This window comes from Trematomus bernacchii, unplaced genomic scaffold, assembly GCF_902827165.1.
Source record: "Trematomus bernacchii unplaced genomic scaffold, fTreBer1.1, whole genome shotgun sequence".
NCBI classification, from domain to species: domain Eukaryota; kingdom Metazoa; phylum Chordata; class Actinopteri; order Perciformes; family Nototheniidae; genus Trematomus; species Trematomus bernacchii.
This window is the reverse complement of record NW_022988043.1, coordinates 12,059,623-12,196,135: the sequence shown is the minus strand read 5'-3', so window position 1 is coordinate 12,196,135 and position 136,513 is coordinate 12,059,623. Positions and strand designations below refer to the sequence as shown.

Below are 136,513 nucleotides of genomic sequence, written 5' to 3'. Positions count from 1 at the left end.
TAGTCTGATGCTTCGATTCATTTTAAACAGACCGTTCAACAAAAGGATACCCAAAATCTAAATATTGGATTGTTCTTTCTTAGTAAGATCCAGTGGCGACTGGTCATTAGGGGCAGGTGGGGCACAGCCCCACCTGGTGTCAGCAGAAAGTATTACAAATAATGATTACAAAAAATGCAAAAAAAAAAAAATATATATATATAAAATATATTTTAAGATCATGTTTAATCATCTGATTCGTCTGTACATTGCTGTTTTAGTCTGTGTTCTTCTAATTAGTGTGTCTACAGTCACAGTGTGTGCCTATTGAGCTGTTTAGAGCCATGTGGGACAAAACCTGATCATGCCCCTCCCTTTCGCTGTGAAGTGAACGGTGACTGTAAAAACTACACTGCGCATGCTCAGAGTATTTTCCTATTTAATGTGTGTGGCAAAAAAATAATGACCATAGGGGCACTGAGCTGCCATCCCCACCATACGTCATCTCACATCATTCAGAGCTGATTGGCTGTAAGTATGTGTGCCGTGTGGTGTGTGAAGAGGAGACGAGAGAGCTGCAGTGACGCGTCCTAAAACCAGGAAGTAAGCTGCGCGTGGCTTCCCTCGACAAAAAAGCAATGAGGTTTCTCTATAGGATTTTAGAAAATAGCTCGAAATAAGATCTGTGGGAAACGTACCTGTTAGATAAATGCACGTTTTGTTCAGCCGGATAACATCCACATGTCTACCCTACTTTTATAATTTTTTTATCATAAATCTATCGATTAGATTTATGATAGACTTTTGAAACTACAAGAAGAGAAGAGGAAAAAACGGCCCGAAGCGACAAACAGTTGAGCCCCTTCTCCGTTGGCACTCTGTAATTTTTTTGACAATTTTTCAAAACTTCATTTTTGATTATTTTAAGATATAATTAACCGTTTTCTTCACTTTTTTTTTGCTTTCCACGGGTGGGGGCGCCTGGCAGGCCGCCTATGAGCACCCAAATTCGGCCTGGATCATCCAGGATTTGTGGACTAAGATCCATAAACTGACTAAATCACCCAGAGAGGTCACCTTTCTAGCCCAAATATATATAATACAAATACATTTAAATAGTAAAAGGTGCAATTGTGCTCTGTATTACCCGGAATTTGATTTTCATAGCCCCATGATAGTGATTAAAAATCATTTTCATGGGAAAAAGTGTTAAAACGCCTGATTAAATTATATGCAGGACCCCAGTGAGCTCCAGACTATGTGCATTGTGTTGGGGAACCATATAAATTATAGAATAAATGCATTGAAATGCAAACATAATGATTGAAAATCATTTTAGGGGGACAATTGTGGAGAGGAGCCTGAAAATGACTCTCCAGCAGCCCGGATAACTACCAGTTCATCTGCTTTAAATGTGGTGGTAATAGTGGCATTAACTAGTACCCAGTACTGGGAGAGAACCAGGCTACAGCACATGTCTTTTCTACCCAGGAATAAGTGCTCAAAACATGGGTAAAAGTGTGTTAAAAAGTCGGGGAACATGTTTCAAATGACAGCAGACTGCTGCTTGTTGGCAGGCTGACTCAGTTCACTTGTCTCACACACACACCCAGGGGGGAAAAGAGAACACATTGACCCCGGAATAAGTGTCTGAATCATGGGCACATTAGTGCTTAAAGTCGGGGGAACTGTTTTAATTCAGGACCAGGGTGAAGAGATGACACATTGACCCAGGAATAAGTGCTCAAAACGTGGGTAAAAGTGTGTTAAAAAGTCGGAGAACTGTTTTAATTCAGGACCAGGGTGAAGAGATGACACATTGACCCAGGAATGAGTGCTCAAAACGTGGGTAAAAGTGTGTTAAAAAGTCGGGGGAACTGTTTAAAATGACAGCAGACTGCTGCTTGTTGGCAGGCTGACTCAGTTCACCTGTCTCACACACACCCAGGGGGGAAAAGATAACACTTGTACCCAGGAATAAGTGTTTGAAAGGCGGGGAAAAGTTGTTTGAAATAGTATAATACCTCCAGGGCGCATAACTGCACTTTACAAGCCAGAAATAATGTTTAAATGGTCGGGGAAAGTATTTTTAAATGTCTGGAAGAGAGTTTTAGCCAGTCATTTTGCACGATATCATTTAACATTGACGCTCTCCTGAAAATGCACAGAATATGTGCATTTTCAGGAGAGCGTCAATGTTAAACGATATCGTGCAAAATGACTGGCTAAAACCCAGGAATAAGTGTTTGAAAGGCGGGGAAAAATTGTTTAAAATAGTCTGATACCTCCAGGGCGCATCACCAAAAATGTACAAGCCAGGGAAGGTGCCTGAATCCCGGATACTTTAGGTCTGTCACTTAGGGTGACCGCACCACTCCGACGCTCCCGAGAGCGGACGTCCATTATTTGTAAGGCACCTAATACGGATAAGGAGGACTTTTACAAAAAAGTTATAGAAATGTTTGTCCAGAAGGATAGGCAAATGGACTTCATCTTCAAGTCAAGGTAAGACCGCAATTTTATTGAAAATGGGATCTTACTAAGAGAGAACAATTCAATATTTAAATTATAAAATTACATTTTTTGGGTATCCTTTTGTTGAACTGTCTGTTTAAAATTAATCGAAGCATCAGACAAAAAAAGCTTTTGAAAATAATATTATATTTTGGTTTAGGTCAAAATATAATATTTGTAAACCTGAAGAGTCAGTGCCAGTGCCTCACCAGCCATGAACCTCACTGCACGTCACTGCAGAAGCTTATATATAGACATCTAAGTTTTTTGTGCCCCACCACTTTTGTACATATAAAAACGCCACTGGTAAGATCCCATGTTCATTACAATTGTGGTCTTACCTTGACTTGAAGATGAAGTCCATGCTATCCTTCTGGACAACAATCCCCATTACTTTTTTGTAAAAGTCCTCCTTATCTCCCTCAAGTTTCAAAACAAAAGTCTAATTTGTTGTTTGCGTCTTCCGTCTCTGCGTAGAATAACAGTAGCAACAAGAACCTGTGGGCTCACGTGCGCCCCCTTCAGTGCGGCAGAGGTTATGGCTGCCTCCCCTGGTGCTTTTTTCATTGCCCTTGTATGATGAGACCAGCGGGCCTAAATATGATATATACGTGAAATAAATTATTTAGAGACTATGGATGGCGAGGATAAATGTAATAAAGGGATCTACAAACATTACATTGGTGACATACAGTGAGATGGTAACAGGCATGCGCTTAGGGCCCGCTTTCCAGCCAGTTTCTGTGGGGTGACGCATCCTGAGGTGCCTCACCTCACCCCACAGTAAGCAAATGAGCCTGGCTTGAGCGTGCTCACAAAATAAGTGCTACATTAGTGCCCGCGCTCCAGCCAGTTACTGTGGGCTTAGGAGAGGCAGAGCTCGTCCCTGCCTCACTCCTCATCGCTCCCATGTAGTTGTAGCGGAGCTCGGCCAATTTGCTGATTTTTACTATAAAAAGCGATTGGAATCATACAGAAATCACACTTACAACACAGATCAGTGGAGACATTTTATTATTATTACTATTTAGTTTTTCTTTAGTTGTTTTTCTGTTACATTGGAGTATGACAGGTGAGGCTCTGCCTCCCCTGCCTCCCCTGACTGCACGTCGCTGCCTTCTAGTCACTTTGCTCAGCGCTACTGCTTGTAGGCAGGCATGACGAGACTCTTCAGTCGACCCATGTTCAGGGGAGGTGGGTTTAGTTTCCTGCACGCCTCGACGTAAGAGAGACGTAAGCGACGCCGCCTCTTAGCTCCGGAGTCTTGCTTCTAGACCGAACATTTTTTGGAGCTGGAAACGAACTGGATTCCAGAGCTAAGAGGCGGCGCTGCTGCGGTGTGAACAGGAAAAAACGGTACTTTTCAGGCTCTAAATCCGAGCCGGCGCTGAAAACGTGTTGGTGTGAAAGGGGCAATAGAGGGTGCTCAAACATTAAGGGTTTCCCATTAATGTCCCGGGCGCTACAGTTGAATTTTCGAATGCAACACTCCCCACACGCACATACACAGTGTACCCGCGACTGTTACAACGAAGGCTCGATAATCAGCTCACGGCATATAGGTGTAAGCAGGGGTAAAGTGCTCTTTTTTTTAAGTGGGGGGTGAACCTAACATCCTGTAGGGGGGTCCGGGGGCATGCTCCCCCGGGAAGATTTTTTTTTTAATATTGAAATGACATGCATCAATCTGGTGCACTTTGAGACCAAAATTAAGAGATCTATGGATACACCTCTCAACACCCATATGAAACAGAACTGTAAACCGATTTTCTATTTCTTTATGGATATTTTACAAATCACTCCCCTTTTAAACTGTATTCTTGTTTTACTGTCATATAGTATTTCATACCTGTTTTTCATTTATGCTCTTATTTGTTTATACCTATAATGATCATATAAACGTGTGCCTCGGAAATACTTATTTACATTAATCGTGACCAAACCGTTTGAAACCCACTGAGATAACTTAGACTAAAGTTAACTATCTAAACACTGAGAGAGTCCTTTACTTCACCTGAGCTGAGGTTATCTGAGACTATCAGTCTGACAGGGAGAGTTCTCCCTCCACCTTGTTGTTGAAAAAGCAGTAGGGCCTGGCTCATTTCGTGGCATCTGCAGGCAGTGGCAAGTACTTCCGGCATCTGCCACAGATGCCACTACTTGCCGAGGCATCTGCCGCTGCTGAACGGGAGTTGCCACAAGATGCCAGAGTAAGAGAAGGTTTACGGTAGCTGCCACTCGCCTTCCGTGGCAAATGCTGCTGTTTAAACCCGTATTTATCGTGTAAAATGTCGCTGTTTAGGCATGACTGTATCGAACTGATCTGTACACAGGACTGATGATCTGTACACAGGACTGATGTGCGATCTCTATTTTTCAAAAAGATTATAAATGATAATTTCTATTCAATTTTACTTGGAGAACGTGGTTTGCTAAAATAAACAAACGTGCTATATTTATGATAGTAGGCTACTACAAATATATTGTAATAAAAAAGAAATATTGGCGAGTGAGGGTTGCAACGCAAGCCCTTGGCAATAGTCGCTTCTGGAGGGGAGTTTCCACTGCTTGCTACAGTACGATAAACCAGGTGTATTATTACTAGTAATACAAATAATTAACAAATAAATATCTGTATTGACACAGCAACGTGTGCACTGGTGTTATTAGACTTGGCTACAGACTTAGGGCAGCTGTATCTTGCAGTTGCCACTGCTAGTGAGATGCTAAGGTTTATACTTTATAAATGAGGCAAAGGACAGTTATATTTGATTGTACACATGTATAAATGTAGGCATATGTACTTAATTTGTATTATTTTCATTGTTAATAAACAGATTAATGTCATTGTATCTGTTTTTAAATGCTTCAGATGATTCTTATTTGATATTGATATCCGTGAATCTAAACAAACCATGTTATTCTGATTAGACAATCATGACAGTATAGTAAAAAAGCAAGATACAATTCATGTTTTTTTATCCAACCCTTTTATTGTGTTTCGAAACCGGCGAACAATTTGTAATGCTTGACTGTAACTAGTTCTTGGCAGAACGTTTCGTAGTCCTTTCTTTGGTCAAATGCAAAGGTGAAGAGCTCGTATGGTGAGTCATCCTCATCCGTCTCCCCTTGTCAGCTTTGCAGTGCTTGTAGGGTTTCAGCTTTAGAAACTGCATTTAAGATTACGAAATATTAGCAAGCAAGTAGTCGTGGCATCTGTGGCAGATGCCGGAAATACCTGCCACAGATGCCACGGAGTAGTGGCATCTGTGGCAGATGCCAGAAGTACCTGCCACAGATGCCACAGAGTAGTGGCATCTGCAAATACAGGTTTAAACAGCAGCATTTGTCACGGAAGGCGAGTGGCAGCTACCGTGAAGTTCGTGAACCTTCTCTTACACCGGCATCTAGTGGCAATTCCCGTTCAGCAGCGGCAGATGCATCGGCAAGTAGTGGCATCTGCCGCAGATGCCTCGGCAAAGTGGCATCTGTGGCAGATGCCGGAAGTACCTGCCACTGCCTGCAAATGCCAAGGCACATGTCACGGCGAGTAGTGGCAACACTCACTGTCAACCCTGTGTTCTAGTATCAATCAATCAATCAATCAATCAACAACTTTATTAATCCTGCAAGGGGCAATTGGTTATGAGCAGCAGCTTATGTCATGTACACATATGATAAATAAAATAACATTGTACCTTGAAAATCAATGCATTCTAATAGCGGGTACATTTTACCCGTTGGCGGTTTTAGGTAGGCTATAGCCTACAGCGACCCCTGGCGGTTATAGTGTTAAGTAAAAGTAGAAGTAGCCTACCTAAATGTAGGAATACTCTGTTACAAGTAAAAGTCCTGCATTAAAATGTTACTCCTGGAGTAAATTCACAAGCTACCCTACAGTATACAAAGTCATTAAAACTAGCTGCACCTTTACCAGCTTTGATAACACTTTAATGATCACTAATTATAATGAAAACATGTAATATGTACTTTAAGTATATTTTTATGCTAATACGTTTGCGCAGAGACTCCGTCTGGAGCCTACCATGTTCCCCAGGTCCCTCAGGAGCATGGGAAAACATAAGTGCACCACATCCCCCACACTCACACACGCTCCGTGTAGAGTGGGCATGGACAATAGTGAGGAAGGCTCTCCCAGCCTGCCCATGGGCAGGCGGGGAGAGTCCTCCAGCCCTGTATGGGGCTGATTGTACACCATGTCTCCCGAGTCCCTCAGGAGCATGGGAAAACACAAGTGCTTTATGTCCAGGGGGGGTGTCAGATACCTGCTGACCCACAGCCACCCCCCTCTCACCAGTCATGCGTTGCCTCGGCAAGCACCGACGACGAGAAGGAGCCAGACATGTCCAGGAGATAACATTTTATGAAGGGGCCTGGCGTAGACCAAGACGCCGCCGTGCATATATCTTCTACACTCACGCCGCTGAATAAGGCTGTTGACACAGCCACAGCCCGTGTAGAATGTGCACGGACCCCAGTGGGGAGGGCTCTCCCCGCCCGTCCATAGGCATGTGTAATGCACCTGCCTAGCCATCCTGTTAGGCGCTTCTTTGAGAGGGCTTTTCCAGCCACACCATCCCCAAAGCACACAAACAGTTGTTCAGTGCGCCTAATGGCAGCCGTGCGCTTTACATAGCATGCTAGCGCACGCACTGGGCAGAGGAGGTGCAATTTAGCCTCCTTGGCCCCAATATGGGGTGGAAGATTAAAGCCACCTAACTGAATAGCCCTTGATCTGAATGAACTTCTGATACTCTTAGGAGTAAAGGAGTGGTTCGGCCTGAGTGTCGCCCCGCTACGGTCACCCCGGATCAAAAGACAACTTGGGTGTACCGACAGAGCGGTCAGCTCGGACACTTTTTTAGCCGAAGTCAAGGCAAGTAGCAATGCTGTCTTCCATGACAGTGCTTTCAGGGAGGAGAGCTCCAGAGGCTCAAATGGTTCTGTGACCAGAGCCTCGAGCACCAACGGCAGGTCCCACTGCGGGGCGGAGGCGTGCACTACTGGGCGCTGCCTCCTGACCCCCTGCAAAAACCGTGTCATAAGCGGCTGACTGAAGGCTGACCTGCCTCCAAATCCCTCATGGCAGGACGAAATGGCTGCTGCATACACCTTAATTGTGGAATGAGCCAGCCCCCTGTCCACCAGTATCTGTAAGTAGGTAAGAATAGAGCCCAGTGTGCACGACAGAGGCTCTAGACTCCTTCCTTCACACCATCGCCGGAATCCCGCCCACTTTGGCCTGTAACAAGCTGTGGTGGATTCTGCTCTTGCTGCTTGGATAGTCTGAATAACGTTATCAGACAGCCCCACCTGTCTCAGCCTGTCCCTCTCAGGAGCCAAGCCTGGAGAGGTTGGCCCAGAGTGGGTAACGCCCCTATTGCACCTGCTTCCTGAGACAGCGCTCCCCAGACCTGAGGAATCGCCCAGGGCTGACCCACCATCATCTGTGTTACCCCCGCGTTACCACGGCGCCAGGCAGCGATCTGGGGCCACCAGGATGATTGACAGCTGTTCCCGCCTCACCCTCTCCAGGAGGGGGGGGATAAGGTGCAGCGGTGGAAAGGCGTAAAGCAGCTTTCTTGGCCATGGCTCGTGTGCAAACGTGTCGACCCCCAAGGGCGGGTTGTCCCACCGAGCCAGGGAGAACCACAGGGCACAGTGGCTGTTGCGCCGATTGGCGAACAGGTCCACCTCTGCTCTACTGAACTGAGTCCAGACCTGCTTCACCACCTCCGGGTGAAGCCTCCACTCGTCTGGCAGGGGTCCGCCTTTTGACATGAGGTCGGCCCCCCTGTTCTCCCATCCCGGGATGTGAAGAGCCCTTAGAGACAACACAATCTGTGAAACCCACAGCCACAGGTTCTCTGCTGCGGTCAACCAGGCTATTGAGTGGACTCCGCCCTGCCTGTTGATGTACGCCACTGTGGTGCGGTTGTCGCTCCTTACTAGCACCTGTTTGCCCTGTATTAAGGGTTTGCAGTGCTGTAGGACCAACATCACTGCTTGCAGCTCCAGGAGGTTGCTGTGCCGCCAGAGGCCAGCAACCACCCACAGCCCTTTCTAGACACGTCCCCCCCCATCCTGTCACTTTCTTTTTCTTTGAAGCGTCTGTGAAGACTGTGATATAGGAGGTTACCTGCCCCAGTGGAGCTCCCCTCCGCAGATTCTCTGGGGACCCCCAGAATCGGAGGTTGCTCTCTACTGAGGGGGGGGGATGGCCACCAGACGTCGTTTGTGTCTTAAGATCTAAACGAAGGCCGGTAAACCACATCTGCATGCAACGGGCATGCAGCAGTCCGAGTGGCACTACGGAGTGAGCAGCCGTCATGAGACCCAAAGTCTGCATGATGATCAAAGCTGTCACCGTCGCCCCCTGATGCAGCCTGCAGACTGCCCGCTCAGCAGGGATGCCTGTCTGCTTTCTGTCAGGGTGACACGTAGTCTGCCTGCATCGAGCATCACCCCCAGATATTCTACCTGCTGGTGAGGTATGGGGGAGCTCTTCTACCAATTGACCGCAACTTCTTTTTCAACCCAACTTGGTTAGGTGTAGGATCAATTGGGCTGTGTGCAGTATTGCCCATTCCCTGGACCTGGCCATAACTATGAGGTCGTCCCTCATGCCATGGTCCCGCAGCGGTTGCAGCGTCGTGGCTGAACGTGCGTGGGGATAGGGAGTAGCCGAACGGCAGTCTGTTGTACTCGTAGGCTACCCCCTGGAAGGCAAAACGCGAATACTTTCTGTGCTCTTGGAGCAATTTCGCCATGAAAGTAAGCGTTCTTCAGGTCGATGGTTGTGAACCAATCGCCTGGCTGCACCAGTCTCAGTAACTGTTTCATAGTTAACATATGGAACTTCTTGCATGCAATGTGCTGGTTCAGGCATTGAAGATCCAGAATGGGCCTGAATTCTCCTGTCTTCTTGGGAACCAGGAAGTACAGGGAATAATGCCCCTTCTCTCTGACTTGAGAGTGCACATGCTGAGAGGAAACCTCCTCCTGGGATGACAGATGTGCTTCTCTCCTGCCTCTGAACGGAGGAGGGATGCTGCAAAACTGGAGTGAATAACCCAGTCTCAGTGTCCTGTCCATGCGCTCTGTTAATACACCACTGATTTTCCATTCCCCATAACATTGTGTTAGGGGATGTGCAATCAGCTGCGGCGCCGCAGCTATGAAGCTGTGGTACTCTCTGGTGGCCCACTCCGCCGTCAAACCCTCCATAAAAGGAAGTTTGACCCATGGGGGGCTGACACAGAAAGGGCCGTTTTTCTATAATGTAGTTTCCACTCAGAGAAAAAAACGGCCAATTTTTAACTGAGGTCCCTGAACGCACCACGGCATGCTCCCGTGAGAGCGCGCGCTCCACCATAATGCTGTTTTCTCTTAGAGACAAATAAGCATTAATCGGAGCTTCTTCTGTCCATGAACGCACCACGGCCCGCTCTCGGGGGGGGGGGGGGCGCGCGTCGTCATAATGCCGTCTCTTGAAACGGACATTATGGGGAAATGTGGAAAATGTGGAATGTGGAGAGAGATGACTCTTACTCTGGGATAAATGCAATCGTTTTTACCGAATGCATTTTACACACACATATCACTCTAGAACTAGAGTTACACTACGTAACCCACTGTTCTTCTGCGGAGGTCCCTGAACGCACCACGGCCACTCTCACGGGGGGGGCCGCGCGTCGTCATAATGCCGTCTCCTTGAAACGGACATTATGGGGAAACGTGGAATGTGGAGAGAGATGACTCTTACTCTGGGATAAATGCAATCGTTTTTACTGAATGCATTTTACACACACATATCACTTTAGAACTAGAGTTACACTACGTAACGCACTGTTCTTCTGCGGAGGTCCCTGAATGCACCGCGGCCACTCTCACGGGGGCCGCGCCTCATAATGGGTGTCCAATTAACATCGTATGAAAGCGGCCTTGCCGATCTCAACGAGACATTATGGGAAAATGTGGAATTGTGGAGAGATATGACTCTTACTCTGGGATAAATGCAATCGTTTTTACTAAATGCATTTTTCACACACACTTCTTGCAACAGGGCCTCTTTTCGACTTTGGAGCCACAGCTAAGAAGCTGTAGTATTCTCTGGTGGCCTACTCCGCTGTCAAACCTTCCATAAAAGGGAGTTTTGACATGGGGGCTGACACAGAAAAAGGGGCCGATTTTCTACTGAGGTTCTTGAACGCACCGCGGCAGCTCCCGTGGGGCCGCGGCTCTGTCAACTGCCATCTCTTTGAAACGGACATTATGGTGAAAAATGGAGGTGTGGAGAGAGATGACTCTTACTCTGGGATAAATGCAATCGTTTTCACTGAATGCATTTCTCACACACACATCACTCTCTTGAACCTGCACAGTGCTTTGACAGCACTACGGTTTATTCCACTCACGTGCACGCGCCCACCTGCTGGCTCCTATACTGGAGTTTACAGAGGGGGTGGGGAGTGTGGGACAGTGTTCTTTCCGATCCAAAGAGCCCTTCCGTAAACACGGGGGCTCCCAGGAGATCAACACGGTCCTTTTTGAAAAGTGCCATGCGGCGTGATCTCTCACCGGGATACCACACGGCAGACAACGGCGGCGGCCACAATCAAGCTACAAATCATCGCTCTGATCTGGCGAGGTGGGGGCATCTCCAGCAATGAGCGAGATGCCCAACACACCCGTGTTTATCTGCAGTCGCCCTGTCCCGCGGTAGCGTGGCAGAGCTCTTTTCAGCTCCCTGCCCAGCCTGCTGCCCGCTGGGAGCAGCTGCGCTCCGCCGCCATGGTCATCACCTAGGCGGTGGACCTCCATGGACCGAACCCGGAAGTGCCCGACAACGGCAAACGGAGCCATTCGCCCCGCTGGAATGGCGAACGTGAATGGCACCGCCTCGGCCATATCCTGGTCCCCCAAACACTCTAACAGAGGTGGTGGAGATCGGTGCCCGCGATCAAACCAAGGCAGGTGGGGCATGGCCGAGATTCCAGTAATGGTGAGTCCATTTTTCGTTTCTTCTAATCTTCGTACGTTTATTTAACTCTTCGGTTGTCAGCTCGTCTGAAGAGAAAAAGGATAGTGGGGCGGCGGCTGTAGCCGCCTGATATACTGTGGGCCTGCGCGCGCATTCAGGTAGGCTCGCCCCGATTGGCCGGCTACGTTTACGTAATTCAGTAGGTGAAAGCACGCACAGCATGATAGAGAGTAGTACCCATAGAGTCCAGTAGAGGGCGGAGCCTGTGAGAGATATAACCCATCGACGGCACACTATTCAAAACAGGAATCGAACGTGTCCTACCTCCCCCAGTGCATTACAAGACATCTATCAATATGTGTGTATACCTCCACCATTAAACTGTCAAATTCTGCACATTTCCTATACTATCTACATACATAAGAGTATAATTAATGTGTATAATATCAGTTAAAATAAGTGCTTCAACATAGTTAACATTGCAGGAAAGCAATATATTAGACGTTAAGTACTTTGTCAGGCTTAATATTTATCTGTAAATATCCCCAAAGCTGTTTTCTTATTTAAAAGAAGACCTTAACCTAAAGCATTCTTTAATTTGTTAATAAAGGTTAATTAGTTTGTCTGATTTGCACATCCTCATATTAATATCTTTATACATCCGGCACTAAACTGTTTTATTGTAGAGATCACTTACAGTATCTTCTTGATTTTGTATGTTCTATATTTCTATCATTGACCTTCTACTTTCACCCTATGAAAGTATGTACTCTTAATATTTTTTTCATCAAATAACATTATTCAACAAAAATAACATTATTCAACAAAAATTATTCAATAACGTGCTTTAACCACTAGGCGGTGCACACAAGGTACACACACCATACTAATAATAACTTTGTATTATTAGTGTAGGACACTTATGTATGTATAACATCTGAAGATGTGTAGTTTTATTCATGTTTTTACATAATTTTACAGGATATTGCTATACTATTTCTCATGTTTTACTTCTACACATTAATATCTGATTTGTATAACATCACAGACAGAAAGATATATCCGTCATTTAATGGTAAGCTATTGAAATTGTGATTCCATAGATGTGTCTCCCATTACCCAAATCCCCTGACTATTCTCTCAACTCAGTATTTACATTCTTATATTCAAAGAAAATCAGTAATATCTTGCACCTGTTATGGTGTAAATATAACCTATCTACCAATTGGATCAAATATAAAAGTCAGCCAAATTACTATTGATACTGCAAGGAGACGTATTTTGTGAAAATAAATGTAAGATATTGTGTAATTGTTGATATATTTATGATCCACGTCACGTATTCAGTTTCGGCGGCACTTCTTCCTGTTTGTCCAGAAGTCTTCTCCTCAGGGCTCTATAAATAAAGAACTACGGCAGATGTGTAATATTTAATGCAGCCGAACCGTGTATTGCAATGCCGTTATATCTCTCACAGGCTCCGCCCTCTACTGGACTCTATGGGTACTACCTTATCATGCAAGCATTCACCTACTGAGATTTCTATAGACGTAGCCTACCTGAATGCGTGCGCATCTCACTTCCGTATAAAAGGAGGCCTCGCCTCCTGACCACCATCCTTTACTCTTCAGCGAGCGGAGGTGATAGCGGGGGACCAGGATATGGCTGAGGCGGTGCAATTCACGTTCGCCATTCCTTCCGGGTCCGGCGTCCATGGAAGTCCACCGCCCAGGGCTGTACTCTCCCTGGATGATGATCATGGCGGCGGGTGTGTGGGCTACTCGCTCATTGCTAGAGATGCCCTCGCCTCACAAGGTTAGAGCGATTATTGGGCCGCAAGGCCGAATAAGTAGCTTGGTCCACGGGCCTTGCCCTAGTTCACGGGATAAGGAGTAATCGCAGCGTGGCTGCTTCTTGCCCATCCCCAGAGGAAGAAACACTGTCATACACTCCCCGCCTCTGCTGTAAACCCCAGTATAGGGAGCCAGCAGGTGGGTATGTGCACGTGAGTGGGATAAACCGAGTGCTGTCAAAGCACTGTGCGGGTTCAAGAGACGCTATTGCCGGCGTGCTGTTGTCAGAAAACACACCTTGCCTGGTATAGCTCCGATTAATGCATTTCACCGTTGAATGGGAAATACAGCGTTAATACGTGGGCGCGCGGCCCTCGTAAGAGTGGCCGCGGTGCGTTCAGGGACCTCCGCAGGAGAACGGTGGTTTACGTTTGTAAACTCTAGTTCTGGAGTGGTGTGTGTGTGGGAAAATGCATTCAGTAAACACGGTTGCATTTATCCCAGAGTAAGAGTCATCTCTCTCCACAAATTCCTTTTCCCCATAATGACCGTTTCACCCTCCCCTGAGGGTGGGCCGCGGTGCGTTCAAAGACCTCAGTAGAGAGAAGAGTCACCGCGGCGCGCGCTCCTCCACAGGCGGCCCCACAGCTGAGGGCTTGTCCATAAACACAATGTTATGGGGAATGGAAACTCAGCTGTGTACTAATAAGGTGGTTGGACAGGTCGCTGAAACGGGGCTATTCACTCCAGTTTTGCAGCGTCCCACCTCCTTTTAGGGGCATGCGAGAGGTAAATCTGTCCTCCCAGGAGGAGATGGGTTTCCTCTCATAAGAGATTCGGGCTCTGGTGCAGAAGCAGGCTGTGTCTGTTGTGCACCCTCAGCACAGATAAAAAGGTCTTTATTCCATGTACTTCCTGGTTTTCAGGAAGACAGGGGAATTCAGACCTATTCTGGATCTCCGCGGCCTGAATCGTCACATTTCCTGCAGGAAATTCCGCATTGTAACTATGAAACAGTTACTGGGCTTGTGCAGCCAGGCGATTGGTTCACCACCATCGACCTGAAAGACGCGTACTTTCATGTAGAAATTGCTCCAGAGCACAGAAAGTATCTGCGTTTTGCCTTCCAGGGGATAGCCTACGAGTACAACAGGCTGCTGTTCGGCTATTCCCTATCCCCACGCACATTAAGCAAATGTGTGGCCACAGCGCTTTAACCGCTGCACGCCCACGGCATGAGAGTTTTCTTTTACCTAGACGACCTCATAGTCATGGCTGGGTCCCGGGAACAGGCAATGTTTTGCACAGCATGATTGATCACACACCTAACCAAATTAGGCTTTGCGATCAATTGGAAAAGAGCACCCCCATACCTCACCAACAGGCGTTGTATTCGGGAGTGGTGCTCGATGCAGACGCGCTACGCGCCACCCTGTCAGAGAGCAGACATGCGTCCCTTCTCCGGGCGGTGCACAGGCTGCGACAGGGGGCGACAGTGACAGCTTTAACTGTCATGCAGACTCTGGGTCTCATGGCGGCTGCTCACATTGTGGTCCCGCTGGGGTTACTACATATGCGCCGCCTGCAGAGGTGGTTCTCCAGCCTGCGTTTGGATCCCAAGAGGCACAAACCGCGGCTGGTGACCATCCCCCCCTCAGTGCAGGGCAACCTCCGGTTTTGGGGGTCCCCGGATCACCTCCGGAGGGGGTCTCCACTGGGACGGGTGACCTCCTACATCACAGTGTTCACGGACATCCAGAACAGGATGGGGAGGGACCTGCCTGAAGAGGGCTATAGGTGGGCGCTGGGCTCTACAGAGTCTCGACACAGCAACCTCCTAGAGCTACGGGCGGTAGTGTTAGTTCTCCGGCATTTCATGCCCCTAATTCAATGGAGACATGTAATGGTAAGGAGCAACAACAGCACCACAGTGGCTTATATCAACAGGCAGGGCGGAGTCCGCTCCGCCGCCTTGTTGGCCACAGCGGAGAGGCTGTGGTTATGGGCTTCAGAGGTGGTGTTATCTCTGAGAGCCCTCCATATCCCGGGACTGGAGAACAGGGGGGCCGACCTCATGGCGAGGGGCGGCCCCCTGCCAGGCGAATGGACGCTTCACCCGGAGGTGGTGAAGCAGATCTGGGCCCAGTTCGGGAGAGCGGAAGTGGATCTGTTCGCCAGCCGGCACAACAGCCACTGTGCCCTGTGGTTCTCCATGGCCCTGAGCGACGACCCGCCTTTGGGGGTGGACGCGTTTGCACACGAGCCATGGCCAAGGAAGCTGCTATACGCCTTTCCACCGCTGCGTCTCATTCTCCCTCTCCTGGGGAGAGTGAGGCGAGAACGTCTGGCAGTCATTCTGGTGGCACCGGATCGCGTCGGGGCTCCGTGGTACTCAGAAATGACACAGATGAAGGTGGGCCAGCCCTGGGCGATCCCCCAGTTCTGGGGGGCGATGTCTCAAGAGGCAGGTGCAATCGGGGCGTTACCCACTCTGGGCCGTCCTCTTCAGGCTTGGCTCCTGAGAGGGACAGGCTGAGACAGGGTGGATTGTCTGACAGCGTTATTCAGTCTATCCAGGCAGCTAGAGCTGGATCCACCACAGCCTGTTACAGGCCAAGGTGGCTGAGATTCCAGCATTGGTGTGAGGAGCCCCTATCTTGTGAGTTGGGCTCTATTTTATCCTTCTTACAGTTACTGGTGGACAGAGGGCTTGCTCATTCCACAGTGAAAGTGTATGCAACAGCCATCTCGTCCTGTCATGAGGGATTCAACGGCAGGTCAGCCTTCTCTCATCCACTGATGTTGCGGTTTTTACAGGGGGTCAGGAGACTGCGCCCTGTAGTGCACGCCTCCGCCCCACAGTGGGACCTGCCGCTGGTGCTCGAGGCTCTGGTCACGGAGCCTTTTGAGCCTCTTGAGCTCTCCTCCCTGAAAGCACTGTCGTGGAAGACAGCGTTGCTACTTGCCTTAACGTCAGCCAAAAGAGTGTCCGAGTTAACCGCTCTGTCGGTGCACCCGAGCTGTTTACTGATTCGGGGTGACCAGAGTGGGGCGACACTCAGACCGAACCCCTCCTTTGTGCCCAAGAGCCTAAGGAGTGCGTTCAGGTCGAGGGCTATTCAGTTTGGGGGTTTTAGTCTTCCACCCCATGGTGGGGCTAGGGAAGCTAAATTACACCTCCTCTGCCCGGTGCGCGCGTTAGCATATGTGACCCGCTCTATCGAAATCAGTCGGATGTCGCAACGGCTCATTTCAAAATAAACGTGGATTTGCGTAAAAAACTATTTTTTCGGGGTTCGGGTGTTTTGTTTGATTTTAAATAAACAAAGTCTTGGCTTTCAGAATATGAAACTTTTATTTCCAAAATCACACGATAAATACATTTGTGAAGCTTGTGAAGGGAAGATGACAGGCACCTCTCGCTCGCAATCTGCTCTTCCGTAGCGCAGCCCCCCCTCCCTCCGGCTGAAATTATGAATGTAAGGCATATAGTTATCTAGATAACACGGCGGGGTCCGTTACAGTTTGTTTTCATCTGATTTCAATTAAACAAAGTCTTGGCTTTCAGAATATTAAACTTGTTTCGGCAAATTTAGATGATAAATACAACTATGAAGCTTGTAACGGCATATTTACAAGCGGGAGAACGGAGTCATTTAACGTCACAGCAAGCATAACAACAGCCGGTGTTTCTCGTGAGTGTTTTCCCCGGGAAACAAACACAATACACACAAACGCAAAAATACACAAACACACACACACACATACACACACACACTCGCGAGCTTCCCCCAGACCAGTAATCCAAACGGAAATATTTCCCCTCCGGACTATTTTGATCATTTGCTCCGCTAATAATCAATCAGATCGATGGATTCCAGAGAAGAGGAAACTTTGAAGGCCTTTTTCTCAAAATGATGACTCGGTGACAGTCATTATATAATGTGACATATTTTGCTTAATATTTGGAGTACAAAAACAATCTTGATATCATTAGAAAGCTAGGAATCTCCTCTTTCCAACAGTGTATACAACTCAAAATGTGTCTTCGGGTCAATGCGACTGATTTCGATAGAGCAGGTCACATATTATGTAGAGCACACAGCTACCTTGAGACGCACTAAACAGCTGTTTGTGTGCTTCGGGGGCGGGGTGACTGGAAAAGCTCTGTCCAAGAAACGCCTGGCAGGCTGGCTTTGCGAAGCCATTGCACACGCCTACAAGCAGGCAGGGAGAGCCTGTCCCATGGGGGTCCGTGCGCACTCCACACGAGCTGTGGCTGCATCAACAGCCTTATTCAGCGGTGTGAGTGTGGAGGATATATGCACGGCGGCGTCTTGGTCAACGCCAGGCCCCTTTAAAGTAAATAAAGTTTTATCTCTTGGATATGTCTGGCTCTTTCTCAACGTCTGTGCTTGCTGGGGCAACACAGGACTGGTGAGGAGGGGGGGGGCTGTGGGTCAGTGGGCATCTGACCCCCTCCCCGGGCGTAAATGCGCTTACATTTCTCCGGACCCCTGGAGGGTCGCGGGGTGATGTAATGCGCTCTGGGCCCTTACGGGGCTGAAGGGCTCCCCTCGCCTGCCTGGGGGCAGGAGGGGGAGAGCCCTCCATACTATAGTCCCTACACACTCTGCACAGGGTCAGTGGCTGAGTGGGGGGACATAGGGGGCACTTGCGTTCTCCCCGTGCTCTTTAGGGACTCAGGAGGGAGAGTGCATAGTGAACCCATACAGGGCTGCGGACTTTCCCTGTCTGCCTATGGGCAGACGCAGGGGAGTCCTCAGCACTATTTTTTAGCACACTTTTTTGCGAGGCAAGTGCGTCAGGGTGTGCTCTATCGGCCGCAGCCCGGACTTCTTCACAGTTACGGACCGTCTCCACAGCAGCGTTAAAAAAATCTTGGAGGTGGGCGTATCTGAGGCTTGGGGATTTTTTTGCGATCAACCAATCACATGAATCTCCCGCCCGCGACATACGAAGCCAAAAAGCCCGAAGTAAACTGGATATAAACTCCCCAAAACAGGCGAAAACATACCACTGCCTCTGCCACCTCCCTCCATGCCTTGCTCCTCCGGTTTATATCCCGGTAGGTCTGGTCATAAAGCGATAGTTACGTATGTAACTACGGTTCTATGAATACTGGATGACCGCCAGAGGCGGTGCTTTAGCACTGGATATCTTCTGTCTCGCGCATGCGTAGGTCGAATATTTATATCAACAAAGTCACGTGTGACCCCGTATGACACCGGAAGGTATAAGTTCCGGTGCTGTCAACGGGCTCAGTCCTATGGAATCTTCTCGCAGAAACACGAAATTCCGAGTGACCAAGAACTCTGGCGGTCATCCAGTATTCATAGAACCGTAGTTACATACGTAACTATCGTTCTATTTCATACTTACTGACCGCCAGAGGCGGTGCTTTAGCACTGGATGACCTATATCAACAGAGTCACGAGGAAGTCTGAATACTCACCTATAAGGATGGCCTAGACGGACTCTGCAGGAGGACCACACCCAGCGGGTGAGGGGCTGCAACATTCACCCTGTAATATCTGGCGAATGTGCTCGGAGATGCCCATGTGGCCGCAGCACATATGTCCTCCAGGGGCACACCTCCCCAGGTCGCCCATGATGTGGAGACACTCCTGGTAGAGTGGCACTTTACTCTAGGTGGCAAGGGACGGTCATTCGCCTTGTATGCCTGGGCAATGACGTCCACGATCCAGTGGGACAAGCGCTGTTTTGAGAGCGCACAGCCCCTTCTAGGACCACCGTAACACACAAAGAGCTGCTCAGACTGACGCATGTCAGCGGTAGTCTGGACATAAGCTCTAAGGTCCCGCACCGGGCATAGGAGTCTCGACCTCTCTTCCCCCTCTCCTGATGGGGGGTCAAACCGTGCCAGCTGGATAGGCCGATTAAAATGAGAGCGTGCCAGCACCTTAGGGAGGAACGCTGTGTTCGGCCATAAGGTGACACCTGAGCCATCTGAGTTCCACCTCAGACACGAGCTGTTCACAGACAAGGCCTGAAGCTCGCTTACACGTTTTGCTGAGGTGATGGCAAGAGGGAAAGCAGTCTTAGCTGAGAGCCACTTCAGTTCTGCCTGTAACAAAGGTTCAACAGGAGGCAAGCATAGGGCATCCAGCACCAAGGGCAGGTCCCATGTAGGGGCCCTTGGGATATTCGGGGGGCGAAGCCTCAGAGCTCCCCTTTAAAAAGAGGGATACCAGCCTATGGCTCCCCACTGTGCTGTTGTCAGCCCTTGCGTGTTGAGCTGATATAGCATACACCCTGACGGTAGCGGGACACCGGCCGTCGTCCAGGAGGGACTGAAGGAACTCAAGGGTCGTAGGTACCGAGCAATATGCTGGGTCCTCATTTCGCCCTTGGCACCAGTCAAAAAACAGTTTCCACCTGTTTTCGTACTGCCTACGAGTAGGTTGTGCCCTAGCATTTGAGAATAGTCTTCCTGACAGACTCTATGCAGTCGCTCCGCAGTGGGTCGGGCCCAGTGGCCAGACCCACAGCTGGAGGTGGCAGGGGTCGGGGTGCCACATCCGACCCTCCAACTGAGACAAGAGGTCCTTCCTGTTGGGGAGACGCCAAGGCGTCCCACAGCAGAGTCTGTGCAGCAGATGGACAGGCCTGCACCTAGCTGGGTTAAACAAGGAAGTTTAACAGGACAGCCTAGCCAGGCAGCTGCTGCTAGAATGAAGCAGCGCGTCTATCAGGAGCGGGGGCGAGAACACCGCCCTCACTGGTTGAGTTAATAACGAATGCCAGATGCAGCGTAGGCGGGAGCGGGGTGCGACAACACAGCCTTCACCAGCTACCTGCTGAACGGAAAGAGTAGAGCAACGCTCCTACTCGCCGAACACAAAAGGGATGTAACTATACCCATGTTACCAGCAGAGGGAGCGGGAGCGAGAGCACTGCCTTCACCTAGCTGGAAAAAACAAGAAGTTTTAGCAGGACGGTTTATCCAGTCGGCTGCTGCTAGAATAAAGCATCACGTCTACCAGGAGTGGGGGCGAGAACACTGTTTTCGCTGGTTGAGTGACTGTGTCCAGAGCCACCCCAATGAAGGTTAGGCTCTGAGAGGGGTTCCGACAACTCCTCTCCATGTTCACCTTGAGGCCTAGCCGGGCGACATGAGAGAGAAGGAGAGCCGTGTCCTGGATCGTCTGTAACCGGGATGGTGCACAGATTAACCAGTCGTCCGAGAGAGGGAGAGTCCAAATGGGAGCACCCTGAACTGGAAATGACGACCTCTGAAGGCAAAGCGAAGAAACTGCCTGTGATGAGGCACAATAGGCACATGACAATAAGCGTCCTTCAAGTCGACGGACGTGAACCATTCCCCCCTGGCCACGGTACGAAGAACGTCCGCTGTGCTCAGCACATGGAAAGGTAAAATCCTTAGGAAGTTGTTGAGTCTCCTCAGATCGAGGATTGGGCGAAGTCCACCGCCTTTCTTCCTTACCAGGAAGTAGGTCGCGTAGAAGCCCGGGCTGTGAGATGGGGTCCGCAGGCTCGATTGCACCCTTGGCAAGGAGGACTGACAGCTCCTGGTTTAGGGCGATTTATTTTGCCGGGTCGCTTATGGTGGTCATCTTGACCCGGCTGAAGACTGGGGCCAGCGTCGGAACTGAAGCTTGTACCCTTGATTTAAGGAAGCGCTAAGAGCATCCTGCTGCAGGGAAGCTGAGAGGGCGAGCATGAGGTGCCTACACGGCCCATGCGCGCCGCTGCATCGTAAGCCTTAGTGAGCAGGTCATCAGTGACCCGACATTGGAGTCGAGGGCACCTGGCCTCCGACCTCAGGGCTTCGTCAGGGGAAACGATGAGGGAAGCAATGGTAGGCTCAACAGCCGGCGTGTGGTCAAGGCCAACTCTTGCCGCATCCTGCATGGCTACCAAGGCTCGGCCATCGGACGTAAGACTGTAAAGAGCCTTAGTGTCCCTCCAGCATGCATGTAACTCCCTCAGATACTCACAAGAGGGAGGAACAGTGCGGGTGGCGGGTGCCGGAGTGCGCCTAAAGAACGCACTGGCAGGCGCTGTTTCGGGAATGGAGAGCCAAGAGGAGTGACCTCATCTGGGCTAGCTCAGTAGTGAGTAGGTCCACCCTGGAGGACAGCCTATCAGGCTTAGTCCTCTTCTTGGGCGGTGCACCCGCAGCCTCTGCGGCCCAACGCCTAGGATGGGTAGGTTGGGCTGGAGTCGACTGTGCGGGGGGAAGGCCAGCCTCAGTCAGTAGTTCAACCTCGGCAGCTCTTACCGCACAAGGCATGATGGTGCAATTCATGCACGGGTCCTCCGAAAGGCCCTCCCTCAGATGCTTGAGGCCAAGACAAGAGGGGCAAAGGTCATGGCCATCCTCTGGTTAAAGAGGAGCCATACAGGTGTTAGAGCCGTTAGACCTAGCGATAGCTAGAGCACTCAGCTGCCTGTAAATAACTGGCCAGGAAACAAATATGCCGTGGAGGGGAGTGAGCACAATAGTAGTTAGCTTGAGCGTGAGCACTCTGCTAACTGGAGTGAGAAAAAATGAAGTCAGTTAATGGGTTTATGCCGTGAGAGGAGAGCGGAATACTCTCTCCACTAGCGCCGTAGCGAGTTAGCCTAAGCGAGAGCACTCTGCTAACTGAAGGCTGGAACGGGCATCCAACTGTGTGCAGGGAGAGGGGAGCGGATTCACTCTCTTCACTAGCGCTGTAGCAAGTTAGCTTTGAGCGAGAGCACTCAGTTAACTGGAGGATGGAACAGGAACCAACTGTGTGCAGTGAAAAGGGGAGCGAAGACACTCTCTTCAGTAGCACTATAGCAAGTTAGCTTTGAGCGAGAGCACTCAGCTAACTGGAGGATAGAACAGGAACTAATTGTGAGCTGTGAGAGGGGAGTGAAGACACTCTCTTCACTAGCGCTGTAGCACGTTAGCTTTGAGCGAGAGCACTCCGCTAACTAGAGGATAGAACAGGAATTAATTGTGAGCTGTGAGAGGGGAGTGAAGACACTCTCTTCACTAGCGCTGTAGCAAGTTAACTTTGAGCGAGAGCACTCAGTTAACTGGAGGATGGAACACTTTATGTGTCGTTGCCACTCTTTGCATATCATGTATATATATTAGGGCTGTCAAGTTAACGCGTTAATAACGCGTTAACGCAAAAAAAAATTAACGCCACTAATTATTTTAACGCGATTAACGCATGTGTATTTTTTGTCCTCGGCCGCCATAGTTTCAGAGCGCATCGAGTGTAAAATACCATCTACAAGCTGATGCTGACAGCCCCGCTCCTGACGCCCGCTTGTGGCAGACCACACTTCCACACTCACCGGCAGGCCCGGACTGGCCATCGGGAGGACCGGGAGGGAGTGTATGTGTGGCGCGACTCGCGCGAGCGAGGCACACCTTACGTGTTGTTGTTGTTAGCATCTGGTGCTAGCTAGCTGCGCTAACGGATATAAGGAGCTGTTTCAATGACATTTCGCCGACAACTGCGCCGAGCACTTGACTTTATGCAGGTAGCCAGACAGTGGGACATTGTACGAAAAGTCAGCACACTCAGCACGGATAGTACGCGCAACATGATTGCAGCGTCCAGGCAGCACCCGTTCGAGCATATATGCCTTGAGCTGCACATAGCTCTAACGATCCATCACAGTGTCTCCACATTCATTCACACACATTCACACACACACACACACACACACACACACACACACACACACACACACACACACACACACACACACACACACACACACACACACACACACACACAGTATGTATTATTGTATGAGAGAGGTTCCAGGTTGAATTGAGGCGAATATTTGTAATGTTCAGAGGTTGTTGTGTTTAATATTCATGAGAATATTTGTCATTGTTCAAATGATAATAAACAAACATATAAAGCATATTTGTCCACTCATATGTTGATAAGAGTATTAAAAACTTGAAAAATATCCCTCTAAGGTACATTTAGAACAGATAAAAAATGTGCGATTAATTTGCGATTAATCGCGATTAACTATGGACAATCATGCGATTAATCGCGATTAAATATTTTAATCGACTGACAGCCCTAATATATATATATATATATATTTTTTTTTTTTTTTACCCTGTTTGTAAAAAGTAATTTCCTTAATGTTTTATGTGAGGGAATGGAAAATAGCTCAAAGCTAAATCTGGCACTGTTACGCTTGACACCTTTAAATGTTTTAAGTGTTCATTACAGTGCATTGTCCCTGTCAAATAAACGATTAAATAAAATAACCAATTGTGCGCCGTGAGAGGGGAGCGAAGACACTCCCTCACTAGCACTGTAGCAAGTTAGCTTTGAGCGAGAGTACTCAGCTAACTGGAGGATAGAACAGGAACTAATTGTGAGCTGTGAGAGGGGGGCGGAGACGCTCCCTTCAATAGCGCCGTAACAGTTAGCTTGAATGAAACCACTCAGCTTAACTGGACGATAGAACAGGTAAAGAAACAATGTATGCGGTGAGAGGGGGGCGGAGACGCTCCCTTCACTCGCGCCGTAACAGTTAACTTGAACGAAAACACTCAGCTTAACTGGACGATAGAACAGGTAAAGAAACAATTGTCTGTAGTGAGAGGGGGGGGCGGAGACGCTCCCTTCACTAACGCCGTAACAGTTAGCTTGAACGAAAACACTCAGCTAACTGGACGATAGAACAGGCAAGGAACCAATGTATGCAGTGAAAGGGGGGGGCGGAGACGCTCCCTTCACTAGTGCAGTAGAAAGTTAGCTTTCAGCGGGAGCACTCAGCTAACTGGATGATAGTACAGGTAAAGAACCAAAAGTATGTAGTGAGGAGGAGGGCGGAGACGCTCCCTTCACTAGTGCAGTAGAAAGTTAGCTTTCAGCGGGAGCACTCAGCTAACTGGATGATAGTACAGGTAAAGAACCAGAAGTATGTAGTGAGGAGGAGGGCGGAGACGCTCCCTTCACTAGTGCAGTAGAAAGTTAGCTTTCACCGGGAGCACTCAGCTAACTGGATGATAGTACAGGTAAAGAACCAAAAGTATGTAGTGAGGAGGAGGGCGGAGACGCTCCCTTCACTAGTACAGTAGAAAGTTAGCTTTCACCGGGAGCACTCAGCTAACTGGATGATAGTACAGGTAAAGAACCAAAAGTATGTAGTGAGGAGGAGGGCGGAGACGCTCTCTTCACTAGCGCAGTAGAAAGTTAGCTTTCAGCGGAGCACTCAGCTAACTGGATGATAGTACAGGTAACAGTAACAAATTAGCGAGAGCCCTCGGTTAATTTGTACACAATTATCTCATTAGTTTGAGAGTATATAGATATAGCACAATCAGCAATAATTGGTAGCGATCTCACCGGCTGTGTGCAGGAGCGTCCGCTCTTTACCGGTCCGGAGCTCCTGGGATCCGGGCGGTGAACACCGCGGTCCTCTCCCTTGGGAGGACGGACAGCTCGTCGCAGCCTTTGGAGGGCGAGCGTTTTTCCTAGCCCGCAGCTCCGATCAAACGATCGCAAGGCTACAGGTAGCGATGAGCTAGAATCCCAATTTTCAGTAAGCTTAGCTTGGCTTCTACTCATAAGTAGTAACCTACGCAGCGAGAAGATGAAAAAGGGCTGAGCCCGTTGACAGCACCGGAACTTATACCTTCCGGTGTCATACGGGGTCACACGTGACTTTGTTGATATAAATATTCGACCTACGCATGCGCGAGACAGAAGATATCCAGTGCTAAAGCACCGCCTCTGGCGGTCAGTAAGTATGAAATAGAACACCGGGTGATTGATTCGCTACCGCTAATTTCTCCTCCATTTTTTGGAATATGAGGAAATGACCTGCGGTCTGTCTCTCCCAGCATACACGCCGTTTGATTGGCTAGAGCTTGAACTGCCAGATTTGCGTACACGGGATTTGATTGGCTGCCGCTTCCACCTCAGCTTCAAAAGTTGAACATTGTTCAACTTTGAATCTTGAAAATCCTGAGAATCTCCGCTCGCCTGCCCACAATGCATTTCGGCGAAAAGTGAGGGAAAGTGACGTCACCCCATTCAAAGTGAATGGGCAGAAGCGTTTCAAGATTTTTTAACGCTGCTGTGGAGACGGCCCGTTACAACCGAGGGAGAGGTGAGTGAGGCGCAGTGGCTGCTAAAGCCGGTCAGGGACAGTGAGGTGGAACGGTGTGCTGGACGACAGTGCGTGCATACATCGGGGCTCCGCCCACTGTACCCATAGAGTCTAGTAGACGGCTACGTCTATAGAAATCTCAGTAGGTGAATGCTTGCATGATAAGGTAGTACCCATAGAGTCCAGTAGAGGGCTCCGCGTGTGTTAATATAACAAGGGTTACAATACGTAACCCGGCGTTATGTGATGACTTCCAAAGAGAAAAGCAAGAACACTCGGAATAAAGTATTATTTTATTTTTAAATGTTTTCGGATTTCACATCGCAGAAACACCATCTCCCAACGTGCATTGCGGCAAAAACATCGAATCAGCGAGCTGAGGATCTTTCCTACATCTGTTTCCGGTATTGTTCCTGTAATGAGAGTTCACATTTATGCTACATTGAAGGGTGGAATTGACTACACATCTTCAGAAATATAATTTGCTTCAGATATACTGTAACTCATAGCAATATTGTAACCATTAAGAAAAGCCAACTGCATTAAAAACCCAGTTAACAAACACTAGGTAAAGTATTTTTCCTTCAGTAATGAAGATGTAATTCCAGTGTAAACACACCTGGGGTCGCTGTTCAGTCTGTTACGCTGAGCCATGCATTGTCTGGAAAGGGACGAAGAAGACAAAGTGAAGTGACGTACTTCCAGTTCCACATGAAAACATTCCCAGTGCAAAAACAAATCGCTAAATAAAAAGATAAAACACTGGCATGTAATTTACCTTAGAATAATTAGAATGGTTTTGAATAATAGATGAGAGTAAAATCTGCGTCACTTTACAGCCCCGCCCACTTTTGGGGAAACCAACGCTGTCATTTGAACGGTGATCAAGCCTGAAGCCACAGAGCTCTTCTGTTACTGTCCTTTCTTACAGAAACACGTAACTCTGGATTTGTTTTAATGTTTGAGGTGCAATAAACGACACAGCAGCTTTTTGGCATGTTAAAACTATTATTTTCTGCCTTGCTCATGAGAGTAACAGCTGGCGAAATTACAGCCTCGCCTACTGATTTTAATTTAACCATATATCGAGCCCGATCGTCGATTTCAAATGTGTGCTCTAAAATGATATTTATAAATGACTATTATCATTATTATAAGCAAGACAATAAATGGCAAAGATATGTAGAAAATAAACGTATTTAAGATACGTTCATAACAAACGTAACGTGGGAGAAAATACGTTTCTTGCTAAACGTAATTGAGAATGCAGTTTAGTTCTGTGGGAACGTAATTTTTAGGAGACAGGGTTGCGATGTTATATGATAAGAGCCGAATTTGAAAATGTCCTTTATCGTGTGTCCATCTGGTGTCAATTTTTGGGACAGTGTGACGCAGGCTTTAGGGAGAGCAGGCTTGTTTGAGACAAGCGAGACCTGCGCAGACCTGCGCAATTGCGATCAACGTCTTGCTAGTGCGTTGCATGATGGTTAGTCATTTTGTCCGACTTGCTCTGGAGGCTCGCCTACATGAGACGTTGAAATCTCGCGGGACAAAGACGCCCGCAGACTTGAGAGCGAGGCGCGGCGAGGCGGCGCAGTTTCTCTCCACGGGCTGCGGAAGCGAAATGCTTGATGGGAAACGACTCGCTGGTATCTGGAGCTGAGCGCTCATTGGTGGGTTTTACCCCGTGCTGGAGATGAAACTCTCCATTGGCTCGGCTAAATTGTGTTGTTGTTTTGTGTCAGTTTTACGTCGCCACTTCCATTCACATTTTTCATCATTGTTCCACAATGTTTATCATCATTAAATTAATATCTATATATTTGTATACTATACTTGCACTGCTTACCGTTGTCATACTTTATATATCTTAGCATATTCATACAACACACTGTTCATACTAGGCTAGGCTACTGTGTATATAGTGTATTCATACCCCTGACTGTTTATTCATCATTCAATTCATTCTATATTTTATTCTGTAGATTGTGTACATTACTTTTCACTTTACTGCTTTATGCACTCCTGGTTAGAAGCTAAACTGCATTTCGTTGTCTCAGTACCTGTAATCTGTGCAATAACAATAAAGTTGAATCTAATCTTGAGCAGGAACAAATGTATTTACTTAGTACATATCTGACATTAACGATTAAACACATTTGTCCATTCTTTATCAATCAATGTTTATTTATATAGCCCAATATCACAAATGTTACATTTGTCTCAGTGGACTTCACAGTTTGTACAGAATATCAGTATGACAATACGACACCCTCTGTCCTTACGTTTCACATCATACAAGGAAAAACTTCCAGAGAAAAACCCACAGTTTAAAGGGGAAATGGGAGAAACCTCAGGGAGAGTAACAGAGGAGGGATCCCTCTCCCAGGACGGACAGACGTGCAATAGATGCCGTGTGCATTTATAAGTGCAAACCGAGTCAAGCCGACTCCGGAGGTGGCAGTATGCACCTTAAAGTTGTTTGAAATCCGCCAAAAAACCGAGAGAAGAAGAAGAAGAAGAAGCCGACTCCGAGCTGTCCGACTTCAGGCGAGCTTTTTGAGACCTCCCCCGGCTGCGATCGGCTATTCTCGTCTACTTTCGAGGCGAGCCGCAGCTCGTCTCAAACAAGCCTAGTGGCTGCCCAAGGTTGGGCATCTGCGTCAGAGGGCAAAAGGTAAACATGTATACAGAATTATTCCCTGACACTTACAAATCATAAAACAATCTGAATGGGATTCATTATGGTTAAAGCCTCTCGTTAGCTATTTTCTGTTTATTAATTCACATTCAGATCTCCAACAACAGATCACAAATACACAAAACACAGCAGTTAAAATACACATTGGAATATGTTATAGCTTAAAAAGGTTGGTGGCCTAATGTTTTTTATTTGTATTTTATAAAATCTATTCATAAATGTTATGCATAATGCATTTCTGTAGTCTTGTTTGTTGTTGTCTTGATATTGTGATATTGATCTTAACACCATTGCCCAGCATTGAATGCAATTTGCTTCCCTAACACCACACTAACAGTACTTTGTTTATTTTCTGTCCCTCCAGAGCTCCCTCAGCAACATGTCTGTAATGAGGATGAGGTTCTCACTGACCAGCAGCTCTGTAGTCAGGAAAGGAACTCCAGTCTGGACCAAGAGGACACAGAGCCTCCACAGATTAAAGAGGAACAGGAGGAACTTTGCACCAGTCAGGAGGAAGAGCAGCTTGAACTAAAGCAGGAGACTGATGTCTTCATGGTGACTCTTACTGATGAGGAAAGTGTGCACAGCGGACGGACCTGTGCAAAAGAGTCTGTAGGCAACATGCCAGTTATAAGCGTTGTGGTATCAGAAGCACAAAGTAATCTGCAGCTCATCTCTCACAATTCTAATGACGCAGGGTTAACAAGAACTGCAGATCCAAAAATAAACAAAAGACATCACAAAACCAAAAGGAACAAAGTAAACAACGCTAACTTGTCAGACATGCAACGTAATACTTGCACAGTGAAAAATAATTTAAAATGTGAAACTTGTGGGAAAGATTTTAAGTACATGTCAATACTGCGAAGACACATGACCACCCACACCTATGAGAAGAAATATTCTTGCAAAACATGTGGAAAAAAATTCAGGAGAAAAGCCCTATGTTTGCGTGACCTGCGAGGAAAGCTTAGTTGAGATGTCAAAATTAAAAAGGCATATGAAAGTCCACACAGGTGAGAAACCGTTTACTTGTAAAGCACGTGGGAACAATTTCGGACGTAACGATTCATTATTGATCCACATGAGAAGGATTCACTGACTAGAAGATGTAACTTTGAATTGAAAAGGTATTACATGGTTTAAACTTTACACCAACAAGTAGATTTCCATATGTACCCACACAAGTGACAAGGCACATAAATGCAGCAGTTTTTTCGTCTGGATGAATGTTCACCAGGCAGCTACCTCTGGGACTGAGCAATGCAACCTATGCTGAAGATTTAAAAAACTGCAATTAAGTTGCAAATAGATTTCTTTATGTTTTCAACATGTCATTTTGTTTTGTATATTTATGTATTTTGTAGTGGAATCAAATTGTTTTTTTTGTTATTTTGGTTTCAAGGTGACACTCAAGCTGAAGTTGGAAATAAATATAATCTACATTGTGCTTTAATGAATAGAAATGACCGGTGCACTTAATGCTGTGTGATCTAATGTATGTATCAATAAAGCTTTGTATGGTGATGATGTAAGAAAACCAGATTCGCCCTAAACGCTAAAGATATAAGCAAATGAGGGTCATCCAGGCTGCTGGTATGACTGACATAATAAGTAAGTGGATGTAAGTTGTTACAAACAGTAGATGTTTAAATGATGTCCACATGGGCTTGAGCTTAAGTTATTATATTATTTAAATATGTTGATTAGTTTGATCACCGGAGTTGCCTCATATTGAACTTTGGTAATACTAATAAGAGATTGCATTTGAATCACAAGTAAGATGTTGAACAATTTCAAATAAAAAACTAAACGGTTCTCAGATGGCATCTTATTGCTTTCCTTTCATGCAACATAAAGTTATACTTTTCATTTTACAGGAGAATACTTTCCAAGCCGGTACATTCATTTGACGGCTATCACTTAAACGAAAAACGTCTATCTATGTTTCTGATTAAGGTTTTCCATGAAAAAGTGTTCACACATTACTATGTAAAATCCTTCCACCCTTGTAATGTGTTTATTTTATTTAAAACATTGTATTTGCAATGGCTTCAAAAATACAAATCATGTTAATGATAGCTATTAAATAGAGCCTTCTCATTTCCTTTATTATAATGAATGTTGAAATAGCACAGCAAGGTTACAATGGCCTCAGTAAAATTCACATGTTAAATTTGCACAGATTCACTGCCACTAACCAACATCTCAGTTATAATATTAAAATCTGAATCTGACAGAAAGGGCCCAGATTCATCCCAACCAAAGTGTCCACTACCTTTCTCACAACTCTCACAGAGTCAAAAGCCATGCAAGAGCAATTCACAAGAAGACCCGTACTGATCAGGAACCAGAGAACAAATGTTTAAAATGGGGAGTTTCATGATTTCTTAAAGTAAAAAAATCTACACAAGGTCCCACACCGGTTTACAGAGGTGGGAGGAGTACTCATTTTGTACTTCAGTAAAAGTAGAAGTACAAGAGTGTAGGAATATTCTGTTACAAGTTAAAGTCCTACATTCAAAGGTTACTCAAGTAAAAGTACAAAAGTAAAAGCACTTATTTTGCAGATTTTCCCTTACGGAATAATATATATATATTTTAATAATAGTTATTGATGCATTAAAGTGTTAGTCAAAGCTGGTAAAGGTGCAGCTAGTTTTAATCACTTTCTTTGCTGCAGGGTAGATTGTGAATTTACTCCAGGTGTAACTAAAGTCTTATTTAAGTGTTTATTATATTTCACATCATTAATCCAAGTCTGTAAAATAACTAAAGGTACAAAATAAATGCAGTGGAGTAAAAGTATACGATTAGTCTCTGAATTGTAGTGGAGTAGAAGTACAAACTAGCAAATAATGGAAATACTCAAGTAAAGAACAAGTATCTAAAAATGTTACAGTACTTGAGTAAATATACTTTACTCCTCTGCCGGGGAAAAGCATTTCAAATTCAAAGATTCAAAATTGAAAGGCTTTATTTTCATATGCACAGTAGCTACAGTGTAGAAAATGGCATTGCAAATCTGAAGTCCCAAGCTCCCCCAACATTGTAACATAGTTATATAGGACATAACACAATAAAAGAGATACAAATAATAAATACAAATAGTGCAAGACAAAACGGTAGAATATAGTAGAAGAAGGTTATGTTGCAAGACCAATGTGCAAGTAATGCAGATCAAGTAAACTATATATATATGTCGGAACAATAAATAAATACAATAAACTAAATAATGCATAGAGTGTTGTAATTGACTAAGTACATTTAGGAGTCTATATACATGTAAATAGAATAAGATATACAAGAACAGAATGTTCAATTAAATATACAGTCAAATACAATGAAATACTGTTTATTGCAGGAATAACTGCAAATGTGACACTTGTGAGAAAAGGTTCACCCAAAAGTCAAACAAAGGTGATTCATGCAACTCACTGAACAAGTGTTGGGGAACATGTTGTTTATGTTATTGTTTCCCTTATTAGTTATTGTGGGAGATTTGGACAATGTATTTTTGAATGTTAATCCAGTAGGTGGTGGTAATGTAACTTTATCAGTGCAGACCGACTCCCTAAACCAACGAAGAAGAACATTCCACCGGAAGTTGTGTAGTTCATAATGCCAACGAGAAAAGTTGGTTTGGCTTATTTTGTCTCTTCATACATCCATATATTTCACACAGTAGAAATGGCTGCAGTTGAGAAACTGAGAAGTGTTATCAACGAGCGACTAGCTGCAGCTGCCGATGAAATATTTGGAGTTTTTGCTCAAGCTTTATCAGCATACGAGGAGGAGATTTGTCGTCAGCGCAGATTATTGGATACCGTCTTGAAGCCTCAGATAAAGCTGCACAGAACAGGTGTGTAACAAACAATGAAATACTTTATTATTTCCTATCAAGTACTTACACATTATCAAGCAATCTGAATGGGATTCATTATGGTTGAAGCCTCTCGTTAGCTATATTTTGTGAGGGTGTACTCTTCAAATGTATTATTCTTCTAGTATATTTACCATAGACTGTATATATAAAATATTTACCCATATATAATATTGAGGAGGGACTTATTCTTCCATTAAGTATTTCCATGTTCTGCTCATTTCTGTATGAGATATTTAATTATTATATATATTCAAGAAATCAGCTGTAAATAAACAATCAAATAGAATAGAAGGACTACTTGACCAGTTAAGACATACAATGCTGAATTGATTGCTAAATACTGCATCCTATTGTGATGATAGAACCACATTCTGTTTATTAATTCATGATCAGATCTCAAACAACAAACACACAGCACAGCAGTTAAAATACACATTGTTAAAACATGTTATATCTTTTTTTTTAAAGTGGGTGGCCGCATGCTTTTTAAATAAACTTTTTTCATGCTTTATGCATTTCTGTAGTCTTGTTTGTTGTTGTCTTGATATTGTGATATTGATCTTAACACCATTGCCCAGCATTGAATGCAATTTGCTTCCCTAACACCACACTAACAGTACTTTGTTTATTTTCTGTCCCTCCAGAGCTCCCTCAGCAACATGTCTGTAATGAGGATGAGGTTCTCAGTGACCAGCAGCTCTGTAGTCAGGAAAGGAACTCCAGTCTGGACCAAGAGGACCCAGAGCCTCCACAGATTAAAGAGGAACAGGAGGAACTTTGCACCAGTCAGGAGGAAGAGCAGCTTGAACTAAAGCAGGAGACTGATGTCTTCATGGTGACTCTTACTGATGAGGAAAGTGTGCACAGCGGACGGACCTGTGCAAAAGAGTCTGTAGGCAAGCCCCAGATAAAGCTGCACAGAACAGGTGTGTAACAAAAAATAAAATACTTTCTTATTCTGTGTGACTGCCGAAGCCACACACAGTATAGTATTCAACATACTTATCTCATCTTATTCTCCTTCTTCCGTCACAAAGGTTGTCATGCTACTCGTCCGGCAGCGTTGACACTAAACACACAAAAAACACATCAAAACGTTTCGTAATAACCGAGATCGGGTTGCTATGTCTTTTATAAGAGATTCGCCTAGCCGTTTTCACGCAAATTCGCTGAAAACTGCGATCATTTTCTCCATAGAAATGAATGGGAAATCCATTTGAACAGAGCTCAGAAACACTCCTTTGACCCCATACAGATTCCGCATACTTTAACGTAGAACAATAATTCCAATTTTAAACGGTTCTCGAGACTATGGACTTTATTAGACTATTTGGATATTTTTGATAGCTAGTACGGTTCTCACGTAGTCGCAGCTTACGTTTTGTGGACATTTCACACTGTTTCACATTTTATAATGGGTGTGTATCGCAGCGTCCACACGGTGGCGTGCGTTGAAGCTTACCGGCGGGCGTGTCTGAAACTCGACCAACAACCAATCACATGAATCTCCCGCCCCGGACACACAAGCACGCGGTTTGATTGGCTAGAGCTTGTACTGGCATATGATTTGATTGGCTGACGCTTCCTTCGAAGCTTCAAAAGTTGAACATTGCTCAACTTTTGAAGCGAGCAACGCGAGCAAAGCGAAGCAACGGAAACACAATGTAGTTCGGCAAAGCGAGACGTCACCCCATTCAAAGTGAATGGGAAGAAGCGTTGAAGCTTCAACAGAAGAAGTGTGGACGGGCCGTATGGGAAAGCTTGTTAAGACTTAGAGTGGTGACATCACGACTAAAGGGGAGAGGAGCTGGAGAATATTCTGAGGTTTTTTTCCAACTATTGCTCGGCTGGCCACAATTTTCACTCTTCATACTTTGGTGATCACAATGTAGGGATATTTGTCCCGGCCGCACCGATATGCTCATTTAATCAAACGGACTTGCACATATAGCAAACACGAGAGCCATCAGGTGTTCATCTGGTATCCTAAATACTCTGGGTAGGATATTTAGCTGATTGGAGTTACAGTTTTTTACTTAGAAGCAATAATGCAGCACAATATTGTCAATACATTCTCTGACAGGCTGTCTCTCGTTCACTGGCAGGGCGTTGCCGTAGAAACACTTTGATCTTTGAACACACCTGTCGGTCGTTAACTAAATCCAGTGGTAATCTAAAGATGTTCAGGAACGATGCAGGAATGTGGTACAAGAATCCAAAAATGTAATAGATATACATTTAAAATCGTCAGCTAAAAGTGAGCTAAAATTAATGGATATTCTTTGTTGTACCTTAACAATACAACTAATGCTATTAATACTTACTCAGCGGGGGTAATGTTAGCATCGGGACGCGCACCCAAGTTTCAGTCACACAGTCAACATTTCTCTGAATTTTCTAGTTTCCTATCAAGTTCTTACAAATTATAAAACAATCTGAATGGGATTCATTATAGTTAAAGCCTCTCGTTAGCTATTTTCTGTTTATTAATCCACATTCAGATCCCAAACAACAGATCACAAATACTGTGGCGGGAATTTCTTTATCAAATGTGGATAGAGAATCAAACCATTCAGCTGTCTTTGTCGTATTTTATTTCTTGCAAGAAAGTTCAGTCAGTCATACAGAAAGCATACAGTCTGCAGAGTGAAAGACAAAGAATAGAGTTTGGGTTGCATATTCAAACACAGAGAGAGGAGATAGGGAGGGGTGACGCTTGGTGATAACAATGGAGCATTCTGGAAGTTAGGGAGTTAGGGATGCCATATCAGGATATTCTCAGTTCAGCAGAGTTGAAGGTCATACTGTTGGTGCACATAGAGTGTAACTAACAACATTTAGATAAGGAATGTTCCCAAGCTTATCTAAGATGTGTGAAAAGTAGTAAATATAGATACACATTAGCAAATAAGAATCACACAATGATATTATTAAAGTAAGTAAGTGAGTATAATATGTTCTATTACAAATACACAAAGCACAGCAGTTAAAATACACATTGTTAGAATATGTTGGCCTAATGTTTTTATTTTTATTTCATAACATTGATTTATACATTTTATGCATAATGCATTTCTGTAGTCTTGTTTGTTGTTGTCTTGATATTGTGATATTGATCTTAACACCATTGCCCAGCATTGAATGCAATTTGCTTCCTTAACACGACACTAACAGTACTTTGTTTATTTTCTGTCCCTCCAGAGCTCCCTCAGCAACATGTCTGTAATGAGGAGGAGGTTCTCACTGACCAGCAGCTCTGTAGTCAGGAAAGGAACTCCAGTCTGGACCAAGAGGACCCAGAGCCTCCACAGATTAAAGAGGAACAGGAGGAACTTTGCACCAGTCAGGAGGAAGAGCAGCTTGGACTAAAGCAGGAGACTGATGTCTTCATGGTGACTCTTACTGATGAGGAAAGTGTGCACAGCGGTCAGACTTGTGCAAAAGAGTCTGTAGGCAACATGCCAGTTATAAGCGTTGTGGTATTAGAAGCACAAAGTCATCTGCAGCTCATCTCTCACAATTCTGATGACTCAGGGTTAACAAGAACTGCAGATCCAGAAATAAACAAAAGACATCACAAGACCAAAAGGAACAATGTAAACAACGCTAACTTGTCAGACATGCAACGTAATACTTGCACAGTGAAAAATAATTTAAAATGTGAAACTTGTGGGAAAGATTTTAAGTACATGTCAGTATTACGAAGACACATGACCATCCACACAGATGAGAAGCCATATTCTTGCCAAACATGTGGAAGAGGTTTCAGAGAAAGTAGTTCCTTGATGTACCACATGCGAGTCCACACAGATGAGAAGAAATATACTTGCAAAACATGCGAAAAAAAATTCAGATTTAACATTGACTTTGAGAGTCACATGAGAATCCACACAGGAGACATGTCCTATGTTTGCATGACCTGTGAGAAAAGCTTCAATGAGAAGTCCAAATTTAAAAGGCATATGAAAGTCCACACAGCTAACTTGTCAGACATGCAACATAATACTTGCACAGTGAAGAATTTCAAATGTGAAACTTGTGGGAAAGATTTTAAGTTCATGTCAAAATTGCAAAGACACATGGCCACCCACACGGATGTGAAGCCATATTCTTGCCAAACATGTGGAAGAGGTTTCAGAGAAAGTAGCAACTTGATGCAACACATGCGAGTCCATGAAAAGAAATTCACTTGCAAAACATGCGGGAACAAATTCAGATTCAACATTGACTTTAAGAATCACATGAAAATCTGCACAGGAGAGAAGAAATATGATTGCAAAACCTGTGGGAAGAAATTCCAATTTAACAGTAACTTTAAGAGTCACATGAGAGTCCACACAGGAGAGAAGCCCTATGTTTGCATGACCTGCGAGAAAAGCTTCAAGGAGATGTCCCAATTAAAAAGGCATTTGAAAGTCCACACAGGTGAGAAACCGTATGTTTGCATGACCTGCGAGAAAAGTTTCACTCAGATGTCAAAATTAAAAAGGCATATGAGAGTCCACACAGGTGAGAAACCGTTTGCTTGTAAAGCATGTGGGAACAATTTCAGACATAGCGATGAATTATTGAACCACGACTCCACTACTGCAATAGCATCCTCTACTACAGCATACCATCCAACCTCCTCAATAAACTCCAACATATCCAGAACTCTGCTGCCCGCCTCCTCACCCACACCTGCTCCCGAGACCACATCACTTCCGTCCTCCAGAACCTCCACTGGCTCCCCGTCCGTCAAAAAATCGACTTCAAAGTCCTGCTCATAACGCACAAAGCCCTCAACAATCAGCCCCCCCCCCCCCCCCTACCTCACAGACCTGCTGCACCACCACACCCCTTCCCGCTGCCTCCGCTCATCAGAAGCCAACCTCTTATCCATCCCCACCCGCATCAAGCACCGGACCTGGGGGTACAGAGCCTTCTCCGTCGCTGCCCCCTCCCTCTGGAACTCACTCCCACAACCCATCAGAGACTGCACTGACCTCACCACCTTCAAAAAACTTACAAAAACTCACCTCTTCAATCTGGCTTTTAATGTGTGATTGTTTTTGTTTTGCTTGATTTTAATTTGACTTTAACTATATTTATTTATTGTTATTTTCTTTTCACTATCTCTGTAAAGCAACTTTGAGCACCTGTAAAACCGCTAACAAAATAAATCTATTATTATTATTATTGTTTAGTGGATTTCCATATGTACCCAGACAAGTAACAAGGCACATAAGCAGCACTTTTTTCATCTGAATGAATGTTCACCAAGCAGCTACCTCTGGGACTGAGCAATGCAACCTATATACAGTGGCAAACACTGACGGTTTATTTGGAGCTTCGGCCGGAGAATTCACAAGACATATCAAAGGGCCACGGACGGTCTGACCACACGGTTGAGATGCCACAATCAATTTTGAAGAACTCTACCCCAGACCCATGTATTTAGCTAGTCCTGAGAGTAATCAACATTGTGCATAACAAGATAGAATATTAACACCTCTATCAGCTGACGCCAACAGGCAGGAACAGGGAGACAAAACACTGAGAGCACAACAGCCAAGGTTGCAGGTGCCTGTGCTCAGTCAGGACAGTTTAAACTGATAAACTGGGTCAAAGTTATGGGCCTTGGAAAATATTTCCCCAACAGGAATGAATAGTAATGATTGGTGCACTTAATGTTGTGTGATATTCTAACAATAAACAATATGGTGATAATGTAAGATGACCAGATTCACCCTAAACACTACAGATATAACCGTTTTTAATCAGAGTATAGCATCAAGTCAATTAAACTTCTAGTTTATTTATCTGGTCAGTTAAGTAGCAGAGGGGGTTGTTAATCAGTTTCATCTGCTTTGTTATTGACACAATTAACAACAGGTGCACTTGAGGGGCAACAATGAGACGATCCCCAAAACAGGGATGGTTTTCCAGGTGGAGGCCACTGGTGTGAATGTCTCTGACCAAACAATCAGAAACAGACTTCATGAGTTTCAAGTTTCAAGGCTTTATTGTCATTTGCACATGTCGCTACAGTGTAGATATGGCATTGAAAAACTTAGGCCACAGGCTCCTCCAACAGTGCAACAGATATAGGACATAGAACAAATAAAACAGATAAAATAGTGCAAGACAATGTTTTGAGATGTGCAAGTAAATACAAATAAAATAGAAATAGTGCAAGAAGAGTCTAAATACAAGTAAATGGAATGATATATCAGATAAATAATTTGCAAAATGCAAACAAGAATGTTTATGGATGTTCTTTAAAAGGTTCGGGTCTACGTCGGACGTAGAGTTGGTGATGGTGTTAGTGCAGTGGTTCTCAAACTTTTTCTGCCATTCCCTACTTTGAACAGGTGGGCCTTTTCAAGCCCCACTTGTCGTGAGCTACTTTTACTCCTATTTTCTTTGTTTTTTGCAGTGTATATATTTAATTCAATTCAATTCAAGTTTATTTATATAGCCCAAAATCACAAATCCTATTTGTCTTAGAGGGCTTCACAAGTCAACAAACAAAATTGGCAATGTAAAACAATGTAAACACAACAAACGTAATTTAAAAAGGAACATAACACAATGACACAAATACAGTTAGAGTACAATAAAATTCCATAAAACGAAGGGTCCATGAGGATGTATAAAAGGGGGTTTAAAACCAGTCTTAACTGTACGCTGTACTAAAGAGGAAAGTCTTTAACCTACTCTTAATGTGTGGACACTGTCTGCCTCCCTAATCGTCACTGGAAGTTGATTCCAGAGGAACGGCGCTTGGTAGCCGAAAGCTCTAGCACCTGATCTTTTTTTGTGGACTCTGGGAACCACCAACAGACCTGCACTCTGGGATCTTAATGCCCTAGAGGGGCAATAGGAGATTAAAAGATCCTGTAGGTAGGATGGTCCCTGACCATTGAGCGCTTTGTATGTGAGTAAAAGTATTTAAAAATCAATCCTGGACTTAACTGGTAGCCAGTGCAATGCTGCTAAAACAGGAGTGATGTGGTCCATCTTCTTTGTTCCTGTTAAAACCCGTGCTGCAGCATTTTGTTTGAATTGAAGGGTCTTTAATGATGAGTTTGGACAGCCTGATAAAAGGGAATTGCAATAATCCAGCCTGGAGGTGATAAAAGCATGGATTAGTGTTTCTGCATTGTTGCGATTTAGAATGTGCCTGATTTTTGCAATATTCCGTAGATGGAAGTAGGCAGTCCTTGAAATTTGCTTTATTTGGGATTTAAAAGACAAATCCTCGTCAAAAATAACACCAAGATTTGTTACCGTGGTGCTGGAGGTCATGGTAATACAATTCGAAGAAATGATGTTGTTGGACAGTTTGTTCCGAAGGTGCTGGGGGCCTAGTATAATGACTTCTGTTTTGTCAGAGTTTAATAATAGAAAGTTGCTGGTCATCCATGTCTTTATGTCTGTGAGGCATTCTTGCAGTTTAACTAATGGAAATTGTACATCTGGTTTAATTGATAGATACAATTGTGTATCATCTGCATAGCAATGAAAATTGATGGAGTTATTCCTTATGATATTGCCGAATGGTAGCATATATGATGAACAGGATGGGTCCAAGTACAGACCCTTGCGGTCAGTGGCGGCTCCAGAGTATTTTTGTTGGGTAATCTATGGTAGGGCTAACCCATACAGTGGTGGGGCTCAAATCAGTATTTGTAATGTAATTACACACACGCTATATCGCCCCCCCTTGACAGTGAAACGCCACGCGTGAGGTTTAGATTATTTAGTCTCAATCCAAATTGAACTGTATGAAATAAAAAGGCACATTTGTCTTGTAGTAAATAAAAAGGGCGACCTGGAGTCAATCCTGCAATTTCCCCACAGGTGAAAGAGTTGACATGCTGAAAACCCAACCCCTGCAGGGGGGGTCTGGGGGGATTCTCCCCCAGGATATTTAATGTATATTTTACTAACATAAAATACACATTAAGGTGGGGCTAAGCCATTTCTTGGCATGGCTGTAGCCTACCCCAGCCATACCCTGGCGCCGCCACTGTTCAAGCCTGAGACCTGAGAAACAGGCTCCGGGCTTAACAGGATCCAAATCTGCAAAGTAAACTAAACCTGCAGTGGAGCGAAGTGAAGCGCCAACTAAATAAATGTAGTGGAGTCAAAGCACACGATTTACCTCTGAATTGTAGTGGAGTACAAGTACAAACTAGTATACAATGTAAATACTCAAGTGAAGTATCCCAAAGAAGTTGTACTTAGGCTAAGTACAGAACTTGAGTACATTTAATAGTAACTTCCGATCTGCCGGTGAAAATCGTTTCAAATGTGACACTTGTGAGAAAAGATTCACCCAGGCCAGAAGGCAAACAAAAGTGATTCATGCAACTTACTGAACAAGTGTTGGGAAATGTTGTTTTTATGTTATTGTTTCTAGTGATGTGTCGGTCGCGAACGAGCTGATTCTTTTAAACGGCTCTTTGGTACGAACGAGGGGAACCGAGTCGTACTTGGTGAGAGCCGTTCTTGTTATCGTTCAATCGTTGGTCCGCACTCACTGCCTGCCAAAATCCACTCGCCTTTTAAAAAGCTTGATTTTGTTCCCCAAACGTATTCTGTGAAGACCCGCCCCTACTCTGATTGGTAGGTTTCAGCACGAGGAGTGAGGTGGGGTTGGTCTTAACGGAATACGCACGAGAGAAAGAAGTCATAACAAGTGGTACAGGACAGGTAGACGACGTGTTTTTCGGATGGAAAATGAGCCAAACGCGAAAACGGAGCAGCATTTGGATGCACTTCAACCAAAACCCAGGCAGTGATAAAGTGCACCATATGTAAAGGCAAAATATCCTTTAAAGCAGGGTCAACAAATAATCTCCATCGCCACTTAAAAACACACTATCTAATATTAAGAGTTGCATGAATTTCATTCAAGGCAAGGCAACTTTATTTACTTAACACATACATTCAAAGTAGTACATTCACTGACATGAATGACATGGATATAGCACCACCTTGTGTCATGTTTACAATGCAGATTATTGACATTAGGTCTGGCAATACAGTCAATCATTATCCTGGTGATTATTTCGCAGATAAACCTAGTAACCCCGCCCCCTTTAAAAAAAACGGCTCTTTTGAACGGCTCTTTAAAAGGAACGGAGCCATAAGATCCGGCTCCCTTCAAAGAGCCATAATTCCCATCACTAATTGTTTCCCTTTGTTGAATTATGAAATGTAATATATGAATTCTGTTTATTTAGTACTCTTATACTAATCACTTCCTGTATTCCCGTGATAAAAGGGACATGCGCAATAAAACGTGTCACTTCCGTTTGAAGCACAGCTGATGGTGTACGTGTGTATTTATTCCTCTGTCACGTTAAACTATGTTCACGGTATTCCTGCCCTAAGATCATGGCATCGCTAACAGGTTATGGGCCCAGGAGGGACCATGGAAGCCGGTGGAACCGTTTGTGTTTCGACGGAGATGAGAAGAACTACGAGTTATGGGAGACAAAGTTTTTGGGTCACCTGCGACTGCTAGGATTGAAGGCTGCCATCCTAGAGGAGCCAGGTGTAGAGGATGAGGCTGATGATGAGAAAAACGAAGAAGCCTATGCGGAATTGATCCAGGTACTGGACGATAAAAGCCTTTCACTGATCATGAGAGAAGCAGCGGACAACGGAAGAAAAGCGTTACAAATACTGAGGGACCACTACGCTGGGAAAGGGAAACCACGGGTGATCAGCCTCTACACTGAACTAACGTCGCTGCAGAAAGCCGCTAATGAGAGCGTCACTGACTATATTATTCGTGCCGAAACGGCAATTACAGCACTGAGAAATGCTGAAGAGACTCTTAGCGACGGGCTGCTGATAGCCATGATTTTAAAGGGACTGCCAATCTGTTTTAGGCCGTTTGCCATCCACATTACACAAGGGGATGAGAAGCTAACTTTTGGTGAGTTCAAAACAAAGTTGAGGAGCTATGAAAGCACAGAAAAATACAATGCCAACTTGAGTGAGGAATCTGATAATATTATGAAAGCGAGTGGCTGGGTGAAGTGGAGAGATGGCCCCAATATTACCTGCTACAACTGCGGTCAGAAAGGACACCGGGCTCGTGAGTGTCGAAGTGCGAGTAGCAGCAACAGCAAAGACCAGAGACGGTGGTGCAGTTTTTGCAAAAATTCCACACATATAGATGCAAACTGCAGACGCAAAGAGAGAGACAATGCTAAACAAGCAACTGACGTTGAGGACCACTCATTTGTTTTTAAAGTACGTGACAGTCCAGTAACCAGAGTTACACATAAAGGGCTGATGGTCGACACCGGAGCAACGTCACACATAATAACGAACATCGACAAGTTTAAAAGGTTCGATGAGACTTTTCAACCGAAAGACCACTTTGTTGAATTGGCTGACGGGACAAGAACAAGTGGTGTCGCTTTGAAGAAAGGAGAGGCGGAGGTCTGCCTGCAAGACACGGAGGGACGACGAGTGACAGCGATGCTGAAGGACGCGCTCTATATACCGTCCTATCCACAAGACATTTTCTCTGTTAAAGCAGCGACAGCCAACGGAGCATCAGTGAACTTTCGTCAGGGTTGTAACCAGCTGATTCACCAGAGAGGTAAAATATTTGACATCAAGGAATATGATAGACTTTATTTTTTAAACACTGTGGACTGTGAAGCTGAGGACGATGCATGTTATGGATGTTATGACATTCAAACATGGCATGAAATACTTGGTCACTGTAACTATGATGATGTGTCACAACTGGAAAAAGTCACTGAGGGGATGAAAATTAAGGGTGGGATTGATAAATCTAACCTTAACTGTGAAGTGTGTACTCGAGGTAAATTTGCTCAGAGTAGGAACAGACAACCAGATGCAAGAGCTAAAGCAGCGCTCAATCTTGTGCACACTGATTTAGCAGGTCCCATTGAGCCAGAGGCTAAGGAGGGATTCAGATACACATTGGCTTTTACAGATGACTTTTCAGGGGCAGTATTTGTGTATTTCCTAAAAGCTAAAAGTGATACTTTCAAAGCCACAGAGAAATTCATTGCTGATGTCGCACCTTATGGTAAAATCAAATGTATAAGGTCTGATAACGGTACAGAATTCACCGGGACAAACTTTCAATCGCTCCTTAGACAACATGCAATACGACATGAAACTTCAGCACCTTACTCACCCCATCAAAATGGGACAGCTGAGAGAAACTGGAGAACACTTTTTGAAATGGCAAGATGCATGCTTCTTGAGAGCAATTTACCAAAGAAGCTATGGACATATGACTGCAGCTGTAATACGTAACAGATGTTACAACAGACGTGTAGGACAGACACCTTATTATATGCTGACAGGACGTAAGCCGAACCTCTCGAAAATGCATATATTTGGATCTGTATGCTATGCATACAAGCAGGAAAAGAAAAAGTTAGACTCGAGGTGTGAGAAGGGTATTTTTGTAGGGTATGATAAAAACAGCCCAGCATACCTAGTCTACAACCCAGACACTGGTAGTGTTCGAAAACACAGGCAAGTGAAGTTTGTCACAAAAAGTATAGTCGAGCGACATACACAGACTGATTTTGAGGCAAGTGATGACGATTTTTATGAGAAAAGGTTTGTATCCACCAAGCCAGAAACCCAGGGGACTGACTCGTGTCCAAAAGAGACACAGGAGGCTCGAACTGAGACAGATGACACAAACACTCAGACAGGAAAGGGAGCAGAAGGTCAAAATAGAAGCTATCCCCAAAGAGAAAGGAGGAGACCTCAGTATTTAGAGGACTATGAATGTACAGTGTGACGACCAGAAGTATGTAAATATTGACTACTGCTACAGAGTAATGTGTAATATACCAAACACCTTTAAAGAGGCCATGAATTCAGCAGAGTCAAAACTCTGGACTGATGCTATGCAGGAGGAAATGAATTCTCTTAAAGCTCCCATGTCATGCTTTTCCGGTTATTACCCGTCCCCTTGTGTGTTATGAAGGTTTTTATGCATGTAAACGGTGTGCAGAGTCAAAACCCTCAAAGTACACCCTGTAGCGAGTAAAACTCTAACACAGAAAATACCTCCCCAAAACGCCTCGTTGGAGATACGTCACTGCCCATTTGAGTCTTCCATTTAGTTCCGGGTACCGCCTGATGTCATGCGGTACCCGGAACGAAATGGACCAATCCCGAAGAGCTATGGCCACACCAGCAGCGTCGTGTTCCTCCTCCAGAGGTTCGAAGAACCGGCATTTCACAGACGAAAGCTTCCAAAACATTGCCCAGTTTGAGGCCGGATATGCACAGCTTGTTTGGACCGTTTGGAGCAGGGGAAGATCTGGGTATACAACCTGTAAGTTTGCATTGTTATTTGTGTATTTATCAAACAAGACTGTTTAAATGTGTAAACTGTGTTGGACTGCTAAGCCATTGACACAGTGCTAACTAAGTTGCTAGAGTTTCCATATATCAACTCTAATATCAGCAGATGGCCTTGCATACATGTATCTCATAGCAGGAGAATGTCTGCATTCACACACAAAATACCTATTGACAGTATACTCCGGGTGATTTGCCGGTCAGTCGCGAAACGTAATTACATTATAGCTGGCGTAGCGATCTAACACACGGAGCTAGAGCTAGTTTCGGTCAGAAAAACATTTTTGTGATGCTACGTTGCTAGCGTTTAAATATATCAACTACAATGTCAGCAGATGGCCTTACATGTTTGTCATGGCAGGAGAATGTCTGCAGTCACACACACGGAATACTCATACAGTATACTGTACTGTGATTTACCGTACATTGTGACCGTACATATACTGCATGTAGCTAACGAGGCTAGCTGTATGCTAGCGCAAAACAATGTATTCATGCAAGTTACATTGTATGACCGAACGTAGCAGAATACCCGTATACGATTGCAATTATAAACACGTTATTGCTAGCCTAATATGAACCACTAGCTTTTGTTCATAGTAGTTTTATTACACTGCATTATAGTTGCCTTTCCTCCAAGCTAACGTTCATATCGTGTTAGCTACCAAGGTAAACAAAGCTAGGTTAGCATATTAGCAGGCAAGCTGTTCATTACACAACTACTACTAACGAATCTAAAACAACTAAGTTTCTCTAATATTTTGTGATTTGCATTTGATTTCGTCCAGCCAGATCCTGGCGGACAATCCATGACGGGGAAGGGATTCTACTACTACTGAGGGTGCTAAAAGGCACCGCACCGACTGTGCGCAGGCAAGATGCGAGGAGGAGGAATGGATGATATACCGTGTATATATGTATATTTATGTTCATTTTGTACATTTCTAAAAATAAAGTTTAATGGAAATACTTAGTAGGCCTATCCTTTCTTCCCTGAATTCATATATAGCAAACCATGATTTGATTTCTCATCAAACAGTAGTAGTTTATAACGGGTAAAAATAACTTACTCTTTGTTATGAGAGTAGCTCGTAGGCCACAACGGAAAGACAAGGAGACATACACGAGTTTACAAAACCACGGCACATTTATTGTAGTAAATGCAGAGACAGGTGGTCGAGGGGAGAGGGTCGCTCAGTTCGTCCTTCTGCAGCCGCTTTGGAGAGAGACTCCGGGCCGCTGGGATTAATAGCACCGGCTACGGAGGTGTCCGTGATCGCGCTGATTACCCTCTTCAGCTCCACCCCACCGTAAGACAAAGGCCCTGAGGCCGTCACACTCTTCTATAACAACAGTTAAAAATATATATGTATATAAAATATACCGCTGTACCGACGCCATGATAAGACTGATGTTACGCTGAGAGCAGCCGGGAAAAGCACTGACATGGGCGCAGCCTCTCTGGTGGTTGACTAATCAGAACGAGTGGCCGAGCTGACCAATCGGAGCACACTAGGCTCACAGGGAGGGGGGGGCAAGAGCTCCAACGAGTCGTTTAGTGGAGAAAGTGAATACTGCTGAATACACATGCTTGACAGAGATGCTGTATGCGAAACCAATGTGAGTTTGGAAAATTGCACAGTATAAATCTATTTTAGTATACCTCAACAATGTAATTATGATCAGTGGAAATGGCCATGACATGGGCCCTTTCAGGAAAATGACACATTCACATTGACCACACTACCAGAGGGCAAAAATGCAGTGGGGGGTAGATGGGTCTATACAATCAAAGAAAACACAGAAAAGACTGAGATATATAAAGCCAGATATGTTGCAAAGGGATATAGTCAAGTGGCAGGAATAGACTATAAGGAGACATTTTCCCCGACTGCAAACATGACATCAGTACGAAGCTTGATGCAATTGGCAGCTCAACATGACTTACACCTACATCAGATGGATGTTAAAACTGCATATTTACACGCTCCAATTGATTGTGAGCTCTATGTACAGCAACCTGAAGGTTTTGAGGTCAAGTCAGACACAGATGAAAAGCTAGTCTGCAAGCTGAATAAATCACTGTATGGGTTAAAACAATCTGGAAGAAACTGGAATAAAATGTTGCATGATCATCTCTGTGAGAACGGTTTTGCACAAAACCCAGCTGATCACTGTGTCTACAGTAAAGGAATAGAAAATGAGAGGATCATTCTGATTATTTGGGTGGATGACTTAGTTATCGCAGCTAATGATATTCACACAATTAATACTGTGAAAGAAATGTTGAGCACAAAATTCAAAATGAAGGATCTTGGGAAACTTAAACATTTCCTAGGCATTGACTTTACTCAGGAAAAAGGAGAAATAAAGATGGGTCAAAAGAAATTCATTACAAAAATACTGGAAAAGTTTGGTATGAATGACTGTAAGCCAAGGTCCACCCCATGTGAACAGAAACACAACTTTGATGATGATGGTGAAGCTGTTGATGCAACACAATATCGTGAAGTGGTAGGCAGCTTAATATATTTAATGACATCTACACGGCCTGATCTAAGTTGGATAGTCAGTAAACTGTCACAGCATTTTTCAGAGCCAAAAGAACAACACTGGTTAACTGCTAAACATGTATTGAGGTACTTAAAGGGCACAATTAATCAGGAGCTATGTTTTAAACAACAAAATGAAAAACTGAAACTTGTTGCATACTGTGATGCGGATTGGGCAACAGACCAAAATGACAGACGGAGTATAACAGGGTACTGTTTTAGTCTAACTAGCAATGGGCCTGTTATTTCTTGGAGATCAAAGAAACAGCAAACCGTAGCTTTGTCGACATGTGAGGCAGAGTACATGGCACTGGCTGCCACAGCACAAGAGAGTTTGTATCTTGTGCAGCTAATAGAGAGCATGGATAGTGAGGGTCAATATACTCCTGTGAAAATCTTTGAAGATAACCAGGGTGCAATTGCTCTATCCAAGAACCCAGTATGTCGTCAACGATGTAAACATGTGGATGTCAAGTATCATTTTGTTCGAACTGTACTGAGTGATAACATGATAACCATTGACTATTGCCCTACAGCTGATATGATTGCTGATATTTTCACTAAGCCTGCAACAAAGGTTAAAAGTGAGAAATTTGTAAAGTATTTGTTTGGAATGTAAATAACCCCAGAAGTTTCAAACACTGTGTTATTGTGAAGGTGTATAAGGTGTTTACATTTGAATTCATGTTGAGAAATTGTGCAGTATAAGAGTAAGTGGGGGTGTTGAATTATGAAATGTAATATATGAATTCTGTTTATTTAGTACTCTTATACTAATCACTTCCTGTATTCCCGTGATAAAAGGGACATGCGCAATAAAACGTGTCACTTCCGTTTGAAGCACAGCTGATGGTGTACGTGTGTATTTATTCCTCTGTCACGTTAAACTATGTTCACGGTATTCCTGCCCTAAGATCATGGCATCGCTAACACCCTTATTAGTTATTGTGGGAGATTGGGATAATGTATTTTTGAATGTCAATCTAGTTAGGTGGCGGCAGCACCGTATAGATAGATTCTATCTATACGGCGCTGGGTGGCGGTAATGTAACTTTATCAGTGCAGAACGCCTCCCTAAACCAACGAAGAAGAACATTCCACCGGAAGTTGTGTTGTTCATGCCAGTGAGAAAAACACAAGTTGGTTTGGTTTATTTTGTCTTCATACATCCATATATTTCACACAGTAGAAATGGCTGCAGTTGAGAAACTGAGAAGTGTTATCAACGAGCGACTAGCTGCAGCTGCCGATGAAATATTTGGAGTTTTTGCTCAAGCTTTATCAGCATACGAGGAGGAGATTTGTCGTCAGCGCAGATTATTGGATACCGTCTTGAAGCCTCAGATAAAGCTGCACAGAACAGGTGTGTAACAAACAATGAAATACTTTTAAAATTTCCTATCAAGTACTTACACATTATCAAGCAATCTGAATGGGATTCATTATGGTTGACCCCTCTCGTTAGCTATATTTTGTGTAGGGTGTGAATAATGTATACAAAGTATATTAATTTAAACCTATAATACCTTACGTATTTCCATGTTCTACTCATTTATGTATGAGGTATTTAATTGTGATCTATATTAATAAATCAGATGTAAATACCTAATCAAATAGAACAGAAGGACTCATTTTCAATAAAAAATAAGTGTGTACTTGTCCAGTTAAGAAATAAAATGCTGCATTAATTGAAAATACTGCATCCTATTGTGATGATAGAACCACATTCTGTTCATTAATTCACGATCAAATCTTCAGCAAAGATTTCAAATACACACAGCGCAGCGGTTAAAATATAAACATTGTTAAAATATGTTATAGTTTTAAAAAGTTGGTGGCCGTGTGTTGATTTTAACACCGTTGCCCAGCATTGAATGCAATTTGCTTCCCTAACACCACACTAACAGTACTTTGTTTATTTTCTATCCCTCCAGAGCTCCCTCAGCAACATGTCTGTATTGAGGATGAGGTTCTCAGTGACCAGCAGCTCTGTAGTCAGGAAAGGAACTCCAGTCTGGACCAAGAGGACCCAGAGCCTCCACAGATTAAAGAGGAACAGGAGGAACTTTGCACCAGTCAGGAGGAAGAGCAGCTTGAACTAAAGCAGGAGACTGATGTCTTCATGGTGACTCTTACTGATGATGGAAAATGGACTTCGCTATCGGATCATGATCAAAATCAAAGTGTAGCAGAGAAAAAGCCTCCTGACAACATTTTACCTAAAAGAAAAATATCTGAACCTAACAGAGAGAGCTCTGGAGGACCAGAACAAAACCGTGAACATCAGCTCCTTTTTCACATCTCTCATGTAACACGTAACCAAGATCAGACAAGTGGCAACCATAGAAATGCAACAAAACCAAATCAAAAACACAAGGGGACCAAACCAAGTGAAAAACAATATAAGTGCAACAGCTGCAGTAAAGACTTTTATTTGTATTCAGAACTTAGAGTTCACATGAGATCTCATGGTGCTCGGAAGCCGTTCAGTTGCACAGTTTGTGGAAAGGGATTCAGCTTCAAATGTAACCTGAAACGACACATGGTCACCCACTCAGGGGAAAGGCCGTACTCTTGCAACTATTGTCACTGGACTTTCCGGCGTTTGGAACATTTGCAAGTTCACGTAAGAAGTCACACAGGTGAAAAGCCTTACAGCTGTGTTTACTGTGATAAGGCAATGTCCTCGAGCTCAGCATTGATTAGACATGTCCGTTCGCATGCCGGTGAGAAGCCTGAGAACAGCAATATTTCAGGAGAGATTTTATAATAAGAACAAAAGAGACTTACAATTGCATCTTCTAATCATGAGCTCACCCCCGAAGCAGCAAATGACTGTTTACCCAGAGCCTTGTGTGATGCTTTTAAAGCCCTTTATATAATGTTCTTTATATGCATTATATTAATGCACAAGAGTGAAAGAAATGAAACGATTTGTGATTCATGTGGCAGCTTGGATTGCAACTCTAAAGCAAAAATATATTTTATTGTGTTGAATTATGTAAATAAAGATGAATAGATGTTACTGCTAGGGTTAATACTGTAATATTTCCCCTTAAATAAACTTGAAAAATATGCTTAATCAATTGTCCTGACATCACAAGTCTGTAAATTGATTTAACAGATAGCAAAAAAAGTTTACATTTGACACATCATTTGGAATAACAGAAGAACTAAGCAGCAGCCTTTATCCCTCTTCAACTTTACTTCATTACATTACATTACATTTAGCTGACGCTTTTATCCAAAGCGACTTACAATAAGGCGCCGTTTACACGAGGAGAAAACTGCTTGTATCTGCATAGTTTCGCGTGCGTATAGCCCTATTATTTACACGAGGCCGATAGAAACTGACCCCACAAACGATAACGGGTCCCAAGGTGGATAGATTTGCAAACGAAACGCTCTGGGGGGTCAACCGAGTCCGTGTAATCACCTCTATACGAATATTTCCTGAAAAAATAGCGATAGCCCCACCTCTCCCCACCTCTCCTGCTCACTGCTGTTGCAACTATCAAAAATAGCTGTGTTAATTAAACGCACAAGGGGTTCTTGAATGAAATAATATTATAAAAGGCAAACCAGAATTGTTAACGCCCAATATACTCCTTAAACAAAATAAACAGAGTCAGATTTCATGCATTGATCCATTATATTGACAAAGGCGCGATCTCACCCGGTGTTTGTAGAGAATATCTCTCTTTCTGAGCCGTCCTCTCCACAGAGACGTGCTTCTTGGTCGGTTGATGCAATATCCACAGATTCGGTTTCTTTCAGTTAACTTCCCCGTTGCATTTATCCATATGCTGAGGAAATGACTATATCCCGCTGAATACCAGCAATCGCCACACACACTTCCTCCTGTCAGTAGCTACTGCTAGTGCTACTGCTACTGACCATGCTACAGATATTAGTGCAAAAATCTACAGCTCCTCTACCACAACCATCAGCAACAAGTGGACATGGAGAATTACATGAACTACATGTTGCTAAATACACCGCGGGGCTTAAACAGAAGGGTAGCCATGGCAACATTGCGTCGGGGCTGCTCGGGCTGCTCTTCTTCGCTGCTTTTGGTGTATTTTGGCGGAAGTTACAGCGCCACTTACAGTCCTGGCATATGTACTACAGCGTTTCCAGCGGCCTCGTTTGAACAGACACGTTAAATTAAACGAATGCATGTGAACGGAAGACTTTTTTGAATACGCATACTGTGCATAAACGCAAACGTTCCCGTGTGAGTGGGGCCTAAGTCTCTGCCCTTATTCTTCCTTTTGAGTTATATTTTCTTTGGCAACTGTTAAGTTACTTTAATTTCATGTAAGAGTTCTGAAAGGCTTGTGGATGTTCAGCAACTGTTTTGCTAATACATTAAGAATTGTAATTGTGTTGTTCTTTTAATTATCACTCAGAAACGTTCGGTTGTTCCAGCATCTCTTATGTGGATGTGTGAATATATTGGATTTCGTAGTGCTGGTCAAACAAAACAAGCAATTTGAAAACATCTCCGTAGGCTCTTGAATTGACACATTGACAATTGCCAAAGCACTGAGGTGTAATTGTTTACATGGCATTACAATATTATGATCAAAAAGCTACTCTAAACAAAGAATCCAAGCTCAAACATAATTTATTCAAAGTTCTTTAATATAAAACACAAATTACTTGCTTAACAAGCCAGCATTTAAGATATTTATAGCAGCGATGATTAGTATGCACTCGAGTGAATCTGACAAGTTTTAAAGGTGTATAATAAAATCTTCCTATAGCCTTGATCCATAAACAGTACATTTAGAAAGATGGATAAATTACACTGTTGGAAACTATTAGGCACTGCTTATAAACTGTAATCAATGATTGCTCAATCATACACGAAAGGAAAATAATAAGGAACATATTCTGGTTGACAAAAAGGCTAATTTAAGAAGAGTTTTTCCTTATAAAACTACACAAATAATCACTCACTTATTTGACACACTCCCGTGCAGCAGGTGGCAGTATGAGCCCAATATGTTGTTTGTTGTTTACACAACTTCTCATGCGGAAGAAAACTGTCACGCACGTCACATCCACGAGTTATAGTTTTACGAAGTTTTAAGCGATAAAAAAGCAGCTTTATTTTAATTCAACAATGTCTTCAGTTCAAAGTATGAGACGGTTTGTCTGTGACCGACTCACTGCGGCTGCTCAGGAAATACTGGGAGCTTATGAGAAGAAGATGGAAGGCTACGAGGCAGAAATAGCTCGTCAACGCCGACTGCTGGATGCCGTGCTGACACCTGAGTTAAAGTTACACCGGACAGGTACGGACAAATATTTAATATTTTATAAAGGCTGTTCGTTTTTGAGCAATTTAATAACACGTACTTTGAGTCACATGCCAGACAAACCAGTTTGACAGATGTAATAATAGAATAATAACAAAGATGCCAAAGATTATACTTTCGCATAATCACGTCCAAATTGTCCGTACACTTTAATATGCTTATGTTTAAACAAATACTATCTTAATACATATGAATGTTACACCACCTAACATGCGGAAGTCCCCTCTGTGCTGCAGTTGTCAAATCCCTAAGGGCAATACATGAATACGCTTGACAATCATTAACATAACTCTAATCTTCTTTCTGTCCAAATGTACAAAAGCCAGTATGTTATGTAAGTACTTCGTTAAATGCAGTTCCGAGGTACACATACTACTGTACTTGTGTATCCCATGTTACTTCTGCTTGTACTACAATTCAGAGTCAACACTGTACTGTACATACTTTAATCTGAGAACTAGCTTTAGCTCTATAGTCTATAACCTTATACAGGCCTATACATACAAAGTGTAATTAAAGATGTGCTTTTATGCAACCTTTTGGCTTGTGACCACTTCCAGCTATTATTTTGCTTTTAATATCATGTAAATACTTTATTTATGCTTTTAAGCCAAACATATACAACCTTAAGAATATAGTCATTCAACACACTAGGTATGCCTTGGATTGTTCTGCAGGTCTTGTCATGTCTTGGATGTCTTTGAGTTGTTGGCAAATCCACTACTGAGACTATTTCCCTGAGTGTTTGATCTAAACATCTGCAACCATGGAGATTCAACATACTAAGTTCACCCAGTATTTTACAAACAGAAAAAGTTGAAGGAAAAGCCAAACGAATTGTAAAATTGTACATTTGTTATTTTTTACTTTTTTCTGACAACCCTTCAGATTTATTAATGACACACTAGAGGGGGCCAAACCCCTATGTTTTAACTAATCTACCAAACTGTATATAAAGTATTTGGAACTATCTTCACCTTAACCTGCTTCAGCAATAAAAGCCTACATGTTTATTGATTGATCAATGTTAATGCAGTGTTAACATTAGTTTGACATAAATAAATAAATTACTCCTCATTGGGCAACTCAAAATGTTCTATGTATTATAGACTATTTTATCACAACAGTTAAATATAGGTTTATCTATTCACAGTCAGTCATCTTTGTCCCAATCCTTTCTCCCTCTACCTTCAGAGCTCCCACAGAGACATGTCCAAAAGCTGGAGGAGGATGACGAGGTTCTCGTGATCCAGCTGCAGCACTTTGACCAGGCGACCAGCTCCAGTCATGTACCGCCAGATCCTCCACCTGTTAAAGCAGAACAGGAGGAACTATGCATCAGTCAAGAAACACAGCAGCTTGGACAACAGAAGGAGACTGAAGCCTCTAAGTCAGCTTCAACTTGTGAGCAACCTGTCAACAGTGACCCCTCTCAGCCTTCGGTTCCTCATCAAACTGAGAGTGCAGTGAATCAAGATCCTCAATCCAGCATCTCAAGCAAAGATATTTTATCTAGATCTGACGGGGAGACTGCAGTATCTGAACCAAGCACTGACCACCAGCTCCCCTCTCACAACTCTGCTGGGAGCCAAGATCACGTAGCTTGTAACCATGGAAATGCAAAACCAAGAACACACATCGAGTCACCACAAAATGAAATAAGCAAAGTCCAAAACTCAACATCAGCTACAGGAAGTGAGGAAACATCAGATAGGAAATGTGGTGATAAGAACACAGCAGCCACCAGCAGTACTGAACTGACAACAAATGAGGAACATATCAATGACAACACAACATCAAGTGGAAATGATGAGCCGATGCCAAAAAAGAGTCCAGATACTGGTAAAACCACGTCAGCTACCACTACACATAGGAAAGGTAATAATGAGATCACAGCCTCAAATGAAAAGCCAACAACAAACAAGAAAGGTGAAGATGGGAGACCAACCTCACCAGGAAATGTTGATACAATGCCAAATGCCAATAAATCAACCAGAGGCACTGAGCTAACACCTAATAGGAAAAATAATGGTGAGTCCTCAGTATCAGCTAAAAGTACTGAACCAACACCAAATGAGAAATGCAACGATAAGACCACAACATCAGCTACAGGCACTGAGATAACACCAAACAAGAAATGCAATGATAATGTTGCAACATCTAAAGGAAAAAGTAGGCCAACACCAAATAAGAAATTCCAAGACGAGAGACCTAGCTCACCTGGAGGTGTTGAGCCAACACCAAATAAGAAACCAGATAGAGGCACAGAGCTAACACCAAATGAAATATCGAATGAAAACAAACCTAAGTCAAAAGGAACTAGTGAGTCAACAGCAACAAAGAAAAGCCAAGAGGGGAGACAAACCTCTTCTGGAAGTGTTAAGCCAAAAAAGTCACATAGCAATGAGAAGACAACATCAGTTACAAGTACTGACAAAACAAAACGTAAAAAATCAACCAGAGCCGTTGAGCTCACACCAAATAAGAAATGTAACAATGAGACGACAACTTCAGGTAAAAGTCCTGATCCAAGAGCAAGCAAGAAACCCAACGATGGGAAAACAACATCAACTACACGTTCTAAATCGAAAACGAATGAGAAGCTTCCTGATGGATGTACAACTTTAACCACAAGCAACGAGGTTACACCAAAAAAGAGACAGAATGATGGGGGCTCAACATCTAAGGGAAGTACTGACAAAACACCAAATAAGAGACGCAAGGATGAGAAAACAACATCAACTACTGAGAAAACAAAAGTTAAGAAACGTAGCCAAAGAAGCACAACATCAAATTCTAACTCACCACCCAATCAGGGAGATGGGAACCAATCAGGTGATAGGATCCAGGATGATAATAACCCGTACAAGTGTGACAGGTGCAGTAAAGTGATGACTAACTTCAAAAACTACAAATTTCATATGAAATCCCACACTGTTGAGAAGACTTTCAAATGTGACACTTGTGGTTTAATGTTCAGGGAGAGTTGGGATTTGAAAAAACATTTAACGATTCACTCTGTTGAGAAGCCTTTCAAATGCAAAGTTTGCGGAAAAAGATTCAACCGGCAGTATAATCTGGACCTGCATTCGCGTGTTCACAGCGAGGACAAGCCGTACAAATGTGACACGTGTGACAAAAGCTTCAGGTCAGATGTGAATCTGAAAAAGCACTTGAGAATTCACACAGGTGAGAAGCCTTACACCTGCAGCGAATGCGGCAAAAGATTTGCGGATTCTTCGTCTTACAAAAATCATCTGCGAGTTCATTCGGGGGAAAAGCCCTTTGTGTGTTCTTATTGCAAGGTACGATTTGCTACCACGACAACTTTGCAAAGGCACATCAGAACACACACAGGTGAAAAGCCATACAAGTGCGAGGTGTGTGACAAAGAGTTTGGTCACAGAACAAACCTGAAAAGACACATGAAGTTGCATAATGAAGAGAAGGGCTACAAATGCTGTACCTGTGGAGAAGCGTTCCCTACATGGCTAAAACTCAACCAACACGAGAGGGTACACCGCAGTGATGCACAAAGCTCCACTGCCTAAAAACATGTCTGCATTTGATACATCAAACTTATGATAAAAGTAAAGATTTGCAGCCAGAGTGCATAGTGGAATTTTATTTAAAAGAGTAATCCACACATTGAACATTGTCGGACTTACTGTTGACAGAATTTTTTAAAAAAATGATGCAGAAGAACAAGAGATATTGTCATTTTATTTCGATACGCTTCAAAATCTGGCTCCCACATTACCCACGATGCATGCTTCAGACAGTTTGGTCAACGATTTTTGGTATGCTAGTAGCGGCTAATAATGTAGCCTTGAGTTGTAGCCACAGTCAGTGATGAGGAACTGGCTACAGATGTATGGCTATCTCTTTTTTTCTAACTCCACACCACCAAATGTTTTTATTAGATTTTTAGTTTTGTCTTCAATCAATGCTAAGACAATTAGTAAGACTTCATGGAACTCCATTTGGATTCTTTCATCCTGTTATTCTTATACTGTCTAAAAATAATACATTGTTAAATCTGTTGAGCCGCCTCTTTTAAATATTCCTTTGGATAATAAGAACCTGTTTTTATTTTCTGCACAAACTGCTTTTAGTGTTTTAGCCTATTTGTGATGGGAGCTGATGATGGGGCAGCTTTTGTTGGTGTCTGCAGCTTTTGTTGGTGTCTGCTGCGGTTGCATGGTGTTACAATAACAAAATGATCCAGCTTGTTTGCTGGACTATCCTTTGTTTTTTCTGATATTGTTTTAATCAGAGCTATTATTCACTTTATTGTCAAATTAAGAAAGGAAACTTTGCTTTTTTGTTTTCTAAATGCATCAATGTTTTGACTTTTATCTAATAACTTTTAAAAGTGCATCATATTCCTACAATCAACACAATCAGCACAATTATACTGTAAAACATTTAATTTTAAATAAATTGTATTGCACTGTTTCTAAAATGGTGTCGTTGTAATGTTTTCTGTTGCAATGTACGTTTTAGTCAGCTTGGACTGACATTTCCTGTACTTTTTCTGACGTTGCCCCTGCCTCACTGTTTTATTATCTCTGATGTACAGAGAGATTAACGGCTCTGGCAGGAAATGAAGCATTTCTGTTAAAGTGACAAACTGAAGACAGTGTGTCAGAGCTAAAGCCAAGAAAGCCTTATTTCTAAATTATTTAAAATGTCTGCAATTGAGAATTTGAGAAAGGTTATCAACGAGCGACTAAATGCTGCTGTGGAGGAAATATTAGGAGTTTGTGAGCACACTATAGTTGTGTACGAGGAGAAGATCGTCCGTCAACGCAGATTGCTGGATATGCTTTTGAAGCCTGACATAAAGCTACACAGGACAGGTATGTCTCTGAGGTCCTTTTGTATTTTTTACATAATTGTAACTTGCATTAAGCCAAATAAACGTTACAATTCTGACATTTGTAAGAGGAACCACGCCTTCCGGGTTTAGCTACCGTTGCAGGTTCTTCCTGTTATTCTTATACTCAATAAAATATTGAGTGTGGGTTTTATTTACTTCTATGCTGACTTGCCAGATACAAATCTGAATGACTGTTTTGTAAATCTGTTTACATTGTTACACAAATATCCATAAACATTAGAAATAAAAGTAAATATCAAGATTTCACTTTGGCTTATTCAGTAGAAAGGTATTAACAAGAAAATATACTTAAGTACCCTCCTTTTTAGACAGAATGGTCCCTTTCAGAAAGGTAGATTAGCATAAATATACATAAATGTTATTACTTATTTATTGTTTCAGCTGGTTAATGTTGGACATATAAATGGATCATATCTTTCTTTATAAAATCGTAATCCTAAAAGTAACTAATTACTCCACTTAACTCAAAGTATGAAGTATAGAATAATAAGGAAAGGAAAGCTAAAAATGCAATATAAATCTGGAGTATATGAGAGCAATCCGTATAAAGCTCTGTACCGCCAAAAAGTCAGATATACGCCTCTCAGTCAAAATACAAATAATAATAGCACCAGCCATTAGTTCTTAGAGGATAACTTAAGATAAAGTGAAGCTTTGATTGAATTATGCTTATTGTGTTGAGCTGACCACAGGCTAGGCCTACTGGGACTAAATATACTATCAGAGTAGTTAAATACTTAGTCATAGGTTAACCAACAGTTAATTCATATCTTAAAGCTACACAGGGGTGAAAACGATCCCTAATGTTTCTTATTTTGTCCCCCAGAGCTCAAACAGCAACTTGTCTGTAAGCAGGAGGAGAATGAAGTGCTTCTTGATCAGCAGCTCTGTATTAAGAAGAGCAACTCCATTTTGGATCAAGAGCCTGCAAAGATTAAAGAAGAACAGGAGGAACTGTGCACCATGGAGGGAGAGCAGCTCGTACTGAAGCAGGAGAGTGCAGCAGAGGAACATCCCGTTGACAAAATTCGTATTGTGTGGGTGAGATCTGAATCTGACAGGAAGAACTCTGTTGTATCAGAGCAGAGAAGTGGCAAACAGCTCCTCCCCAACACCTCTCAAGTAACAGATAATCAAGACCACAGAAGAAAAAACCATGGAAACGAAACACAAAAAACAAATACAACACCAAAACCTAAGCAGCAGAAAGGTGCATCCATTACAAAAATGTCAAATAGTTGCGGAAACACATTGTCAACTACAAATTCTGAGCCAAAACCAAAGAAGAAACCTAATGAAGAGAAAGCATCAAGTACATGTTCTGAGCCTAAACCAAAGAAGAAACCTGATGAAGAGAAAGCATCATGTTCTGAGCCTAAACCAAAGAAGAAACCTGATGAAGAGAAAGCATCAAGTACATGTTCTGAGCCTAAACCAAAGAAGAGAAATAATGAAGAGAAAGCATCAAGTACAAATTCTGAGCCAAAACCAAAGAAGAAACCTGATGCAGAGAAAGCATCAAGTACATGTTCTGAGCCTAAACCAAAGAAGAAACCTGATGCAGAGAAAGCATCAAGTACATGTTCTGAGCCTAAACCAAAGAAGAAACCTGATGGAGAGAAAACATCCTCAACTACAAATTCTGAGCCTAAACCAAAGAAAACAAATAAGCATAGTGATGGAAGATCAGCTGCAATTATTGAGCCAAAGCCAACAAATAAATGTAACACGGTCCATCCCACATTGACCACAAATCATGCCCCAACAACTCAAGATAAACATTACAAAGGAAACACAACATCAGCAGACACTACTCAGCCAAATCCCCAGAACAAACCTTGCAAGTGCGACGAATGCGGCAAAGCATTTTCTCATTTCCATGACTTAAAAGTTCACATGAGAATCCACACGGGGGAAAGGCCTTTTGAATGCAGCTACTGCGCAAGGAAGTTCGTCCAGAGTTCTCCTTTGAGACGACATATAAAAACTCACACTGGAGAAAAGCCCTTCCAATGCAAATCATGTGGGAGAAAGTTTGCCCAGATGTCTTCGGTAAACAAGCACATGAGAACTCACACAGGGGAGAAGCCCTTTGTTTGCATCACCTGTGGAAGAGGATTCAGCTGCAAAGTGAATATGCAGAAGCACATGAGGATTCACACAGGTGAGAAGCCCTACACCTGCAGCGCCTGCTGGAAGGACTTTGCAGACTACTCATCGCTGAAATGTCACACTCGACTGCACACAGGGGAGAAGCCTTATCAATGCCCTCAGTGTAAGAAAAGATTCACAGTCAGCACAACTTTGACAAAGCACATAAGAACCCACACAGGTGAAAGGCCATATAAGTGCAACACTTGTGGAAACAGTTATTTTCAAAGAATACACTTGAAAATACACCTCAGGGTTCACACAGGCGAGAATCCGAACAAATGCAGCGTCTGTGGAAAACAGTTCAGAAGCGGAGTAAAGCTGAAAATTCACATGAAGGATCATACTGATGACGCTCCGAGCAGCAGTTCTGTAAAGTTGTAAATGCATATCATGAAAAAAGTCATCATTATGTAACAAAAGGGCTTTTTTTAGATCTTGTAAAAAGTGTTCTCCTCATGGCCTTAAAGAAAATTGGCCCTTGAAATAGTGTTGGAGCTGTTTGAGCTCACAGGCCTCTGAACCACACATATGTGATATCGACAAGGAGTGAATGGGAAATGTGTGAAATGGATAAAAAATGTTTTGGCCTGGAATCAGCTGCTCCCTTAAGTATTACAGGATTTGAATAACCCTCTATGATCAACAGATTACTCAAAATGCCTCTGTAGCTGTAGAAAACAACTCATGGTCCCATTCTGCCATCATGTGGTCCTTTATATATTTGCAACATTTCATTTACATATATATTTTTATTTGCTTTCAGGTGATATTCGGTGTGGTGGGTTGTGTGTTATTTGCAAATTGCTTGTAGATTTGTATGCTGTCAATATCCGCTTGTATTGCTATCCCTGTGCAACATTTCCATTGGTATCTATTGTTTTTAGTTTTAGTGACTACTCTTTTTTGTTTGGTGTTTGTTTGACATTTGCATTAAAATGATATTATGTGTCTTAATGTATTTGTCTTTTATTCACTTACATTGTATGGTTAGATCATTTTTATTGTAAAAGTTGATAAACAGGTTGCCCATCTGTCAATGTTAAAGAGAAACCTTTTAGTTAAATCAAAAATTACCCAATTCTGCTGTCTAGTGCATGTATAAACTTGCACCATTAAAGGCTATTTTAAAGCCTTTTCTTGCTAACTTTCTACTCTTATAATAACCCCCAGATATTGCATTCAGGTTCAGATATATAACAGGAGCGGGAATTAAACCTGAGTATATATAAAGTGTGCTTCACCCTACAACTTACCACCTGAGTGACCTCAAACATACCCAAATAAGGTAAGATTTCATTGCATCCACTATTACCTTTGTATGCACACACTTATGTGAGATTATCTCTTCATATACACCCACAACCAAAGGCTCACTAAAAATATTATTTTAGAGCACAGCTTGCTGTCAGATATCGAAATGAAGTGTATGTATATAGTTCTAGATTAATGTGGTAAACAGTGTGATAAACTGATAATACATTGTTTAAAATGGAAGAAAATTGCAGAAGCACTGTCTCTGTGTGTCTGTCGGACCACCCACCTACGCCTTTGTACTGTACATGTATCAGTCTGTGCTGCAGTGGTTAATCAGTGGGTCGTGGCTCCAGAGCTGCAGTGGCTCCAGTGTCATTGTGGAGCATTAGCAGCTCACAGGTTGGTTCATAAATCATCTAGATTATGTTTGCACAGCTGGTTGCAACCCTCCACTCTCCTAACCCCAGCCTAGGACACTGTATCAGTTTCAAACAGGCAAATATTTGTAATCATCTTGGAGGACTTGTATTACTTAGTTTCCCTATGTGATTGATGGAGAATCTGTGAGTAGCCCTTTGGGGGGCAACTGAAAAATAGGCCTTACAAAATAAAGTAGGCTTAATTGAAATGCTCCCTTCTGTGCTGTACCAAAGAAAACCCTAATGGTTAAAAGTTAATATACTTAGCTAGTTTGATCATTTTACTCGACTTTATTAACTGCGCTCAGTCACCCATACAAGTTATGTTCTTATCTTTTTGGTTTATAATTGAATTGGTTTTTATGAGGTGGGAAGTAACTAAGTAGGCCTACTACATTTACTCAAGTATGTACTTAAGTACAATTCTGAGGTACTTGTACTTTACTTGAGTATTTCCATTTTATGCTACTTTGTTCTTCTACTCCACTACAATTCAGAGGTATGTTGTGTACTTTTATCCACTACATATTAAATACCTTTAGATACTTTACAGAATTGGATTAATGATGTGAAATATAATCAACACTTAAATCAGACTTTAGTTCAACCTGGAGTAAATTCACAAGCAATGCAGTATACAAAGTCATTAAAACTAGCTGCACCTTTACCAGCTTTGATAACACTTTAATGCATCAATAATCATAATCAAAACAAATCATATCCATTATTCGGAAATTGAGTACTTTTGGTACTTTAAGTATATTTTGATGCTAATACTTTTCTACCTTTACTTGAGTAACATTTTAATGCAGGATTTTTACTTGTAACAGAGTATTCCTACACTGTGGTACTTCTACTTTTAATCAAGTACAAGATCTGAGTACTTCTCCAACCTCTGGTTTTATCCCATCAAAAACAAATGACTCCTGCGCTCACACATGAACATCTTTATTGAATGCTACCTAAATCGAACGCACCCTTTCACCTGTCCTGTGCATGGCGGCCCATTTGAGCTGCATGCATGGACACATATGCTAATAAAGGACTCTTATCGCGTCGCTGCTGCTTCCTAATTGCACGTTTGCAAACTTTCTTATGCTAGTAAGTAGCGTTTAATTATCCGTTTGACTATCAACAACCCGATTCTGTTGAAGGATATGTGGAGAATTCACTTATTTCACCATGTTTTCTGCTCTGTTTGTTAGCTATGCATCGGGTCAGCCGCACAGGTGTAGCCTACTTCAAACCGGAAGAGCTGCTTGGACCCAACTCTTTCCTTCCTGATGAGAATATTCCATCTTCTTAAAGGTAATAATTTGCTGATTGTTGGGCCATGTCACTCAGTTATTGTTGCATGACAATGGCCTTTTCTATACTATGTGGCTGCTGTTAATTGTATATGATGGCTTCAAGTATTGCTCTGCTCAGATTTGCTTGTGTTTCATTTCGAGGCCTTTTCCCGTTGGCTGCTACTTTCTGCATTTATTTGTGTGTTGCGTTTTAATTTGAAGTGTATCTATTTATACTTAATTATTTGCTTATGTCTATAAGAATGATTTTTATGAGGTTGTGTGGGCCTGTGTGAAGTGTTCATGCTATTGCTTTACATCAGGGATGGGCAAATGGCGGCCCGTGTTATCTATGATTACTATACGCTTTTCATTCATAATTTCAGCGGGAGGGAGGGGGAGTGGCGCTGAGGAACAGCAGAGTGCGGGTTGACATGTGTCTGTGTTGATATTCCCCTTATTGTGGAATAAGGGGAATGCAGAGACAGGCTACAAGTGTCTTAGATTCAAGTTAGACAACTAATGTCTGGGTTAGTGTTCATGACTTCATGTTTATATCATCTTAATGGTTAATCTCAATGCACACACATTTTCCGTGCTTTCCAATAGTTTAAAATAGTTTTATTCAACTGTTATATAACCTGTTCAATACAAACATGCCACTTGTAAAAATTAAATAACATTTCTGTGAACTGATATTTGTTTAGTAAGCTTGTTAGAGGATGTTCCTTGAAAGATTGAAAAATGTCAATGAAGATGTCAGACTTAGTATATTTGTTAATAATTACATACAATACATGGAATTTGTGTGTGTGTGTGTTCCAAGTGAATCTGCGGCCCCCTGGTGGCCAGTACATCAATTATGTTGCCCCCACCACCATCCAAGTTGCCCATCCCTGCTTTACATAGTGGTGAATCCACTTGTCAGAGTTGTTAGGCCTCTGCCTCTGAACAGATTAAGTTGTTACAGAATAGATGGATGTTGTTGTTGATGTTTTTGGGGGTAACTCTCTGTCAACGCAAACTTGGGTCTCTAATTGTGGTTCCATCAATGTAAATAGGATTTCATTGTCGCACACAATCCATTCAAATATTAATATGTATTGAAAACTGGATGTTTATCATACACTGGGTGGGCAGACACATGTCCAACACATTTCATATATTCAGTCTGAATATTTAATCTCCAAACAGTGGGTATATGTGTCACCATTTAAACTTGCTGATCTTCTGCTCCATGGTTTACATTGAGCCACAATCATTTTCATAATTTCATGATGGTCATTTCAAAAAACATGCTTCAAGAATTTGAAAGTGGACATTGCCTGCCTGCGATGTCTTATGATTGAATGTGAGTTTAAAGGTGTGCTTATAATTATTTGTTGCATATAAGATGTAGTTTGGCTTGCTGCCTGTGCATTCACCTTAAATGTATTCATGTTTTGCTTTGCTGCTGCCACACTGCTCGTCTGCACAGCAGTTGATGATGTAACCCTTCCTCAGATAGCATTGCATCAGCATGCGCTTACAGATTCAATGTCTTAGTTTTCTTTGGGGGAAGATTATTATCTTTTACTATCTGATGTACTAAGCTAGGTGATGCTCTTGGTGGGAGTAATGAGGTCAGAGTAGATGTCAAATAATACATCTCCACATCTTCTAGTAACATAACAAAATAATTCTACTTGGCTTACTGAACTATAACATTTTGAAAGCTGTGATGTAACCCATATGTTTCTGAAGTCATATTTGGCTTTTATGCCTGCAGCCATGGCTGTAACTATAGCTATATTTTTAGATAAGAAATGGCGACAGCAGCTGACAGTGATAGAGACTATTTCTGCACTAAGTGGTTTTGGAAGAACTGAAATCATGGCTTGCTGTTAAAAATCAGCAGCTTCATATTTTTCTTCCGGAGTTTGATATTATAATTGGTTTTACATTTATGCTTTTCATCAACAATGGTACTGTCTATCACATTACTTTCGAAATTTCCCAGGGCTACAACTCTTTTGAAGGCCCTCCCTCAATGTGCCACATTTAAGCTGCACAGGCATTAGCTACTCATATTTAGCATATGACTCATTCTACAATTTGGGGTACATTCCATGTCCATTGATGTCCATTGATGATAATTATATTTATTCTAACTATTTTCTTCAAAAATATCCTATTTTGCCTATTATTGGAAAGCATGTTATAATATCACACAAACATTATGTGCATCCTATGCGTCATTTAGCTTGAAATGTGTCATGATGTTCTTAAATTGACAGTTTTTGCTATGTCCGTCTTTCAGTTGAGGGTGTCTTGGTTTCAAAATAATGAATAAAAACCATTAAAGTAAATAACAACTATTATTCATTTATTTCAAAAGTCTAAATACTAAAGAAAAATAATTTTTTTTTAATTGATTTCCTCCTTTAAATAATTTAAACATCTTAAAGCTCCCATGTCATGCTTTTCCGGTTATTACCCGTCCCCTTGTGTGTTATGAAGGTTTTTATGCATGTAAACGGTGTGCAGAGTCAAAACCCTCAAAGTACACCCTGTAGCGAGTAAAACTCTTAACACAGAAAATACCTCCCCAAAACGCCTCGTTGGAGATACGTCACTGCCCATTTGATTCTTCCGGGTACCGCCTGATGTCATGCGGTACCCGGAACTAAATGGACCAATCCCGAAGAGCTATGGCCACACTAGCAGCGGCGTGTTCCTCCAGAGGTTCGAAGAACCGGCATTTCACAGACGAAAGCTTCCAAAACATTGCCCAGTTTGAGGCCGGATATGCACAGCTTGTTTGGATCGTTTGGAGCAGGGGAAGATTCGGGTACACAACCTGTGAGTTTGCATTGTTATTTGTGTATTTATCAAACAAGGTAGCTACCACGACTGTTAAATGTGTAAACATGTTTCGGACTGCTAAGCCAGTGCTAACTGTGCTAACTAAGTTGCTAGAGTTTAAATATATCAACTACAATGTCAGCAGATGGCCTTACATGTTTGTCATGGCAGGAGAATGTCTGCAGTCACACACACGGAATACTCATACAGTATACTCCGGGTGATTTACCGTACATTGTGACAGTACATGTATAGCTAACGAGGCTAGCTCAGGGTTGCCAACTCTCACGCATCTGGCGTGTGACACACGCTTTCACTCTCAATCTCACGCTCTCACGCTGCCCAAACTATTCTCACGCCAAAAACAAGAATACGAAGACTAGAAACGGTTTTGAAAACTTTTGTCTCGTAGTGATCGTCTTCTCAATAGAACATCTTTGATAATGTCTTCTGGCCAATCAGAATCACGATAACGGCATAATGATAATATATAATAATTATTCAAGTACATCCTTTCAAACTGCTAGTCACATCCTCATGTAAATGGCAATTTATCGAGGTCAGAAAAGTTATCGAGTTCATTTTTATTTATCGTACGATAAGTCAATTAATTGCTTATCGCGACAGGCACAATAAAACAGTGGAAACAAACATGTTTGACTTTCATTAGTGAATGAAACTGTGTGCCCTTTATAGTCTGTGTCCATTATTGTGTATTTGTATATATTGTATATATATCCTATATGCTAAGGTCCCGCTGCTGACACGATAGCAGTCATTTCGTGCGCATATGTGTAATTAAACCGAATTAAACCCATGATATCAAAATCTCACTCCAGCCAGGTACCCAAAGTTGGCAACCCTGGGCTAGCTATGCATGTATAGCTAACGAGGCTAGCTATACATGCTAGCGGGAAACATTTTATGACCGAACGTAGCAGACTACCCGTAGAATAATGCAATTATAAACACGTTATTGCTAGCCTAATATGAACCACTAACTTTTGTTCATAGTAGTTTTATTACACTCCGTTCCTCCAAGCTAACGTTCATATCGTGTTAGCTACCAAGGTAAACAAAGCTAGGTTAGCATATTAGCAGGCAAGCTGTTCATTAGATATATCCACACTCCTACCACAACTACTACTAACGAATCTAAAACAACTAAGTTTCTCTAATATTTTGTGATTTGCATTTTATTTCGTCCAGACAGATCCTGCCGGACAATACATGACTGGACGACCACACTGAGGCATCGTCTCAAAAAGCCCCGGCTGCTATAGGCAAGATGCCGACAACAATATATGTATATTTACGTTCATTTTGTACATTTCTAAAAATAAAGTTTAATGGAAATACTTAGTAGGCCTATCCTTTCTTCCCTGAATTATTTGCACCTATAACATATCATTCATATATAGCAAACCATGATTTGATTTCTCATCAAACAGTAGTAGTTTATAACGGGTAAAAATAACTTACTCTTTGTTATGACCGGCTCGTAGGCCACAACGGAAAGACAAGGAGACATACACGAGTTTACAAAACCACGGCACATTTATTGTGGTAAATGCAGAGATAGGTGGTTGAGAGGATCGCAGAGTTCGTCTTCCTGCAGCCGCTTTGGAGAGAGACAGGGGCCGCCGTGTGACTCCGGGCAGCTGGGCTTAATAGCACCTCGGCTCCGGAGGTGTCCGTGATCGCGCTGATTAGCCTCTTCAGCTCCACCCCATCGTAAGACAAAGGCCCTGGGGCCGTCACACTCTTCTATAACAACAGTTAAAAATATATATGTATATAAATTATACGGCTGTACCGACGCCATGATAAGACTGATGTTCCGCTGAGAGCAGCCGGGAAAAGCACTGAGACATGGGCGCAGCCTCTCTGGTGGTTGACTAATCAGAACAGAGTGGCCGAGCTGACCAATCGGAGCACACTAGGCTCACAGGGAGGGGGGGGCAAGAGCTCCAACGAGTCGTTTAGTGGAGAGAGTGAATACTGCTGAATACACATGCTTGACAGAGATGCTGTATGCGAAACCAATGTGAGTTTGGAAAATTGCACAGTATAAATCTATTTTAGTATACCTCAACAATGTAATTATGATCAGTGGAAATGGCCATGACATGGGCCCTTTAATAGAGTGGCGAAGTCACGCCCATCTACTTCCGCCCCATGGGACCTTATTTCGGAAAAATAATGTATTGAAGTCAATGGAGAGAGAAAACTTATCTTTCGATCTCGTTTGAATTGTGCCATGAATTACACATATGATGTTTGTCAATCTTAAAAAATCATTTCCATGTCAAAAAAGTCACAGTTTGTCGTAAAACTGTTGAAATATAAGACTATGAAAAATACGCAACTAGAAAGACTACAAATCCCAGAGTCGCGTAAGTGATGACAATTGTTTTCCTCCACTAAAATAGAGATAGCTAAGATAAGATAACGCCATATAGATAGAATCTATCTATATGGCGCTGGCTAAGATAAGATAACTTTAACAAGATGCCTGTGTGCTTAGTACCAGGTTGTTATCATACCAGCAATGGGTCTTGCTCGTTCTTTTGCTTCCCGTCTGATGAAAGGACCAGGAGTGGCTTGATCAAGTTAGCTACCTAGCTAGCACGTTAGTTAGCATTACAGCCTTGTCATTAGCCTTAACATGAAGTAACATTAAGTAACCCAAAATGTTAAACAGTAAGAGTAGTAGTCATATTTCGTGAACCCTTTGAAGAGTACTGTCACCGGTGTGGTCATTCTATAATACACAATTTAAGCCCGGGGGAGAAATGCTAACGCTAACGCTAGCGATCTTCTCTACTTCATGCTATCTGCACAAATGGTTGACATTAAACATTAAAACGACCAGGCAGTTCAGAGAGAATCAAAGGAAGGCAGCTTTGCATGACATTCTTCAGGACGTGTTTCATTGTGGTGATAGTGAGGGTAGTCAATCGTTTTGTTGACAAGACAGTAGTGACGGCCATCTTGGTGACGTGTGTTGTTGACCAGAGATGTAGTTCATTAAGCGTTTCACACAAACAAATGTGTTACTTCACAGTTTTACGACACATATTTTTTTTTTGACTTGCAAAATTATCTTTTAAATTGACAAACATCATATGTGTAATTCGTGGCACAATTCAAACGGGATCGAAAGATAATCTTTCTCTTTCCATCAGAGGTTGCGCTAGACTTTTTCGCTGCCTGTCATTTTGACGGACAGGATCGTCAAATGTATTACCCATTATTACCCGTCGGTCTGTACACAACTGACGGGGGGGACGGGGGGGGGGGGGGAGAGCACGCTCCTGAACTGTTAGCGCCGGTGTTATGCCGTGTTATGCATATCCACTGCACCTCGCGGGAGCGCACCACAGCGTAAAGCATAACCTCCCAGACATTTCAATGATTAGTACGGCAAAGTTAGGTCTGGAAACGATATAATTTCCTTTTTGGCGGGCATCTATAACACGGCATAACCAGAGCCCTGCTGCGCGGAAACTTTGGCGCTGTTCTGAGTTTGTTCTAATGTCCGCAAAAGTTCTGTCAACTATGTTACTAACAGAACTCCCCCCTTTAACTCAAAAATGGTTTGTCCCAATACCATGTCACCAGCATCACATGATGCCATGTTCCTCTTTGCAGACATTTTGAACACACTGGCCGTTTCTCAATCGCGAGGATATTGGCTTCCAAGCCAATATTTCAAGGATGCTACGTCATCGAGTGCCGCCGAAGGACTGTTCCAATCTCCAGCATACTTGGAATTCCACCGAGGCCGCGTCCTTGGTTTGGGGGAAATTTCGAGGCTGCACATGGGTAGACTTCGCGTCCTTAAAATCCCCACAATGCTTTGCGCATGGACCAATTTCCCCAAATCTGTGGCGGAAGATGTAAGGCGGGGCCTCTCATATGACGCACACCTGCACACTTGCTAGCCTGTTCCACTCTTCGTTTTCCGAATGCCAGGAAGTATTCTTGCCTTGCTTCTGAAGCAAGATGCTCTGCTCGGCTGTGCTACCAAGCCAGCATCCTCGCGATTGAGAAGCGGCCACTGTGGTGATTGTCCTCAATTTTTTTTACAATATTTTATGTATAATAGCACATTGTCAATGAGTATATTAATTGACCATCAACAATGTACATTGTTATGGTTTACAATTGTTTAATGATTTTAATTCAATTATATGTTCAAATGTGATGTTAACCTGTTCAAGAAAATGACATGTGGTCATCCAGGCAAGGCCTACCATTGAAATGATGGGTCAACATAGGGAAATTGTCAACTAGGTTACCCAGTATTGGGTAACTTAGTTGACAGGTAACCTAGTTGACAATTTGTATGACATGTAGTAGACGTTATTACACATCATTATCAATTGAATTTTGCACTTCTGCCTTGAAATAAACATAGTGCTGATGGTTAATAATGTGTCCAGTCAACTATGTTATTTGCGTCAAATGTTTGACTTTCATCGTCAACTATGTTGCACCTCATTTTTTCAAAAATATCTAAAATAGTGCTTCTGATATCCTTTAGTATAATGTACATCTACACAGGTTGGAGTTTTACATGACATCTCTTAAAACTATCAAAATTACCTGTATGGTAGTTTTATAATACAAAATATCCCTGTCCTTAATGACAGTGCTGAACATATCACATGAAAAAAACAAACTTTAATACAATTCTTTTTTAAACTTTTAAAAATCATTGTATGGTATAGACTCAAGAGCCTTTCAAATTGGATTTTACTTGAAGTGCAGGACTTAATCAAATGATTGTAATGACATCAAGTTTGTCCGTAACATGGTTGACAAACTGAGTAGTGAAAACATCCTTTCCCTTAAAAAATTAATTAAAATAAATAAATGTTTAAGCTTTGCAACTAGTGGATATGTTACACTGAAGGAATATACTAACTTGAACCACTGATTGTTCTATTGAGAAAGAACACTGTTTTTGTACTGTTTTGTTGATGTGAAATGTACCCCAAATTATAGAATGAGCCATATAATATTGCATCAACAATCCATCATGACTGCAATTTTATAACTGTTGCTGCACCAAATACAAGTCATCATTTAATTAGCAAGTAGGCCAGTTTATCAGGATTGGAGATGGTAGAAAAGTACAAAAGTTTTATAGTGAATACATACATCAACAATCTTAGCTGTTGGATTCTGGCAGTCCCTAATGAATGGGATTTTTCTGTGTGATGACGGATAGGAAGGCTGAGATTATAATCCCCTGCAGAAGGCTGACATTTCCGAGCCTAAAAGGCAGATGCCGAGCGATGGTAATCTTTTTTCTGAAGCAAAGAGGAAATGCTTCAGTTTACTCAGAACTCAGTGACTCTCTTACTGAGTGAAACTTTCCAAATACAAAATATTAAGATATGAGCAATGAAATAGGATTGCTCGTAAATGTGTGTGGTGTGAATGTCATCATCAACAGGTCAGAAGTTGTTCTGGATCAGACTCCAAACGCTCAAGAATGATCACAAGTAAAAAAAAACTTGATGTCTCATGAACAACATCAGCCTCCCTGTCTTCTTTCTCATTAAGTTCATCAGATTGGAGCGGCGTGCCACTGCCTTTAATTTCTGGCTGACATTTGACTCCTTAGCAAACCATTTCTCTAGTTAACACAGTGGAAATTAGAATTGACAGAGTTGTCAGTACTGAAAACTGAGCTGCTCTTTCACACGGGTGTCGGCAGAGCTTTACCTCTTTTACACACACGGCAGAGTTTCTTCTTTTAAGTTTCCTAAAAGAAGTACATTTTAATGGGAATTTCCCCCCCCTACATCATACTTTCCAACAAGCCTAGTGGGTCAAAAATGGACACATAAAAAGATAAAAAGGATTCTGTATATTTAACCAAATTACATAAAAGCTTAAATGGATTTGTGATGAAACCTCAGGCTCAAAAACCATGTCTGCGGAATCCATCATGGTTTTCTCAAGCTTTCCCTGGCGATTAGCATTGGCTGGAGCGTTGGCGTTCACTGCAAATCAAATCCATATTCATTCTGGCCCGACACGCTTGTGTGCTCGCAGAAAGTGTCTCAGTTGCTAACCCCGTGATTTAAAACGTTTATCTCACCACAGTGGCCAAATCAAAGGCCTGGGAAAAGGGAACAAATTAACATAAAGGTATTTCGCTTTTCTAAGAGACCTAATTTTGAAAACCGCAGTATTCATAAAGCCACAGTGCATAATTATGTTTTTATAGCTGTATAAACCATAATGTTACCTTGTAATTTCATGGTTACAAACGTAGCAATTTTGAGACCCCAGTTTTGCTTTGGGTTTGTTTGTTTGCGTTTTTGTGTAATAAGTTATGGATGTTTTTCAAAACTGAGTTCAAATTTTCACAGGATGTGGGATTTCTGTTGTTACATTGGGTTTGAAAAGCCCATGAATTTGGAGCGACAGGTGTCGATACATGCTGGTTTAATGACTCCCAAGCCTGGAACTATTGATAATACACAGCTGGCTGTATAATAATAATAGCCTTTTCTTAACTGGCACTGTATTTAGTGACCAAAAGCTTTCACTGCTAACAAGCACTCCATACAGTATGCATGTGCTGTTGTTTAAGGGATAAATGTGCTCTACTTTGTCGTGAGTCACAGGTAACATTTCTGCCACAACTTACAAGGCCTCCTATGGCTGAATGGTTGTGTATTTCTTCATAATTGATCAATTTCTTGAATAAATATGCTGTATATTTCTTGCCAATATGAGGATATATAACCATTAGCCATTTAATACAAACAATCTAATGAAATGATACTGTCCTGCTATTCAAATATATCTTTACGAATGGTGACATGGTTAAATGACGTTCTCTACTGATGTCGTCATAATTAAAGGCAGTGTTACAATATATTGAGAGATGTATGCATTTTTGTTGTCCTGAATACAGGAGTAGAAAAGAACCGTTCAAACCGTTCAATATCATTCTGTCCAGTACAACACCACCGCCAATAATGCCCAATTCTGAAACATAATATAATAAATCTATCAAAAACATTGTAGGCAAAACATAGATGTTTGTGGCAGAAGTTGTATGAGTTGCATGAGACAGCAAACCAATAACATGTGGACATACTTTCTACTATCCCTTTTTAATATATTTTATATAGGTTAAAATTTATTTATGGTAAAATCTATTTAGAGTTTTTATTTTGTATTAATGTAACTGATGATGAATGCATCTGATAAGCTTTGTTTTTATTCACAAAGCAATTAATTAATTAATTGGTTAATTATTGATAGATTGATCAATACTAAAATATCTATTACTTGAAGCCATGATACATGACTAAAGTGTACATATCTGTAGACCAGTAAAAGCTGTTTTATGATTTGATGTTGAACTTGTTCTAAAGAAACGTTAAATACGTTCAACTTTACAGAACAGTTCAACTTCTGCAACAGATAAAGGCAAGCGTTTGTGAGTAAGAGGAGTAGAAGAGTAACTCGTGCAATTTTCTCAAACATAAAGCGGTAAATTAGCGAAAATGTGAAGGACAAACAACAAGGGCTCCCACCTCTCTCTTGTTACCTTCAATTTTCAGTCCATTATTTTCTGTATTTCCTACATTTATAAATACGAGAATCTGTGTGACATTCTTACCTGCACTTCTAAATACCGTTCCAACTATTGCCTTTAGTAAGTGGGGTTGTTTGGATGAAATCTTCTGTAAAATTCAGTCTATTTCTCGGTCTTATTCATAGATATACAGTTTTTTATAAGCTTTAGCTGATGCTCTAATCCTGTAATGCTGTTATAATCAGCACAAAAACAGGACAAGCTTTTGTTTCTCATTTTCAAAAAATGTACCTCCAAACAATTAAAAGTAAGGAAATATTTCTCCTACAAAAGGACATGACCTCAGAATGATAGTCAAAGAACTCTGAGCAGGGAGTTTAACAGGAAACTTTTGAGTGAAAGCGAAATGGGATTTGATGGCTTCAAGGTGACATGAGGTATAGCTGAACAAATGACTTTTTAGGAGGGAAGTGACTGCTGTTCCAATCACAGTAGGACAGTTATCCCCCCATCAGGGAGCCAAGAAGGACCATTAGACTTGTGAAATGGTGGCATTACCTCTATGGGCTAAGATTTTGCCATTGGAGACAAATGCTCTAGTTTCAACCTGGCTGACTGAGCTCTTACATAAATAATGGCCTTAAAGTGCAGCTCAGTCATTGCAATAACTTTGACTCAAAGAGAGAAAAGTGAGAATGTTTTTAAAATAGAAATAAAGGTGTAGCCGCAGAGAGGATATGAGGGTGAAGAAAAGGGAGAAACCATTTATCAGGCAGCTGGTAAGATATGTGATATTGGACATTTGAATATTTACATGTAATCTGTGGGAGTGTGGTACAGCAACAGATTGTGTTTTGCTGCACAGTTTGAAATGAGAAAAGTTTGTGACCATAAATGGTAATGAGCACATGGGTCATGAAGTTTGTGAGGTATATTACTGCTGCAAAGAAAAGTCAATTAATGTCAAATACATTTGCACTTTTGATCAGTTATTATTTACTTTGAGTCAAATGTACATGAATACCACAGAATGCTCATGTTTTGCAGAAGTGAGGGTCTTTGGGCTTTGGATTGCCGTTCTGACAAAACAAGACCTAAAGACCCCTTTCCTTTTTCCTTTTACATTTTGTCAACTTAACATTTAATAAATAAAACAATAATTAATGATAAAATAGTGTTTGTTGCAGCCCCACACTATTGTAACACTGACACACCTTGATATAGATTATAGCTCATATTGTACAACTATCAGAAAGTATAAAAATCCTATTTCTAGCGATCATGAGTTTCTGTCCATGGCCAGCAGGGGGCGCCAGTTTACTGGTTGAATGTGCTGTAACTGCTTCACCCTGAATCTACATTTCAAGTTTCTCTGACCCTATGAGAGGTGATCATTGCATAAGTTGGTCAACAGGATCAGGCTTTTAACTCAGACACTTATTACATTCAGATGTTATATTCAAACCACACCTGCACTAGAAAAAAAATCAAAGAAAGCACATTTATTGTAGTTTCACCAATTTAAGAAAGGCTTATTCGCATTATTTAATGACTATAATGCATAACACATTGAGTTTCAAAGGCATGAAAACATTTTTATGTGAGTCTTTATCAGTTTCATGGCTTGGCTGTCACCAGCAGATAGTGTTAGAGCAGCTGTGTGAAAGCCGAGAGGTCGTAAATCTTCCTCAGCTCACAATAGTGTTGTCTCTGACTGAGTGACTGCACTTCAAAGAGAACCCCTGTCTTCAAATGAACTTGTTGCCTTTACTGATATAGGTTTAGCTTGGCCAGCTGTTTCAACTGGGTGTGTGTGTGTGTTTGTCTGTATCTTGAGATTGACATCAGTGGGCCACCAACCAGGAGCAATGACACCTTTTGTGTGTCCTACCAGTGTTTCAGCATGTTTCAGTCCATTTGCTACAATCCATGTATGTTTTGCTAAGCCTACTAGTGTTGAATGTGGTTTTAATGCCTTTTATGGAACCACTCCTTTCATGTGGGCTGCAGCGATGAGTTGGTAAATTGATTACTGGATACATGGCAGAAAATCAATCGGTAACTATTTTGATGATCAATTAATCATTTCAGTCCTTTTAATAAAGTAAAATAGCAAACATTTACTTGTTCAATCTAGCATTTCTTTGTCAGAAACTCAATTTGAAAACTCTCAACACAGAACTGTAAAATCTATAAAAATTGTGGGGATAGGAGCACATGTTTGTACCCTTTTTGTGTCCAAGTGAGGCACACCCATTGGAAAAACACAACATAATTTCTAAGAGAGGCTGCATGATGAGGTCTGAAATCTTATGAAAGACTGTGATTGACCCCAGAAAGGAAAAGCTTTACATTAAAAACATACATTAATTTGGCTTAATTCGAAAATCTAAGCTGAATATTTAGACATTTGGGGAATTTTTTTGTCAAAATGCATATTTTTGTAATTTGGAACAGGACTGTTTTTTGCATTCTTTAACAAAACAAATGAACATGTTTGCAATTACCAGAAAGAAAGCCAGACAACCTAGTATTTGTAAATGTTGTTTCTAATGGCAACCTATTTCCAAATGTCTGAGTTTCTCCTGTTGTGAGTCCAGGCTGCTCTGCACTGTGTCCTGCAGGCAGTTTCAACATTCCAGTAACGGCAACGTGCTTCCAATATCTTTACGGTATTACTCTTTCTTTATGGGATCTGTCTTGATCTCTCTACCTTCCTATCGGTCTTTTTCCTGGCCCCTCTGTTCTCATCCCCTCTTCCCTTTTCTTTCTCTCATTCTTTCTCTTTCTGTTCCCATCTCTCGTGTTGGTTGTCTTTCCGTGTCAGAGACTAAGCAAACAGAGTCGTGTGTGAGTGGTCTCATAACTCTACGTTCCTGAGAGACTCAGACGAGCGCAGCTGTGTCTTCATTTGCCGGCCATGTTCGGCATTCTCCAGATATCTCCAGGAGGCTCCTGGGCTTTTTCTGTGTTCAGCGTTGACCTTGTGCCCTGTCAAAGGCTGTATAGAAGGGGGGACAACATTTCAGGTAAAGTTGCAAGGTCGGTCGACACATGAGACAAAAGTCACATGACACAAGAACAACTTTGGAAATATTCAGTATTGGAGCTTGTAGATGTGATTGGAATCAATCATTTATTTCCACACAATATATTCCAATATGTTAAATGACAGGTAACCTGATTAGAGTGACTCCTTACTACTAATCTGTTGATTATTAGTTTGGTCTAAAGGAAAATATATTTAAAAGAAAAACCACAACTATAAATTACCTTACCATGTCTGGTTTTGTTTGATCAGCAGTTAAAAGTATGTTTGATATTTTATTTGATAACATAGAAGAATGAGAAACCCATCAAATCTGAACTGTTAAGAAGATAAAACAAGTATATTTTTGGCCTTTTTGTTTAGAAGATAAGAAACAAATTATTAAATTACATTTTGAATTAATTAGCCAATAGTTTTTGCTCTAAAACGGATTAAACCGTTTTTCAATGGTATGGTATTCCAATGGTATGCATTACATTTCTAGTTTGTTTTTGATCAAATTGTAACATGATATGATCAGATCCTAACAATATGATTCCACTTAAAGACAATAAATAAAAAGCTGCAATGCAGACAATTTTGCTTCCAAAATAAAGTTAAATTATTTATAAAGGATAAAGTAATCAATTAATGAATTACCAAGTTGATTCAGAATACCTTTATTAGTCCCACAGAGGGGAAATGTACGTAGTTACAGCAGAAAAGAGCCACAGACAGCTTAATGTTACATAATTATGTTACATATGTAACATGCATTAAAAAGTACTAAGTTATGATATAATAAAAAATAAAAAAAGTTACATAATTTTCAAAATACACATCCTGTAACAGTTCTTAGGATTTAGCAGCCAGGTATATATAGCACAGTTTTAACGGCATATATATATATTGCACATATAGCACATATTGCACATAGTTGGATGTGTTTGTTTGAGATCTAATTCAATTATCTGCGCGTACAGTAAGTCATAGGGTTGCGGCCCAAACAACATAAAAGGAAGAGAGACGATTGAAAGGCCGAGGGGTTGCAACAGTCGTCACAAAAAAGAAAAAAGAAAGAGGAGGATAGGTCAGAGAGCAAATGGTGTGTGTGAGTGTGAAAAGGAGTGTGTGAAGAGATGGGAGAGGGGAAGACTGAGAGAGAAAGTGAGCAGACCTGTCGGGGCCGGGCTCATGGCTAACACAGATATCAGCGGGAGGCCAGCATGTGTTTTCTTCAGCTTGGCCAAAGGAGGTCTGCACTCCCCCCCTCGTGCTCCCTCCCCCCTCACTTCTCCTCCCCTACTTGCAGTAGACCCCTGTACTCCTCCACCTTGCAGGCGTGAATCATCAGACACGCACACATCTCCATCCACACTCCTCCCTCTCACTCCTCTCCTCTCTCCCCCTTCTCTTACTTTTTCAATCTCATCCTCAGGCTCTCTCTCTCTCTCTCTCTCTCTCTCTCTGTCTGTATCACCTTCTCTCATCTGTTTCTTGCTGCATCTGGCGAACATGAGCTGTGGAAAGACAACAGACAAGTAATGGGAGAAGTGTGTGGGCGAGTGTGTGTGTGAAGGGGGGGCAGCTGTACACATCTGCACGTGTGCACATATGCACAGATGACAAAGGAAACTGTGCGTCTTCGTTAACTCAATCCGGTCTGAAGGAGTTTTTCTCATGAGCTGTTGGTTCTGTACCGACACCCACAAAACCACTGACACTGGAGCTAAGCTTTCCAACAAGGACTGCTGAAATCTATCAATATGCACCATATATCATAATATCATGAGCATTCAAGCATTTTGAAAAGCTGGCAAAGAAGCCTGGTGGCTGGAGGCAGTTCTGGAACACAGACTTGATTTGATCCCATTAAAAGCAAGAGTAACTGGGCAGAATCATATAGGATTATTTTTATACTGGTTGTTTGGTCAGGGAAACAGATTAATGCAGACTTTGTTTTGACTTAGATTACCTTTTTTTTGTGTTCCAATATAAAATTAAAATGTTTCGATCCGATACCCCTTTTTGTAAGCTTCGATACTAATGACTTCCTATCTGTCTTTTTTACATGTTTTATGTTATGTTGCTCATCTTATTTTAAGGTTGAAGGTTCAGGTTATGAACATGACGATTAGAAATCTTTGAGTTGTGGTTGTTTAGACTTAAGCGAATATTTAAAGGTGTTATGCAAATAAGACTTGATAAAAGCTATCAAACCCTAACCCTTTTGTATATTGACAAAAATAATGCATACAGAGGGTGGGTATACATTGATTTAATTTTGGAAAAGGCAAAGTGTTTTATGTGTTTTGGCCTGATCCTCATAATTTCACCCAATTATTCTTAGCATTTGCATGCATTTCTGTGTACTAAAAGAATACAAATGGGTTCAAACACAGATAGGTTCTGCTTTGAGAGTTGAATTGTTAATGTTAGGCATTGCTTGTTAATATGAAATATTCATATACACTAGATATTCAAGATGCAGATTATATTACTAACGTTTAAAAGTGCAAACCACTGAGACCATCATGAAATGAGTACATTCAAAAAAGTTTAGTAAAATAACGTGATGCTGAATTACGTTATCTCCAAACTCACCTAAAGCATTTGAAATGTTAGATCAAATTAGAGTATTCAAATTCTGTTATTTGCACATTAACCTCTCATGACCATGTTCTGCTAATGAATGGTGGGTTTGTGGTTCAGTTATGGATCTACAGAGCCTGCCAGTGACCATTGGTTAAATAGTTTTACTCAGAGCCATATAATATCTATCTATCTATATGGCGCTGGTTTTACTGTGCTGGGAGTAATATGACGACCTAATGTTCTTAATCACTAAAATGTAACATATGTCAAGCTAAAATATAGTCTGAAGTGTAAACAGATGAAGGTTGTGTTGCTTTCTTTTGGAGGCTGCTTGGCGGTTTGTACTTTCAGCACACCTACAAAACAGCGCAAGCCACCGACCACATCTCCTCCATCTCTGGCCTCACTTTGCCTGAGGTTTCCCCTTGAAGTACCTTTGCTAGCACCTTTCAAGCCGCAAAACACTAACTGACTTTGGGAAGTGACAAATTGAGGGGTTTTGGCAGTCTGCTGGCGGTGAAACATGCTTGTTTACATGGAAGGATCCCACAGAACCACAGACATGTCTCCGACAGCCAATAAGAGACGAGGAGAGGAGGGCACGAAGGGAGAGCTGCAGGGAAATAAAGGAGGGAGAAAGTACATGAGAGGGGAAAGTTGCAACGCTCAGTATTTCTGCCAAGATATCAATACGCAGGTCAAACGGAGAAGCACATACTTACATCTGCAAATGCATTTTTCAAAAATATAGTGTTCTAGCAACTCATAAATTGTTGACTAGACGTTCTTACTCAAATGTTTAGCCTTGCCTCCAGGGACGGCAGTGTCTGACCGCTGGTTGACTCACTTATCTGGATTGGTTATCATAAAAGGTAATATATAAATTCATGGGGCCAAGATTATAGTTCTCATACTGACTTTGGTGATCCCTTGAATTTTCCTGTAAATGTTGACATGCTAATGCGCTAAGCTAAGATGAGGGGAAACTTTCTAGCTGCTAAACCTCAGCAGAGTATGGCAGTGTTATTGTGAGCATGCTAGCATACTACTGAGAGAGCTGCTAGCACTGGTTGTTGACTCTTAGCATAGTTAACTTGGTTCATTGATTATATTCATGATGGATGCTGTTGGAACAACAACTATGCCACAATTCAAAAATAAATCCTTACTGTTCCTCTTCCATTAGTTTCAACTTTTTATAGCTTTAACAACAGACCTCTTAAAACCAATGACTTACTGGAGACCATTGTCTTCCGTCAGTGTGTTGAGCGGCCTGTGGAGCGGGGCTCAGATTTCCTGGCCAAGACAAAACTTTAAGACGCTCTGACAGCAGCGTCTGGGAGACTAGAAACTCTATCCTGCACATGTCATTGTAATTCAGGAATATTATATGATTTAAAGGGTGGAGAGCACAGGGCTATGGAAACACAGAGCTCAGTGGCAAGGCCCACAAAGGACGTCTGTTCTTTTACAATGGAAACCTTGTTGGCATTTTTTTAGTGCCCTGGAGAAAACGAAAGAATAAACAATAGTTTGCTGTCCCCATCTGTGAGGTGATTGTATCTTTGACAGGCAGCCCTTCCCAAATGGAAATAGGGTGGATTAAAATTAATCCGAGACAAATCTCCGCTTTATGCGTCATTGAATTTATTTGGTCAACAACTCTGCATTGTGCAATTGAGGGGTCAAATCCACAAAAATCAAGTGTTGACTCAAGCTGGAGTGCAGCTTCAAAATACAACAGAGTGGTTGCAGCTTATATCTGTTAAGGAGAACATTTAATTTTCAGTGGGCGACTGTTCTCCACTTCCCTATCCCTCTTCTTTTGGTTACAGAAATCCCTTGCCCTAAAGCAAGGTGTTCAGCTCAGCAAGAAGGATAATAGACCTTTTGTTTCTCCTCTAAGTTAAAGCTTACACCCAAATTGGAGAGCTTCACTGTCCATTTATTCCCGTGCAATAAAATGCACCTTTTTTAACTCAAAAACCATGCTATTAGGAGAGTGATTACTGGACTATTTGCTAAGTTCTATTTAGAGTTCATATTCAATTGTATGCACAGCACTTTTTTGTGTTTCATGCTATTCATAGTTTGCGTATTTCATTTTATAATCTTCAATCTGATTTACATCACTTTCTCATTCAAATATAATACATTAACGAATAAACTGGTGTTGCTGCATATTTGTACCCAAAAGAACATTCACAAATTCTTCTCCAGAATTATGTTTTTCTATTTTTTTTGATAATACATATCTATAAAAAGCATAGATACAGTGTATCCTGCCAATAATTGTGTTTGAAACTTGTGGTGACTCCTTGTTACGGTTGCATTCTGCAGTAGTAAACATTGACTACTCCACATCATTCCCCCTGCCAGAGGCAATTGAACATTTTCATTTAAAGCAAAGCTCCATAGGAGATGAAATAGATTAGATGGAAAATGTAGAAAAGAAGGTCATTTTCCAGGGATCAGATCTGTTCCAGGAAATTAAATGATTGGTCATTTCATTAATCATCTTTTAACAGAACAAACTAATACAAGAGTAACACTTTAACTTTAACACTTTGAACAGCTGGACAAGCCTAACTTGAGTTAGTGAGGGAAACGAGTTCATTTGTAGACAAGGGCTCTCTTTGAAGAAGCCAATGAGTGACTGAGCAGGATTTATGACTGCAGCAGCTCACCTTCCCTGCAGCTGCCTCTCCACACTCTGCCGGTGACATCCCAGCAGGAACACCAGCATGACCTGCACACCTCAACCAAGCATTAAGCATCTTTAGAAGTTACAGCAGGCAACCTCATGGCATCTAAGAAGTAAGAAGAAGTAAGAAGAAGTAACTGAACATTTATTTTAGAGGGCCTTTTGCCATGTTGGTCCCTCTCATGTTTCCAATTGCAGTTTTTTTTAAGCTTGTCATGAAAATACTTTAAGATGTTTTGCACTTTTCTGATTACACAAAATATAGAGACATAACATTACCCCCCTTTCCCCTGAGTGTCTTGTTAATCTAAGAAGCTTAACTTTCCACTTAAACAAATTGTGTGTTTGATATTATTATTATTATATCTTATAGGACCAACTTTGTGAAAGACTAATTTCCAACTATTATTTTACATCTAATCAGATTTATGTTTTTTATTTTCCTTGTAACAGAGGTATCTTGAAGTGCATGAATGCGATTGGATAATTATATGTTATTCGTAAGAGTTATTCAACCTCTGCTCCCCAGTGACCACCATATGTTTCTGTTTCCGTGGGGCAGCAGTCGCGCAAGGCTGTAATATAACACACACACACACACACGCACACACACGCACACACACACACACACACACACACACACACACACACACACACACCCCACACACTAAGCCTATTATGGTAAAAATCAACACATCATCACACTTGAGACTGGGCCCTGCAGACTTCCATTTATAACAGGGAGATTATAAGGATACATTATTCTCCAGACCCGCTGGCTTTCATAAAACTTGTTTGCATGACTGCTTTTATTCACAAGTAAGATTCATACCCTAGAATACTATATTGCAGCATTTTGTACTGAAAGCTAAGATATAAGTAGGATGACATATCAGCTGATTAAGCAGGTACCATTAAGTGCAATTTCCTCATAACAATAGACTTGAGTCCTAGTCCATAACACTTTAAATGAAAACAGATAAATGTTAGGTGGGATAAGTTTGGAATGCAGTTCAACCTTTCAACACCTTTATTACCTTAATATTGTCTATAGTTATTTTCAAAGAGAAAATAATAGACTATTCATGTATACCAACATGGCACTTTTTTGTCTCATGAAACAATTGTGTTCCTTTCCTGATTGCTGATTGTTTTCCATGATAGCTGCTTAACTTGGAGGTCACAGGCCCTTATTCAAGGGACTGGCCAGGGTTTAATCAATTTGCTGCCACCTTGATTAGCCAACCATCCACCCACCCATCGGCCCAGCAATCAGCTGCAATTAGCCTGGCCTGGAATAAAATCTCCTCCTCAACCTCTGATGTGCATTTTGTCGAACTTATCAGTCTGATTGAGCACAAATGACAGAGGCTCGTTGGAGTTCCTTTGATTACCTTTGGCGTCATCTGAGCCGCTATCTCCCCTTCTGTGTAGACAGGCCAAAAATGTGCAAGCATTGAACGGAGACAAATGGGCTAAATTGTGAAAGGTCCAGATGGCTGGGGAAGAAATTGGTCTAAGCTGACAGTTTATCCAGGCATCCGACAATTACAGCCTCCTACTGAAATAAAAGGCAACATTTGGATAGTTCATCTAGATCTTAACATTACAGAGGAAATGTCAAAACACATTCCCACACACAAAAGGAACCATATGGCAGTCGTCTTACCTTGGTCTGGTTCAAAACCTTCCATTTAGAGTGTATCGTAAAAGTTTAATCCGCAGTACTTTAAGATCTTTTTCCACATTAAGTCTTTACTGAAACTGTTACAATCCACAATGTATAGAAAAATAGACATTATTATTCTAGGGCTGTACTAAAATGTTTTTTTTTAATTTAAAACTTCTGTTGAGGATTTTCAAATGAAGCTTCATATCATATTTTATCACCTTTAAAAATAGATTTGTAATCATGGTTATATAAATATAAATATAAATTTGCACAAGAATTTGATCAATACTTTTTCTAACTATCTGGGTTTTCTAAAACATAATGTCTAAAACAAGCCCACAGTGGGATGCACTTTAAGCATCCTAAAGAAAACCTGACAATTTTCCAAGGAACACTACATAGATTCTTAGATTTGATGTATTTCTCTACACTACCTGGCAGGCAGCCAATAGCATTAGCCAAATCCTCGTGCAGAGACTTGAAATGTGATTTAGATACGTAAAACACTGAAGCAATGTCTTCTTTTATTGTATTCAGAGTCGTTGTTACTTCCATATGCAAGAAGACATTTTTCATGGTTTATATTCAGGACTAATAATACTCAAGTGCATATGAGAAGTTTGGGAAAGGGAAAGTTTCAAACTTGAGTAAAAACTTGGGCTGGAAAAACTCCAAACTATATAGCTTTTTATTCCTCTAACTATTTTATACAAAATGAACATCTTGTTGACTACAAAGTCAATTTATCCTCTTACAGTGCTTCAAATTGATGTCTTCAGATACATATATATTCGATAAAAAAGAATGTGGTTGAAGGCCTTAGTGCTCCCAAACATAAAGCTTGGCAGAGGCTTTCATATCCCTCATTAATTTGGTCCACTGGCAAGGGATAAAAGTGTTAAAATCATTGAAAACAAAACAAATAAAGAGTAAATTAATAACAGATGGTTTGTATAATACAGAATACATTCCCAAACATCTGCTGCAAATAAGCCATGGAGAGAAATCATTATTATGCGTGAAACTGCAATATATAGACATGACTATAGCTTGATCAAAGGTTTTCCTCAGCAACATAATGATACAATACTTTACTCATACTGCAGTTTTCATGCTGAAATAACTGATAAGTAGTTCCTTGGAAATTGCATCCGTTGAACTCATAAATCAGATTCAAACATTTTTGCATATAGTTCTGGGATATATTATACAAGGTGGGACTTGCTAGAAGTGTTCAGTTTAAATTATGAAGCTATATGAGTCACCACACAATTCATTGTGCCCATTTGCAGATCAGAGGTAAGCAAAACCCTTGCTGTGAGCCAAAAAAAAGCTTGGAAACAAATGTATCTTATGTAATGGAATTCATGGACAATTTGATTCCAAACATACAGATCCATAGCAAAAAAAGAGATTTTCACGGATGAACAATACAACAATCGCGTGAGATAATCCCCTCAAAGTGATCCTTCTATCTGCACTGTGAGCTCTTGAAATCCTGGTAAACGGGTCCCAGAGCGAGATGAGCCCAAAGATAGAACGACAGATTTATTGCACCCCAGATGTGCCTGATTTACGACCATTGTTTAATCTCCAGATTCCAACCACATGAAGGTCTTATATTTGGAGACTTAATTTATAGAGCTCAGAGAATGCAAGCTTAATGTTTTCTCTCGCTGTAGAAGATGAGCCAGCACTGTGACTCTGGCAGATAAACAGATGCTTGGATTAACATTGATCTTATAAACAGATGTGCAGAAAGGTTATCTCTTAAACAGGCTGCATTAGTTTTAGTTAAAACAGAAACATCACATCTAAACTCCAATAAATCCAATATGAACGATGTTAGTAGTTATTCTTTATTGTGTTTTAAGGTCAAATATAGCTGCAGTGCACAGTTTCACGCAGACACAGGCCTTCGAAAGTCATTTTTTGCTTGAAATCTGCAGTTGAGTTTAAAGTAGTTCTATTTTGAGAAGAAATGTAGGAGTCCAATTGGAGCCCACTCCAAAGCTTGACTTTAGAAGGCAGGACTGTCACACAAGTAATTATACATCGTAATACTCTGTCTCCCATTTCTTATTCCCACCCCTTGGCGTTATTGGTTCTTATTACCAGATCGACTGAGGAGCCCCAGGCGGTTGGTTTTTCCCAGAGAGCTGGAGTTCCTGTGTTGTGGTGGGAGGGTCTGCACAGGCGACACAGGCAAACGTTGCTGTTTATTTCCATTCTGTCATGTGTGTGAATCTGATTACAGGCCGCTAAGTCAATATTTAGCTTTTGCGGACGACATCATCGTCGGCCAGTTTATTTTTTCTGGGCCCCGCCACATCTGCTGCCAATGTCATGCGCGGTAGCCGACGTGTGCCACTACCAGGAAGGAAAGCAAACAATGAGTCTGCAGTCTTGTTTGAGGGAGTCAGGCAAAAGAGTGGTGAGCATGAAACCATGATTTGCAGCTAGAAGTCACACTGGTTCGCTACAGTGCTGCTCAGCGTGGTTTGAGGGATGCCTTAATTGACCCGATGAGGGTTCAGGGAAGTTCATGGTAATATCTCACATCATCCTTGTTCACATTTGAAAGAAAATAAAAATGCAATGGCTAAATGTTAGAACTTGTCAAGACCAGGGGTGTCCAAACTATCTGCGTCCCGCTTTCCGTTTTGAATTGTCCCCCAGATAATTCTTAAAGTATAATGGAATATGGCCCACACCTGAAACTTGTGCTTTTCTTATATTGTACTTCTTAAATATATATGTATAGTAAACAGATAATGCACATTAGTATTCCCACTTTACAAATACATTTAGGCAATTACATTTGAAAACATTTTCTAACAAATCTTATTTCCCCCAACATAAATGAAATGTGAAATGTGGGCTGTTTCTTTTCTTAATGCAAATTCAAGTATCAAGAATAATTGACCTAGATTTTATTGTATTTGCTAACCTATAACTTCACTTACTGTATGATGCAATATACCTCACCTTTAGTGAATGGCCCAGCCCTTTCGAATATATTTCTGCATGTGGCCCTTAGTGAAAAAAGTTTGGACACCCCTGTTATAGACAATGTTTTAACTGCACAGCTATTATTTGCATCTCTTGCATTTTTTCATTTGATTCCCCTTGTCTGAGAACTTGCATGGGGGCTGCCGCTTTATTAAAAGCCAAGAGGAACACTAGGTCGAGGCTTCTTTTCATTTTGCCCACAGGCAAGATGGATTTGATATTTATTAAAAATAGAGAGCAGTATATTTCTTCCAGTTATGTCTCCATAACCCAAGTTATTTCAGAGAGGCGGACCACACAGGCACTAGATCTGAAACACCTCCTCAGCTTGTTTGCATGACCTACTATTTGAATTTGAGGGTTCACAGATTTTAAAGTTCCTTTGCCAAAGATGTGCAAGTCAGGACTTTATTAGACTTGGAATAGTTTCTCTGCTGGCTGTTACTTGAATTGAGTTGGCAATTGTTAAGTATGTGGGGTCTTGTTTTTAGCTACTTTTAACTGTTTCAGCTGTATATTCTGCATTTGCATTTATTGTAAATGTAAATAATTTAGCTGGTAGCTGAATCGTTTCAGTATACTTGTTTAAGACATTAAGGAAAAAAATGTCTCTGTACGGCCTTGGAGTCCTGCCATGTGTAAGGGGCCTATACTGCTTTTTAGGTAAACGACATACATACATTATACATACCGCGAACAACTACCCCCAACTGCCAGCACCCCTCCACCCCTTAAAATTCACTTTCGTCTGCGAAACATCTGGAATTCATTGAGAGGAGGCGGTTTGGGGGGAAATGAACTCCGACAAGAGTCTGTAGAGTCTGTAGATTTGGGTACAGCCCCCTGCTTTAGGTTCCCTCAGATGGTTAAGATAGGCCTGCAGACAAAAACCTACTGATCCGTCTCGCACAGACTTTTACCTGTTCCACCCTGAAAACAACCATATGTGGAATCAATCGTAGGAAAGAAATGCTTTTATAGCATTTCAGACTCTCCAAAATGCAGTTACTTTAGATATACATAATCCTTCATTCTACTCTGTTAAAACAAAAGGAATATCCAGAATAAGGTGGATTCAACACAAATGTAACCGATAATGATTTGTCCCTAATAAAATCTGCTCTTGTCATGACTCAATAGAAAGGGTTTTTTACTGGATACATGTTTTGTAACTGAAGTCTTTAACATTAAATAAAATCCTTTAAAGAGACATGTTGAACTTTCCTATTAAAGAGTGAGTCATCATGTTAGTCAGAGTGACCAAAAACGCAAAAAGCTGGAAATCTGGCTTGCACCTTTGCAGATGTTGATGTGTCACTTTTTTGTGTGGGGGAAATATAGAGCCAACTTGATGTAGCAGCCCTTTTGTTCGAAATACACTGGCTCTACGCTGGCATCTTAGCTCAACATCGCAGTCTTTTATAATAACACTTACACACACCTAATAGCAATGTACTTCATAACCTTAACCTCCTACCTTTTGGGTGTTATTGAGATACTTACAAATGTAACCTTGAGGCAAAGATGCACAAATATAAAAACTGCAGACTTAGAAGAGGAATTCCTGCCTCCATTAGTTTGTGTTGTCACTTGTTGCTTCATTTGTTTCCACAAAGAGCTCTTCGAATGGTGTTCAAATAAAAACCTGGTTTGTCTGTGATATTAGTGACCCTACATATGTTTAACTATCAGCAAATGTTTGTTAGTTTTTACTAAGAAACCCTGCCAGCTCTAAAAGCAGCAAAAATAAAGCTATGAATCTATGTAGAAGCACATTTTCTTATCATACCTTTAGTGTCCCTGCCTTGTAGTTAACATCACCTTTCTTCATGGCTGGTCTAGTTTTCCATCTTTGTGTTTCACTGCTTAATATACGAAAATCATGAGCCTAGAAATCCTCGTTAAAATAAATAAGCATGTAGCAATGCCTGAAGCAAATAGTTTCACAGTAAAGCATTGGTAGAGGCTACATGTTGGCCTCTTTATGAACAGAATTACATCTGTTTTTTGTTGGTCTGAGACATTAATTATATCCCTCTGCAGGTCTACTTGATAGACAATGCATTGCACACCAACCCCACATTTTCTTTTACGTTTTCTCTTTGTTCTTTTCTTCTCAAAGATGTATGTTGAATTGCGGTGTCGTTTTCTTCTCATGTTTGATAGAAATAATAAAATAACACATGACCAACTTGGAACTTGCTGTCAATGCAGTTTTGTGTATGAGATAGTCAATGTAACTTTAGCTGAAATGTGTTGAGCTTGTTGTGGTCACCAGTTGAAGTTATGAAACAATAGCACATTGATTTTTCATTTCCAAATTCTTCTTACCACAGTTGTTTTTAAACTCCAACAACTTTAGCCGACCTAGGGGCAGCAGAAAACAAGTTGCGATCACATCTTTGACATTATTGTCAAGTTAAATTAACTTTTAAGTAAAGAGTCTTTTTACATTTATAAATAAACAAATTAGCATTCATTTGTAATGTTTTAAAAAGGTAAATGAGGGACCATTTTGGTCTTTGCCTGGCAATGGTACGCTGACTTCCTACTGTAAGAGGTTTTTATTATAGTCATTGTACCCTTAATTTCTTATTTCTTATCAGTCCTGCTCCAACTTTCTAACCTTAAACTTCTCAAGAACCTCCTAAAAATAACTTTTCTTTGGCTGGCAAACCTCAAAACAAACTGGGTGAAACAACAACTGCTAAACTTTAAGGAGAGCAAGTTGATATATTAGGGATAGAAGTGAAAAGACCTATACTTTGTTTGTGGAAAAACTTAATATGCTAGCTTTAGTTTTAAGTGTTTCCAGCTGGTCTTTTCTTTTGACTCTAGGCCTCTCTCAGCAGGTCTGCTGCAGGAACAAGGGTGCCGCGCTGTCCCTGGGTCCTAAAACTTTATCATACACAGAACTGAGGATCAGCGTGCCAGCTAAGGCCTCCTTTAATAACCTCAAATATGCGGCAATTCATATGGATGTAGTTGACCCTATTTCTGATGTGAAACTACACCCTGATGCAGGAACCAAAACACTGATTCCATCAGCGCAGGGCAGGGCGCACTGCCAAAACACTGCAAGGATCTGAGGTTTGTTCCTGGTCACCAGTAAGCCGCTCAGATCCTGCTGCAGTCGTATGAAAGGGTCTTTCAGAGGGGATTTGAGAAGTCATTTTCACATTGGGTCAAACTGTGCAATGCTGATGCTTTAATTTAATGTTTTACTTAAAAGTATTCAAGTGCAAGGAACACTTTGTCAGCAGAGTTTAACAGTTTTGGGAGAACACAGGTGAGACCCTTTAGGCCAAAACTCACACTTAATTTCATCCATGATGCTACAACACAAATACTGTGCCAGAAATTCCTTCTCCCTTAATCATCTGTTCTTTCCCTCATGTCTTCTTCATCAGTAGATAGAGAGTGCAATGTCCTTGTGACATGTTTTGAGACACAGCCTCAAAATGCCTTTTTTGCTTCGTAGTGACTGAGTGAAATAACTCCAAAGTATCAGTCATTATAAGAGCTGTTAGAATGTTATATATGCGAAGGAAACAAGCTTAAATGCATTCTTAACTAATCCCTAAGGATAGGATACCAGAATCATCCATTATAAAATGAAAAATTGATAATGCCATTCCTAATTTATTTAGTGGCCGGAACATTTAAAGCAGCAGCATTCGATGAAAACAAAACAAATGATTGTCATGATCAACAAACGCAGATCATGCAAGTCACAGTTGATCATCAGGCAGTTTCCAACTTATGGCATACATTCCTAATGTGCTTATGTTTTGAACTTAAAAACTAAGTTAGACCCAGAAGCAAACTGAACGTTACAGTGGCACGTGCAGTCAACATTTCACAGCGTTTAATGCATATGGTGTATCTTCAGCTACTTTCTATAAATCAACGTATGAATGGTGATATGTACAGTATTAACGTATTGGAAAGGAGGGAGAGCGGGAGCAACCATTTTTTTATTGCGGGTTGACTTTTCCTCCTACTTTCTTCTTCATATCATTTCAACTGTGATTTTGGAAGTAACCTGGAGTAAAGTAGACTACCTTTGCGGGCTGAAAAACCATCTCCCTCCTCCTTATTGTTTAATTGGTTTTTAGTTTGGTTCCTGCCAACTTTTAAACACTCTTCTCAGTTTGCTTCTGTTTCCCAAAGCAGCTGTTTTATAAGTTGTGAAGCGTTTGAGCACTCGTCAGAGTTCAGTAGCTCAGAGGGCGGAACTCTTCCGATTATCAACTAAGTCCTCAAACAAAGCTGATAGCTGTGTAAACAAACGTGCCTTTTTTCACACTTGTTCCATCTATTTGCTCTACTTTTTGGCCTCAATACTAAAAATAAACAGTTCGACAACTGCAGTTGTTCTGCTAAGGATTTGTGATTTATCTGTCCATAAACTTTTGGCCCCACTCAAAAATAGTAAACAAGGAGCAATTTCAGTCTGGTTGTCAGCCAAGGCAAATGGTTGCATTATGATAACAGGCCTATTTCCTGTAGTTAAGATTTTTGTTTAACATTAGGCCTTATTCTCAGCCTGCAACTGGCAGGGAGCGGTGGCCCAGTTTCGACACTCTTAACCTCTGCCTCAGCCATCCGACCAGATGTGGGTTCCCTTAAGCAAATTATTAGTGGTTTCTAGTACACACAGGTTCCCTACTAAGTGTTTCCAGCTCGAATTTGGCAGGACATAGAGGAGACATTCCGATGGAGCAACATCATATTTTCCCTTCAGCATAGCCATAGCAACTAATTATGTATTTTGAAACAGATACATTTTTAATAACCCAACTAATATGTTATGGTCACTCATTATTTAAAGGTATTTTTTTTCCACACTGAAACAGTTTGGAAAGATTAATAGTGCAATGTCTCCACAATGTGTGGAAAAAGAAGTCAAGTGAGAGTACTCTGTGATTAGTCATGCTGGTCTTTGGGAAATGAAAATCAACCCAAGAAACATTTGATTTTGCGAGACACCGTTCCTGGTATGCACGTACATTTAGCCCACAACCAGTTCCAGATCTTTTAACATTACTGTGAAAGTTCAAATTCCTACAATCGGGTTTAAGGGAAAACTATGAACCAGTAATGAATATTTTAGAGGAATTTGTTCTTTATTTGTTTCCACTGTGGTTTAATCCAAGTCCACATAACCATGTGTTTCCATATTCTTCCATCAAAACTCGTACACTCCACACACACAAACTGTAAATGGCAAATATAGGATTTGTTTTAAAATTAGCATTATAACACACACGTAAAGTCTTAATAGAGGTACAACTAAGGATTATTGACAATATTTTAGTCGTCTACAGGGTATTATAAAACGGACATGTCAAATCAAGCAATCTGATTGGTTCTTAGCCGTGATATAATGAGCGTATACCACGGGTAGAATTGTAGTTACTTTTCACAACAAGTCAGTATCCCTCCACGTCTGAGAAAAGCTACAACCGTTACAACTGTTACATTACGTCCGTTACGAAACTAACTAACTAACTAACAAAGCTTAAGATGGAAACATGTAAGGGATAATGTGCAGCAAGTACTTATTGACCGTTGTTAAGGACGCTCACATCTGCAGAAAGAAGTCCGGTCGATTTAACTGTATACTGTATACAGTTGGGCTGAACTGGGACAAGAAAACAGCGGAGAAGTAACGGGGCAGAAACCCTCCTTTTTATGCAACGGTCCAGACATAGACATCAAACGGCAAAACATATTCAGTTGCCAGTTACTTTGGCATTAGGGCAGGGATATCCAGATACTTTCCAAGGTTTGACATAAAGAATTGTGCTACTTTTAAAGCAAGCAACGATGTTTTAAAATCTGTAATCAAAAAGGTCCGCAAAAACGCTATCGACCAATCAGATTGCTTGATTTGACTTGTCCATTTTATAAATATATTGTCGACCCTCCGCTTCGCGTCGGGCCGAACCACGCCCCTTAGCTGTGATATAATGAGCATATACCACGGCCTGTCGTGAGCTATTGCTTAATTGTATTGACTCAAATATCTTAACATTTAAAAAGCTGGATTATACATTTTCGATGTCATCAGTATCTGCAACTAGTCTTTCAAATACATTTTCGGCAGGGGTCATAAATTAACATTTACTCTTTCACATAAATGTATGGCATGTTTTACACTACAGGAAATACTGCAATTAGATGGGAACATGTAAAGCCACCAGTAATCAACTTACTAAATAGAATCTAATTTCTTTACCAAACTAACTTCGTTAAAGTCGTCTCGGTCGAGTGAACACTCTTTAGCTGACATGTAATCTTTAACAGCCCTCGTCTAAATCTGTCTGAGCCCACACCTTTTTAAAATGCGAGCACTGGCAGGGAGGGCAGCCGACAGCTAAAGAAATATTTACAGTACGAGAACACTCACACATGGTGGTTGTGTCTCTCTTGCCTGAATTGATGTTGCTCGAAGGTGGTTGGTCTCCAGCAGGAACATAAACAACCAGCTGGGACGGGAGCCCGCCTGGTGCTAACACCAAACTCCTCTACACGTAAACACACATCCCTCAGCCTTGTGAGTAAGCGGTCAAGTTAAAGTCATCACAGTGGGAGACATTAACACGCAGAGACTTGGAAAGTTATGTTTTACAGTTGTTAAAGATGGTTTCAGAATAATTGTTAGCAGCTCCAAAGTGTAACTATGAAACATAATAACATAGATTGGTGTCATTTTATAAAATGTGCTGATTGTTTACAGATGTTTTTGGATAACTTCACCTCCATCAATCAGTTATGCTGTTGCAACCAAATAATACATCATTAGACTGTCAGTGTTTTATTTTTGGCCATAATAGACTCATGATTGTTGTGCAATTTATGTATAGGATCAAAGTGATTTCAGAAATGCTTAACACAATCAGCACTTCAGATTCAGAATCAGAATCTCAGAGATGATCATCCTGTTCTAATTGTAGGCTACCACTGTTAACTTTATTTAATCTCCTATCTATTCCCAACAAGGGATGGGTACCAACCAAGATGTGTCTATCATAAACTGTCAAGCAGAATTGAAAATTGCATCAACTGCTTGGCCAGACTCGCACATTACATTTATATGTATACATATGTCATATAACTGCTTTTTGTGTTACCATAATATTTACAAACACAATTAAATCATCCAGATAACCTTGTGACCCAAGATAGTTGTGTCTAGGAAGCCCTTGATGTAATAAGACTCATGAGATATTTAATGTGACGCATTAAACTTGAATGGTTAAGTTAAGTTAGTTAGTTGGGCAGTGCAAGTTTTTCACTATTTCGCAAATCTAGAGTTAGCATTAAGACATAACCACCCAAAAAACGAGATGTTAATGCTAACTTTGGTCAGCAAGACTCTCAGAGCAGAAACTGGGGGGCTTCCTCTCTCCAATTGCACTCTTAGCGATGACTTCCTGTGGGGACTCTGTGAGGGATGTTTCGTCTTGACTCTTCAGATGACCCCAAACCAGAAACCTCAGCGCTCATTCTTCTGGCTCATGAAATATGCCATGAACTCAAACCACTCCCCAATGGATCATTAATACAGCACTGTGTCAGAGCTTCCAACATTTGCTTTCAACCTCTGTCTCTCTCAGAGAAAACAGGCTGGGGTTAATGGAATATTATCACAGCACAGGAGGTTTTTTTGTGTACTCGTTCTACCTAGACCTTAGTTAGACCAACGTTTTTATAGGTTTGTTAGAATCATCTGATCTGGGCTCTTTTTTTTTTAACCTTAGGATGTCTGACTTGCACAATTCCCTGGTTTCTAGCCCAGATTTTCAGGCTTGCACAACTTTCACTAACTATCATCAGAGTCCTGCTCCCTCCCCTCATTTGGTCTGAGAACAAAATGAAACCCCAAAACTCTTAGATAGATTTTCAGTCAGGTGGTTGTATTTACATTTGAAATTGTTCAGAGTGCAGCTTCTCTCTGACGCAGCCATGAGTGTACACTGTTTAATCTAGAGACACCAGATAAATTAGAGGCAGTCTGGACAGCCAGGCCGGGCGGTTGTAGCAGGATCAAAATCAGATCCATCAATTAGACAGCACAGGACTTTTTACAAAAGCCTGCTCATGCTCATGTAAAATTAAAAGTAGTGTCACTGTTTCAAGTTAAATAATTTAAAACAGCCTTTTCATAAATAATGTACTTTTTTGTCAGACTACTAATGTCCATTTCCAACTGTAGTTTGATTATTTTGGTTCACATGAGGGCGAAAAATATACCATGTTGCTTTTTACACCTGGCACTGATCTTGTTTACATTGGCGTTTTACAAATGAATAATATTAACATGAAGTTATACAGACTGACCAGTAACGCATTGATTGGATAGTTTTGTCAACATGCACCATCAGCAGCAACATTCAAAGATGTAATTCTGATGAGCTATAACAGATCTGTCGGTGCGAAGAAATTGAATATGAACAATACACAGGAGTTGCTACAGACTGGAGTTGCTACAGACTTGCGCATGGCAGTGATAATGTGTCAGTGATGGCTTTGACTAACAGATCAGACCACCCTGGTTTTCAGTGTAACCAGGACCACAAAGAACAACAGAGCTTTATTTAGTTGCTGCAGGTGTATTTGATGATAAGGTTTCTAAATATAGTGTGTTGTTTGAGGGACTGCAGAGATAAGATGTCTTCTGTGAATTTGAGTGGTCTCTTTCTGGAAATCCTTCAAGGTCCAGTGCCTGTATACTTATCTACAGTATGGCATTTTTTTCTTATCTATATAAACTTTGTATAAGAACTTACAGTACTTTTATATAGTAACGCATGCTTATTTGACCTCTTTTTCAATTGAAACGAACACATCCCAGACTTAATCCCTTTTTCTATGCAGTTTTGTTATACTGTGAGGACTTTTAATGGCAGATTTCTTTTATCGAGATTAAACCAGTCAGGTCACTATCACTGAATTATACTTAAAATCCTTTTTTTTTTTTTAAAGTGCTGCTGTTTGAGTTTTTTCATTTAATTAAAAATGTGAACCCTTTGCCAATGAACTGTCCTTAGCTACAGAAGTCCTCATTCACACCTCAAGCAGCACTGTCACTAAACCAGACTGCAGAGAATATAAAATAATTCTAAAGTAGGAGAATAACATTAAAAGATGAGACAGATGAAACATCTTTTAAAATATTCTGTCTTCACTTACTTTTATGCAGCCAGAATACTTTTGACTGACAGTCAGCGGGATGGGAAGTGATTTGGTGCAGCATCTTTGATTCTGCAATCAAAGTTTCTGACAGGACAGAGGGCAGAATAATCATCTGACAGCTGAACAGTTTGAGATGCAGCTTTTTACTGCAGTTGAGTAGGCTGTGAATGCAAATGAAAAACTTGCAAACCACATGAACTGGTGTTAAATATCTCAATATTCTAAGATGCTGTTGGACTTTGTTGTTGTTGTTGTTGGTGTCTTTAGAGTCTAAGGTTTTGAATTAGGTATTATAATATATAATACAAATCAATATAACATATTTGTATTATTTCCTTAGCCACGATAATAGTCATGCCCTTAACAGAAGTGCAGACACCTTAAACCATCATAACCAGAAAGTGATGTATACATATTTTTTCATTAAATTGCCTTTAACACCAGATTTTTTTTAATTGTTAGTTTTCTATTAATTGTTTGATTCATTTAGGGAAAATAGTGAACTGTCTAAGCTGTGTAATTTAAACTGATCTTGTCAATTATGCTTTTCTTCAAGATAAAAACTGTGCCGACATGAACTGTTCAGTAGGAATCTAAAACAAAAGAAAAAGAGATCAATACGCTAAATAGATTGTTGTAAGTGATTACTTGATTTCCTGATTTTCAGTCAGTGTCATCATCAACAAACATAGTTAATGTGTCATATTTTCCATGACTGCAATCCTCATCTCCAGGGATAATTTCCTTATATGTGCTCCCACGACCTTCAAGCAGAGGAATCATATTGCATATTGGATCTGTGATTTGTTTAAAATATGTCATCATCGCCCTCCGTGTGCAAGTGAACATTTACTTTTTTCTAGTGTATTCTCTGCATGTGACAAGGTGTTAACATCATCAAACCTTCAGAAAAAGACCTCTTATTTATCTAACCTCTCTTCCCTGGCCTGTTTTTTTCTCTCTCTTTGGCTTAAGAGACACAGTTTAAACAAGGACCACCCGAGTCCCAACTCCAACTCACAGGTGGGTATCTAGTGTTTCAACTTAAGGAGTGATTATTGTGTCTCGAAACAACCCTGTCTACACACTAGCATGTCAAATAAAGCTGCGAATAGGGTGAAAATAGCCAGCGATGTAGCATTGCAGCGGATCCTGAGGCCACAATCGCCTGGCTGCCTGCCTGCTGCTTGATGTTTTACAAGCCGGTCATTTAAACACCGCTAATAAAACAGCTCCTGCTGGGGAGATAGGCTCTTCATAAACCCAAACTTCACAATGTCGAGTGTACGTTTCCCTGGGCAGCCCTCCTCTCTCCCCTTCTTCTCGCTTGACCAGTGAAAACTCAAGCAGGCAATTATGCAGGCGAGGCGTCATGTTTTTAACTATAATTGTAGTGATAAAAATGAAACAGCCACCACATTAGAGCTGCTGTAACTCATGTCCAGACTCAGGTCATATATATAGGAGGATTAACATGCTGCTGTGCAAGAGGGTTATGTTATAGCATGGCAAGGTAAAGAAAGTGTTTGTCGGCTTCAATTGTCTTCAATGTATTTATATGATAAAGGGAAATATTTCATTTCCTAAAACTAACACTATTTTAAACAAATCAAATACAAATGATTAGGAGTAAGAATCTGCCAGGCTGCAGACAATGTGCTGTGTCATTAAAAATCACACTGGGTTATAATGCAGTGAGTTATTTTACATTTTCCCATAGCTGTCACACAAGACAAACATGAGAAAAGTAAAAGTAATGAAACAGACTTGGCAGAAGACTGATGAAATTCTTGTGAGTTTCTGTGGTCCCGGCCTCAGGGGGCTGACCTCCTTCAGGGACGGCAGGTTCTGGTCACATCCTGGGCAGCTAACCAGTTTTCTCCTTTATCACTTTTAGCCATGTTTTCAAACCTCTTGAAACTCCAAAACCTTTGCTAAAGGTGCTAATGTATTATAATGTTGTGTAATTACAAAAATGTGTAAGGTTTGAGTGATGTTGTTTTATGTCTTCATTCAGTTTAGAGACTGCATTGGTATTTGTGGTGTTAATAAGTAACCCCTCACTCGTTAACCTGTATATGATCTGGAAAACAACAACTCAACACTAAGTTATTACTATGTTTAAGTTAAAGTAGATTAGTAGTCGTAGTTATACCAAAAATGTAATGATACATTACGAATATGTTTTTCTTCTGCATCATTTTTTGCATATTTTGGTCTACCCTGGATATGAACTTTCATACAGTTATCCCCAAGAACATGAACATATCACTTAAAACTATGCGTGTTATCACATTTCCTATACATTAATCTATTATCTTATGTAGAACTTGATTTCTAATCAAGATGTCTTTTGCCAAAAAGAGTATTTACTCATGTTCTACTCAACGGATACAAGTAATTCTGTAAGGTGAAAACTTACTACAAATTTCAGGTATCAAAAACCTTCTTGGACTGGAGTAAATTCTATGTTAGTTTCCAACTCAACAAAGATGCTGATCTCATTAGAGTAGGCCTCCTGAGGCTTTAGGCTAAAAGCCCTCAGGGCAAAGAGAGAGGGTGGGGATATGCTTTATGGGGGGCATTCCTAATATTAGGTTTCCTTTAGTTCAGATGCCAAAGTTCTTCAGTCATCTTAAACTTAGTCTTTGGGGCAAATGCTGGATTCCAGTCCTGGACTGCACGACTCAATAAGCAGCTGAAGGCTGAAGTCATGGGAAGCTTCACAGAAGACAGAAACGGAAATAATTATACAACGTTTCTATTCAAACGCCTTAAAGAAATAAGGTCCTAAAGCTAGAATTTACTCAGTGAGCAGGAAGCCATTTTCATAGATTGTTATCCGGTGTATGAGCCTAAAAATACAAGATAATATTGTAGATAAATATGGGTTTGGGAAATGTTGCTTTGTTCTTGGTTGTTATATCCAAGAACCTGGATACACACATTTTCTTAAATATGTGGGTATTTCAAACTGACGATCTTGTTGCAGTGCCGTCTGAAGCCCCCATCTGTTGCTGGACCCCTACCATCATATAGCCAGGCTGCAGCTGCATCCTATCACGCATGCACGCACACACACACTTGGCACACACACACTTGGCACACACACACTTGGCACACACACACACACACACACACACACACACACACACACACACACACACACACACACACACACACACACACACACACACACACACACACACACACACACACACACACACACACACACACACTGCTCTCTCTCTGACCAGCTGTCAACTCCAGAAGTGAAGGTATCATGTTTCCCTACAAATATTTGGCTCTTACCTAAATCATGAATATAAAATCATCACATTTTACTTTATTTAAATGACTATTTACTGTTTCCAATTTACGTGAAGACCATATTATTGACAAATGTACTTGTTCATTTCCCATTTTCCCTGTGATATCAACCTGTGAGCCATTGCTTTTATCAAAATGTATTATCAGCAACATCTGAAACTTGACACTGCTTTTTTTTGTGGGGCAATTTAATAGGAAATGTTACTGTGATGTGACCGTATCCTAAAAGTGTATTAACGCAAGACTTAAACTAGTTCCCAACAAAATCACTTTCTACTCCTGTTTGAGTGATGCCATGCTGAATTAGGAAATAGCTTCTACTTGAACAAAACAGACATTTGACATCAATACTAAAGATTTAGGTCTTCAATAGAAAAAGAGAGCTAAAGACAGACAGAAACAGTTTTACACGTAGATGGTTTTGTCTTTTCCTTGGATTTGTTGATAATAACAACAAATGGAGAGCCTGGACGTTAAAAGAATAAATCTGTGTGAGTAAGTGTGTGTGTCAGTCCCTGTTAATGATCCTCTATATCTCTTCTGATCAATATGTGAGTGTGAAACCTAACCTGCGGTGCTGTCACCCTGGACTGCATCCTCAATCTCTCAGTCTGTCTGATGGATGCAGGCAGTGCATCTCTCATGGAGGCGGCTCCATGCGGGCATGCAGCTGCTGGTAGACTGAAGTTACAGGTTGAAAGAGTCATGGCCTGCAGGAGAAGAAGCTACAGCAAACTTCTTCACTGTTCAAAGAAGAGGCCTTTTGTTGTTACAAATGGTATTTAGGTTGCAGAGGCTCAATGCAGACACCTTATTTGAGTCAAATTCAGCTGATATTAAGGACTTCCATCAGGCTTTACTGCTCTCCAAATACTGGATGATGTGTTGTACCTGCACTTGAAAGCATAATCAAATGCACAGCTCCAAAGTAAACTTGTCAACATATTTTGTGCATGCAATTGTAGGATCATTCTAAATAAATAGGATTAATGTCTGTTGTGTCATTCATGCTAAACTATGTCAATAAACCAATAAAGGATTAGATAAACGTGAACACTTGTAGGTTCAAAACCCTTCCTGGTATCAGTGGCCAAAAGATAGGCTTCATGTTTAGTATAGTTAAGCACCTAAGTGGCGCCTAACTGTGTGGTATGACTCAAATAATGTTTTACATAACTTTATGAATACATGCAAGTCAACTGTCCTGACCCAAAAGTACAAAAGTAAAGTATCATTTGAACGAAACGTATTCATAGGAAGTAAAACACACTAATACATCTAAAAAAACATGCTTAATTGTTTGGTCTATAATATGTAAGAAAATTGTGAAAAATACACATACATCGTTCCTAAAACTGCAAGGTGATTCATTAAATGTCTTATTTTGTTCAACCAACCGCCCCAAACCCAGAGATATACAGTCAATTAATCAGGTTTCATGCATTTTTTTAACCTGCTTTCTAAAAGGGGAGAACTTTCCCTTTGTGTGCCAAGAAAGTACTTACAGGAGATTAAAGTTGGTTGTGGCATGGTGAGAATCCTGGGCCAGTTGGAGGCTCCGCTCTGCTCAGATATTCATTTGGCTTTCGAGGAGCAAGAGAAATTTGAGAATGTTACACAACGTAATGTAGTTTTCCTCTCCAGTGAGCATACGCCACGCAGGACAGTAAAGGTAGTGTCAGAAATGCTGGAGGTGTTCAAACGTCAACGTGTGAGCTACACAATGGTTCAACATTTGCTATTTTGGTGCCACAGTGTCTGCATGTCGCTATTTGTGTGTGTAGGCTTTGTTTTCCTTGTAATTGACCACACATCTAAAGCAAATGGCTCTCTTTTAGCAGCTCAGATTGTAATCTCAGCATGGAAGGGCATTACTGTGAAACACTCGAGCCCAACCCCAGATTACAAGAACCCAAATGGGTTGTGCGGTTGTCAAAGAACAGCCTTATATGAATGATTTCCCACGCCCACAATTAGCAGCAATTTCACATAATTTAGGCAGTACATTTTGTTTTTCTATGATTTCGTATCTATGGGAGTTGGAATGGGCAATCACTACAATTGGCTGCTCTAGGGACCCACATTTAACACTGCTCTTTTGTTTCATAGTGAGAACTTTGTTAAAGATACATGGAAAAAACAAAGCCAATAATATGTTCTCACTGCATTTATTAGTTTTAAGTATAAGTATTAAGAGCTGGAGGAAAGCAGCTTCTCTCCTGCCAAATGTAGCTGATCTTTGAAGTTAGTTATGAAAGTTTGTAAAGATCTTCCAAGTCTAAAAGTCTATTATCTCTTCTAGTCAAACGGTAAAACTGTAACCTATAGGTAAATACTATAATCAGTAAAGCTCTCACAGATGTTCCTTTGGCTCCCTGTGTAAGAGGTCACAGGTTAGGTCAGATGAGGATATTATTTTGGGAAGCTTCTCAGTCTTTGTACCTTTTTTCTTCCACATATTTGATGTAACTGTATGAGAGGCTGATGCAACTGAAGAGTTTTGCAGTTGAACCTTGTGTTGGTCCCTGCTGTAGCCCAAGTTCTCCCTAAACAGGCCCCTCTACTAATTTGATCCAAGCAGGAGAGAAAAGCAGACAGAAATCTGCCTGTTAAAGTTGAACTGAGAAACTTTTACTGTAACTTTATAGACACATTGTTTTTACACTTATTCAGATGGAAACTAATTACTGGAATATCTTGCAATAAAATCTGTGCTTGGCTTTCTAGACAAGGAATATTAAAGCTGACATTTTTTTTTTTTGTGGTCGACCATGGAATTATTAGAAGATAGAGGACATGCACACTGTTGAGTTCAGGACAAATAAGAAATAAAAGTAATTTAAATATGTTCATGGTTTAGGTTTTTCTTCACCATTACAGTGACAGGGACACTTTTAAGTCGGAATAGTTTGATGTTGACCGAAATGTGTACCGATCCTATCCGAACATCAAAACCAGGCCTCGGAATCGATGCCAGAAGTTCCCTCTCTCAAATGAGTCCCATATGGTTTCAACCAAAACAACTGCTTGGCCTTGTCTGGATTTAAACAAAAGTGCTGTATCTTTGTGGACTATACAGTAGTTTGACTTCATGCATGTTTACATGTGTTTATGTTAGAGTTAACACTCCTTAGCAAAGTAATTTTTCACAAAATATCATAATATTTAAAGCTTTTCCCGCAGTAATTCTTTACGTCATATTCTCTATGGAGTCAGACTTTGTACCATTTGCCTTTTGTCCAATCAGAGGGAAGAGAGGTACCAATGTTCACACTATCACTTCTTAAACCATGGCAGTGTTCTTTGGTATATTGCAGTTAACCAACAATAAGTTAGACCTTCTGTTGCAGCAATGTATCCCATGTTCCTTAAAAAAATTATAATTGACTGAGTTGAGCGAAAGTTCTCAGGCTCATGTTTTATGCATCAGGGCTGGCTGTCTGTCTGCTTTTGTCATTGATATGGAGCCTGGCCTGCTTTGCGCTTCCTGGAATGGCAAGAGGGCTTGAGTTTTCTTCCAGCACATCCCCAGTCTATTACCCAGAGGGCTGTGCAGCTCATTCCTTGGCCTTAACAATACCTTGAAGTGCCTGCATGCAATTGTGTTGATATGCATTTGATGTTGTGTATGGTCAACTCCAAAAGAGTTTGTTACATTTTCTAACAATCTTTCCCTCTAAAATATATTTGTTGTTAGCATGTACCAGCTCCACAAATCCAGACAAATCATTAAGTCATTTTTTGTAACTTCATATCTTTGTTTTGGTTTGCATATGTGTGGGAAGAAGTATTGAGATCACATACTAAAAACTGTTTAAAAAGTAAAATGTAAGTATTTTCATCAAGATGTTTATGCTTATGTTGTGAATATAACCTATTTCTACATAGGAAATAGTGTCTTTAATCACCAGAGTCCCCACGATATGATATAATCACAATACAAAAGTAAAAAAACTACGTTTTTACAATTCAATATTATTGAGATATTAAACATTTAAACATCTCCCTTCCAATCCCATTGAACTCATCAGAAACAAAGCTCATCACCAGGTGACTGCTAAATGAGTTGTTGCCAAAAAGATTGGTACTTGTCGTCCGTATTTTAATACAGTATAGCAACAGATACAATGCTGTGTTGATTTTTTTATAGTTATTAATGAATGTGGATTCTAAATAAATGTAGAAGAGTAGGAAGTACAATATTTTTCTTTGAAATTAAGTGCAGTTCAATTGTAAAAGAAATGTACATGCGTATGCAGGACAGTAACTGATCAATTAGTTTCTCCCACCACTGGTACATGTTGCCAGAGACTGCATCCGTACCACTGAGCAGTTACACACTCAGGGTGCAGAGGCGTGCCTGCCTTGGTAAAATTAGAACGTCATATTGGGTGCTGACAGAAAAGCTGAGAGCAGGGCAGCCCTGCAGTCATTTTGGAGATGACATGGCCTATCTGTCATGGGATGCAGCTGCTCCTGTCAGGTATGGGAGGGGGGGTTGTGTAAATCAGGTCCTGCATGACCCCAAACTCCCACCACAGACTTCAGTGAAGCCTGTTGGAAAAATCAGGCCACTTACAAGAAATCATTTGGACTCTCAAGGCCTAACTCAGGAGGGTTTGTCCTCTTCCCATAATGTGTAAAACTACTACAAATAAAACTAGAATGAGCATTACAGTGAAGAAAAAAATCGCATTGCGATGTGGTAAAGAGTTTAGATATTGTTATTTCTGTTTGTACCGATGTTTAACATCTGAAGTTGAACTATTTTAAATACTACTCTTATACTACTCTTCCTTCTTTCTTTTCAGGGGCCTGCATGAGAAAAGCATTACGTTACTGTAAGTGTAGTTTGCAGATTCTACCTGCCAAAAGTTCATTATGCCTTATTGCATTGACTTGAAATGCAAATGCATGCACACACAAAAGCACTTCCTTAACACACACCATGTGCAGACCATGTTATCTCAAGTTCAAAGCATTGCCCGGGTGTCTTTCTTCTTCTCTGAAGAGGATTACTCAAGCTTAGAAAATGCTTTAATGATAAGACCGGAGAGTGCTGGAGAGTTTGATATCAAAGATTCCAAGACCAGACGCGCTGACCTTGTTTTCTGTGTGAGGGGAAGACGTCTATACTGTTTAGCCAAAGTAAAGCAACAGTTGTTTTAAACTCAATGATTTTACCCAGCAGGGTTTTTAGTCAGTGAAATATTTGATATGGATTAATCTTCAAAACAATATTTACTACATTATTGTTTATGCATGCTGAACATTTTATTTAGGGCAATACTTTTGCAAGTTGGTGAACCGAAAAGTTAGTGTCATACCCTGGAAGCAGGCTTTCAACAAATCAAAACCAAACGCCATGACCTCTATCGTAATACGGCTCTGGATTCTCAATGGAGAAATAATTTCACCACTAAAGCAGGTGGGAAAGACACAACGATAATGGCAACATTTTATCAATGATTTTTAGTTTAGACCTTAGTCCGTCAAGATATCACTGATTAGAGTTTGACGGTTTTCAGAGTTTGCATACTAAGACAAAATAATTAATAAAAACAAACTGTCGCAGCGTGCCAGATTTGTCAAAACACGTTTGAGGATTGAGGTTGAAGGGATTTCAGATGTGACATTACATTACAACACCACCAAAAACAACATTTGATGCCAGTTAAAGATAATACCACATAAGCTTTTTTATCGTGTGTTTGTGGGTTGAAGTGCGCTGACAGACATGAAAAGCATTTATGCTTCATGTGATCAGCAGAGCATTTAACTTGACAGGAGAGTAGAGGAGATTGAAAGAAAACTATAACTACCACTGACAGATAGACGTTGTGTCTTGTGATGTACATTGTCAAGTGTGTTGCTGCACAGATTTTACACAGATGCATTTCTGTAGGCCTGCATTTGTTTGACTTGATGGATACATATGACTGGAAGACATCAAGTTAGATTTATGTCTTGGAACACTCTCATTACTTTAATCAAAGCTTATTTCAGCCTGAACTGGCAGCTGTTTTCAGTGAAAAGACTCTAAAAAAACCCTCACTACATGACCTGCTCAGCCCCAACGCCTAGCTGTTGAATATAGTAGAGCATTTAGCAGTTTAGTGAAGACTAAAATAGAACCAAAACGTAACACGACTCTAAATAAATGAAAATGTTTCGCCACAGTTTGCAAGCTACTTGTCCGACTGCCTGCAAGAGTCCCAAAAATCCATATAAATCTTGGGTTGAATCAAAAAGACTCACACAACTCATAAATAACATGTTATGGCGATTTTTTATTAGCTTCTGTAATGGTAAACCAACATCAAATTAACATAGGTGCTATTTACTGCAAAGACTATAACTTGCGTCAACGCCTTTGTCAAGGTGTGTCTGAAAAAACACACTGACAGAAGCCAGGTTGGTTTGAAACATCGGTAATAACTTTATTAGCTGAGAGAACAGCTGTGTTTCTATCCTTTTCTAATTTTATCAGCTCGGCTTTGGAGTGCCTGATGTCTTTGACCCCAAAGGTCACTTTAGGCATCCAATAAACGGAGTCTGTTATTATCACATATTCTACTACTATCTTAATGTAGCCTTGCTTACAGCCTTGCGAGACCCACTTTTTAAATCCTTGAGTTGTAACTTTGAAACTACGGGCTTATCTTCAGTGTTCTTGAGTATTCTCAGGAATACGTCTGGAGGGGGAAGATAAAAGAAATCAGCAGGGGCAGAGAAAGGTCTTGGAGTTGACATTATCCAGCCATCTGTGCAAGGGACTTTCAATTGGTTCAATGTTGACTGATAAGTCCGGCTCTGGTCTTCCTCTTTATCTTCATTTGGGGTGGACAGATTGCGACAGAAAGTATGTCTGGACAGGGAAGGCCAGAAGAAGGAGCAGATTGTTCGGCTGCTGTCACAGATGGATCAGAGGTCTGCAGTGTGCTGGATGGATGAGTGTGTTCGCTGTGTGTTTGCAGTGTCTATATGGACCCAGACTGCCAGACTCCATACATAGACAGCCAGGGTGCACGGCTGGGTCCAGGAAATGACCGCGATTATGCCAAATTTCCCCTTTGCCTCTGTGTCCCTCATGGTGATGGATATGGTATGTAATAGAATGAAGATGTGGCCTCACTGTTCATCAGTCTTTGCTGTCCTATTAGTCTCAAATGCACTATTCTCAAATGAGACATGAATGCCTTCGCTATCTGTTCTCATGGGCATTCTTGGCCTACATTAGTTTATACTTTGAGTGATGAGTGAACATCTTCATACAAAACATTTCAAGGCGACTAAGTTAGCAGGCACCCAAGGGTCATAAAAGGTGTCTTGTGCAAGTCACTGCACATCCACGCTCACATTCCTGCCAGCTTACAGGACGACCAGAAGCTAACAGCGTGAGGTAACACAGGCAGTACACAAGGTCGTAAACCTTTGGCCACCACAGCGGGGAACACCTGCCCTTTCACACACACACAGGGAAGAATTCTGTGTGCACACCTGGATTGGAAATGTGAGGGTAGCAACAAAATGAGACAGCCAGAGGGGGACTGTTAACATTCAGGTAAATATGTTACCAATTTGTGTTATTTGTTGTGCATGACTGGAAGCCAATAGCGTAACAGGTTAAAGGTCAATGATGGGTATAAATAAAGCCACGCCTCCAATGGGAGGGCCCGTTGAATGAAATGCCACTGTCTCTGATGTTTCGTTACTCCTCCGCTTATTTGGATGCTAAACAGCAATGAAGTTATGCTTACTCTGCTAACAGGTTATGGGCCCAGAGACACCCAAATAAGTATTTCCGGCGTTTGTCCACCGATGGAAAGTCGCAACGTAGCACGTGTGGTGGATTAGCAAGCTAAGCTAACGCCATGAGCAGGTTGGGCGCAGGTTCCAGTACCCGCTGGTCTCGGTTATTGTTTGACGGGGATGAAAAGAACTATGAACTGTGGGAGACGAAATTCTTGGGCCATCTTCGCTTACAGGGACTGAAGAATACTATTTTAAGGAGTCCTACGGACATAATTGAGGAAGATGAAGAGGCGGACGATGAAAGGAAAAATGAAGAGGCTTATGCAGAGCTTATCCAATTTCTTGATGACAAAAGTTTGTCCCTTGTAATGAGGGAGGCGGCGGATAATGGTCGGCAGGCATTGAAGATTTTAAGAGACTATTATGCAGGCACAGGTAAACCACGTATTATCAGCCTATATACTGAACTGACATCACTCCTAAAGTCAAGCAGTGAAAGTGTGACGGAGTATATAATACGTGCAGAGACCGCCATCACCGCTTTGAGAAACGCGGAGGAGAAATTAAGTGATGGGCTTCTTGTAGCAATGGTTTTGAAGGGACTGCCAGAATCATTTAAACCATTCGCCATACACATCACGCAAATTGACAGGATAATAAGTTTTGCTGAATTTAAGACTAAGCTCCGCAGCTATGAGGATACTGAGCGAATGCGCACACCGCCACCAGAGGACAACGTCATGAGGGCGCGGGAACAGTTGAGAGCGAGACGACCCTCTGTACCAAGAGCATGGGATAAAGGAACCAAGTGTGCAGACATTGTTTGTTATGGATGCGGCCTGAGTGGACACAAGGCCGGAACGTGCCAACGTAAGCTGTGGTGCAGTCATTGTAAGAGCAACACGCATCGGGATGCAGCCTGCAGGCGGAAGCAGCGACGGGAGGACGACGCGCGGAAAGCTTCGGATGAAACGACTGGCGAGGAGTATGCTTTCCGAGTCAACGACGTGGACAACAAGGTCCAGCCAGGACGCAGCATCACCGAGAGAGGACTGATGGTGGACACAGGGGCGACTTCACATATCGTCACGGATGTAACAAAGTTCAAGAGGTTTGATGACGACTTCCAGGCTGAGTCCCACTCTGTGGAATTAGCTGATGGTACCAGGTGCAATGGTGTAGCAGAAGGAAGAGGGGACGCTGTTATTATTATGGTGGACAGCATGGGGAAAAGACACAAAACAACTCTGAAGAAGGCGTTGTACATCCCATCGTACCCCCAAGACATTTTTTCTGTGAAAGCAGCTACAAGCAAAGGAGCAACGGTAACCTTCAAGCAGGGCAAAGACGTCCTGCAACACAAAGACGGTACAACATTTCACATTTATGAATTGAACAGACTTTATTTCTTGAACACAGTAAATGATGAATGTGATGACCAATGCAACAGGTGTTATGATTTACAGACATGGCATGAGATCCTGGGACACTGTAATTATGATGATATTCAGAAGTTACAGAATGTTGTTAATGGCATGTCAGTTAAGGGTAAGGTAAACAAACCTCCACATTGTGATGTATGCACTAAAGGGAAGTTTACCCAAACCAGGAACAGGGAGCCTGATGTAAGAGCCAAAGCAGCTCTAGAGTTGGTGCACACAGATATAGCAGGACCAATAGATCCGCAATCCAGAGAAGGCTTTAAGTATGCTTTATCATTCACAGATGATTACTCCAGTGCAGTGTTTGTGTATTTCCTTAAAAACAAAAGTGACACAGTGCAAGCAACAGAGAGATTTCTGGCCGATACTGCCCCATACGGGAAAGTAAAATGTATCAGGTCAGACAATGGCACAGAGTTCACAGGGAAACATTACCAAGCATTACTATGCAGTAATAGGATTAGACATGAAAAGTCAGCACCGTATTCCCCACATCAAAATGGCACTGCTGAAAGGAATTGGCGCACACTTTTTGACATGGCCAGGTGCATGCTTATAGAAAATGAGATGCCAAAAAGTATGTGGACCTATGCAGTACAGACAGCAGCTGTAGTAAGGAATAGATGCTTTAACAACCGCACAAAACAGACACCTTACTTTATGCTGACAGGTAGACGGCCTAACCTTTCCAGAATGCACAAGTTTGGGTCAGTGTGCTATGCTTATAAGCAAGACAAAAAGAAACTGGACTCAAGGTGTGAAGAGGGAATTTTTGTTGGATATGACAAAAATAGTCCAGCCTACATGGTATATTTCCCTCACAGTGGAAAAGTGCAAAAATCTAGACTTGTGAAGTTTGTGACCAAGACCAATTCAGAAAGAGAAACACAAACAGAAACCGTCTCTGATGATGATTTTGAGGTACAGAACAAATCTGGCAAAAACAAACGTGATACTAACGTAAGTCCAGTATCTATACCTGTTGTAACAGAGACAGAAGACAAGAGTGAGCTTAGGCGTTATCCTTCAAGAGTGAGGAAGAAGCCAGCTTACTTATGTGACAGTGTATGTGGTAAGGAGAGTGAGGATCAGCTACTGACAAATATTGACTATTGTTACAGATTAATGTGCAATATCCCTTTAACATTTAGGGAGGCTGTAACTTCATCTGAGTCAAAACAATGGGTTATTGCAATGGATGAAGAAATGCAATCACTAAAAGAGAATGACACATTTATCCTGACCAACTTACCTCAAGATGAGAAAGCAGTGGGGGGTAAATGGGTGTACGATATCAAAACCAATGTTGATGGATCCGAAAGATACAAGGCACGATATGTAGCCAAGGGATACAGTCAGAAGAGGGGTGAAAACTATGATGAGACATTTTCACCTACCGCTAACCTCACCAGTATCAGAGTGTTAATGCAAAAAGCAGCACAGGAAAATCTGATTTTACACCAAATGGATGTTAAAACTGCTTACCTACATGCACCAATAGACTGTGAGATATACATGGACCAGCCAGAGGGTTTTGAGGTCAAATCTAGTAAAGGTGAAAAGTTGGTGTACAAGCTAGAAAAGTCATTATATGGGCTTAAACAGTCAGGCAGAAATTGGAACAAAATGCTACATGAGTATCTGAGTGAAAATGAGTTCCTACAGAACCCTGCTGACCATTGTGTTTACACAAAAGAAACTGAAAACTGGAAAGTGATAATGATAATATGGGTTGATGATATAATCATTGCAGCTAGTGATAACAATGCATTGAAAGTTGTTAAAGAGATGCTCACAGCTAAATTCAGGATGAAGGACTTGGGGAAACTAAAACATTTCCTTGGCATTGATTTTGAACAAATCTGATTTATTGTCCAACAGACCAGATGGTGGCAGATGTTATGACAAAACCTGCACCAAAGTTTAAGTTGATTAAGTTTGCAAAGTTTATGTTTGGTGAGTAACAATTTCTGTAAGGTAGAGAACCTTATAATGTTTTTATTTGTTAAAAGACCACAAATGTGTTATCAAGTGGGGGTGTTAACATTCAGGTAAATATGTTACCAATTTGTGTTATTTGTTGTGCATGACTGGAAGCCAATAGCGTAACAGGTTAAAGGTCAATGATGGGTATAAATAAAGCCACGCCTCCAATGGGAGGGCCCGTTGAATGAAATGCCACTGTCTCTGATGTTTCGTTACTCCTCCGCTTATTTGGATGCTAAACAGCAATGAAGTTATGCTTACTCTGCTAACAGGGACATCATTGATTCAAACTGATAGACTATTTGTTCACAACGCTATTAAGGTGAACTTACTTTGCTCATATTTTGTCCTCTATGATCCCTAAGTGTTGTGTGTTTATGTTTTATCATTTTTATCCAGCTTAACGTATCCTATTAAGGCTGAAGCCACAGTTCTGTGAAACTATTTTACATCAAATAGTTTTTGGTCCCCAAATCCCACAACGCATTGGTTAAAAAGTAGAAGCACTTTTAAGCGTCACTTGTTTATCACATGAACATAATAATTCATGTTTCGAAACCTCTGCGTTTGATCGATGGATTCCTCAGATATTATTACCATTTTGATGTGCAGCTTTTTAATGTCTTTAAAATGTCTTTTCACTATATCAACTTCATTACTTCATAAAACGTGATAGTTCTCAGAGATGTTGTACATGCTGTGCAGACTGATGCCTTTTCTCTTTTCCCCCTCTCTTCTCCTGTTTCAGTTAACAAGCCAGAACGGTTCTTCTTCACTGTTTCCATTTCTTTAATGAAGACTAAACACACTCCACTAAATCAAACACCTACTAATTTTGCATTTATGTGGTGTTTGATATACTTAAAACAGATGTAATGTTAATTTAAAAAGACTTTTTACCCCCAAGACATCAGCATTGGGTTACTTTTCATGCATAAAACGTATTGTTCCTTAATCAAACAAGCCTACGTTTTTACTAAGGCTGAATGATCAAATCCTTAGCAACACTCAATATACATATAGGTGTGGGGGAAACTTCTGTAGCAATTGGAAACAGGACTGCCATCAAAGCTGGAGCTTTGATGGCAAACACTGACGGTTTATTTGGAGCTTTGGCCGGAGAATTCACAAGACATATCACGGGCCACGAGTTGACCACACGGTAGAGATGCCAAATAAATTCTGAAGAACTCTTCTGTAGTTCCAGGTTTAAACTAGTTCGGAGTGTAATAATCAACATTCTTTATCGGCGAGACTAAACAAATATGGACCCTGAATCTAACTAGAGCTGTCGTCCATAGAAAATAATGTGCGCCAGGGAACCTACGTTCCTAAAAAGAAGGGCTTCTACTGTAGATGTCCCTGAACAATAAACTATCTCGTGTGTCAGCTTGTGCTCGGTCATAAGCTGGCAATAACAATGCACCCAAGCTGCCCCTCCTTAAGAGAGATAGCAGCAATACCCAAGGCCGTAGACCTATGCCATGGGAAAAGAGACAGTGAAAAGAGAAAATGATGAACTGTGTCAAAGGTTGAATACCTAAGCAAATTATTCCCAAACAATAGGTATAGCAAAACTGCAGGAATAGACTTTAGGGTGAATTACACAACATACAGGCAGTGATTTATTGCAATTTAAACTTATCATCTTGTTTTCAGAATAAGTGGAATTGCTCCAAGTTGACATATTACTGATTCATGGTTATTAGTCGACCTTGAATCTAAAAATCCAAGAATTTGCTTCTACACTACATGTTGCATAAACTGAAACTTTCTTGGCCCTTGGTTGAAGTGTCGACTATTTTGAATAGATTATTTTACATTTATTAATGTACTTGAGTTAACCTTCTTATAAACAAATAGACAATAAAAAACTCCTTTTGTGAAGGTAAAGCAGAGACACTGCAATCAGACACGGTTACGATGAGAGATGGTTATTGGAGCTAAATAACTATGATAATAGAATGACTTGGCTAATAAATATTTGTAATGACTGAGCTTCAAGCATCACTATACTGAGCTTCCCCTTCCCGTGGATCACTGTTAAATGAGCTGTGAATTTGGCTTGACGTATTGCTTGTTTATACAGATTTAACCAAACAAACATAAACCATTGTGGCAATAAGACTAATGAGAATCTCAAAGCAGTCCAATAAAGGACATGAAGTCATACTCTTTCTGGGCCTCCAGATGTTTAGTAGAAAATGCACATTTTAGCCACATGTTATGTTTACGTTAAAAATATCTTTCTGTCCATCAAAGGCATTGCAAAACGACTCTGTTTAAAGAAAATGTTTTCCTTTTGGTGGTTTTGACAAGGCTTGTTGGAGTTTTTATTTGGCATAATGAGGTTCCAGCAATAGGCCACACTTTCTGAATTGGACTGATGCATTTTTCCTCCTAGTAATTATTGTATGCTTTAATGAGAGTAATGAGGCCGTTGGCTGGGTTACTTTTGTCCGTTGCTCTTGTGATTTGAGTCGAACAACACATACAACACGGTCATGAAGTGAGAGCTTTTTCCTCCAGGGAGTTATTGGATGTAAGATAATAAATTGATCTTCTGTGGGTCTATGTATATCTTTGTGTGTGTGTATGTACACTACACATTCGCATTAAACCTTGAAAGGGAGACTATTAAAGATTTTGTTGATCCATGTAATGTCAGAGCGTGACCTGTGTACAGTCAAGCTTTCACGAGGAACACAGAGCTACACACTTTAAGTCGTAAATTCTGTCAATGGAGTCGGAACCTTGAAAGACAGACTTATTTTGCTCCTACCTGACAGTGCTGAATTAGCCCAGCGCCCTGATGGATTACCTGCGACTGACCTTGGGTGTTAGTTGTGATGAATCTGTCCAAATCCATCTGGGGCCCCACCTGACTGATGGCCTGGCTGTTATCAGTTGAAAGCTGACACTGGCGGGGTATGTTGTGGCAAAACATCAGCATCATGGCGGTTTTTGTTTAACAAAGTTTGGATTCTTACTCAGGAGAAACATTTTGGAAAGCCTATCTTATTCCACTGAAAGACGAAACTATGAGAAAGTCATTAAAAAGCTTAACAAATTCCCATAGATGTCAGTGTAACCTGGATGTACTGTATTTGAATAAACAATTCAAACAATAAATAGACAATGAACTTGTCTTTGCAAATTGATTAAATGAGGTAAGTGGACCCAATGCGACAATGGGAAATAATTATGTATGCCAAGAAATGTAAATGTTGTTGATGGAATTCTACATGATTTAAAAAAAATAATGAATTAATGGAATAGGCCAGAATCTGTCCACCTGTCTGACAGTTTCAGCCAGTAAACAATTATATTTCAGTCTGCAATCACAGCTAGAAAATGTATCTTCCTGCTTTCTTTGGGACTAGTGTTATAAAGTGGTTGGTTCTATGCAACAAAAAGATTATTGATCATCCTTTTATATTTCAAGCATATGGATGGCAGTCAGGCATGTAGACATGTGAGGAGATAAGAGGAAGTGTGTTACTTGTTTGTGAAAAAGTTTTATATATCACCTTTTTGTTCTGAAACTAACACATGGTTTTAAAGTAAACAAAGGGATGCTACACACATTCAGTACACTAACAGTACTATGTTATCATTGAAAAGAAAAAACTGCCCTTAATGAAGGGACTTCAGCTTCAAAAGTAAATACAATCAACATTCAAACGCTAAAACCTTCAAAATATGAATTTGAAAAACAGTCTTTGAAAGCTGACACTCCAAAATGGCGCCTGTGTTTCTTCAATGTACGCAACATGTGAATTGGTCACATCCTTCTTATCCTCAGTAATCCCCTCGGTGTCAAGAGTTCACTGAGGATTGATCCATCTCCGATGCTATGTCAGACATGTGCTTTTTATTTGGTCACCAAGCAGCCACGCTGCCTTATCAGCATTGCAGAACCAGCTGGGAATGTACTCCTGCACTGCTTTGTTGGGGACATGGGCCAGTAGTAAAACATACTTTTGAGTTTGATGTACTCATCTTCATCATATTATCAGAAGTTCTCAAGCTCATGTGGGTTTTGAAGTAAAATGTCCCCTCAAATAAAAGAATTAGGCAACGGCATGTATTTGACTTTTCCCTTCACTCTGCAACAAAGTACTTCTACAGAACTGGATTTAGCTTATTGATCATTTGCCGACTTTGTCTGAATCTTACACTCCCATTGATTTTAAATGTTGCAAAAAGAGAAGTCCTTCAAGGTGGGGTAGGTAATTTTGGAGAAACCAGATCGAGTGTGCTAGAATTTGAAAATACACAACCAGAAAAAATCTGCCACTTCCTCACAGAGCCCCTCCTCCAACACACACAAACGCGCACATGACCAATGAGGGCACGAGATAAGTTTGTGCACAGATGGAAGGCTGACAGGCAGGTAGGCCATCCAGTTATTTTTGCCGGGCCGGCTAAAATGATTGGTCGTGCTTTTTACAGTATTACGGCTTCCACAGATGACATTTTTTAATGGATCTTTTGTCAAAGCACTTAAGATATTCATTGCTATCGGGATGTTAAGAGCATTCCATGGAATATAACAAAAAGTGTATCTCGAGCCGGTTTCTCAAACTTACCTACCCCACCTTTAATTACAAATCACAAATGTGCCTTAAATTGAGAGTTCAGATCTTTGTAGTTTCTGCCTTTGGAGCTCTTCCAGAGTCCAGATCTTTTGGTGGCAATAGTTTTCACTTTATCTTGGTAGTATAGCAAAGCCAAGTTGTTGTTACCATGGTGTTCTGCTTTTCCTGGATATTGCCTTAAATCAAACAGATGGGCAATACTTTACAAGTCATTCCTTGGAGTTTATATTATTAACATTTTGGCTGTCTTATCACTTATTGTAATAATACTTATTGTTTCTTCTAATAATATAAAGCAACTTTCTTTCTGGTACTAGACAACCTTTTTTAAACTACCTTTTTAAACAGAAATGTTGAAAATATTTAATCTACTGATCGGAAAACATATAATAACTTTAATTGTAAAGTAAGCTCCTTGCTTACTTGTGAATTATGAATATTATTAGGAACGGATTTGGTCTTTTTGAAATCGCACAGTAATCGTTCATTGAGTATTCGATTTGATAGGAGGCCAGTGCCAGCAGGATTGTGGTTTGGAGTTCATTTCCTCCATGTGCAGTGTGGGTGGAGGAGTGAGGTAGGAGGAGTGGGGTGCTTTTCGGGGGCTGCAGAGGGGCAGTAGTCTTGGAGGAGCTAAGAATGACATGCAATTAATCAGCATATGCAGAAGACCGATATCACTTCAGTGTGGAGGCTGGAATAGAGGCCCGTCTGTGCTGAACAGCTGCAGGAGGGAACTGGGCCTTTGCCTTTCTTAGACATGTGGACGGAGGGAGGAAGAGAGAAGGAGAGAGTGAGTGAGGCAGTGAGTTAGTGAAAGAGAGAGAGTGTATATATGTGTGTGTGTGTGTGTGTGTGTGTGTGTGTGTGTGTGTGTGTGTGTGTGTGTGTGTGTGTGTGCATGTGTGTGTGTGTGTGTGTGTGTGTGTGTGTGTGTGTGTGTGGTGTGTGTGTGTGATGTGTGTGTGTTGTGTGTGTGTGTGTGTGTGTGTGTGTGTGTGTGTGTGTGTGTGTGTGTGTGTGTGTGTGTGTGTGTGTGTGTGTGTGTGTGTGTGTGTGTGTGTGTGTGTGTGTTGTGTGTTGTGTGTGTGTGTTGTGTGTGTGTGTGTGTGTGTGTGTGTGTGTGTGTGTGTGTGTTGTGTGTGTGTGTGTGTGTGTGTGTGTGTGTGTGTGTGTGTGACCACTTACAAATGGAGGGGAGGAGGAGACCGAGAGGAAGAGAAAAAAATGTAGGTTTTAATAGCCTTCCCACATCTGTTTATTTAGAAAAGAAACCATTGTGTCATTCAGTTATTCTAACAACCTACACCAGGGCCAATGTTAGTCCCACAATGACGGCTTTTTAAATACACAGTTTACACTCCTATGAAGTGGCCTCATAACTGCGTTGGAGCTTCAGGAACGTGCCAAATGGGGGAACATGCTTGGGTTTCACATTCCCTCCCGCACTACTTGACGGCTCTATAGCAGACTAGGATGCCAGAGGTTGGCTGGGGGAGATCTGGTGGGGGCCATTTGTCTTGGTCTCGTGTGCTTTTTTCTGGGTCTAATCTCTTAAATTGGTACTCGAGGTTTGGAGGCCTGCCAAAAAACTGCAGGGGTTCTGGGATGCAAGTATGAAAGCCGTATGAAAGCCGTGCGAAAGCTGTACGATAGGGTGAGATGGTATACTGCAGAGTGTTCTGTTGTTTACATATCCTAGAGACTGTGTACTCAAAGACTGGGTAGCATTAATGTTACACACGCACAGAGGGCTTCAATGTAATTCTTTATTAAAAGAACATGTTCAACCTAGTATGCCAAGTTAGAGTTTTATTCGACAAATTGATTAAAGAAAAAATAATCGCCAATGAAATAACCCTTTGAACATGTTTTCACACAAACAGAAGAAAAATGTTTCCAGCCTCTTCAATCTGGAAATGTGAGTTTTGGACTGACAAATAAATAAATTTACGACTTCACCTTGGACTTTTGTTTTATGGAGCAAACTATTAATTAATTTCTCTAGAAAATAATTGACAGATTAGTCAATAATGAATAGTTAATGGCAACACTTTCCTTAATGAGAGAATTTACAAAAAGATCAAAGTATAAAGATTGTTGGTGGTTAACATGCTAACACAAGGCTAATTGGAAATAAACACTGCTAAGCTCAGGTACAGTTGATGTCATTAGTTTGACAAATATTGCATAATAAACCAAAGTAATTAAGCACCTCAAGTATTTGAAGCTTTTTCCAGATGGCCCTAACAATAATTGCAGGTCTGTGACGGGACACAAACTGTGGTTTCCTGTATGAAGTCAAACATGCAACATTCTTACCCACTACTCCAACCTCCACACCCTTACTTTCTACCATGCCACGCCACATATAGTACACACTCTCGAAGGGCACTGAACTTTGGCATTGGACGTAAATTATTACCTCTAGAGTGGTCTAGTTTTAACACTTTGTAGGATACTGGGGCTGAAAGTATCCTTTACCCAATATAGGGCTTGGTATTGAACCTCAAATCTTCTTCAGTGGCTAACACAAAGTGTTCAATCTAACAAGTTTAAAAACTGCTGAGAATTGAAAGTTGGCTCCGGATAGTTCCTGCTGTAAGTTAGGTCAAGTTCTGAACTGTTTGTGTTAGGACAACATTACATGCCAATGGATTGACGCTGTTTAATTAATTGTGGTAATCAGGAGGAAACATTTTAGTATTCGTCATACTTCAGGTGTTCTTTTGGTATTAGTAATTCAGTTCAGTGACTAGATTTGCAGCAGCACTCACATTTTCTTTTAAGCGACATAGCACTTCAGTCAGTTATAACACCACTATCACCACATCTTTAGTCGTAAAAAATACAATACAACAATAATAAGGAATGCAGTTCACTTGAACTGTCTAAGTCCCCATCACTCTCAATGAAGGAGCTGAATCTTTTATAAACATGAGATCAGGCATGTTTAGCACATGCTTTCTTTGTTGTGTTTTTACATGGTAAATTCTGTCTTGCTGCTCTCCATGTTGGGGAGATTAAGGTCATGTGTCTGTGTCGGAGGTTAGGTCTTTATTGGTTGGTCCATATGTGCTGGTGTTTGTCTGCATTGATATGAAAGGCCTTCGGGCCTGTATAAACAGCCGCTCATACTGGCTGATGGCTGAGCAGCATGTGTTGAAGCAGCTGCTCGTGTGTGGAGGCCGTGTAGAGACTCGGAGAGGTCTGTCGAGGTAAATACTGTAGAAGTGACCTGGATGTAATTACAGATCTAAAAGCACATTCTCCACCACTAATGGACTTTGCTGTTTACTATTAGAGGACATACGGGCCAGGATGTCTAGGTCTGCCTGTTTTAGGGGCTCAAATAAGGAAAATAACCCTCGAGACTGTTTTGCAGGTTCCAGTTGGGAGCTCGCGGGGAGAGGAGGGCCTCCGTCTCTTTAACACTTATAGTTGCAAAGTGGTATTAGCCATTGTTGCCCTGTGAGCAAACACTTGGCGTGCATGCTTAATTGTAGAATGGTGTTTGGACGGTTTGCAAAGTCTTTTAGAGCTCCTTAGTGTAGCAGGAAGCTAAAGTGCATGCAATTTGATCCTGGACTTAGCACCCTTGATGTATGTCATACTTCTCTCTCTCTCTCTCTCTCTCTCTCTCTCCCTCTCTCTCTCTCTCTCCGGCATTTCTGCCCTGTCACAAAAAGGTCACAATACCTGTAGACTTCCTGTCTGGTCAACTGGAAGTCTACAATATCAGAAAAAAAACATACATTTATGTTTAATATACATTGTTTTTTTAGGGGCGGGGGCGTTTATATGACTTTTGTTATTGGGACAGTAGAAAGAAGACAGGAAATGAATAAAGGTCTGTGTCTGAAACCAGACACCGACCGATGGTACGGTGCACCTTGCAGCTAGTTCCTTTTCAACAAAGCTGATCGAATACACAGTAAAACCCTAGTTTAAGTTAATAAAATGTTACACTCATCCATACATTCTCTTGATTACTAACCTATTTAAATTATGGCTGCTGCCACCGCCTGATTGTGATGATTATTTTATCAGTCTGTTTTCTGTTTTGATGGGACACCAATGTGCAGATCAGGTCTTCTAGAAGTTATAATGCAGTGGACTGTGCTAAAAGGGTCAGCAGGATCAGTGCCGATTTGACATGATGGATGACTTTAATCTCACTGATTAAAGGAACGCGCCCCCCATAACACTTCATTTAACATTTTAACCATGTGGCAGGTTTTTGAAGAAGGGATCCACCCACTCAGTTAAGTAACTTTGAAGCACAACAGGAAAGGAAGTTTCAATTTCATACTCTCTAAAAATGTGGGTGTGTAACACTGACTTGGTTTTAAGTCAAATGTGTTTATTTCCCTGAAAGCTGAAAACGTTTGTGTTGGTATTTAGTGCTGCAGGAGATCCTCCCTTAACATCAAAATGCCTAGGAATACCGCAAAACTCTTGGAAATGATAAAAATAGTTGGTTTATTTTTGACTTTCTGACAGTATCTGCCAACGTGTACAGTTGTAATCACTTGTGCGTCACTGTGCAGTTCCCCACCGAACAAATCAACCCAAATCCCCAGAAGAGGAGGGACTAACCAGAGGCAAATTAATAGGCGGACACGAGGAAGGAAATGAATCCTTAATCTTATTTAGTTCCGTTCCAAATAACTTATCACTTGCCATTATCGCTTCTCTGAAATCCCAAAGAGGAAGCAATTTGAATGGATAGTTCCTGCCAACTCATTTCCTGTATCCTGATATTTCCTTTTTCAGACGGCGCTGTGCAGGCCCACTGCTGCTGACCTTCTCTGCTGGGATTCAGCTCCAGCAGTTACTCTTGAAATCCTCTCTTTATACTCCAACAGCAGCAGTCCTGTGACCATTAATGAGTTGGAAATGTTTAAAATGTGCAGCAAGAATGTCAAAATGTATCAAATCGAGCATCATAAATGTCTTAAATGAAATTGTTTCAGTTTTTCTTTCTAACAGAAACTGTAAACACAAGTTGAAGCCATTATTCTTTTTTAACCAAAGTTATATTTTAAGTAATTTTACAAAACACCTGCAGGGAGTTTTAATATCAATATGTTTGTCCCTTAATTGGACTGTTGCGGCGAGAACTCTGGTTTAATTGAGCCCTCAAAGTAACGACACTCCGCTCTCGGTGCAGCACATCTGGTTTAAGCATACAGCTGTTGGCAAAGACAAAAGTGTTGGATGATTCGATCAGCTTTCTTCTCGTCTGTAAGTGTTTAGGATGAAAGGTTTTTTTATGTGGTTGATGAGATTTTAAAGAGGTATTTTCTCCTAGAAGTCTTGACTTAATCCATTTTCAAAACATGCAAATTATTATAGACTCTGAAAGGCTAACATTGCTGTTTTATTGACACAAATATAAAAAGATGAATGAAGTCTTTGCTTGAATGGTGTTGCCTCTGTTTCCTATTACAGTTGTGCACTTAAAACAATGAAGACGTGATTTGGGAATCTGTTGTGGAAGAACACGGTGTTGCTATTCTTTGTGCTGGAGGGCAAGGCAGCAGAGGGACTCCTGAGGTATTGAGTTCCCTGTATCCATCATTTTCGACGAGTTGGGACTTTGGAGTAGCGCCAGCAGCGTCTGTGCTAGCCAGCCGTAACTGACATTGAGTGCATTGTTTGCAGTGGGAAGCTCACGGCTGTGGCCTAAAGGTACATTCCTGAGATCAGAATGCTGTTTGAAACACAAACAGCCTTTGTGCCCTCGCTGCTCTCTTTCCCTGACTCCCTCATCCACATCAGGCCTCAAGAACTAAACTGCCTCCTCTCGCTCATGTGTCAACATGTGGGCTATCATTTTACTCACTCACTCACACACAAACACACGCACACACAGACACTCCCACACACCCTTGTGTGTTATTTTGATGATGAGGTCCAGCGAGATGTATTTGGGCAAAAGTCTAAGGTCTTATAAAAGTCCAAAGTGTTTTGAAAACCAACAAGGTATTCAGAATCTTTACTACCTTTTTGATGGTCAGAGAAAAAGCGATAACATAATAATTGAGGGCTTCTTTAAGAACTGCAGCTTTTATTTTGTAGTTTTCCCACATTTTGATGACTAATCAAAGAAATCAACAGCAGGTTAATCCATGAAAACAGCTCTTTGGTCCAGGTCAGTTCATCCAATACTATTAAACATGCCAGTTGTTGCTGTTTTGATTCAAACCTATGGATGAAATATTCGAAGACCGTCTGAATGTTTTTTTTCCCCTTACTGCTTTATTTTACAGTTTAGAAAATGAGATACTCTTACCACAGAAAAACTACTTACTGTATTTGTCATATGCAAGTCAAAACCACTAAAGATATTACAACTCTGTACAATTGCAATTTATCTTCATTCTCTGTGTTAATTTAGTTTTTAGAGATTAATATGAGGAATATTTCTAATGTATAAAAACTGTAACATTTATGTAAGTGTGCATTGAGAAGTCTGGCGTAGAGGCAGATCAAGATACTGTATTATGATTTACATTCAGGGATAATCAGTAACTTGAAAAACTGTCACTTTTTATTACCCATTGCCCAACAAAGCATCTTGACACCTGTTTCACACAGTAGATGCATAAAGAAATGATTCAGTTATTTACAGCAAAACTCCTGGAGTCCACTTATTAACACAGGCTGATGATATGCTTTAAACAGCTGCAGTCAGTCGTGTTAGTTTGACTGGATTAATACCAGATCACATGTTGAGGCAAGACACTGCAAATGAATGTCCTCGTGATTCACCGGCTTACCATTTGCAATAATAGGAAGTGGGGAAGTTAGCCTTAATGTGTGATTATATTAAATGATGTTCACTGAGTGCCCTTTTTATCCCCCAATGAATTTGTGCTCAACTGCTCTGCTGAGGAAGAGTTAATAGGATGGGCATGATTAATTTATCAGTGAGGATGCTGCACAGATCATTAGCACGGCAGGCATGGAGTTCAGTGTAATATTGTACAGAAGTCACAGTGTCACTTTCAACTATCTACAGAATATTACACTTTAGAAAGTGCTTTACTGGGGTGTCGTGCTGGTCTTGTCGCATATACTGTAGTTGTGACTTTGAGGACCTCTGTTACATGAAGCGAGGAATACGTCATGAGATTATATTTAGTATTGTACATTAAACATTGCAAGCAACAGCTCATGATTATAATGGGAAGATATCAACACTTATTTTGTGAAACCTTATGATTTCCCCTTAAAACCATGTTACAATATCCTTTTTTAATTAATATAGTATAGTAATATATAATATTTAAGGTTAAATACATTCCTTTGTCTTTCGCTATCATTCAGGCAAGATATGTTATGTATTTTTTTATTTAGTAATACTTTAAATTAAAACAATAACCAAAGCTGGTGATCATAAATTAAAGTATCAATATTTTAATGATAACTTTCTTTTTTTAACTTAAAACATACCATCACAATACTTTGTTGTGTGACGGTTTGTGATATGTTCTGATTTAAATGTAGGCTATAGAACCCTGTTAGCATGAAAAGTTTTAAAGTATCCCCCCCTCCTCCTCTTCCTCTTCTGTTATATTAGAAGAGGACTGCTGTTTCACTAAATCTACTCTCAAACACATTCATCTCACCTGACCTTGTGCTTCTCAAGCCCATCTTGCTCCCACTCTGAACTCCCGCCCCTCATTACGTAGGAACCCACAACAAGTGGCCAGCCAATGAGAAGCACCTCGCTAATATGTAGAGAAGGGGCTGAGGGGCAGAAAGACAAATGCTCAAAGGGGAGAGAGTAGAGGATCACTTTGCGACCCACAAGGGTTGTTGTTTTTCCCCATGCACTATTTGTTTGCAAACCCGTGCGCACAAGGACTGCTAAATGATCCAGCGCACTCCTCCAAAGGACTCTCGGGACTTACGGCTTCGCTTTTTGTCTGAGATCCGCTAGCAGAGAGGGCGCAGGAGCTCACTGAGCTGGAGGCAGTTTTGTTACATGAACTCAGAGAATCCCTGCGATGGAATGAACCACTGCAGAAACTTTCTTAAACTTCTGGAGAACTTCTTGTCGGCGTCTTTTGTTTTACTCCTGTAGGCCTACGTTTCTTTTTCAGTTTCCCCCAATCATGTATGGATAACGGGAGTTTCGCCCAAGAATCCGGCTCAAATGGATCATCGCTGACGGGTTTATGGAGCCGGGATTACACAGCGCAGTGCCAGCCTGTTGAACGCCCACACACGGGCCTATCACACACCATCTGCCTCGGAGTAAATGACACTCTCCAGTTAAGACACTATTCATGGGAGTAGTGTAGAGGTTTTGCATATGACACTGTTGTGAGTTTTACCCTCTCTTGCAGCCAGAACAATGGCAAGCTCTTGCTCTTTGGCACGGAGTGTCTGTAGATGTGTTTGGCCTCTCGGTTGTGTGCTTCTGTTTTTTGGCTACTTTTCTGTGGCCTCGCCGTCCCACGGTAGAAGACTGATATGCTGGCAAGCCATCATGAACTGCCAAGCCGAGCCCGAGTGCAATTACGCATACGAGCACTACTCGCGCGCATGTGGCCCCGTGCTGAACGGGGAGAAGAGGAAGTGCCCCAGCCACTGCATCTCCTCGCTGGTGCAGCTAAATCTGACCAAAAACGGGCCGGCTCTGGAGGACTGCAGCTGCGCGCACGACCCGGTGTGCACGGGCACCAAACGGGCCATCGAGCCGTGCCTGCCCAGGACTACCAGCACCGGCTGCACGGAAGCCCGGCGCCAGTGCGAGAGAGACGGGCAGTGCAGCTCCTCCATGCAAGACTATCTGAAGCACTGCGGGAAACTTTTCAGCGGGGCAATCTGCACAAACGCCTGCCGGAATGTGATCGCGAATATGCGTAAAATACCCAAGGGTCAGCAGCTGGACACATGCATGTGTGACGGGACTGAGAGGGCCATCTGTGAGTATGTTAAGAACAGCATGAAGACTCTGTGCTTCGACTCTCCGGTGAGGGAGGAGGGCAGCGGCTCAGACTACGACCAGTATCCAGACGATGAGGACCCCACGGAACTGTACAATACAGAGGAGCTGGGCAGCGGAGCCCCTCTTCCAGCAGCCCACTGTGTGTTGACCCTGCTGGCATCCATCTTGGCTCTATTGCCCCTCATTTAATCCCCGGGTTCATAATCTGCCCCGACTTTTGTCCGGATAAAAGGCAATCTAAACTTCTGTCACTCTTTGACCTTCGTCTATTGTGAAAGGTTAGAGCCTCACAGACTAAAGGAGATGGTGTTTGGGCGCAGACCTTGTTTGAGTAAAGAGTTGTAGACGCTGAAGGATAACACATCAGGATATTTTCTATGCAAATGGGACCAGAAAGTTATTTTTAAAACTGCCTGAGTTGCAGGCTGCTCCTCTTATCAAGCCACACCACTTCACGGCTCTCCAGATGCTTTGCTTTAGTGATAAGCTAAATTAGATTGTCTTCTTTCTCTAGGTCACAGACTCTGATTGTAAAGTTGCCACATAGAGACAGTTGTTTTGGAAACAATGAAAGGCTTAATCAGTATGCTGTGCACTGCCAATCTTTTATTTCTTTCTTTCTTTTTTAAAGATATGAACTATTTTTATATGACACTGTTGCCATTTGGCACCAGGCTATTTGATTTACAAGTATTTAATGCTGGAATCTATGAACTGTATAAAACTGTAAATAGATTAGGAGTTAAAGTGAAACAGTAATTTATTACATGCCACCTAGTTACATCCAAATGTTCATCATGTGAATAAAAGACTGAATATTCCAGCTTTAAAGGGAAGTCATTTTGATCGATTCTCTTCAAAGATAATGTGTATTGTATATATGTGTATAACCTATATAGTTTTTTTTCAGAGAATCCTTTATGTTTTTAGACTGATATGATTTATTCACTGTGTATTGCCTAGAGAAAGAAATGTCTAAATCCACTGTATGCTTGCCTTAATGATATACTTTTATAGAAGGCATAAAGGAAACTTGAAGATATAATTCTTGACTGAGTTATTATTTTTTTGCCACAATACTCCCATGATACTGTTAATTCAGAGAGTTAAGTACATTCTTTTTAAAGAATTCAAAACATTTTATGACACATTGTCATTGCTCAGTCAACTTGAGTTTTTGTAAACAATACAAGTTCACCTTTTTTGTTTTAATATGCATGGTGGAAAATAAACGTTGGATAAGTTGTTGGAAGCCAAAACACACTATGAACACAAATATGTTGACAAAAATCTAATTTTTTTAAATGTCCTTTCATGACTCTTTCTCACATCAGGTTGAAGTAACCTGCTTTATAAGATTTTCGGTTAGGTAACAAAATAATGTCAAAAGTGTGTGACTTATTTAATAAATTCACACACTTGTTATAATGTCTAAAAAATCCTATTCAACTTTGCAGAATTACCTGATGTGCATAATATATGCCACTTTATTGGTAAAAGTAACATTTTGATCCATATCCATAAGCTCCTTAGTTTGCTTTTACAGTAACTATAGTGAGGTTTACTCGGTTAATAATAAACTGTATACAAATCCTGCTGTTAATGAAGATACATATCTATATATCAATTTCACCAGTTTAAAGGAATATCGTTTTTATATAAAAATGTGTTTGTTAGAGAGAATAACATGGGCTCATTTAAAATGCACGCCAAATTCCTCTGTTGACTGATAGCCTAATGACCCGCTATGTCTTGATTTAGCAGGCTGTTGTCAAAAGCAACTGGCACCATAAATCAACCGAACACCCCCCCCCTCCCAGACCAACACCCTCTGCACTCAGGTATCAGCAGCTACCCTCACTGTTAAAGCCACGCTCCGTTTTAATCATATACAAATACTCCAATTAAAATCACGAGTGTTCATAATAGATTGAAAATCAGGATTTACAAGAACAACAAAAGTTTTACTTACAGATGCAAACAAACCTTTTTTACAAACATGTCAATCAATGTGTGTGGGTTTTTAATTGGATTAAAGAGCATTCTTTAATTAGTTTGAATTTCGAGGTACAATATTAATTAATTTCGGTTTTTAGCAAAAAAAAAAACTTTATGCAGTATTTTGCATATTATAATGTCTAATTTCTAACATTTGTTACAATATTATTTTTATGAAATATTCTTGATCATGCAATCTCTCTTTCGTCATGCAGCTTCTAGGGCATTAAATCAATGATTTGCAGCAAAATGTTTTATTAGAAGGGGACAAGGGCCCTCCAGCTGAATGGATGGAGGAGAAGTCGAGTGGCATCTTTGTCATGGAAATGTTAAGCACATAATAGTTGGGTCGCACAATAGGGAGGCACTTCATTCTTTCAGGCTGGCTTGACACCTCTGGAGAGCCGAGCGGCAGGGAAGCATGTGGGAACGATCTGCTGCCGCTTGGGTCTCAAACCTCCTCTGCAAGAAAAGAAAAAATGACGGGTCGGGAGAGGGAGGTTGAATCTTGAAATTAACACTTAAAAATCCCATGTGATTTTGTTAATTTTATTCAGATGCCTTTGTTTATGTTAACAGTTCTTGTTTTTTGCATCAAGAAATACAAAAAGTAACTTTAAAACATAACTTAAAATATTTTACACATTACAATAAAACAGTAAACTAATGCTGTGTGCATGCAAATTATCCCCAGGTTATTTTCATTAGTGGGGCTACTAAATAAAATCCCTGTCAGTTCACAGTGTCGGTATGCGATCCGCCGTGCATGAAGCTTTGCAGCAGGAGAATAGCTGTGTAGCACAGCCGGTTCCCCCTCCTCCTCCTCCTTCTCTTTCTTTTGCCTCTCGCATTTGTTCAGGCAGTTTCAGCACTGAGAAAAAGCACAGCATGCGTTGATTAGGCCATAATAATGCACGGTGTGTGAATGGATGAATGAGGTGCAAAAAATCTCACAAAACTGGCCTGCTTGTCATAAAATTGAAATGGTGCACAATGAGTGCTTGAATGCATTGCTGAGTGGAGTGTTCACATGGGAAAGCAATCCTAAAGTCTAAGGGTTTTAAAGGATAAGGGACACTTTTCTTTTATTATAGTGTGAGTGGTATAATAACATAAATTAATCAGCTACCATAGCTGATTTCTGACAACATGCTTCTGTTGAAATGCCCTCCTCTCTTTCTCCACATACACAGTGGAGTGTGTGTGTCTGTGTGTGTGTTGGGGGGTTGGTTCTGGGTTTAATTTACAAACTGTGGCTGTTTGTGTTCCAGCTCTTTGAGCGTGTATAACGTATCTCTGCCATCAACTTTGCTTCAGTGAGCTCCGTTCACTTCCAAGCTCTGTTTCTTTGGCCTCCTGAACAAAACGGCCCACACTTCACCCCATGCAGATCACTTCACCCCTTCACCCCATGCATATCACAGCACAATGTTTACAAAGGGGCAGCTCTCTAAACCACTGACGCTGGAGGTTTGAAGCTGTGTAGGCTGAGATCTATAATAATGCTTACCGTACCTTTATGAGAAATACTCTTTAGTTTATTTCCCTTCATTAATCTCCATCTATAAAACACAGTTGTTGAATACGTTTCTATGAAAAGTTACACAACATATTTATTATGCTTAGGGATATTTGACAACATGGAATATTTGACCTTAGCCCTACTTTTCCTTGCAGTGTTTTCAGTTAAGTCCTGGCACCAGCTAGGGTTGCGTTTTTTCATGTAGAGGTAAATGGAAAACCTATATGGAACCTATTCAGTTGGAACTTGTTTTACTTTAAGAAATCTACAATCATATCATAACTCTGAAATGCTTCGTTGTTTCAGTATGTTCTCTAAGGACTTGAGGCTTTAACATATAACGCTGTTTTGACTTTGGTCTTGAAAAACAAGTTATGTAAGTTAAAAGTTAGATTTTCGCATATTTGACAGTTTTCTGACCCTTTTCTATTATTGTAAATATGCACAACATGCTTTAGTTTTTTGTCTCGGATTAACACAGTGATACAACTAAACTCCAGTCCTAAATATTGAAAGTGGGATTCATCCTCCTGATGTGTGCTGACCATATTTCTCACAGGCATTTGTTTTGGCCTTGGTTCCATGCGAGGTTGTGCAGAAAGTGATGTAGAAATGGTTGGACAGTTGGAATGGCTGAGATGGCGGAGGAGGCACTGAGATGGAAAGTTCATTTGAAAGGATTTGGAAATAATCCCCAAAGTTACCACAGGGTATTCGGTGGAATGGGCTCCACCTCGACTCCCCTCTGTGCTCCTGCCATAGCTTTGACGCACATTTTAAGAGGTAGTTAAAAAAGAGGTGTGTTGCTGTTTGTTGTTTCCTTATGATTTCCAATCAGAAGGTGTTTATTGTAAATTATCCCAGCTCTCCAGATGATGTTCCCCTCCTGGTTTTAGCTTCGGGATAGTTCTCAGAATTCTTGCATCAGATGCTGGTGACACGGCGAAGCAAAGATCATTGATTTAGAATCTCTCTCATTAGCTGCTGGGACAATTCCTGGAGACTTTTGAGAAACTCTTGTTGTTTTTCTCCCTTCCATTTCAGCTGCCACTTTGATTTCATCATGCAAGACCTCTGCTGAGTTCACAACCCCTTTGAAATGAGAAAAGGCTGTAATCCAGTTACTCAAGCTGCAGCCCGACTCCTCGGGTCCTGAGAGAAAACCTGCGGCACTAATCCCACTGTCACCAGGAGAACGCTCTGCTACCTGACTGTTTGTGGCAGCCATTTGATATATTCGCTGTTTAAAATGTTGCCCTTGGGTTTTTCACAAAAGGGGTCACAAATGATTGCACACTGGTTTTGTTAGTTGTACTGCAGTGCTTATGTAGCTGGTGTAGTGTTAAAAAAAACACCAACTCTATAGTAGTTTAGCGGATGAAGAATAGAAAACCATTGGTTTAAAACAGATTGTACTGGGCCACATGTGCATTCATGTTGGATACAGCAATACAGTCTGATCTTTAAGTGAGGAAAACGTACTCTGTGGCACTGAGGTCATGCAAAATCAAATCAAAAGCATTAAACATGTTGAACAGTCCGAAAAAAGGGAAAGAAACCCAAATAAAACCTTCATTAGCACAGTGAAATATCAAAAGTGAAGAATGTCCTTTGGATCAAAGGAGGAAGTAAGGGGATATTATAGCGCAAGAAAGTCTGTGTAAGGAGGAAGGGATTAATGGATGTGTCAACAAAACACCCAACTTTAAAGTAATAATCCCTAAGATTTCAGTTTTGTTGTTATGGTGAAACCCAATGGTTTTCAAGTGTGGTTTAATAACTACAGGTCGCAGAATTCTGGGGTCAGAAATGACAGATAACCTGTGTATTTGTTTACAGTGCAGCAAACAAACTTACTTTGTACTGTAGGTACTGTAAGCGTCGGTAGGGAGCTTGAATTCTCTTTGGGAAACCAGACTTTCCAATGAAAACTACTGTATACAAAGTATGAAACATTTTTTGTAATTTCACGAAAGACTTAAGAATCATGACTTTAACACAGGACACAGCTGTTTGTTCCCCCAGGCAGCGGATGATTATTCCCTTACCTTCAGGGTTGTTTTAACCCAAACCAAGATTCTTTCTTTATCCAAACAAAACACTTATTTACACCTAACAATGTTGTTTTTGTGCCTTAAACCAACCAAACCTTAATCATAGCAATGTCACATCATAAAAGTTATTCATCTGTCAGCAGGATATTTAATGCTTTTGGAAGGAACAGACAAATGATGTTGTCTTACTGATGGGGGTGTCAAATCAGGAATTAAGGGTCATTCTAGAGGTCACGGACAAGCAATGTTCTGCTGTTAAACTTGGAAGACTTGTAACAATGATGAGGAATAGTTGTATTGTTATTGATGATGTGAAGTTTTGAGTATTGGCTTGTTCTGAAAGCAGACATTGCATATAGTAAACAACAAAAGTACTGTATTTCCATCTGACATCTGGCATTTGGCAATGTTTTCTTTTGAGTAACTGGTATCGATCAGCCCTATCAACCCGCCACATATATATTACGGTCATTTTGTGCAGTAAATCCTACTTTATAGCCCCTTAATTGAGGTGTTTAACAGTCAGGCGTGCTCCGTCAGCCTGGAACAGCCAGCAGGTCCAGCTGCTTTGCGGGCTCGGTGGGACATTCCCAGCATGTTCACACATCACTGGAGGAGCTGGAGTGTTTGCCTTTCACTTTGACCACAACACAAACAACTTCTCCCACAAATAAACAAAACACGAGGCAGGGGCCACAAGTGCAGCAGGACTCAGTCCAAGAGGCACGGAGACAACGAGTCAGGGCTGCGTCTGTTTGTTTGCTTCTGTTTACGTTTTTGTGTCAGTGCCCGTGTGTATGCAAATGATTGCCACTGAAAGTGAGAATGTGTGTGGGGGATTGCAGGGGAGTTCAGGCATATAGATGCACCAAAGCTCTATTGCATCTCTTGCTTTTTTCCCAGCATGATTACCCATAACCAGCCTCTAACTCCAAGAGCCTCCCCTAGCTGTGCACTTTTGAGAGGCCTCCACAATTCAAGGAATTAAGAGGAGAGGGGCAGAGGAAAGGGGGAGGGGTAGGGACGAGAGACAGAGAAAGAGACAGAGAGGAAAACACAAAACTTGCTGACACGGGGCATAACTTAATTTCCACGGTAGGGGGACAGCTGTGCAGTGTAATCTGCCATGGCAGCCCATTCAGACTTCAATGGCAGGCTTGACCCGCCAAGGAAAACTCCTACAGCAGCCAGCCCCTTCTCAGTGAAGGAGGTGGTGACCGGGCCACCATTTTTGGGCTTGTCTTAAAGAAACATACCCCTCTCGCTTGTTATTGATAACACCCCCAGCCCCGACTCACACACAAGCGCACACACACAAGTCAGTAGGATTCTTCGCTGCCATCATCTCAGGAGGCTACATGCATTTTTAGGAAGATCACATTGCAGTTGTCTTCATGCAAAGCAATTTCAGCTTCACAATGATTGCTTTTATGTCCCTGTTGCAGATTGTCTTTGCACCATTGCATAACCATCTTGCTGCAAGCTTCTAGACAGACACACAGCAATAATATACAAATGTGGCGTTTTGAATGCTATCCTGTGAAGCGTTTGACCAGAAGAGGCACTGCTGAGCAATGAATTCATTAGTGGATACCTGCTTGATTTAGAAAGCATCATATCAAAATATATGTTCCTATTCTGACCACTGCTGTAGGCTTAGGCTAAAAGAAGCATGCCTTTCCGGTAAGGAAATTGAATATGGCTTAAGTTTTGGTCAATCAAAAGGGACTTAACTGTTTTCCTGGTAAAAATAACAGAATATTTAATACTTTCCGCCACGAAATTCGTGCATTGTATCCTTTTACAATTTATGTTAATCCTCCAATCTATTATTTATACATTTTGGTTCACAACTCTGTAAGCATAGTCTTTTTTATTTTTTTTAATGAAAATTAAAGTGTATATTTTAATGCATCTTTTGCATCAGTGGACTATGGGATTGGTTAAAACTACTTTTATGCATCCGTCCTGGTTTTTAAAGTGACTCTTTACACAGATTTTAACACTCTCAAAGTTGAGTTATTATGGATTATCCAGCAGTCTTTGAGCAATCAACCAACAAACCCAACACAAAATGTATAAACAGGACATTCCCTACCCCTTCCCCCTCCCCCCACACACACATGAATAATGAGGCTGTAGCTCGGGAGTTGTGGGGAGTTAATAGTTTGGCAGTGGAAGTCAATAGGGGCCGGGGTCTCACTCCATTAAGCTGACCCCCAGGGCCACGTATTCATCCCTCACACATTCATTTCCTCTTTTATGCTCCCTCTCTTTTCTCAGCGGAGGGCAGGCAGCAGTGCGGGCTCAGGCAGAACAGCCCATGTTCAGACTGTTGGTCATAAATATGTTGGGTCGGTGTGTGAGTAGATGTGGCTTTGTTAACCCAAACACAAATGGGAGCCTTCAAAGCAATGAATGAAAAGGCAAGCGTTAGACAGAGGAAACTTTGAGAGGAACTTATCACAACACTGACTCAAAGTTGTATCCCTCCACGCAAAGTTAACACAAAGCTGAGTTAACTTTCAGTGAGTTTCTGAGTTAGTAGTCATACATTTCATGTCATTCCTCAATTATTCTTAGAACTGCAGACTTCTCAATATTTACAACTCATTTATGTGCTTAAGAGATTAGTAAATGATTCACATAAGCTCAGTGTGTCATTCAAAACACTGGTTTGAACCTCCTTTCTTCCTGTTGTGCTCCCTGCAGTGGCATTTGTAAACATCTTCAAGTGAAATCCTAAGAGCAAACAGATCTGACAGCCTTCAGTAGGCAGCACTTCACCTCTCGACTGAAAGAGGTTCAGCGTCTCTGTTTGAAGTCCGACAAGTGGCAGTAAAAGAAGTGCTGAGTGTAGCTTGGAACAGGAAGCAATTACTTTATCTAAAGGCAAATATCCAAAGTAAACGAAAGTGTATTTTGGAGGTGATTCTTCCTTAATATACCAGTTATTTTGTGTTTAAGAAGTGTCTTGTGAAGTTTCTCATATTAAACAATCAAGAACCCTTAAAACTAAAACTGAATCGTTTGTACCAAGACATCTTTACAGTCCTTTTAAGCAACATTGTGTCCTACATTGCGAGGTAGAAAGGCACAACACATGATGAATCTGTAATAAACTCGGCTGACATGAGCTAAACACACAATGAATAATCCTACTAGGGCTGCAAAGGCACTGCACACAATGGTCCAGTTTACCAAAGCAACTGAGAGCAGGACTGGTGATTCAGGGTCATTAATAAAGCCCTCTTTGTGCTTCAGTTCATGATGGAGCAGAAAGGTTTTCAGATGTCTCTGCATTGTTTTGGGATGACTGATTGAACCCACAAACTACATTTATTTTCTGTGGTTGTTTGGGACAGCATAATTCACTCTGACAACATGCAGTTTGTTAGTGTGTAGGCTGGAAACAACAGAAGTAAAGTATAGTAAGGACGTGCTGTGAGTTAACATGTCAGGCTAAACATTTTAAATATGCAAAGAAGCAGTTGATAATGATGGGAATGGCAAGCTGGGGAGATAGGATAGTGATTACAGGCAAAAAAAACAACACTGCAAAAGATCCACAGCTATTTTATCACTGCTCTTTTCCTGTATCATATTAAGGCCCATTCCCCCCTCTCATGGAAATCCAGCTTAGCAGCTAGTAAAGACGGAAAGCCGAGCAAGTCTTTTCCTGAACTGCTCATATGTCATGTTAAAGACACCACAGGAACAGCAGAGGAAGGTGGAGCGTACAACAGGGAGTTGGTAATGTCTGGAACGAGAAAAAGAGAGGTTGTGTTTGTGTGTGTGGATCTCTGTGTTTTTGGGGGAGGGTACAGCAGGCAGGAATGAGAGAGAAAGTGAAAAGGCCAAAACTATGCCATGGGAGTGTTTGTGTCAGCAAAAGTGGGACAAAGAGCAACAAAGAATAAGGGAGAGATGTTGAGACCTTGAGAAGGAAAGGGCAGTGAACGTGCTGTACAAAGTAGGAGGCAAATTAGGTATTTGGTCTACGACTGTGTCTATGTGAACGTCTTTGTGTGAAAAGAATTTGGTTCCATAGTGTTTCTAGATAGATGTAGTTATGACCTCTTAGCTCTTAAGGTAGTGGTGACAACATGACATCAGGAAGGAAGTCTTAGCTAGGTAAGAAATAGTCCTGCTCATAACTCAGGGCCGTAAACACCATGACCTGTTTTTTTACACTTTGACTTTTATGGATTAGAAAAAAGAGATATATGTGAATTAGAGAGGTTTTAAGGTGCTGTTAGGAGAACTGTTTTTTCACAGAGCCATGCTGGCTGTTTACCAGGCTGCAGAGCTTATCAGTTCTTTCCTTTTCTTCCTTCTGGGACACATTTTATAAATGATGAAATTGGAAGTAATTTACCAACATTGTAATGATTAAATGGGATTATAGAGTGTTTGCAGGACTGCAGCCCCTGGTGTGGATCAGTCCGATTGCAGCAGACAGTTCCTGGCTGGCAGCAATCAGCCAGGTAAACCTCTGGAGCCGGCTGCTTCCTCTCAGCCCTCAACCCCACCCCCCAACTCAACACATGCACATACAAACACACACAACATAAAAACGTATATTTTATTTCTATAATTTGTTTCAGTCTTAAGGCATAGCATAGCATTTAGTGACAGTGGGCTGTTATGGAAAAGTTTGACATTTTGGTTGTTCAAACACCCAGTGGGATGAAATGGCGTGAACCTTGAGGTCTTCAATTCATTAATTGTTTAAGGCCTAGGGCTGTGCGATTATGGCAAAAATCATAATCACGATTATTTGGGTCAATAATTGATATCACGATTATTAAATACGATTATTCATTGACTTTGAAAACATCCATTTATTGAACTTTAAAACAAATACAAATAATAATTTGAACAGTATCTTTTTAACTGTTGATTACCCTGAACGTATAATTCAACTGAAAAACCAATACAAAAATAAATAAAATAAATGATACATTTAAATAAATAATATCAAAATAATAAATACCAATAAACAAGATCAACAAATATTTTGGAGCGCACTTCCACAAGCTACTAAACATATGTAAATATGATAAATACAAATAAATGAGACCAAAATGAATTAGATCAAATATGTTCTAGTGCACTGTCACAACCTAGCAAAGCAAAATAATAGTTTTTTTCGATTATGTTGTTTTCGTAATTGTGGCAGGCCAAAATCGTAATTGCGATTAAAATACGATTAATTGCACAGCCCTATTAAGGCCCTCTTTAGAGTCAGAGTTTGATTGTAAGTTAAAGTTGAGTTTTTTTTGTTCTGGTTATTTCTTATGACTTACATAGCAAACGTCTAATGGACTTTTGAGCTACTGGTAGGGAATGTTTTCACCTCAAGGCTAGCTTTCTTTTGCTAAGCTTGAGAATGGTAAAAATCTGTGAAGAAACATAGGTTAGAGGACAAATACAGAGCAGTTATAAGACATATATAGCTGATCAGTTAGTCCGGTAACTATTATCTGAGCATTCGGACTAAAACCACCAGACTCGGGGACAGTTTCATTCCACAGGCCATACGACTGTTAAACACCTGAACTAAGAACATCCATGACTTTCACCTGTTTGCAACTTCCAAATGATGTATCACTTGTATATAGACTCTTATGGCACTACCTCTATTCTATTTTATTGTATTACGTGCACTATTTTATCTGTTTTATTGGGTTGCACTGTTGGAGGAGCCTGGGACCTAAGATTTTCATCGACATAACTACACTATGTAAGAATGACAATAAAAGCCTTGAATCTTGAATTAACTGTGTCAAATCCAATCTGCACTAGTCAAGCCATGCAATGTGTTTTTGTGATCTCCCTAGTTCTGACTGTTGCATATAAGATGTCCCTGAAGTATTCCTGAAAAACACAAACATTATTGCCCTCCCCTCTCATATTTAGAAAAAAAAAAGATACCATCTCTGGTATCCATTCCCACAGTGCAGACTCAAACACAATCTGCTGTCTTCTGTCTTCCCAGGAGCCTGTGGTCTCTAATAAACATACCAATTGCAACACTTGTTGAGTTTGTGGTCGGCGACAGAATTGTATTTAGCTGGTGTGGTCCGAGATGGCAACACAGCAGAGATTTATGGCCTTCTGTCTCACTGTGAGCCATGAGACACAGTCAAACATACAACCCTGAACTAGATTTGTAGACAGAAGGACGTAAATATTTAGATTAGTGTCTGACCTACAGCTGCACCTCAGCAAAGCAGGCAAAGGGATAACATTATTCATGATGCGATGCTTTCTCACTATATGAAGGGAGGGACCAATCAATTGAAAGAGTTGTGGTATATGTAGTACAAAGTCTTGTTCAATACTTTAAATTCTTTTGGAGAAGGGCTACAGTTGGATTTATGAATCAGGCAATCAGTTCCAGATTTGCAAAACCAAACACTGAAAATAATGTTTGTTTATTTGCTAAATGAAAAAGGCCCCGTCTGGTGTGGAGATATATGACTCCCCTCCCTTCAAATCATTAGCTGTGAAGTGAAAGCAAAACACGAGTTGAGAGAGGCTTGTTGTTTGTGTGTCTTGCTTTTTTTTGCTTTTCTTCACTCATTTGTTTGGCACCTCCCCGCTGGCAGCCGAGCTGAATAAATTAATCATCCCGTGTCTGATTATACTCACACGTTTCTTAGCTTTTCCCCCCCTTGCTTCTCAGTTGAAACTAAAAAAGAGGCGCCATTAGATATTCTCTTCTCGTTTGTCTATCTTTGCCTGAAGCTACAAAGTGTCATGGCTTAGAGAAGGACTGACTCATTCCTGTGCGCCCGTTTCATTTTACAACCTCCACTGAATGGCGTATCAGCTTCCAGTGGGTCCTTGGCCTTTGTTTGGAGAAAAGGAAACAACAGCTGTTGCTTTCACAGGATTTTCTAACCCAGGGTCCTTGGAAAAAAGAAAAAACCCCTCCCTTTAACAAAAAAAGGCAAGGAACAAGCTCCACCAGTAGACCTTTCGCTCTATTTCTGACACCTACACACTTTCTATCTTTTTCACTCTTCTTCTGTCTCTCACACGCACACAGTTCTTTCCTCTCTGTCTGAGGCAGGATGGGGGTGGGTGGGAGGAAAACAGAGGGGAACTCACAGGTTCAGCTACTTCTTTCACCTGTCTCATTATTAGCGGTGATGAAGGACAGAGTCAGAATTCCCTCCAATAATTCTGTCTGTGAGCCGCCTGTCTCCATGCGTCCACCTGTTGACAGAATTGCTAAATGAGTCCCGGGCAGGAATGTTAATCAAAGAATCTGACATGTTGCTGGAGATTTGGCCTCCAGCCTCCCGACGGGCCTCTCGGACAGGTGGCTTGGTCCCTGTGGAGCAGATCTGATATCAGGAGTCCATTTCAGAACTCCTGGTTGTGTTTCAGACTTTTTCCTCTTCAGAAAAGTGTCTACTTCCAGGAAAGTTGTGAAAAACGTCCCCGTCATCCAGACACTAACATTTTATTTTTATTTGAGCTTCTCCTGGTGTTCGCTTTTAACACCTCTCTAAAATATTTAGTTTTCTATTATCATCCAAGCCACAGAGGCAAGCTGGCACAAGGTATCCGCCATTTCTTTCCATATCCAATAAATCATCAGCATCTTAAAAAGAGAGAGAATAGACATCAAATACACCTCAAAATCATTAAATGTAATTGAAGACATGGATTCTGCTGACATCACTGTAATGTGTAACATTCATCCTGGGAATGTGATGCTCTCGTTTGTTTGTGGTTTCTCTATCAGGAGATGTGTTGGATGCTTTTTTGTGTTGAACTCTTAACCTGCAGTACCTAGGAAACAGAATAACAATGTTTCTCTGAGCATGTTGATCAGACTTTGTGGCACGAGGGTGGGAGGATGGGGTTATATGAGGAGGTTAGTGGGACAAATTCATCATGTAGCTGGAGGAGCCTCGGGGCAGAGGAGA

At 41.3% G+C, this 136,513-nt stretch overlaps 4 protein-coding genes and 1 long non-coding RNA gene across 8 annotated transcripts; all 5 read left to right on the top strand.

The window, feature by feature from the left end:
- Positions 1 to 28,355: 28,355 nt before the first annotated feature.
- LOC117472525 (zinc finger protein 3-like) lies at positions 28,356 to 50,018 on the top strand. Of its 4 annotated transcripts, none has more exons than XM_034117772.1 (3): positions 28,356 to 28,745; positions 32,912 to 32,941; positions 35,217 to 36,817. In XM_034117772.1, exons 1-3 carry the CDS (start codon positions 28,682 to 28,684, stop codon positions 36,782 to 36,784), a joined length of 1,662 nt encoding a protein of 553 aa, XP_033973663.1. In that variant the 5' UTR covers positions 28,356 to 28,681; the 3' UTR covers positions 36,785 to 36,817. The 4 variants fall into 4 exon arrangements, with proteins under 4 accessions (XP_033973663.1, XP_033973665.1, XP_033973662.1 ...); XM_034117774.1 differs by lacking the exons at positions 28,356 to 28,745; positions 35,217 to 36,817 and adding exons at positions 31,765 to 31,991; positions 48,871 to 50,018 and having other exon boundaries at positions 32,660 to 32,941; XM_034117771.1 differs by lacking the exons at positions 28,356 to 28,745; positions 32,912 to 32,941 and adding exons at positions 31,765 to 31,991; positions 32,660 to 32,911 and having other exon boundaries at positions 35,469 to 36,817.
- Positions 50,019 to 51,954: 1,936 nt separating this feature from the next.
- LOC117472524 (zinc finger protein 354A-like) lies at positions 51,955 to 56,722 on the top strand. The gene is made up of 2 exons (XM_034117769.1): positions 51,955 to 52,239; positions 53,458 to 56,722. Exons 1-2 carry the CDS (start codon positions 52,068 to 52,070, stop codon positions 55,812 to 55,814), a joined length of 2,529 nt encoding a protein of 842 aa, XP_033973660.1. The 5' UTR covers positions 51,955 to 52,067; the 3' UTR covers positions 55,815 to 56,722.
- A 106-nt stretch (positions 56,723 to 56,828) lies between these two features.
- Positions 56,829 to 60,274, top strand: LOC117472526 (zinc finger protein 260-like). Its single transcript, XM_034117775.1, has 2 exons — positions 56,829 to 57,125; positions 57,993 to 60,274. Exons 1-2 carry the CDS (start codon positions 56,954 to 56,956, stop codon positions 59,699 to 59,701), a joined length of 1,881 nt encoding a protein of 626 aa, XP_033973666.1. The 5' UTR covers positions 56,829 to 56,953; the 3' UTR covers positions 59,702 to 60,274.
- A 1,685-nt stretch (positions 60,275 to 61,959) lies between these two features.
- On the top strand, positions 61,960 to 118,930 carry LOC117472459. Its single transcript, XR_004554932.1, has 3 exons — positions 61,960 to 62,094; positions 62,199 to 62,301; positions 118,805 to 118,930. It is a non-coding gene; the product is annotated as an uncharacterized LOC117472459 (long non-coding RNA).
- Positions 118,931 to 121,809: 2,879 nt separating this feature from the next.
- On the top strand, positions 121,810 to 123,816 carry gas1a (growth arrest-specific 1a). Its single transcript, XM_034118509.1, has one exon. It carries the CDS (start codon positions 122,397 to 122,399, stop codon positions 123,180 to 123,182), a length of 786 nt encoding a protein of 261 aa, XP_033974400.1. The 5' UTR covers positions 121,810 to 122,396; the 3' UTR covers positions 123,183 to 123,816.
- Positions 123,817 to 136,513: the final 12,697 nt, after the last annotated feature.

Excerpts from the sequence above, each read along its gene's own strand:
- LOC117472526 (XM_034117775.1), top strand. The coding sequence starts at position 56,954 with ATGTCTGCAATTGAGAATTTGAGAAAGGTTATCAACGAGCGACTAAAT. Across the intron at positions 57,126-57,992 it reads CATAAAGCTACACAGGACAG|AGCTCAAACAGCAACTTGTC; the intron begins GTATGTCTCTGA and ends TTTGTCCCCCAG.
- LOC117472525 (XM_034117770.1), top strand. The coding sequence starts at position 31,820 with ATGGCTGCAGTTGAGAAACTGAGAAGTGTTATCAACGAGCGACTAGCT. Across the intron at positions 31,992-32,659 it reads GATAAAGCTGCACAGAACAG|AGCTCCCTCAGCAACATGTC; the intron begins GTGTGTAACAAA and ends CTGTCCCTCCAG. Across the intron at positions 32,942-35,216 it reads GATAAAGCTGCACAGAACAG|AGCTCCCTCAGCAACATGTC; the intron begins GTGTGTAACAAA and ends CTGTCCCTCCAG.
- gas1a (XM_034118509.1), top strand. The coding sequence starts at position 122,397 with ATGGCAAGCTCTTGCTCTTTGGCACGGAGTGTCTGTAGATGTGTTTGG.
- LOC117472524 (XM_034117769.1), top strand. The coding sequence starts at position 52,068 with ATGTCTTCAGTTCAAAGTATGAGACGGTTTGTCTGTGACCGACTCACT. Across the intron at positions 52,240-53,457 it reads GTTAAAGTTACACCGGACAG|AGCTCCCACAGAGACATGTC; the intron begins GTACGGACAAAT and ends CTCTACCTTCAG.